General features: G+C 34.1%; 6 protein-coding genes across 11 annotated transcripts; 2 read left to right on the forward strand and 4 right to left on the reverse strand.

The window, feature by feature from the left end:
• The first annotated feature begins 2934 nt into the window (after positions 1-2934).
• LOC137918529 (uncharacterized) lies at positions 2935-26397 on the forward strand. Its single transcript, XM_068761350.1, has 32 exons — positions 2935-3073; positions 3141-3236; positions 4119-4262; positions 5226-5335; positions 5626-5782; positions 6067-6275; positions 6408-6593; positions 6662-6814; positions 6949-7386; positions 7465-7688; positions 7977-8114; positions 8208-8406; positions 8487-8718; positions 8798-8910; positions 8989-9147; positions 9697-9867; positions 18233-18365; positions 18438-18578; positions 18911-19240; positions 19806-19897; positions 20028-20144; positions 20217-20399; positions 20703-20861; positions 21053-21253; positions 22143-22394; positions 22715-22938; positions 23034-23171; positions 23251-23449; positions 23743-23971; positions 24050-24165; positions 24239-24391; positions 25302-26397. The coding sequence occupies exons 1-32, from the start codon at positions 3058-3060 to the stop codon at positions 25494-25496; spliced, it is 5607 nt and encodes a 1868-aa protein (XP_068617451.1). The 5' UTR covers positions 2935-3057; the 3' UTR covers positions 25497-26397.
• LOC137933846 (glutamate receptor ionotropic, kainate 2-like) lies at positions 9933-18189 on the reverse strand. 4 transcript variants are annotated; one of them, XM_068777914.1, is made up of 17 exons: positions 18069-18189; positions 17859-17993; positions 17646-17783; positions 17426-17529; positions 16958-17120; positions 16661-16875; positions 15928-16077; positions 15671-15853; positions 15370-15573; positions 15070-15300; positions 14772-14995; positions 14074-14211; positions 13168-13366; positions 12534-12765; positions 11714-11829; positions 11486-11638; positions 9933-10701 (listed from the first exon to the last, which is right to left on the reverse strand). In XM_068777914.1, exons 2-17 carry the CDS (start codon positions 17983-17985, stop codon positions 10504-10506), a joined length of 2775 nt encoding a protein of 924 aa, XP_068634015.1. In that variant the 5' UTR covers positions 17986-17993; positions 18069-18189; the 3' UTR covers positions 9933-10503. The 4 variants fall into 4 exon arrangements, with proteins under 4 accessions (XP_068634015.1, XP_068634017.1, XP_068634016.1 ...); XM_068777916.1 differs by lacking the exon at positions 17859-17993 and having other exon boundaries at positions 17467-17529; XM_068777915.1 differs by lacking the exon at positions 18069-18189 and having other exon boundaries at positions 17863-18025.
• Positions 26398-29885: 3488 nt separating the features above from the next.
• On the forward strand, positions 29886-44150 carry LOC137933820 (PI-PLC X domain-containing protein 3-like). Its single transcript, XM_068777881.1, has 7 exons — positions 29886-29971; positions 33408-33559; positions 36613-36857; positions 39992-40204; positions 41426-41513; positions 42062-42296; positions 43408-44150. The coding sequence occupies exons 1-7, from the start codon at positions 29908-29910 to the stop codon at positions 43749-43751; spliced, it is 1341 nt and encodes a 446-aa protein (XP_068633982.1). The 5' UTR covers positions 29886-29907; the 3' UTR covers positions 43752-44150.
• Notum (palmitoleoyl-protein carboxylesterase notum) lies at positions 44104-51990 on the reverse strand. The gene is made up of 3 exons (XM_068777882.1): positions 51834-51990; positions 46888-46991; positions 44104-45433 (listed from the first exon to the last, which is right to left on the reverse strand). Exons 1-3 carry the CDS (start codon positions 51876-51878, stop codon positions 44293-44295), a joined length of 1290 nt encoding a protein of 429 aa, XP_068633983.1. The 5' UTR covers positions 51879-51990; the 3' UTR covers positions 44104-44292.
• A 10517-nt stretch (positions 51991-62507) lies between these two features.
• On the reverse strand, positions 62508-121554 carry stac (C2 and C2B_Munc13-like domain-containing protein staccato). Of its 3 annotated transcripts, XM_068777705.1 has the most exons (18): positions 120650-121554; positions 99783-100053; positions 85111-85457; positions 84213-84260; positions 82371-82530; positions 81131-81310; positions 80042-80243; positions 78942-79374; positions 77422-77679; positions 76032-76323; positions 75402-75634; positions 74436-74526; positions 74158-74367; positions 73330-73404; positions 71691-71997; positions 71110-71233; positions 64957-65150; positions 62508-64436 (listed from the first exon to the last, which is right to left on the reverse strand). In XM_068777705.1, the coding sequence occupies exons 1-18, from the start codon at positions 121552-121554 to the stop codon at positions 64324-64326; spliced, it is 4443 nt and encodes a 1480-aa protein (XP_068633806.1). In that variant the 3' UTR covers positions 62508-64323. The 3 variants fall into 3 exon arrangements, with proteins under 3 accessions (XP_068633806.1, XP_068633804.1, XP_068633803.1); XM_068777703.1 differs by lacking the exons at positions 73330-73404; positions 99783-100053; positions 120650-121554 and adding an exon at positions 95805-95888; XM_068777702.1 differs by lacking the exons at positions 73330-73404; positions 99783-100053; positions 120650-121554 and adding an exon at positions 87607-87863.
• On the reverse strand, positions 100444-103115 carry Ssadh (succinic semialdehyde dehydrogenase). The gene has a single exon (XM_068761340.1). The coding sequence runs from the start codon at positions 102965-102967 to the stop codon at positions 101447-101449; it is 1521 nt and encodes a 506-aa protein (XP_068617441.1). The 5' UTR covers positions 102968-103115; the 3' UTR covers positions 100444-101446.
• Positions 121555-121896: the final 342 nt, after the last annotated feature.

Consider the following 121896-nt stretch of genomic DNA (forward strand, 5'->3'; position numbering starts at 1 on the left):
TATTCTCAAAAGGAGACTTAAGAATATTTTGAAACTCGAGTTTTAAAACGATAACGATAATATTTGTAAAAAAGGTCAAATTTTATTCTAAAATTTATAACAATAAATTGTATCGTGTTTATGTTGAGTGCAGAATACTTATTAAAAATCAGTATTTTTCATCAAATTACACTTATTTTTAGCTAAGTTTACCTCGCTTAAATACGAAATAAAAAAATTTAACGCGTTTTATTACGTTACGTAAACATTACAAAAACAGTATATTAAAAGCTCACCAAATATGTCATATCTTTGCTTACTGTAGATTTTAAATTCAAAAACGGAACACTCCCCAACTCAACACGTGTCGTTTTTAATTTACATACATTCTGTCGTGGACTCAGCGGTGTGTACATATAAAAATATTTTGTTGAGTATGGTATTTCTACTAAACATTTTGATCCTTTTGTTAATATTAAGAGTGTATAAATAATTATGAAATAACACTAATTCGTCTATTTGATACATTTGCATTTTATAATCGATCACAATTTTCTACCTAAGAGCACATCAAAATTAAGCGATTTAACGGTATTCCATCCAATCTAATTCCAGGAATTCCGTCCTCCGTCGAACAGTTTTAAATAAATTACAAGAATATCTCTAAAGAAACGAGGTTAAATCACAATACCAGAGGAAAAGGAATCCTTTTATTTTACCAGTCGTAAATATCATGTGAATCTCAGTACCTAAAGATGAAGATCTACGACCGTGAAGATGATGAAGAGTCATCACATTATATAGATTAATTGAGAATAATTGTAAAAGTTATAAAGCTTTTTGCTGACAAAAAAAGCTTATACCCCTATAACGAATCAACGTGTATTTCTGAAGAAGGGAAGTATCAAAAATAAACACCATATACGACTATGAAAACAAACCTTTGCATAATATATGGAATATCATAAAAGTATAGTGTACTTTCGCATAGAAAACGTTTACTTTGATATGCAAATACAGTTAGAAAATAGATAGCATTTTACCATATCTTTTGTAAAGCGGAGAAGATTGAATACGAAAATTTACAATGGTGATTCGAGAATTTGACAAAAATTTTATTCGTTCACCTGGAATAAAGGAAAAGCAATCAAATATAAAAATACCTATATATTCTAAAACAACCTTATCTGTAAATATTAACTATTCTATTATTATGTATCTAAGTTCAATTTTGATAAAGAGAAAACTCGTTGAATTCAGCTTCAATTTCGAGAAATTCTCTTCTAATATGCTGAAGTGGTACATGTGATGATTTAAAACCTCACAGACAGAGGTGTGAAGAGGGTTATGCTTGCTATTTTTCTACTAAATCTAATCATGATTGAAAAGATTAGTTGAGGACCGAAATTATACGATAAAGCTCAAAAACAAAAATTGACAAGTTACAGTAGCTGCTACTAAAGGTAATGATATTGATTAAGTGTGTACGTATATATATGCATTTCTAGAATCAGGAATCCTATTTACTCATAACCTTACTGTAAATACACGTTAACCACAAGCTTTTGGACAACCGATATGAGTGTGTACAGTTAGGATTATTAACACGCTGGAGCCCGGCCAAACTCTTTGAACACGGTCGTGACATATTCAGTTCACCTGTTGGTACTAAACGTACACACAATGATATAATTACGTCGTTGTCAATATATTACCTGTGAAAATGATTAAGAATATTCTAAATGGAAAGGCCGGTTATGACCCGTATGATTCACTCCTCCGCTAAAAGCATTGGTCGAAGAAGATAATTCCACAATATTTTATTCAGCGATAATCCGTATTAATCATAATATAACTATTTCTTTATAGTTATAAAAAAAGGTTATAAATACCATATCTAAGTTTTTTCATTTTTAATGTTGTTCGTAATTTTCTAACAACTATTGTTAAGTATGTAATTATTACTTAGTGTTTACCGTTGGATTCCTATTTCTACTTCATCATTTTCCATATCCTTGTAGTCTTTTTTAATAACAAAGTTTTAATGAGAACGTATACATAACAGTATATAAATTCCAATCACAGCTGCAAGCATTATAAATATCAACTCATTTCCTAGGTCGTTGTGAATGGTTATAAAAGCATTTGTATTTTTACTCTTTTAATAAAACCGAATGGTACAACCATTTGAAAAACTTTTGTATATCGACATATATGCGATGAAAAGGATTGAAACTTTAATGACGCCCCTGAAAATGAAACTAACTAACCCGCTGCCTATTGAGCCGAATTTATAGTACCGAACATGAAGTAGAACAACGTTTTTATTTGATTCTTTTAGAAAAATTCGTTTATCAGTTATACAGGCTAACCCCTCAAATCCTTCAAAACCTTCAAACTTTTGCCCTTGATGAGATATACATATGTTTAGATAGGTAATTTGCTGTCAAGAAATGTATTAATTTATATTATACTATATATTACATACCTATCCAAAATATAATATTCGAAAAATAATAAATAACAATAATTATATAGAAAGGTAAAGAGTTTTTAAATTTCAAATTACATTTAAATTAGTGATTGTTTACTGTCTGCCCCTGCAGACAATGTAATGACAAAAGTTATTGGTCTATCACATTCAAATAGAAATAATTAAACATTTTAGAGTGATATTCAAAGTGACGTAAAGGCGTAAACTATTTGCCTACAAATGAGTTATACATTTATTCCTTTAAAGTTTTTGAATCTACTACCATTCACCCTATATAGTTTTGTTAATATATATTGTGCTATATTAAACGACTAATTTAGTTCAGTGACTTATTTATATGACATATTAGGTTTCATTTGGCTAAACAGCATTATCTAATGTTGTATACGTCAAAAAGTTGGAACGGCTCCGGAATTGCAATCAGATGGCGCTGGCATCGATCCGCATGCAGTGACCCGGTCTCTCTTACGTGCATCTGGTCTCAGATATTTGAAGTGCATTGTACTAAAAACAAAATGCAACATATAATAAATCAGGCAGTTATCTAATATTATACCGACATTTATTTTGACAAATTTATAAAAATGGCTTCTTGTCGTGGTGAGTTTCGTAAATAATAAAATAATTATTCCTAGCTTGATGTATATATTTTTTTTTTAATTTGCAGATGTTATGTTGGCTCTTTACTTACTTTTTTATATTGTTGCACCTGGTGAATGCGCTTTTAGAAACTTTGAACCTATAAAAACCATTATTCCCATAGGTAAGTTAATTTTTCATGAATTTTGTGTTAAAACTTATATTACTCTAAAAATAGTTCATTGTTATTGATGTGTTTATTTATTTATTTATGAAGTATGGCTGCCACAAGCTGTTACAATAATTTGTTACAATCAGTAACAATATATTAGAGGTAGTACTCGTATATTAGTCGTTCCAGCACATTAGATACCCACTGGAAAGCATATTAGTCTTTCCTAAAGACATCTATGGGGGATATACGGTAATCATCGTGTTTGACAGGCGGGTTGGCGACCGTAATATGGTAATACTGCACGCGGAGGACGCTGTTGTGTTTGTGGGCAGTAGCAATCACATATAATTAATGCACAAAGCATGAACTATATCAGATTATATCACGGGAATCGCACCCGCAACTTACGATCACATGTCTCTGTCATCTACCGCTGAGCTACTACTCCCCATTTATACGAGTATATTACACTAAGAATTATTAATTATGAGAAAATATTATTGTACTACTTGTTGAAAGCAGTCACAATAAAAAGCGAACTAAAGCAAAATGAAAGAAACAGTAAACAGAATAAAATAACTGACCACATATATTCCTCGATTACTTTATAAACTTTTATAATAAAACTATGTTTCAGCAAAAAAATCTATATGTATTATATATTCCTACAGTTATTAACATAATTACTTTAATTTATTATTATTATTGTGATCGTTTCAGCTATAGACTGCTGGACATAGACCTCCCGCATACATTTCCAATACTATCAGTTAAAAGCGGGTTGCATCAAATGTCCAACGTTGGCCAAAGTTTGCCCACTTTGTGGGTGGGACGGGCTTACCGGTCCATGCTCTGTTGTAATAATTTAATGAAAATAATATTTTTTTCCAGGTGCAATTTTTCCGCCAAATAAGGTTGCAGAAGTAGCATTTGCATCAGCGCTTACCCGAGCTTCAATGGAAAGCAAACACTACCATTATGTGTTGAAAGTAGTTTATTCACCATATGGAGACAGTTTTTCTGCATCTCGTGCTGGTAATAAGATTTCACAGCATTGTACATTAAAAATCTGTTATTATCGTATCAACTCATCTCCTTCTATAAGTGATGAGAAGTCAAAGACATTGACATTGCAATGTTACGATGATGATTTCTGTATTTATCGCCTTGAATCATCGTAATAATGAATCAATCGTATCACCTTTTCCTTTAAGCCCAAACATAATAATCTTCGTTGACAGCTACTGCAGTGCTACCGGAACCGCTATACTGTGACTTAAATACAAGCGCGGCGAGCCGGAGAGGTGTATCAGCCGCTTCGTTCCGCCAATGTAACGTTATTGGTCGAAGCGACGACGCTCATTGTCTTTTATCCTCAGCTCTCTCTTCTACGCGCCTTTATAAGCCTTAGTGAAGCGGTTTCTGCGGCACTACAGTAAATAATACATACCACATGTATTTGACTATTATTCATTACTTCTGTAATGACAATTTTAGCATTTAAATCCTTTATAAGTATAGTTAACCATCTAATTAAATATATCCTAAAGAATTTTGGATATAGAAAGAAAAACTGTTAAAACCTATGTCCGGACAAAACGCGCCTATGAAAGACCAAAAGGTCCACTAGCACAAAAATACACGGAAATTATTCCGTTCGGTGTGTTTATCTAATCCAGTTTTTTTTAATTTACTTGATTATGTTAATTATCGCAAACAAACTTAGTCTAGTTCAATCACTTATTTGGTGCTTTAGTTAGTTCTGTTTTATTTTTACACTTATTATGCCAATTTTTTGTCTTTGTGTGTATTCTTCTTCATACGTGCAATGCATAGGCTTCCCTTAACAAATCGACTGACTTTCTCGCAACCTTAACTGTGTCATCGGTCCACCTAGTGGATGTTGTTTGCAATAAATAAATGATTATTATTATTATTGTTAAAGGTAATATTTTCAATTTAGAAAGCTTTATATAAAAAAAACGTTACATGTTTTAGCCTGTGATCTGTTATCTAGCGGTGTTGTGGCAATATTTGGACCAACTGACGTGGATTCAGCTGCGGCTGTCGAAGCGCGCTGCCGTGCCGCTGGAGTACCCCATATACAAGTACAAATCATTTTATTTTAAAATTATATAGTTGCCTAATAAAAAACATAACGTATTGAAATTTATACCATAATTTAAAAATGAATCCATTTAATTAGGTTGATCATAGACAAGACCACTTGTAAAACATTGAAACTTTTTTATTATCTGTATGAGATTGCCACTATTCTCAAGTTACCAGAGGATGGGTAGTAGCGTCCTCTTCGTAATATAATATATAAAATACAAGTATTGTAAGATATGTTAATAAAAGAGGAAAAGTATTAACATAAACGTTAAATCTATTTTAGGCTGTTTGGCGGCCTTCTCCTGTAAGAGGGATCAAGAGAGAAACACCTCCTGGAATCAATTTGTTTCCTGAAGCAGTATCCCTGTCAAAAGCTGTCGCATTACACATTAAAGACAGCGACTGGAACTTTTATGTACTACTCTATGATGACGATCACGGTATATGTATTGTTTTAAAATAACATATCCAATTTTTATAAATATAAAATAATTATTTAATTTCCCAAATTATACATAAGAACATTTATTAAACAAACAAAATACTTAAACAGTAAAGAATATATGTACATTTGTAGAAGTAATATTGTAATATAGTAAGTAATATTGTTGACAAGTACAATTGATTTTCAATGTTCCAAAAAATAAGTAACAAAGATGAAGTACACACACAAATAAAATGAAGAAGTTACAATAATTATACATTATATAATATAACTTTACAGGTTTAAAACGCTTACAAGAAATATTAAAACACGCGGATCCCAAACATAAATGGTTTGTGCGTAGATTAAAACCAGGAGAAGATAATAGACCTCTATTTAAAACACTAAAATCTACAGGAGCTACTAGAGTTGTTATTGACTGCCCTGCGGACAGGGTACTCGAATATTTAAGGCAAGCTAACGAAGTGAAATTCTTCGAAGACTACATGGTAAAAGCTTTGTCACTATTCGTTATTAAATTGGATATTTATGTGTGTATATATATATATATATAAGTATAGGCATACATAGGCTTTTCATGTATTTTACCACAAAAAAAATTAAAGAGAACAAATTTTTAGAGTTACATCTTAATGTCATTGGATGCCCACACCTTGAATCTCGAGGAGCTACGTTACGTGCTGTCAAACGTAACATGTTTTCGTATTTTCGATCACACAGATTCAAGAACAAGATCTTATTTAGCAGATTGGAAAATCAGGGGTTCTTCTGACGTTGAAATACCGAAAACAACTCATGAAATAACAGTAAGTAAAACAGATTAATGTATTGTACACTTGAAGAAACATTACAAAGATATCTGATTAATTTTAAGGTAGAAGCTGCACTAGCAAGTGATGCCGCAAGTCTAATAACGGACGCAGTAGAAAATATACCGGAAGGATTTCAGTTGGAAGCAGAAACAGCAGAATGCGGATCAGATAAGCAATGGGAGCAGGGTGAAAAATTCTGGAACCACTTGTTAACGGTATTTATGATTAGTGGTTAATATTAAACGATATACATACACTATCTATTGATTATTTTAAATATTTTGGAGTATATTCCTGCTTAAAAATGTATTATTAGTTGCTTCCTATGCAATTAACAATTCTTTTTTAGAACCCGGTGAACGGCATAACAAATAAAATAATAATTGATAATACGACGGGTGAACGAACTTATTTCGATGTCGAAATTATGGAACTTTCCAAAAATGGTTTTAATAGCATAGCTAAATGGAATTCTAACAGTAGTTTTACTTATGCACGATCGGCGGTGGAAGTGTCAGACATCTTAGCAGAGAAATGGCAAAACAAAACATTCAGAGTCGTTTCACGTATTGGAGCTCCATATTTGATTGAAAAAATACCTAAAGAAGGCGAAGAATTAATTGGTAATGATAGATACGAAGGATACTCGAAAGACTTAATACACGAAATTTTAGCGGAATCGCTCCATCTCAGCTATGAGATAATTATAGTTCCAGGTAATCTTTATGGATCATATAATAAAGAAACAAAGACGTGGGATGGTCTAGTAGGATATCTTTTAGAAAGGGTAAGTAGTAAGTTCATATTTATTTCAATGTATAAAAATTTGAAATTAAAAATGATCAAATTTTTAATTTAATTACAGAAAGCTGACCTAGCTATATGTGATCTTACAATTACATACGAGAGAAGATCTTCTGTTGATTTTACAACTCCTTTTATGACTTTAGGAATTAGCATACTGTATTCAAAACCAACACCTCCCCCTCCCGAATTATTTTCATTTCTTAAACCCTTTTCAGTTGATGTTTGGATCTATATGGGAGCAGCATATTTAATGGTATCCTTGTTACTTCATATCTTAGCTAGGTAAGAGAACAGTAAATATAGATGGAAGAGTCCAAAAAGAAAAATTTTATCAATACTCTTAATATCCCTGATTTTAAACTCCATTACAAAAAAAAAATTTTGGTTTCCTTCACTCTGGTGTTCCTAATAAATATACGTGCCATTTCAGAAACTTCAAAAAATATATTAAGTTCAAACTTAATCGTTTTACTTATTTTAACTTTTTTATCTGAAATATTAGGAGTGATAATTTTCCTTATACCATGCATTATGTTTTGATGATTTATTATACCGATAAATTATTTTTAGGTTAGCACCAAAAGACTGGGAGAATCCTCATCCTTGTGATAAATCGCCGGAAGAGTTAGAGAATATATGGCACATTAAAAACTCTTGTTGGCTTACTATGGGTTCTATTATGACTCAGGGTTCCGACATTCTACCAAAGTAAGAAATATTTACTATCTACTTTCGTTAAGTTGTTATTTGAAAGACACTTTTCACTAGATTTTTGTATTTAATTTATCATTAATACCACAGAGGTTATTCTACAAGATGGGTGTGCGGTATGTGGTGGTTTTTCGCGTTGATCATGTGTTCATCATACACTGCAAATTTAGCTGCATTTCTAACAAATGCTGCTATGGATGACTCTATTAAGAGCGCTGAAGATTTAGCAATGCAAACTAAAATTAAATATGGAACTGTACAAGGCGGATCGACGTTTTCGTTTTTCAAGGTAAAATTTGCTCATTGTATTGGTTATGTGCTTCTAATACAATTTTTTAACAAAACATAAATATACTATCAATATTTTAGCGTTCAAATGTATCGACGTACCAAAAAATGTGGGGCGCTATGGAATCTGCGCGACCATCTGTTTTTGTTAAAAACAACGACGAAGGAGTAGAGAGAGTACTAAAAAGTAAAAAGAAATACGCTTTTCTTATGGAATCAACTGCAATCGAGTACCAGTTGGAGCGGCACTGTGATCTCATGCAAGTTGGTACAACGCTTGACTCTAAGGGATACGGGATAGCGATGCCGTTTGGTACGTACGGTTATGTTAAAAGATCATCAATCTACATATTATAATCGTTAATTATAATAATTATATTTTTTTATTGTAGATTCAACTTACCGCACAGCTGTCGACAACGCGGTTTTAAAGTTAGCTGAGAGTGGGAAATTAGTTGAACTCAAAAATCGTTGGTGGAAAGTTCCAAAAGAAAAGGCTTGTGTTGTAAGTACAATGTTTTTTCTTAAGACCAGAAATAAATTCTGGAGTTCTTTCTATATTTATCTTAACTAATATTTTTAGTCCGAAGAAGCGGGTGAAGAAGGAGCTAGTGCAGAGGAATTAGGCGTTGATAATGTTGGAGGTGTATTTGTAGTGCTTGGAATAGGATGTGGAATGGCCGCTGCTATGGGTGGGTTTGAATTTTTGTGGCATGTCAGGGAAGTTGCTATTGAACAAAAGGTAAGGGTAGCCCGAATATATTTATATATATTAAGCACCAGGTGGCTGTAATGTAATCTTGTGGTATTTTTAAAAAAAAATCTTGATATCTTTCTTCAACTAGGTCACTTTACAAGCATATAGACGATGCTATGATTTTATGCCTTTATTTTCATTATTCCTGTCTGGTTGAAATCTTGAAAAGAAAGACAGGCACTTTAAACCAGCCAGCATGCTCACTATCTAACATTATAAGAAAGATTAAAAGAGTAAAATAATATATATTAATGATAATAGTATACAAATTAATTATTATTTGTAAATAATTAATTTTATTTGGAAATATAAGGTATAATATTATTTGCTTAAATTTTATAATTAATATCCGTTTCAAGTGTAAAAAGATTCCCGTTACTCGAACTTAGGCAATAAATATCATGCTGTTTGAATATTGTGATAAAATTAGACAGAGCGTCATGGACTATATTCGGATCTCCTAACATTATCCAAAAATATCTCCATAAGATTTTCTATTACAAATTACGTTATAATTTTGTTTATACTTCACAGATGTCGCAAACAGATGCATTTTGGGCAGAATTAGCATTCGCTTTGAGTTTTTGGGAAACAGAAAAACCTGTAGTGCACTCAAGACCCTCTTCATCGAGGTCAGGATCCATAGCCTCAAGAGCCTCGTCTGTTCTTCGCTCAGCAGCGGACTTATTTCATTTGGATGTTTTTAAATAATATTTTTTTATAATGTGTGTGGTATTAAATAAAACAGTAAGAGCATTCAATAAATATGAATTTATTAGATCTAAAAATATACAAACATATCAAACCGTGGTGTTATTACTCTTATTGAAAACATTCAATAAATTAGACTCCTTTGAATTAATGTAGCAATATTAATTTAATTCATACCCTTTAACGTCATGGCTATAGTCGTCGAGTCTGAGGTAATATTTTACATCCATGTAATCCTAAAAAAGGGTAACAAGAGTCACCAATAATTAATAATACTAATCTTGGTTATAAGTTGTGGACGAATAGTATTAATAAAGGTAACGTGACACAGACGTTGACTTTTTTTCCAAACATTCAACTGACACTATCAAACTTGTGCCAGTCTTTTGGTTTCGGCATTGCGTGTATTTGGGCAAGAAGAGAGCTCGAACAAGTTTACTTATTTAACATGTACTTGAATGTATACTTCAACTAATAATTCCTTAATTAATGAAGATATGAGTAGTGCTTACATTGTCTCATTATTGTCACCACTAATATTAGAACTTAAAATCATAATTTAAAGACATTAATAAAAGTTAACAAATATTCCTTTTAAGAACTTATATTAACTATAAGAAAAATAACTTCTTAATAAATTTCATCAAAATTTATAAAAGAAGTAGCAGCTCTCAATACAGAGACTGCCCGTGACTGGGAGCGTTCTCGGTGTGGTGACGGTGAGGCAGTCGATGGTGCAGCAGACCGAGGTGGGGCTGCAGGCTTGTGAAGCACACGAGGATCAAGAGAAGCCCTCCATTCGCTCTCTAAAGCTTCTCTAAATGTGACCTATACCATAAAAATTAGCAACAATTAATTAATCGGTATGTATAATTACAAAACTCTTAAACTTATAATTCTAAACGAATTTGTTTTCTACCCAATTATAAAAGTATAAGACAATTAGTTATAGGTGTAAAAGCTTTGAAAGGGTGAATGTATATCTCATTTGTTAACAAAAAGCTTTTAAAACATTTCTAAAAACCGTGTATAAAACAATCATCATCATTATGTCAGCCGGTAAACGCCCACTGCAAGGTATAGACCACTACTAAACATCGCTACGATGACCGATAAAGTGATCACTCTGTAAAATATATTTCTTTCATTGGAATACGACAGGCCGTTCTAGCAGTACACAGGTTGCAAGGGCAATTTATATACGATATGTTATTAATTAAAAATAAATATCAAATCATTTCAAATTTAAATCTCTTTCTCACTTAATCATTTTAATATACACCTGAATGCCGAACGTAAAATTCTTTTCCTTACTATGTTATCAATACGTTATTAATTATTTCTGAAGCATTGTGTACTAAAGACTAGATGACAGCAAATATATAAACATATGAACAACATATATAAAGCCTATTAAAGGTTTTACGCTTGTAACCAATCATCCTGTATATTTTCTATTTTAATCTAATTTTTTAAACCTAATATGTTTGTTTATTGTAATATATCACAAGTGTAATTATTTATAGTGACACATATATAAATATACAGGAACTATTTTATGAAAAGTAATAATATTTAATTAATATAAGTAATAAGAATTACATGATAGTACCTTTTCTTTAACACTTATCTGTCGAGCGTGTAGAAGAAAGTCGATCACAGCTACGAAAATACCCAAAATTCCTCCGAAACCTAACACTAAAAATATTCCACTGGTATTCTTCATTTGCAAAGAACCATTATCATCTGCATCGTCTGTTGATTCCTGGAATAAAATACACAGAATATATTAAATAAATGCATAAAAAAAATTATAAAATTTACGTGTTTTTAATATTACCTGACAACTCCCTTCTTTGTCTTCACTTTCCCACCATTTCTTCTTCATAGCTAACAGATCCCCCGTCTCTTGTAAAGCTAAAATAGCATTGTCAACTAGTCGTTTATACGGCGAATCTAAAAAAATAAAGAATTTTATTGCTGTCGTCCTCTTCCAAAGCATATATTAAACATAATATTAAAATAAACAATTAAACAAGTGCATAAGTAAAACTATTTTTATTTACTTGTAGGATACATAGAACAGAATAAAGTTAATATATTATAATTTTACACCAAAAAGGTAAATAATTTTGAAAACTTGTCTCTAATTACTAAACAGCTTATAAAAATACAACATACCATTTTATTTTAAAAATAGACATTTTATTTATGACCTTTTTTATTTTAATTCCAAAAAGGGTCACGATCCTCGGTTGGTAGGGAGACAACGCAAAGAGGAGTATTCTTGTATTCATTACTCTATTTTATAGGGTTAATATCCAGTTGAATTTGTTTTATAGGCACCAGGATTAGGGTTTAATATATCGATGTCTGTAGTATCACCTTAAATGATGTTATTATAAAGCAGATATTGATACAAATTTTCAGAGCCCTTTTCACAAACCTCTTACAAGAAGATACTAGATTTGTTATTTGTTGATAGTTATTCCTGCTGTTGATGCTTGAAGACAGCTTATGCCAAAAGCACAAGGGTCTTCGTTCATATGTTAAGGAATTACGACCATTTTAATGTATGTACTATCTTTGGTATATTGTGTCGTAACAGAAATAACAATAATTAAATATAAATTATTTTTACTTTATTAACGCTTACTCACTTTTATGTAGAGCTATGCCGTAATCTTTACTATCGAGCTTCGAGCCAACCATCTTCAAATCGCAATTTCTCTGCATATAATACTCGATAGCAGTTGACTCCATAAAAAAGACATAGTTTCCTTTACTTCTTACCACACGATCTTTTCCTTCGTCATTATTATTAGTAAATACAGTCGGTTTGGCCGATTTCATGACTGTCCAAATCTTTTGGTATACTGAATCATTTGAAGACTACAAAAAATAATAATAGTTGATGATTTGATTTACTTAAAAAATAATACTCATCTTTATCACATTTTTATCAGTCATAGGAAGTTCAATGCGAGACTTCCATAGATTTCTTATAGCATGACTCTTGACTGGACCTGGATCCTACTCTACGCATGGTCGCATGGTAGCTCACTTCGAGCCTCATGGGCAAGCTCAACGAGTCATGAAGTCTCTGCACGGGACATCTCTACGAGATCGATTCAGGGATGAATGACCGACCAACCCAGCGAACTAACAAGTTGAAGTGGAATTAAGCAGGCCACATAGCATGCAGAACAGATGGCCGCAGGGTCTTTACCGTTATCGAGTGGTAATCGCGAACCAGCATATTAACAATACTTATACAATTGATTTAGAACGCACCGCAAAGAAGTTATACGTTGATCCATTAATGAGAACTCCATACGAAATTTCATTTTGTTCAGAAAGTTCCTTAACATCCTTTATTTCGTTGTCGCGACGGCTGTTACTTAGAAAGGTCGACATGTTAGCGGTATAGGATGCGGTTACGATGAGAGCAAAAAACCACCACATACCCGTTACCCATCGTGACCCAGCTGCCCTGTAATATTTAGAACGATTTTGTTATAGGTAAAGCATATCAATAGGTATTTTTTATTTATTTGATATATCATTTTATTTGATATCTCGGCATTTTCAACTCCAATGGGGAGACAGTGGCAGATTACTGTAGGCGCTCAGCGTAAACCTCCTCAAAATATCTAAGCTTGTGGTCACATTCCGCAGCCACATATCGAGGCGGTACACTGCATGTTATAACATATAGGGACATAACTTAGTGAGATGATCAAACACTGAAACGTCGGCCCGAGCTATAGCCCAAGATGCGCTTAGCGCTGCGATTAGTGGTCGTTCGAAAGTGCAGCAAGACAAACGGACCATCTGCCCATCCATTTGACACTGACTGCACTGCGTTGTACTGCACTGTATTGCAATAATCAATCTTAACAATGATTTTAGATCCATAAATTGATGGACAAAATATGCCAATTAAATTTATCTTCTGAAGTGACATATTGACATTATTATTACGAGATTGGTCACTTATAATATAACAATTATTATTACATACTTATTAGAATTATCGTGTATGGGTTTCAAAATTTGTTCCTTTCACCCGTTTGCACTGAGTTTTTAAAACAAATAAATCCTTGCATTTGCCGTGAAAAATAAAAACGTAGTATTCAAGAAAACGTACATGTTAATAATGTTTATAACATCAAAAATAACTTTTCATAATTAAAATACCTGGGCAATATATCACATCCTTGTGTCATAATCGCACCCATAGTCAACCACATACAATTATAAAGACTCCAGATATTTTGCAAATTCTCAGGATTCTGGTTACAAGGATGTGGGTTCACCCAATCGTCTTGACTCATTCTGAAACAAAAAATAAAGAAGACTTTGCGAATTCAGTTTTACAATTTTTAATTCTAAAATTATTGACAATAGCAACGTCATTATAATATTAACCGTAGTATGCCACAGCCAAAAATATGGGCTCCTCCAAAGACTTCCAATAAGAAGGGTCGGAAGCGGCTTGCGTACATCGTCTTCCGACGACCTTAACAAAGTTGTTTATCTACCTCATAGGTGGATGTCCTACATTGCGCTTTCCCTGCCGTAGTCACTCCGGAACCTTAAAACCCCAGTGGCCATCTGTTCAGGGCACATGTAGCCTGTCTACAACCACTATAACTTGTCAACTTATTAAAAATGAAATGCTCGCTTAAGAATTTAGGTCAGTATATTAGATTTTCACTTTTTAATTAATCACTTATTGTGTAAAAACTTGTTTGTATACCCCGTAAATTTGATTTAAGCAGAATTGCAATAATTATTACATATTGCAGAATAGAAGAAACTACAAAAGCCGGTATAGTATATACTCCACGGTTTCGTGCAAAATGATTTAATGAAAATAAACAGTAATAACTTACCTAGCACATATTAAAAGAACTATTGAAGCAATTATGTAAGCAGTGGCTAAATATAACCAAACATCTAAGGCTAAAGGTTTTATAAATGAAAACATGTCCGGTTGTTGAGGTTCTCGTTCTCTAAACAACATACTGATGCCCAAAGACATAAAAGGAGTCGAAAAATCAACCACTGAGCTGCGCTCAGATGTTATAGTGATATCACAAATCGCCATTTCTGCATTCTGTAACGCACAAAATCTAAAATTAATGTATGTTAAGCATTATTTAATTTAATACATTGATATAAATAACATACCAATTCCAAAACTTCCCCTATCAATCCATCCCATTTTTTGGTTCCAACCATTTGATTTCCAACACTATTTCCGTTTATTCTGTATATTTCATGTTTTATATCTTCATATCCCTTTTGTTGTCGTATATGTTCAAAAATTGCATCAATAAGATCAACCGCATATCCTTTTTGAATTATAGTACCGTTTGATTCTTCCACGTCAAAATATGGCATACCAATTTTCGATGCAACCTTATAAAGAATATGTAATTAAAAATTACAAAGTCGATTGTTATCACAAATATTTAATATATTAATTACCCTAACAACAGAATCCGAGGTAATTGCTTTGGATCTATCAGTAACCGCAGTGTTAATGGTTATAATGCTATCTGTTTTCGAGTCCCAAGTTCCAACGTGAACAAATTGACTTTCGCTGTCCAATTTTGAATAATAAAGAGTAAAATTATTTCGTTTTCCTGTCTCATCAAAAGTTATATTTCCCGTGGTACCTCTCAGAGTAGTCTGAAAATAATTATTTTACGATTTAGTTATAATATAGTGAATTTTGATTTAAAGATAATTATTGTGTTTAATATATACATTAAATAATAAATTTTACCCTTAACAACACCTCTCTCAAAATTTCACCATACTTCCAGGCCTTTTCTTCATAAGCCACTTTACTTTCAGCGAAACATAATTCTGGCGGTTCGTCAAAATCATTTTCTTCACTCTCCTGTCTCATTATACGAATGGCTTTTTCAAAATGGTTTAAAGCATCTGCAGTTAACGCCGTTTCTAGCTTTGAAATAATTTAAAACGCTTTAAATGTAATGTAATTGCACTACGTAATAAAATACCTTAGCTTTATCTTACCGTAATAGAAATTTCATCTGCATTTATACCGAAATCCCTCCACATGGGTTCATTTGATTTAGTCAAGTGTAAAGTGGAGACATTTGCACGAAGCTGAGAAATCTCATCCAGTCTTACTAAGTACGAGTCGAGAGCTGTTAAAATAAAACTCTGCAAATAATTGATTTATTCTTTGGAATTTATTTAACACACACTTGTGCATTCTTCAAAGATTATTATTTAAGTGAAGCTTATTTATGTTTATTTTTATTTATATAAATATTTTTTTCTAAAATGAGATAATTTTTTTAAAATCTATCACCGTAATCAACGACCACAACAAACATGCGTGTCTTTGACACTTTATCTAGTTTTAATAGTTTTCGTAGTCTGTTTTAAGATTAAAACCAATTGAATAAGCATAGATAGAAAGTTACATAAGTTAAGTTGACGGTATGTGCTGTCAATAAAGCATAGAAGAATAAAATTTAGAGAGAATTATAAATAGTGCAGTATATTACTTTGCTTTTTATTACCAATTTCTACATCACAGAATTCATTTACGAGCATCAAAATAAAAGATGGCCTATACTACAGTACAAAAGTAAATTCCCAATGAACGTGAACACAAAACCGTTCAGATAGCGATTTGGAAACGTTTACGTACACTTTTATCCAACTGCAACAAAATGTTTTATATATTTTTTATTAATACCTCTATTACCTATAAGCTATATTTGGTAGTTATTCAAACCTGGTATTGCGTGGAATTGTTGACTGAAACAATCTCCTTCATATATTTTGGGATGTTATTCACATCACAATCTATTACATGATAACTTATTCTCAGCACTACAAAAACGTTTTTAAATGTCTCTCTGTTGTCACCGTCAGGATCCAATTTCTCAAAATGTATGCGTTCATTATTGTATGGCCACGAATTGATAACTTCTTGTAGACGTATAAAACCTAGAGCAATTTTTAAATTCATGTATTCATAGGCGTAAACACAGATTTATTAGTCAAACATATTTTAAAAGTAACTACTTACTGCCATCATCTTCGTAAAATAACGTGAATCTGTCCCACTCCAATTCTTTAATTAGTGTCGCATAAGCTTTAGAAATTAGCTCTGCCGGCGGATGATAATAAAGTGAGAAAAGATCTTCGTCTGAGGTATCTGGTATTTGCCACGCAACAGACAAGTGAGACACCTAAAATATTATCAAGCACTCTTGGTTTTCAAATAAATTAAAATATCTAAACAGGTTATCTTTATTAAAAGTAGAAAATAACTTTTATTTTAGAAAATAATTTTCTTTTAGTAAAATTTAAAAAGAAAATGTTAAAATAATATTCGCCGAAACTGCAATCTCACATAACGTAATAGAAATGACATTCACTGGAGATGACGCCTTTATGAAAGTTAACCGCAAATTTTTCGTTTTCGTCCTTTGCAAGATAAAACGTAAATTCAATTGTTTGGTTATGATTAATCAATAACATATTTTACACTTACGTTCAATTTATTACACAGTAAACAAGATATATCACAAATACCGTTTGTAGGACGAACATCAATCAATGCCGCAACAGCCCCATTTTCGGAAAACATAGAGCATACTGAAATAGAAATACATTTACTTGAAAAAATCTTTACAAAATATTCGCACCAGCACCAAAATAAACAAAGAAATAAGTAGTATCGATATTGGAAAAAACCATAAAAGTTTACTTACATTCTTGTGCCACGGAAAATGTATCCACAACATTTGGATGTACAATACGCCCTTGATAAAGTTTTGAAACATCTGCGCTCGCAAGCACTCCAAAAACCTCTTCCGATGTTGTACTCGTTTGATGACTAAAAAGGGCCGCTGAAATAATTAAGCAAAAATAAAGAAATTGCTTCCATTGCGTTTATTATTATTTTATTTATCTGAATCCCATACCGACAGGAAAACGAGAAAAACATTCCACATTCACATTTTGAAAAACCAATAACGGAATTATTAAATTTACTACAGACATCGCAGTAGCTTCAAAAATAGTTAGCACATGAGGCGAGCGCGCGACCATAAAACCGTCTGAAATATTTTTGGAAAATCAAATTTAGGTCACAACTCTCGCTGTAAATGTGGCAGAAACGTAGTGATATTTACTTCGGTTGCGGCGTTCCTTAGTTAATTTTGTACTAATGTGATAAATTTATATAAAAATGATGTAGTAAACGTTCTGGCAAATAAATATGTGTAATTTTTAACTGTAAATATTCGTAAATTGTTTGTATTGCTACGATAACCTTTATAGTGTTACATTAAAGTAGTTAAGGATCAACGGTTCCCTAGTGATGAAAATACCAACAATGCCATGGTGTATACTCTTTTGTTATCTACTAATTCAACAATGCAACGCACTGATCAGCAGAGAGATAAAAAACGACGTCACATTTCAAATTGGTAGGTATTTTAAACCCAGTATACTGAAGAATTTGAACAGTTAATATTTCATTTATTTTTATTTTATTGTAGGAGGAATATTTGAAAATGGAGCGATTACCCAACGCCTAGCCTTTGATGACAGCATGAAGGATGCAAGCGTAGACGATTTTAGGCTGGAACCTATAATAATACAACAGTCCAGACCAGACATATTTTCAACTTGGAAGGATTGTAAGTCAAATATTTATTTAAAAATAATATGATACGTATTTGTTTAATAATCTTGGTCAAGAAGAGAAAAAGTTTATAAATATTTATACTAATCCCTTTTTTGGAAGTTATTTCTATATAATCAATGATGCACTACTTAATAAGAGACAAAGAGAATTTATGTCGAAAAATTTAAATTGAATATCCAGTAAATATTTTTTACTCAAAATTCTTGTTGCAATTTCAATTATTTTGTCTGCTTATTTAGAGTGGCCTGTTTAGAACATTAAAATTGACAGCACTTCAAAGTACTTTGGCCTTATTTTCAGTACTTTCTTATAAAATGATTTCAGTATGTTCAAGCCAAACAATTCAACCAATAGCAATATTTGGACCTCAAAGTTCCTCTAAAAATGCAGCGGTCAATGACCAGTGTGCCATTTTAAAAATTCCACATCTACAAGCAAGCTGGCAACCTCAAATTCCTGATTTAACAGCGGAAAATAACTCACTTATAGCAGAAAATAATACAGAAACTAAGGAACAAGAAGAAAATGTTGTCGCGTTTAAAAAAATAAGCATCAATTTCTTTCCGAATAGTGACGAGATTTCTGTAGCGTATGCTGCTTTATTAAAGTACTATAAATGGGAAAATTTTGCCGCACTTTACGAAGATGAATATGGTAAGATTACTATTATTCGTACATAATACAAAATTTTGTAAAATACGAAAGTAAGCCCTGATTCCAACCTAATTATTATTTAACATCTCTTGCTTAATTTGATAATAATCAGGGAACGTGTCTTTCACGGTTTCTGAAAGGACCATGGAAGAGGGCAGCTCGGATTTTCTCTATTAAAACGAATAAGGAATGAGGAGATCCGTATACAAACGAAAGAAACCGCCACAACCCAACAAGTAGGCAGTTTGAAATGGCAGTGATCAGGCCGCATAGCGCGCAGAACATTCGTCGGTTCTGGAGTGAAGACCACGGACTGGCAAGCCCAACGTAGGACACCCACGTTATGAGGGTCGTCAGAAAACACCGGGTGAAGGCTGTTTCCAACCAGTGTTATTGCAAATTTATCGGGAAGACCTATGTCAAGCAGTGGAAGTCCTACCGAAATGACTATGAAATAAACCTGAATAAAATATCTAACAAAAAAATTAATAAGATGTTATATAAAAATGAAACCAATTTTTATCAAATAAGTCTTAATTTTAATTATTGCCTTAATTTTTTTTAGGTTTAATGAGGATTCAAAAAATTTTAGCGGAGAATACATATCAGTATCCCGTTACTGTTAGACAACTCGAGCCCGACGGTGATAACTACAAAGTGAGACCAAAACTTAGTTGAAACTCTCGTATCATATTTTATTTTCCATTATAATACAAAATTTGTGATAACTTTATCATCATTCTTATTTAAATTACTTGATTTAACTTAAATTTTTTGTTTCTTCAAGGTATTTAAAGAATTGCAAAATAGCCAAGAAACTAGGTTTTTTATTGACTGTCACGTAGATAATGTGCTCAAGTATATGGACATTATAAATATGTTAAATCTAGACGACTTTTACCAGGTAAAACTTTAATTACGTTGTATCAATTCATCAATTTACGTAGTTTTAATTAACAAAACATTGTTTTCACAGCACTACATATTTTCAACAATGGACACTTCTATTGTTGCTCACAAGCTCACTGACTTCCGCGCAAACATCACTTGGCTCAGTGTTACAGAGTACGATAAACTAATAGATGCGCAGCATTTCTTAGCCCAGAGAGTGGAAAGATGGACAATCAATACTGTATCGCCTCCTGTAACCGATATGCCGGTATTTTGTTTTCTTTCAGATAACAATTCCTTACAAATTAATCTTACTTCATCTGAAATTTGTAACCACTTCTTTTTATTTTAAAATTCTTACTCATCTCAATAATATAATTTCGATAACTTATTAATTAATCTAATAAAAAGAAAATTGTTATCTTGTTCAAGATCATTATTGAACTGTATTGTGAAAAGCAGTTATATTTTGGGGAGTAAAGAATTTTTTGCTCGGATGTACAATTTCAATTATATTTATATTATTATGATTATACGAGTACCAATTAATAAAGTGACAATTTAATTTCAGCTTGAGGCTTTGCTGATGAACGACGTAGCAAATCATGTTGTAAAAGCTCTGACGACGTTAGAAAAAAATACATCTATACAAAAGCCTCCAACTTTCTCTTGTGAGCCAGATACAGAAGGATGGGAATATGGTGCTTTACTACAACAGGAAATTTTAAAAGTAACGAAACATAAGATATAACTGTAATATAAAGTAGTTTCATGTAACGTGTTTGATAATTAACCAAGCATTTCAGCGCTTAAAAGAGTTACTTTTCAAGTCATTATATATGATAGAATAGATGAAGATAATTATATAAAGAAATACGTATAAAATGTTAAATTTACTGTGATTTATAATCTATATTTTAGACACAAACAACAGGAGTCTCCGGGAACATACAGTTTGACGAAATGGGCCAGAGAAAAAATTACGTTTTGTACGTCAACGAAATACATTTGAAAAAAAGGCAAACAATAGGTAAATGGGAGTCTTCGTCTGGAGGGCAAATAATAGAGGACAGACCAGATGCCGACATTATCATTAATCAACAAACAAGAAAACATTTCTATGTAAGGATTAAACTTTGAATAAGAAACTTTTAATACTTACCGAATTTAACAAAAGATAGGCCTTTTATACTACTGTACTATAATTCTTACCAGATTTAAATCATTCCAGTGAAGTATTACAACACAGTCCAGTCGATTGTGGAATGATTTACCGCTGAATATAAGACTTGCTAACCCACTACCTATTTTTAAGAAAACGGTGAAGGACTATTTACTAGACCTATGATTATTTATCGGCTAATTCATTTCTTATTCTTCTTCTGTTTCTTTATTCTTTCTGAGGCAATTGCGATCCAAATCAGTTTGATGTTTTTTATTTATTATTGTATTTTATCGTAATATATATTTTACTATAAATATGTATGATATATACATATCTATATGTGTACGTATATTTGTAGATATGTAGGTTTTGTAACGTAAACTACCCCTTATTTGTACTTCTACCCTTTTCATAGTATGGTTATCTGTAAGAGATTGTCTTGTGTGATAAGATCGCCCTTTGTACCTTTTTGTATGTTATTACGAAAATATTTTAATGCATCCAGGCGTGTACAATAAAGAATATTAAATAAATTGAATAAGTAATAATGTTTAATAAAATATAATAAAAACGGACTGGGAAGCGCAGCATGGGACATACACTCACGACAACATCTTCAGACAATTTTGTTAGTGTTATCGGAGGACGCTGGACGTAGGCTGCTTCCAACCGATCCTATTGTAAGTGTGCGGATAAAGCTTATCGAGGTCTAACAGTGGATGTTTTACAGAACAGAAATGATGTCGATTAACAATGACAAATTTTAATGATTTAAGATACTACTGGAAAATTCACATACCTAATATAAGTTTATGCGTATTCACACAAAATATTTATATTTTTCAGGTCATATCTCGTAAAGCTAAACCATATTTTTACGAGAAAGAAAAATGCACAACAGCCGAGTGTGAAGAAGAAGACGACGGCGAAGAATATGAAGGTTTCTCCGTCGATTTGGTCAAACAAATTTTTGAAACATTGAGAAAAGAGAATTTTAACTATACATATTCTTTTAAACATGACATGGATTACAAATACGGACATTATGATAAGGATAAAAAGAAATGGGATGGTTTAATTGGAGATTTACTGGATAAAGTATGTAATCGACTTTTTTTTAAAACACGTTATTTGTAAATGATTATGAAAGAAATGATAATAACTACAGAACCACGTACTTTGAACGATTCATAAAATTTATTTCAATTAATCCATAATATTTACCGCCAAATCTTAACGTTGTAAGTAACGAATTTAAAAGAAAAAGTTTATGTTTTGCATATACGTAATTAACGATAAATCAACAAGGATAACTTCTATAGAATGTGATAAACTTAGTTCATTAAATCTCAGTTGATTAATGTGATACATTATAAAAATTGTAAAATATGTTTATAGTTTCACAACTTTTTCCACAGAAAGCTGATTTGGCCGTCTGCGATTTGACAATAACAGAAGAAAGGAAAAAAGTTGTTGATTTTTCTGTACCTTTTATGAGTTTAGGAATAAGTATATTATATGTCCAAGAGAAAACAGTTGACCCTGGCATGTTTTCATTTCTAAATCCCTACACCTTTGAAGTATGGATGTACATTGCCACTGCGTATTGTGTTGTGTCCATCGTTCTCTTCGTATGTTCAAGGTAACTCATTTTTAAAGTCTTTATTAACCAAAGAAATGTTCGATCGCAAACATAAAAATAATCATGAGATTTTAACGACTATTAACATTTATTAGGATATCGCCTGCTGACTGGGAGAATCCTCAACCATGCGATAAAGATCCAGAGGAATTAGAAAATATATGGAATTTCAAAAATTGTACTTGGTTAACAATGGGGTCTATTATGACACAAGGATGCGATATTTTACCTAAGTATAAACTGACACCTTTTGCCTTTTTTAAAACAATTGTCGCTGTTCTAAATTTAAAATAATTTGGTTATTATTTTAAGAGCTATAGGGACAAGATGGGTGTGCTCAATGTGGTGGTTTTTCGCTGTGATAGTCTGTCAAACGTACATTGCACAATTATCAGCTTCTATGACTTCAGCCCTAGAAAATGAACCTATTAATAGCGTCGAAGACTTGGCTAATCAAAACAAAATTCTGTATGGTGCTCTTGATGGTGGTTCAACATTAAGCTTTTTTAAGGTAGTTAACTGTAATACAAGTTTTAAAATAGTAACGGCATTAACAACTTTTTCAATTAATAAGTAAAAAAGTAATATTAAAACGACTCTCTTATTAATACATATACATAACAATAAAACATTCACACTGTACTACAAATACTCGATACTAAATTTATTCTCAGACAGATAACATAAAGGAATAATGCATTATATACCTTCACACTACTGTGATATTATTGTTAAATAAGAATATAAATTTTTATTTTTTGACGGAACAAAATAATTTTTTATAGTATAATTATCATCTTTCAGAATTCTAATGACAAAATGTATCAAAGAATGTATGATAACATGATTGCAAATAAGGTAGTTTTGGTGGTTAACAATGACGAAGGCGAAAAAAGAGTTATTAATGGTAAAGGTAAATACGCCTTTTTCATGGAATCTGTAACTATTGAATATAAGTTAAAACGTAATTGCGATCTAAAAAAAGTTGGAGGAGAATTGGACTCGAAGGATTACGGTATTGCTATGCCTGCAAGTAAGATTTTTTTTAATATACAGTTGTCAGGTAGTACTTGTTAAAAAAGTTTGCGCTAATGAAATATATTTTTTTAAGATTCTCCTTTCCGTACTGACATAAATAGAGCTATTCTTAAATTAAAAGAATCAAATGCTTTGGATAAAATAAAGCGAAAGTGGTGGGAAAGTAAATACGGTGCTATATCTTGCTACGTAAGTAAATTAAATAAGACTTAAAAGTGAGATTAAAAAAAAACATTTAGATTAAATAAACAATTTGTTTCAGCAAGAAGAAGACAAAAATGACGTTGAAGGGGACTTGGAAATTAAAAATTTGATCGGAGCATTTGTTGTTTTAATTGTAGGTCTTGTATTAGCTTTGTTCATAACGGCAGCAGAATTCATGAATGAAGTTCGGAACATAGTTGTGCGTGAAAGAGTAAGTTTGTTTACATTTTTTCACCTTACACTAATACACTATAAGTGATGTAATGAATTGTAACAAAATCGATTTCTTTCTAACTATTTGGTCGTTTATGGTATGCTTAGTAAAAGTTGATTTATCTTTAGTTTACCATCATAGGTAGCCTGGCGATACTTTTGTACTTGTGATTGTTCGAGCTTAATTCTTAAAAAAATCCATTGAATATACGTGAAAAAGTAAACTCCTCTTTAAAATTTGGAAAAATATCATGGAGGAACCGATAACCGACACATTTAAAATTACCAAACGTATGTAACATTCACCAATCTGCACTAGGCTGAAGTGATAGATTATAGCAAGCTCTTTCTTTCACAAACGCCTATGCATCCAAACAAAGAGGGAAAAAATGAAGGTCACGTTATACTAAAAACTAAGATGAATTAATTTACTTTCAAACATCTCTGAAGCTGGTTTTAGTTAAAAACCATACAGCTGCAGTTATTAATGAAATTTATTTAAATTATTTTTTCTTAATTATCCTAGTAAGGTGATAGGTATTCCAGATGGCCACTGGGGTCTTAAATTTCTGGAGTGTTATTCAGAGACTTGCAAACGCTTCGTAGGACCTCCATCCACATGGCAAACAGCAGCCTTGGTGTCTTAAGACGCTGGATGCAGACCGCTTCCAACAGTTCGCATTGGAATTCTATGGAGGTGGTGATCGGGCAATGATCGTCCTACAGCTGAAATAATAATGATGATGACGATGCCTGGTGATAAAAATTGATTTAAATGTTAAACGAAACTTTTCCCTTGGTTATAAAAGCCATAATATTTTTTTAGTATACATTTAGTAAAAAAAATGTTAATTAAGCAATAGACTTTAATTAATTTTATTAAAGTAAAATATTTATTTAAATTACAGGTAACACACAAAGAAGTATTTATGAAAGAACTAAAAGCTTCGTTAAATTTTTTCCAACTTCAGAAGCCAGTACTACGTAATCCCAGCCGAGCACCGTCTGTAGCGTCATCTATCCGCAGCTTACCTAAAACTGACAAAGAAAAACGTTCTAATGGATTAGACGCCTTTCTCGAATTCGAGAAAAATCCTCAATAATGCAATAATATCTAACTAACGATTAAAATTTACTTCGTTTTATACTCTATAAGGTTTTGCTAAATATTAAGCTTTGCCAATGAAATTGCCGCAAAAAGTGGACGGATGAAAAGGTCGTCGGAAAACGCTTAATGTACGTCGCTTCAAACCGGTCTTTTTGTAAATCTACGAGGAGGCCTATGTCCACCAGAGCACGTCTGATCGTCTGAACGGCTGAAATGATTTTACAAAAAGTTAACCATTTTTAATTCACGTTTTTTTTTGTTAATCACAGTATGTGTCTATGCTATCGAAGCATTTCTGTTAGGAAGTGGTAATTTTTCAGTGCCTTCTTGAAGAGGTCAGAAATGCATGATGCAACGAGCTCTTAGTAAGACTTTCTCGGGAAAGCTTCTGAGTCAAAACTTTGTCAGTAGAATCAGAACTTTAGAGAAGTTGTCCAATTTTTGTAAAGTTAATAGATGCGGGGTCTGATGACCATAGTGTATGATACATTATTTTCAATCCTATTTTTTATCTCAGAAACTGCGCCGTCTAAGTCGAGCATTGTTGTGCAGTAACTCAAGGGTCGAGAAATATACCAGAACTGCCCGGAGATTCTATTCAGTAAAGATTTTTTTTTTTCATATCGGAATCATCCAAATCAATGAGTGTCATGCGTTCCTTCAGTGTTTACTCTATGCAAGTCGTTATGCTACGAGCCGTCAGTGCCACATTGATACCGCGACGAATACAAAATTACTCGTGTTTTTATTGTATCTATACAGTATTAACAGAACATTAATCAATAAACTAGGTACTGAATTTAAAAAAAAGACTTGAGATGTTTCATTTAAATTTTGAGTTTAGTTGTAGATAAATAAATTACAAATCAAATGACCAGTATTATGAAAAGGCAAGTTCATAGGTAAAGACCTTTTATTATTAAATAATATTATATTAAAAGCAATATTAGCGTGTTTTCTTTATTTTATTTTTACCAAAAACTACACAACATAAGATTTTGCAGATATACTTCAGTACGGTGCTTGTCGGTCACCAAACCATATACATAACCCAGTGTTTAATCGACGGCGGTAATGTGACCGTACACAGTTGAGCGTCGACATTAGTTGTCAACCAAGAAATTTTAACTACTCTCTGCATTTACAGTTCATAATAACATTACGTGAACGTAATGCGTATCCGTATTAGCTTGTAATATAAAACACTCATCACAAGTGTGTTAAAAAGCAAGACAAACTCAGTGTCGCTGCCGGTAAAAGCCGGCTTTACGCATACATCTGTGGCCGTCGAGTATAGTCGACGCTCGTACCGAGGTGGTTGAGTTGTTTGTTTCACATAGACACATAGGCTATAATGCTTCATAAGGATCTTCTTATCAATCATATCAATACTGTTACGTTATTAAACTTTTTTTAAACTTAAATGTTCTTAATACTCTCAATCATGTTACACTTATTAACATTGTTCTTGCGACAGCTCAACTTATCCTGAAAGATCGAAGTAACATTTCATTACTTGTATGCGTTGAAATTTAGCATATCATAATACCATTCAACAAACATTACAATTAAAATGAACTTCCTGTATACATTATAATAAAACCAAGAGATTCCGTAGGTAAACTAAAAAGTTTTCGCTTTATAAAGTTAACGCCAGAAAATGCACGAATTATTAGTTACTATTAACTAAATAAGACTTGGGGCAAAATATCAATCTCTCAGTGACTTGCGCTGTAAAGACGCGTTCTCTTATTTTTATTATATGCCTGTTTTCCCAAGGGCTTGGCTTAGTTTCAAACTGACTTCTATTGAACCCTTGATTAAAACATGAGGAAGACCGATATTTTTTAAATGATAATTGAACGGCTTCGATAACCGTAACATCGAAACAATCGTGGCAAACAGGCAATGAAAGTGAGGCTAAAATAAAACCCTCTGTGGTTGTCTCTTCCCTGTAAAGGGCTCGTTTAGGAACGTTGTAGTTTTAAGTTGAATGATGCCATTAAAAGGGAGCGTAATTTAGTTCTAAACTAGAATCGAATTGGGCTCTTCCGGCATTTTTCTCGTGAAGTACACAAGTCGTCACTACAAAAGATCTTTATTGGAGAAGAATATGAATAAATAAATCTGAGAATGTTTTTTTTTTATTTACTTTAAAACAAATATTACTTACGCACGTAATAAATAAGTAGCTATGTAAATGTATCTTTAAATTTCTTTACAATTTTAGACAAATCCTATATCCATCAATCCCTTTCATTTGTCTAGGAAAGTGTGGATAAAAGAATGTCATGTTATCTGCGTCTTGTAAATATAGTTTCTTAATGAAAGCTAATACTCACAACAAAATTATACTCATGACAGAAAACACAAACGTTGATGATGATTATGATCATTGATAACATAAGATTATACTTTATAGACCCGATAATAACAGTTATTAACATTCAAAAACAAATAAACCTACGTCATATATACGTCAACGATAATATTTATCTGACCTTGGAAATGAAAATCTCAAATAAAAAACATGAAAGTTTGAACGTAATAAACCCTCAGTAACGTTTTACTAATTAATAAAATATTAGAGTCATTTATATAATTTCATAAGGTGAACCATCATCTTCATCATAATTTCAATTGTAGGACTTTCCGTCTGGACGTGGATCCTCCCCGTTGATTTCCAATAAGATATATTTTAAGTGGCATGCATTTAGAGACTTCCGACATATTTACCAAGGTCGTCTGTCCATCGTGAATGAACATTATAAGCTATGCTCCTTTGTCAGCGGTTTACCTTAGAATCTTAAGACCACTAGCAAACATCTGTTTTGCGTGCTTTACAACCTGCCCATTACCATTTCAACTTGCAAATCCATAGGTTGTTTCAATCCATATCTGTTACTTTTAATCTTCTACAGATATTCTCGTTCAACTGTAATGTATAATTTTATCGCAAGCTGGCACTATGCGCATGTAAGCTGCAATTTATATATTCGATCAAATAATACCAAATTTCCTTTATAAAGCCTTTCTTACACATCTAATTCAGAGTCCCCTAATTCAATTCATTTAATTCAACTATAACAAAAGGATTAAGAGCAAATCTATTATGATGCCTATAAAAAGAATTGATGAGTCACTTCCTTGCGCTTGCACGTGCTATATATAGGGTTACCATGACCAAGGGACTAAATTAAGAAATTACGATTTAAAACGATTAGGTCTTAGTACAGCTTAAGTGTTTTTAGAAACAATTCTCTTCATCGATTTGAGAGCTGAAAGAAACCTTTTTTTTTAATTCAGAATCCTTAATCTTTCGCCTTTAAGAATCGCAATGACTTTTAACAACGCGGTGATCGAAAATTTATTCTGGAGTTAGGTCAAACATTTAATGTTTTAAAATAAAATTAGTATTCGTCGTTGATTCCATGACTTAAATCGAGAAACAGTTATTGAAACTATGTAGTTTATTATGTAATAATTCTACGACACTCGTAATTATAGCCTAAGCTAGTATGAGGTAGTCTAAGTACCTATCATCACGACACATTTTGTAACAAAAGTTTTTTAGCTGTGTCATCCCTTGTTATTATCTAAGACAAGAAGAGCACACACTATGTAATATAAAAAAATATCTATTACAAAATCAGCAAATCACACTCCACATATTTATAAGGCAAATCACTGTTTATCAAACAGACAGATTTTTCACAAATGTATAAAAGAATATTATGACACTTTCATTAAAATATTATGCAGCAGGCAAGCAATTTTCGATAAATGAAAATAATACATTATTTAAAATAAAAGAAGTAGTGGTTGTTTCTTTTCAATATTCTTTTTTGAATTGCGTAACGGTATTTTATTTGTAATAAATAAGATAAATATTTCTTACTACTTAAATAGAATTAACAATTGTAATATTGAAAACAATGTAATAAGATTTGAAAAAGCCATATAATGTATAACATATAGTTAAAAATCAACAAATATATTTGTTTCATACTTAGTTTAGTTTCATTATTCATTAAACGATAGGTCACCTTATCTATGTACTCTCGAAGTAAATAGACAAAAGTTAAAATAATATATCCGGCTGCAGGGGGAGCGTGGAGTACCCCCAGAAGATTAACATGGCTACTGTGCGTAGTCTCGTGCTAACATGCATAATCACATGTTGAAATCACGAGCCTACCTACCACCAGTTGATTTATTCGAAACGAATTGTCTAGTCGTATTCCAATAACCGTTTTATTCACGAACGCGCACAAAGGCGAAGCGAATCACGCAATGTGTGTCGAACAGGATGCGAGCATCAACAGTTGCTTCGTTGCTGTAGTCAATTGTGGCGAAAGAATGCCAAATCTGTTCGCAAGTCAGTGGCGCGAGGGCCACCGATCGATATGGCCGTTCCTTGGTACGCTGTGGCGATGCTCGCTGCAACCGTCCTAGGTGCTTCCATCGGACGTGAGTTCTTTTTAAAATTATTTTACTTTTCAAATATTAATTCATTTAAAACAAAGCACAACATAGATATTTTAATCATAACTGTTACAAATAAAATTGTAGATTTTATTGTTTATACACAAATTATTCTGCGAATTAATTATTTTACACTTATTGAAATTCACAAAACAATTTTTTTGCTTTTTTACAAAAAGCGTTTTATTTTAAAAGTGATTATTGTACTTTTACTGACTTCATCTGTATTAGACTGTTGCATTAGTTTCGCTGCGACTTCCTTGCATAACATCGACCTGACCGTATAAGGAACAGACGCGTTTAGACTATCTTATGATTTACGTCGATTTGTTATGTCATTCATTGGTTTACGTAATTACGTTACCATTGTCCTATGATAAATAAAGAAACTATATTTTGTTTTTTCAATCAAAAAAATTTTGTAACCATTTCACGTATATATAAGTAGGACAACGTTTTATCGTGATTGAAGAGTATTACGAATATGCATATGTATTTACATTTTCACAACCTTTATGTCATCGTTGACTTCTTTACAATTTCAGTGAGATCAATGCCACTACGGACCCCTTCCTCTGAGTCATTTATAAATACCAGTCGTATAATAAGGAATTTAAAACGAGTATGTACGTAGAATTATAAACAAATATCAAAGCACATAACGGGTGATTGGTTGCACATATTAACCTAGCACTTTAACTTAAGTGGAAATCTGATTAATGATATAATTATCGGATTATAGTAATTTATAGCCGGATCTGTTCAAGTATTTATCTAGAATTATTAATTATTTTCATAACAAAACGTAAAAACGTTATATTTTTTCTTATTCTTCAAAAGCATTAATTTTGATAAACTAGCACAAAAAAAGCTGATAACGTATACATGTATACATCTTCTATTTGTTATTATTTGACAAAGCAACAATAAAACCGAACTCGCTCACATTTTCGTTTTTGCTAAGGCGCGTAGAGTTATAGCAGATATAACTTTCTAAAATAACACGAGACAGATATCGTTCTAATTGTTATGTTCAAAAATGGCTATTTATGGTTATATTATATAAAAGATCTCGGGTACGTGAAACATGTGGAGACGAAACTTCTGTACCCGATTTTATTGTAGATTGAAACATCATCATTTCAGCAGTCGGTTGTCTATAGATTTCCAATTAGACTGGTAATAATCATCTTGTATCCAACACCTTCCTACGACTTTAACAAAAACATTTGTCCTCTTTGGTCCTCACTTTAGAACTTTAGGATACCAGCGGCAATCTGCACTACTCGCTCTGACATGCACACTGTTAATTTAACTTACCAATCCGCTAGTGCCAATTTTGTTTTGGAAATTATTACATCATATTTTAAATTATGTATTGAAAATAATGTTTTATATTTAATTATTGCTGCTGCAACGTGAGTGTGTATCTATAAAAAGTCGATTATACTCGAATGCAGAAATCGTTTTATTTTAAAGAAGTAAAATAACTTAAATTTTTTAGCCAAAATCTAAAATGAATATATTAAAACGGCACATCAACCACTCAGAATATTATGGTTAACCATGTTAATAATTGATTGCAAAACAATAGCGACATTGATATCGCATGCTTTCCAATAATGTCAATATATCTAGAACAGACATCATTCGAGTGACCTTGTTTGTACTTGTATATTACCTACTGACTGATAACAACGATAATTAACGCAGTCTGGGATTAAATGCGTTTCCTCTTTAAATGGTGACCATGTCTAGTAACAATTAATTTAAAAAAAAAAAACACTGTAAAGTAATTGTTGCCGATTTTTGTTTCTCGTTGATATTTTCTTTTTGCACCAGGCCACTATCTACGGCTCCCAATATCAATCTTGCTTCAACGGCTAAATTTCAACCGTGTCCTACCATGTCCACCGCTAGATAAGCCTCTCACCTTTATTTGCAATAGGACTGGTTTGTAAGTTTCCAGCGTCTTCTGATAACTCTAACGAGGTCGTCTGCCCTCTTTGTGCGGAGACATCCTATGCTGTGCTTGTCGGTCCGCGGACTCCAGAACCTTTTGGTCGCAGTGGCCATGTGTTCTGCGCGCTATGTGGTCTGGTGACTATGGCTGGCTTACACAAATGAAATTGTGTAAAATCAGTGATTTAGTGAGTTATGGTCGGTATTTCCAAATGGTCAAGTGAAAAATACGACAAAATAGTAAATTTTCGTTCAGAATTGCGTCCTTTGTTTTGTGTGTGCAAGTACTGTTCGGTGTAAATGTCCAAGGCGTATTATAAAATAATGTTTGAGTCAGCGGCTTAACAATAGCGGTCTGATAACTTGCTGTCTTTGTCTTTATGCATTGTGGGCAATAACGAAGCTCAATTACCCTTACACACGACATGCCCCAACGCCTCACATTACTTTACATTGATCGAACGTTTGAATCTGGTGACGTATTAAATAGTTGGCAATCAAGTATCTATATACACAGAAAGCTTCATTGTCTGTTGCAGTACATGGTATTGGATGGAATTTCCATCCACATAGACTTTGAAATTATATCTTCTTCTTGTGGTGCCACATCCATCGACCATCGGTAGTCAACCATCATTAGAGCTATCTATATATCAATGCACTACTCGCAATAGCGACCTAGTACTTGTTGAAATAAGGTTGCAAATTTATGAGATAGATTTTCTTCGCCTTTTAATCTTTTCCTAATAATCAGTACATGGCACTGATATTTCTTATTTTTTAATTATAATACCCAAATACTCTTGATTCTGTCTTTATCACCTCCAGTTTTAATCCTCATTTTTAAGATTTCTTATTCGTCTACGAGTTTTCAAAATTTTCCTGTACACAAGCGAATCAAAATATAGTAATATATATTACAATAATTTCAATAATATTTGTTTTTTGCAGAGAGTATTTCTACGAAATCGCTAAGCTTTGATCATGTCTTGTCACATCTCGTTTTATCCTTATAACCAAAGAATATGTGTACTCGTACTATAAATACTTATTTTTTAATTTTAAGCTAAGTGGTTTCAGTATATTGAAAATCTAATAATAGTATGATTTATAAAATGATTAAGTGATTTTTTTTCGTACCCGATATTGGCTATTAATGTGTCAATAAGTCATTTAATTTTAAAACTTTTGGACCTAAATGTTAGCGACCGTATTCAATTCAGATATATAATTTAGCCGAGGAAATTGGTGGGAAGTAATAATTGCAGCATTATATTAAAAAGCTGAATGCCTTTAAAAAAACGCAGTAGTATTTAATTACCAACAGTGGACATTAAAACTATTAAAAACACTTTTGTTATAGTATGTTTGATTATAATATAACTGAAGCTTTGTAAGAAAACCTCTTAAGGAATTCTGTATTTTTTAACAAACCATTTATTATATATTTTTATTTCAGCCTCCGAGAAACAAACGTTGGAATATTCGATTTGTGGGAAAGTGTGGATAACCGTTCACTCGCCTGAAATAAGACTTGCTGACGGCGGCAACATAATCGACGCCATTGAGCTGAATTGGGATTTTAATGCTTGTCCGAATACACCGAGACAAGTAAGACATAATATTTTAATTAAATAATATGCAGTGAAAAAATTATTAGCTATTCGAAATATGTTACTTTATTAACTCATTTTTACTAAACGTATCTCTTACGTTTGCTAAATTGTTGAAAACGGATGTAATAAAGTTCATCATAATTATTTACTACATCACTAACAAGAGAGAACCGTGCACAGAAAATTTAAGCGTCTATTTGAATATATTGAGAAAGGTTTTGTAAATGTTCACCTAATTAATTTATAAAACTAGATATAAGAAAATATGTATTTGTTCTATCTTTAAAATTCTCTGTAATTTATTACCAGCATTTTGAAACCGCAATATTAGATTAAAACAATTTCCAGTATCACAAACATTTTCGCGCAATGATTTGTTGTCTCCAAGTCGACTTGCAATCTAATTACGTTTATGTTACTTTTCTTTGACTTTAATTATCTTTTACATACAAGGCATATTATAAAGTAACTGTTTACAGCTGTTACAATAAATTTAGCGTAGTGGAATAGTTGATGTAAAAGAAGTGGTCGTCTTTAGACCTTTAAAATTTTAATTTAATATAACCGGTAAATCACGTGCTTGATTAAACAGCACAATCCTCAGACAAAATCTGGATATATTCATGATATTCTACACAACAACATTTGTGTCGGGAAGTTTTATTTCACGCTAGGACACGCCCGCACACTATTCGCTTAAGACCAATGACTCCGGTACATCTCCAAGGTCTGGTCCACTCAACCATAATTTGCCACTGAGTTCCTTACTCTTGGCTCTAAAATTAAAAACCATCTTAGAGGATACAGTTTTCATCGCTAAAAGATACGTCTATTGCGTTCTGGAAGGTTGTCGAAGAACTGCCTAATGCGGATTAGAAAATATCCTCTAAAATAACATAAAGAAATTTACCTGTAGGACATACTTTTATTTCTTTATATTTTCTGTTTGCGCAAACCATGTGTAGACAAGAACGATAAGGATCCCCATTAGCCTCACAACCGCACATTAAACACACACTGTAATTAACTCACGGATGTGAAGCTGATATGGGGTTTTCATTTCCCGACATCACGTAATTATCTAGAGTTTTTGTTTATAGTCGTAAACGTATTAACAGCAACGTACAAAACTTGTGTCCAATATCGCATACTGTTCATGTCAAACAATACCAATAAAAACCTTTTCGTTTTTAACTGTGGGAGGATCCAACATGCAATGTCCGTCCACTGCGGGGGCATCGAAAGGGTTATGCCGGACTCCTACCAGCTGAAACCCCGCGGTCTTCTTCGAAGCCTTTTTTCATCGTACTTTCACCGGCGGTAGCCTAAAAGTAGCGGTCACAGAGACAACTGGCCGCTGCCCAGGGTGCACCACGAGGAAGTTATCCGCCATAGCACCCCAAGCATACAATAACCCAATCTAACTCCTATCGTAATTTCGGATCATTGTACATTAATTTCATTTCATATCTCTTCTTGACCCTTGTTAAGGAAATCGCTAAAAGATAACACAAGATAATCTAAGGGGTAGCTTTCAATTAATTTTAATTAAATAAAACAATTATTAAATTAACCATTCTTATATCATAATATTTTACGTGATAATTAATACAATAGACGTCAAACACGACCGTTTGTTATTAACGAATGATATAACAGTATCATGATAGTACTGAAACCGGGATGAGACAGAGGATCATATATATCAGACGCTCCGTTTCGTCAGTTTACCACCAATGCTTTTTTCCTTGGTGCACTTTTCTAAGGCGCGATACAGCGGCATCAGTACTACTATAGACATCTAAGTTATATAAAATGTTTGACCTACATACAACCCTAATATCATAATCATGGACTATATATAATCTAAATTATTCAGTTTTTTTTATATATAAGTCCACGAGAACCGATTCCAAAAATAACGTCTTCCTCCATGAGAGTTATATTTTTTTGTTTGAGGTGGATTAATTATGTTAAACATGAATTGTACTGCTCTGTAACCTCCTTCCATCTCTGATGAAACCTCATTATGCCTTCTTTCCCAAATTGTTAAAACTCATTTGCATTTTTATCTTGACTATTGTTTAATCTTGCGTTGTCGTAATGGAAAACGACGCTTCGTCGGCTGGACAATTCTGGCAGTTTTTCGGCTATTGCGGCTTGTAATTGATTGTAATATACTATACCCACAATAACAGACGGTTTTAAAATGGTGTTGTGCAAATGTGTTCTGCAGTGTGCTTTGCATCGTGGCCATTTTGTAAAGACTGAAACTTTACAAATATTTGTTTTAGTTCTCCATATTAAAAAACGCAAATAAAATTTTAACCGACTTTGTCACCAACGAAATGAATTTTGAAAGGGCTCTGGGACGACTGAAACAGATCTCATAAAGGGCTTAAAAATAATCCTGCAAGTTGATAAAAACACAACTACTTGAGTTACTCATGGTACAGTACGGAAAAACTTATGGTACATATATACTTACAAACACTATGTTACGAAACTACATTATATATTACATCATATGCTCTGTCGGTTCGTTGATGTCCATTGAAAGTGTTCTACAAATAGCCAGTTTAAAACAATATTTAAAGTAAAATCGAAAACATAAATCTTCACTAGTCGGATTCATAATATCAAAATGCTATCTATATTTAGATAGTGATAATAAATCAATAATGATGTCAAATAAAAAAAGAATTACACGTACACTTGGAAGAACATGTGTCACGTTGGCTTTCAATTGACTCAAATAGTTCAAGTTATTTGTAGAATATGAAACAAAGAAAATTGCCATTTCAAGCCATTACGACAAGGGGAACGTGTTTAATAATAAAACTTACATTAATAATAAATCAAATTCTACTTGACTATGACGTAAAAGGTATGACGATCACAGTCTATAAAAATCTTAACGTATTTTAATAATATCTCAGAAATATTTTAACCTTTTAAATGTGTCTTACATTAAACATTACAATATTAGATTATATAAGTATGAAAATTTCAGCCCAAAATAGTAATAACTTGCTTTCGTTTTTACAGATTGGTCTTTTTAATACTCGACCGAGTGCCTGGAGCAATGCTCTTGCATTTTACCCTATCAAGAGTAAAGAGGGTCACATTGTAACCCGGATTCCTCTCGGACCTGGAACGCTACCAGCGGGATGGAATAATGGAGTTGGCGCTAGAGGTCCGAATTGCCTCTGGCCATGGGTAGGAGCCGGTGACGCAGATATCAAAGCCTACAATTGTTTGAAGATACAACCCACATGGATGGAAGATAATGCGTAATTATTTAAAATTCTTTTAAACTAACGAGACGTTTATAAATTCTCTGCCGTTAACATAAATATAGTCCATGTTATGTCTAGTAATCAGAATAGGTAGAACGACTTTTGTACTCACACATATTCACAAAGTAAATGTGCTTTATGAATATTTATGAACATTGTATTGACTCTATTTAATAAAATGAGCAATGAATCAATGGAATGAGAAAATTATGTGGGAATTTCAGTAAATGTTTTTGTTTTAACATGTGAGGTGCAGTTACTATATTTCTCAAAAATCTTTTTCCAGGTTAGTCCAGACGCAAAGCCATAATCAGATAAAAATTCAAAATAGTACATTGTATTGTATTGTTTTGATAGCTATTTGTACTGTTAGCCCTAAGGCTTTTACAGCATCGTCGGTCAAAAATTCACGCTAGGAGCGTCAGGGTCCGTCATCTATACAATTTGTTTATTGAAGTAGGCATTTTCTGTCACTTTTTAACGTCAATTATTTTAACATTATCAGTAGTAAGGTACGATCGGAATGCAGATTTGCTGAGAAGAGTCAACCAAAAAACTCAACGGTTGCTCTTTTCAAATGCACTTCAACAATTTTACCACGTAACGTCAACGAACTAAGTTCCACACCTTTCCATCAACCAAAACATCTTGAATGCTATAATAATATTTATTTAATACAATATTTTTAATTTTAGATTTAAAATTAAAATAATGAAGGGCTAACATATTTTGTGGTACTTTTTTATATTTACACTCTTTATTACACTCAGACCCCCTGAACGATTTGTTCACGTTTTGAAGGCAATATTGTGTCGTATTTTATAAAAAAAATATGTTAATAAATTAGTATTGAGAAGCAACTATTAGAATACCAATTTCTTTAAAAACATCTCTTAGGAAATCTCTGTCTTTTAAGTTATAAACAACCCGCTTATAACTCTTTCTTTAAGTCCGCCGATAACTCTTTCTTGTAAAATAAATATATAATTAAATTCTTTTTTATTTAGAGAATTATAATAGTAAGGCAGTAATTAAACATTATCTTTTTTTGTTATATTATTTAAGTAGAATTTATAACAAAACAGCTTCAAGGCTGGCCGATCGCACCTAAGAAATGCATTATATAAAGATTTCCAATAATTTATTGAATAAGTGTTTACTTTTTAGAAGGCCTGTATATTGCGCAGATATCTGCGTGCAATAATTTTATTACGTAATTAATTTATTCATAATAGATGCACAGTGTTTTAGTGGAGCGTTATTAAGAATATTAAACTTTTGATTTTTTTGTAATGCATGGTACCTTTTAATAAGATGAAATGTGAATGTTGTTTGTTAACAAAGGGAGTGATACAAATGGCGGCAATTTTTAAATCTCTGCAATTCTAACATCGCCTTCTGCGGACTTTTTAAAGTTTCTTAATATATGTCAATACATATTGTTTAGTCATTATTTTACATAAAACGTTGCAGCTGTTCCGGTTCAAGTAGTTAATACAATAATAAAACGACAGAAGTGTAACATAAGTACAAAAGTAATAATATAAGTACACATAACACGAAGGATATTTAAAATGTAAATTTAGGCAACCATTGACACAACACTTGCGTGGCATAAACGGTTGATCTGCCTACAAGTTTTTACTTAGTAGAAAATATAATAAAAACATGAATTTAGAACACCGCTGTTAAATAATAGCGAAACCCTTGTGTTCTACAGAACACATTATTATTCATGGAATAAAGACGAAGGTCTTTGACCAATGTGTTGCTTTAAACATATGGATCCGAGACGTGGCCGCGCACCGTGGGCCTCATAAGAAGGCGGAAGGTCAACCAAAGAGCAATGGAAAGAGCTTTCTCCGGAATTGCGCTGCGAGGTCGAATCTGAAATAAAGAGATCCGCAGAAGAACCAAGTTCACCGACGTAGCTCGAAGAATTGCTCATCTGAAGTGGCACCGATGGCTATTGGGGCCAAAAGATTCGCCAATGGCGATCAAGAGGCGGTAAACGCGGTTTGGTTAAACCCCTTACCAGGTGGACCGTCGACATAGTCACGGGACGCAGCTGGATGTGAGCAGCGCAAAACCAGTCATGGTGGCGATCTTTGGGGTCCCGTGCCTTGCCGTGGGTAGACGCCCATAGACACTAAATCATGAAATCTAATTATAAATATACTATTAATTAAATGTATCCGTATGTAACTAAGTGACACAAATAAAATGTTTGTTAAAGCTGAATTTTAAGAAAAAGTATAGTTTTCGTTAACATAAACACTTAGATAACCTTTGCATGTATAACAAATCGGCGGTTTAGTTCTCCTATGAATTACACAATAGGATGAGTTGCGTTTTATACACAAATTATATAAGTGCAACATTTATTAGTACAAAAATCAATATTTACTTACTTGAAATAAATAAAATAAATTCACTAAGTCATGATTTAAATGAATGTATATAAAATAACAAGTTATAAAAATCAAATAATTACTCTGTATTAATAACAAATATGTAATAAATCAACTTTAAAACGGTATATAAAATTTTATGAAAAAGTTAGAGAATTTTGGTGTTTGCAGTTTAGTATAACCTATTTAAAGAATATTTAAAGAAACTTGCACGCATTCAGAGAATTGATTTTCTTCGTATTACATAAGCAATTCCTAAAAGCATGCTTTACTTTATTTAATTAAATTTTGTTTACTATTTATTTATATTTATTGAACACATATTTGCCTATGCGTATATGTAAAATATTACAATTATTAACTTCTGGTAATTCACATTATTTTTATCATTAAGGTTTCGACATTCACCTCAGTTAAATTAATCAAGTTAATTTTAATTATGATGTACAGATAATGAACGTGATAATAGTCATGAAAGTAGGTGGTAATGGCATCTTTCTCTTTCTTTGTTCGTTTCCGTTATTGTTAAACATCGTGGCTCCTTGTGACTTGACCGAAGCAGCAGTCTCCAAAGGCAATTCTTTGCTTGATAATTGTACTCGCCATTGTTTGGAACCTGAGATTTGCGGTCTTTTTCCTTTCAATTTTCATATTTCATTATCAGGACGGTATTTGTTATCTTTAGCAGAAAATTTTACAAGAATCAATATGTTACAGGTCCAAGATCAACGCACTCCGCATCGGCGAACTAGTGCTTCCTGGGACTCACAATGCGGGTGCATGGAGTTTTGACACGGAAATCAGCGCCGTCACCAGAGACAGCTTCGTGCTTTGTCAGGATCGTTCCATTTGGGCTCAACTTGTCCATGGCATACGATATTTAGACTTCAGAATCGCCTACTATGAATTCTACCCGAATAAAGATGACAGGTACGTGTAATATTAATCCATGGTTTACATTGTACCATAATATATACTTTATTATAATTGTAATACATTTTTTTATTTATTGAGTTAAGAAATACGCTAACACATTAAATGGAAACAAGCAATACAGCAAAGTTAACATTTATTAGTTTCTTTAAAGGACTTGTTAATCATCATTTAAGACATATAAGTCCACCGCCGGACTTGGGCGTCCCGCACAGGTTTCCAATAAGACTGGTAGCAAACGGCCTGCATTCAGCCTCTATTGACTACTTTAACAAGGTCCACTTCAGTAAGCTCAAGCAGCCATTTGTTGTGCACGCTTTATGACCTGCCCACAGCTATTGCCAAGGACTTGGTGTTTAGATTAATAAAGCAAATTAATTAACCTAGTATTATTTACACTTTTTATATCAATAGTAACTATTACTCAATAATGAATTACTAATAAAATTAACGAGTAATTTATAATATTGTTACGAGCATTTTTAAAATACACAAATTAACGCGCAATTTATAGATTTGCGACTCGAATCGATTTGTTTACTTATACATCTTAATTTAACTTAATTTAATTACGAACTCAATTTCTTATCTGTCCTCATTAAGATATCAGGAAAAATAGACATAATGAAGATATTTTTAATAACAAATGAATGTTAAATTCTCGAGAATTGTTTCGATAATAATGTTAATCAAACCACGCTTACGAATTATACTCGAGTTTAAAAATTAAGAACAAATAGATAAAAGCGTTAATAACGATAAAACAGTTCTACTTTAATAATAGCTAAAGTTAGATCTTTAGACAAAGAGCTATTGCGTAACACCATCGTGTCTCCCTTAATTAATTTTAATACATTTTGCTATCGGATAATTAATTAATTGACAGACAAAAACCGAAGTGAAAATTTATTAGGTGTACTTGGTGGGTTCTTACATTCGGAACAATACAATGTAGAAGTTGTTTCTGTAGAATTTATACTTCCATACGTAATAAGCCTGACGCATTCCGGTACAAAAAATAAATAAATGCTATATTTTTCAGGATGATTGTAAATAGGTGTATAAGCTTTAGTTTTTAAAGCTTTTTGCTGTAGAAACTATACATTCACCCCTTTTATACCCATTACGAATCATCCTGTTTATCACAAGAGTTATCAAGCGACTCTTATTTAACTTTCAAAAAGTGTCTCTATTACATCAAACTGTCTAATTTTTTAGATACTGGCTCAATCATAATCTTATTCGAATCCGCCCATTGGTACCATTGCTGAAAGAGATACGAGCCTTTCTGGATGTCACTAAGGAGGTACATTTTAGCCTATCTTGTAATCATATTTATCAAATATACATATTACTTTCAAATATAAATTTTGTACATTATACCTAAAGTTATAAAATAAAACTGTAACCAAATGTCTCATGTCGAAAAAACGAATATTTATTTTAAATATTTTAATAACATTATATCCGTAATAGCCATAAATTCAATGCAACCTTTTATCTTTAATATATAATATAATTGTCACTTTTCTTCAATCAAAATATTTGTTTTGAACAACTTTAATCGTCATCATCATTCCAGCTGAAGACATCATGCCAGGCGTCCACAGCTGGACATAAGTTCCTCCTACAGTTAATAGTAAGAAAGCAGCCGGCATCCAGCGTCATCTGATGATCTTGTCAAGGTCGTTTATTCACCTTGTAGGTAGACGTCTTACGCTGCGTTTGCCGATCCGTAGTCACTACCCCAGAAAGACCCCAATGGCGCTATGTGGCCTGCCCACTGCTACTTAAACATAATAGTTTTAACATAATTAAAATGGAAAACTGTAAAGCGTGCTTTTAATTCCGCAGGTTGTATTTCTTGACGCACATCACTTTCCGTTAGGATTCTACCAACCCGATGGCCGCCCCATACGGAATGTGCACGTCGGATTACTGGAAATAATACAACGGGAGCTTGGTCCGCACATAGCACATGGACAACAATTCAGTACGAATCCCGGCACCAGAGGGCCTACGCTGCAATCTTTATTAGACTCTGATAAACGATTACTGTTTAGTTACGTGGACAACGGTATTGTTTCAGGTAGTCTAGATTTTTTATTTATTTCATTGTCAACATCATCTTTTCGTCCATCAGACTTTCATTTCCCACCTTCCCATGAGATTTCCAATAGGACCAGTCGCAAGCGGCCTGCACTTGGCGTCTTCCGACGACCTTCACAAGGACATCTGTCCACCTTGGGTAAATAGATCTACAATGCGCTCGACGATCCTTACTCTCTACTCCAAAGCCTTAAAGTGGCTGCCATCAGTTTTGCGCGCTATGGTTTTTGAGTGAAATAATCGAATTATGACAAACGTACATTTATTTATAATAAATTTATTTGCATATACTATTAGGCGCTCAAGAATCTAAATTTTGTTCATTTATTGATTATTTTGTACTTTAAATCATTTACAGTAGTCGACACAAACTCTAAAAGGAATGGATAATTTAATAGGAACTAATATATATAAACGAATAACACTCCAAATGTATCCTGAATTAAGAATATTATGTACAACAAACTAAGAGAATTTTCTTTTTTGTGACACTCGCAATTTTTTAAAAGAATATTTAGAGCAATTCATTCCCAAGTTTCATTAAAAAAATTTATCCTTTACACTATAGCAGGAGCTTCTGTTTTTAATAGTTTTTTTAAACTGCAGTTTATTATAAAATCGAAGATCTACAAAGTAGTATTTAACCTAGGTAAAGAAAATATTACATCTCACTTCCTTTTCAAAGTTATCAATCTTAATAAGCTAAATCGTAATAAGAACGAAGTTTGCATATCAGTATTATCTTTGTAATCTTTAAAATATGTAATTTTTTGTCATTATTATAGTATTCTTTATGACTACTTTTATCCATTACACTTGATAACGGAAATTAATTCTGATATAGATCGTAATATAAATCAAAACCCTCGATCACTGTCGTTTTAATAAAGATTATAATCACTGTCCATCTATTAGCATTAAGATTAGTAACAAATTTAAATATTATTATTAGAAAATATTATGTACTAGTTTAAATATATACTTTGTCGATTCCGTATTTAATTAATAATAGTAGTGTGGCACAATCATTAATCAAGACAAATATACGGAACTTATTTTTTCAAATTCATTCATCCTTTCATTTATTTCAGAAAACAATTGGTTGTGGCCGCTTCTACCTCATCTGTGGGCGAACACGAATAGCCCTACAAACCTTTTCCAGTACTTAGACCATGCAATCAGCGTCTCACCGCAACCCAACTCACGCTCGCCGCTGCACTCTGCTATGGCGCAAACTACGCCCACAGTACTCGACATTCTACTACTCCGCGGCTCACTGCGTGCGAATGCAGATGCGGTCAATCGGAACGTAACCGCGCGGTTGGCGACGCGGTGGCGACAGCAAGCCAACATAATCTCCACCGATTTCTTCTTAGCTAACGATGTCATCGACCTCTCTATAGCACTCAGTGTTGAACGCGGAGCTCGATTATGACGACGAGGCACTCGCCCCCGCAAAGGAGGTCTCCGGGTAAATAGGTCAAATCGCGGTCGCGCATCGTTAGCAATCCATCGCTCCCCTTGGCTTCCACATCGCAACGGATCCAAACCGCCTCGTCATATATTCTTACCACAACAATTTGTCTAGTTTAATAACGACATAACACCATTGTGCACCTAGTGTTAAACTGCCATGCATTCCAAGCCTAAAGAATAACAGTGAGATACTCGTATACTATAAGTTTTTTTATCATATGAATTGACTAGTCAGACGTTCCTGAGCCAGGAATGGTTTTGTACATATGTAAATTAAACGATCCCTGTGGGTCATATATTATTTAGTTCAACGTGTCACATGTAAACAACCAAAGGAAAAATAAAAACTAAATGTATATTCTCTTCTTTTTACTTACATAAATTAAGATACCATGCGGTAATAATAAATAGTATCTAAATATTAAAACTACTTGTACTTGTAACGAAAACGAGGTAGATTCACAGTGCAAGGAGCACTTTAATGTAGGTATTGTTGTATGTCACGTGTGTGGTGCTAGAAGCGGCAAGAGCTCAGCGCGACTCATACGCGCGAGCTGGCGTGCGTCGAGTCCCATTGCGGCGGCTGCCCCTCGGACGTCTAAACCGAAGCTTTGAAGTAAAGCTGCCAGAGCCACCTCCTCTCCTGTTCGCGGATCTCGAAGCCTGGGACAAGATCCGTTGCACTGCGGCCACGAACATTTCTCGATAAGTCTTCGTGGTGCACAACGTACTCTATCGTGGCCAGTTGCTTCAAATCTGCGTTCCCAACAGGAAATTGCTCGCGGTAGTGGCACACCCGAAATATTTATCGCCAGCCATTCAGGCCTAGCAAGAGCTCCATGTGCTATACATGCCGGTGCAAACGTGGCTCGAACAGTCTTCAGACTCAAACGTAAAGCCGCACCGGTCTGATGGACAGCATCCCACTGCGCACGAGTCCTAGGAGCACGCACGCCTTCCGCATTTAATTGAGCGGAATCAAATAGATATTGAAAGACAAATAAAGGTGTGCGGATATGTGGGTACAATCGATATCCAAAATAACACAACCAAGGTTTGTCAAGGTACTCCCTCATGCAAGAAGTCGGAGGTGAGCCGCGCCAGTATGAATGTCCTAATCTTGCGACGGCGTCGGTTGAAATCGATCGTTTTGTTTTTGCCGGTCGATCAAGAAACCATCCAGAATCTGCAATTGCTGCTACACGAACTCCATACGGTCTGAGCGATCTTCTTGTAGCGTCTGCGTTTAACATAACACCCGCTGCCCCGGCGCTTGACCCAACTAGTAACAACCGTCCAACTAATCCGAGTTCAAGAAGGTCAAAAATAACAGAGCGTACAATAAGACGACCAGCAAAGGTAAAATTGGTATTCTCTTTTGGTATCACCCGAGTACCAGTCCACATGTCACTGGAACAGTACGGCAGAAGGATATGATTTGAATCGTACCACAACGGATTTATAGCAGGATCTGCAGAAAGTAAAGCAGGGGCTCGGCGCGCCCGCGGCCATCTTGAAGAAGACATAAGTCCAGGACGACGGCGCCACCGTGCGCTGCACGATGCCATGTCCCAGCAATACCCACCACCCTCTAAATACACCACCCAATGTTGAGTGTTACTTCCACGACGAAAGTAGTACCTGAAACATTGTAATTACTTATTATAGTTATCTACATAGTAGCAAACACAGGTTTTAGCCCCGAAAAAAATAATCATAGATAAACAATACGTAAATATGAAATTATAATTATTAAATAAAAAATTGTTGCGTAATGAAAAACTTTTCGGAAGTAGCAAGAGAAATATGTACATAATTCATTTTAAGCGTTTCCCAAATGTTAACACCATACTGTATTATCTGAACGGAGTTAATACCAGAAATGAACAACTTATATGATTGGCAAGTTATAAAAACCTAAGAAAAGATAATTCTACATCAGTCGGGAATAAAATACGACTGGTATTCTTTCATCCCTTAAAAGGGACAAAACCACCCGTGACTTAATTCAATTCAACCGACCATTTCATGAAAAATGTCTCCAAAAACATTGTTCACCTGTTCTTTTTGAAACACGCGATTGCTACCTGGTACAAAGTAATAAAAACGATCAATAATAATAAAGTTGGGTGTTATTATCTTCGCAGCCCTCAATCCCAAAACAAATAATACCGGAAAAAGAGATATTATAAAAATTTACAAAAACTTCAAAACTATACATTAAATCTATTAAAGGTGTTTCAAAAATTACAAACGTCTAGTGATAAAATTCGTTCAAACTCGGACGTAATACAAAAAATGATTGCTGTTAACTTAATGGTTTATGTTATCATCTCTTTTAATCCGATAGACGCTCTCTGCAAGGCATAGTGTTCCACGGAAAATATCAATGGGGGTTATACCATAATCACAGTGTGGTATTATGGTACGCAGAAGACACTGCTGCCCATACTCTGGAAACTTGTGAGCAGCGGCAATCCTATATAAAAAATGCACGAAGTGTGCGTGAATAAAGATAAATTTCTAGAAACGAATAAAAACTCAGATAATTACGAATTTCTGAACTATAAATAAGTAGTCATGTTTTAATGCTGCATTATTTTTTGTTACGATTATTGACAGCACCATTCTTCTTATTTTTTATGAAAGTGTGATTAAAAAAGCGCTTTATTAACTGTTTCCAGCGAGTACAGAAATGTTAATGAACACGATAATCATCATCGCCATTTCCGCTTTGGACATCCAATGCTGGATATAAGCCTCCCCCTAAGATATTTAATAAGACTGGTTGGAAGCGCCCCGCATCCAGCATCTTCTGATGACCTTATCACGGTCGTCTGTCCAGCTCGTAGGGGGACTCCTATGCTGCGTTTGCCAGTCCCTGGCGGTACCAAATAGAACAGTCCCCTCCCTCTCCGCCTACAGCATCACTCAGATATATTTAAAATAAAAAATCCACGCTGACAAACCCGCATGACATGCTATATCTACCAAAAGTTACATATTCGAGGCGATCAATGTCTTGAACATCGAAGAAATGTCCAAGTTAATTATTTTTATTTATTTGCAAAAAGATATTTATGATTGATTCTCACCCAGCAGAAGTTCCATCGTTACAAGTAACAGAACTGTTGGTTAGCCAAGCCAGCCTCAAGCTGTCACGTGTTGTTACACTTTCACCGGTAACACTTAATATGACCTGTAAAAAGAATAACAATATTAATTTAATTTAATTTAATAACTCTAACTTCATTTAAAATTTATTAAAAGTTGTCTTATTTTTTTATTTACATATTACAAAAGAACACCAAAAGCAGATTGATTCAAATGGTACTCAAAAGAGTTATAGGTATTAAAAATTAATAATGCAGCTGCTTATATAAATGTTTATGCTTACAATCTTCAGGACATTTATCACATACAATAGCAAAATAGTAAAAAAGTAGGTAGAGAGATAGTAACTTTACACATATATACAGGTCGTCGATTCCGCCCATAGACGCCCTCTGGAAGATTTAGGCTTCCCCCGAAGATATCATTGGGAGGATATATCATAATAATCGCCACGCTTGGCAAGAAGGTTGGCGATCGCAGTATGGTATTAGGGTACGCAGATGGCGCTGTTGCCCATCCTCTGAAAACTTATTTGTGAGCAGTGACAATTCTATGTAATTTATGCACAGTGTTAATAAAATCAACCCGGAATCGAACCCGCGTACGATGACCGAAGTCTCATTTCTCTGCCGCTAGGATTTCACTGCTCAATACTGTCACAATCAAACATAAACAACGCTGGGCGGAGATTGCTTTGAATAATTTGCATAGCCCTCGACACAAGCGACACATATTGCATTTTGTAGAGTCCCTCCTGACCTTTTTATTTAACTTTATTATTCACTCTGGATCAATCATAACGACCAGGTATCACGTGATATAACAAATGGGTATAATAAGAACAGTACAATTAAAATTTGAAACAAGTGTCAAATCGTGTCACACTATAATGACATCCCTCAACTTAAAGATATTAAGGTTGACAAATACGAAGAGAATTTTCTTAAAATTCGAGCTAATTTAATCGTGACACTGATTGGATGGATGCAGCCATGTATTTAGAATTTTAACTACAGTAATTAAAGACTTAAATTAAGTATTTCCTCAGTCTTAGGTGTAAGAATCCTCTAGCATATTCCAAACATCCCTGTCATTTGTCTTGTTCGCCTAGTCAATTTCTTCCGAAATACCACCTCTTCAACTTTTCTACAACCGATCAACTTTTCTTTTGCAATTTAAACCTTTCCTTTTGGTTAATAGCAGTGTCTACCCTTTATCTCTACAGTGCGCGATGTTCCCATCCCATAGCAACTTTGATCTTATAGCCTGGCTGAGTGCGTCCTGAATATTGGTAATGCATATCTAGAAATCTGGATTTTCTCTTATTACTGATTACAAAAATGTAATTCAATCGTTTATTAATTCACTTCGTTATACAATTCTATCTAAAGACTAGTCTAGAGTTCGATTAAATAATAAGTTACCAAATTATAAAAGATGTTTCGTTAATTTTTAAACTTGGTTGTCGATATAGCACAAACGTCGGACATATTTTATAAGCATTTTTTTACACTTAATATTTAAATTATTACCTTTTTCATTTATTTTTATTTTAAATGATGTTACAAGAAACCTGAACAATGTTTGATATCTCATCCATAGTTAAAATATGAATTATAATAATAATATATCCCACTAGGTGGACCGAATACATAGTTAAAATTGAAGGAAGTCGCTGATGCGAGCAGCGCATGACCGCTTCTATCAGCTGAAAAAAAGAATTTAAATGGTTCTCGTATTTTTAAATACGATTATGTAAAAAACTTTATTAAGCAAATAAACAAAAAACGGAAAACTGCTGGTAAAATAACAGTTTTTATAGTACAGTTTTTCTTTTGAAACCTTTTTAATCAAATAATATTTTCATACATACGTAAATAGAAATATGTCTACAACATGCATGGCACATACTTTGATCTATATATTGAAGCGTATATTGGCAAATTATACATCAATGTTCTCATCTACTTAGTAAACCAGTTGCTTTATAAAATAAAAAATTGCAACTTGAAGTAAGCAGTATATCATTAATGTGCATCCGACAGTGTAAGTCATTTACTATCCCTTTGATCATAATTCCCAAAGAAAAGCCATTAAATTAAAGTATTTTTTTCAACGGCGGTAGCCATACGTCTTATTTTTTCTATTTATTACGCGATCGAGTTCCATATTACGTCTGCATGTTATTACATCTCATTCTACTAAAGCAATACAATACTGAATTATTTATTTTATTTGCGATATTAAATAATTATTTATTGGTATAACAAGGAATTTATAACAAATAATGTTTTTTTATTTACATTATATTACATAAAAGTTTACAAAACATTTTTTTTTATTTAACAATAAATTCATGTAGGCATTTACATGCACTTTTGAATCGTCAATTATTTCAAGATTATAAGTAGTAAGCTACCACTGTCTGCTAAGAGCCTTCTGGCCGACTCTACTGTTGTTTTTCTGGCCAGCTCTTCTCAGTAGATCATTCCGGATTAATAAACCTTGAGTAAAGATAGAACTGTGAAAGCCATAAACTTCAACAGCAACAAAAACATCGAATGTGAATGACAAACATGGTGTAGACAGTTATAATCTAAATCGAAATTCGATTAGCGCATGAGTATATTTATTAAATTAATAATTCTCATTCTATTTCGTATCTGGTTTTTGAAAAATAAATAAAAAAATTGCGAAAAGTAATTCATATATGTTTTTTTTAAACCATGGCACCAATTACAGGTGCCATGCAATAAACTTGTTTCTTTTTTTGTTTAACTAAGCACGAGACCTGTCACGATAATTTCGGCTCGAGCCATTACATTACTTATTTCACCGGACTGAGGGGCCGAAAAACTGAGATTACTTAAGCGGACGCACTATGGTGTGATTAGACGCAAGGGGCTCTCGATAAATATTATACGTAACATTCCGATTCAACAGTAGTTGACAAGGTTGAGCAACCTGTTGATTATAATTGAATTGTAGAAGTAACGTTATGTCATTATCAGCAGCGCATCGAAAAGGGGGATTCCACAGAAATAAAATTGTTCATTTACATCGGTATAAATATGGGCGAAGCTCGAATGAATATACACACTTCTACTTTAGACTTCGTATTGTTACTACCTCCTCTACTTATCGGCTCTAAGAAGATCCTGCAGAATTATTAGGAGCCTTTCAACAACTAACATACGATGCGCGTAAAGCATAAGCTTTAGGAGTAAGTATCTGTCGTTAAAAAAGGATATGTGCGTGAAGGAGTGTTCATGTTTTGAGAGCACCGAGGCCTGAGTGGCCATATGATAAGATATTTACCTATGTATATAAAAACCTGAATTAACACATGCTCTTTTGTCAGTTTATGCTATAAAAGCATTAGGAAACTGGCAGTTGTGGGTGCGAATTTCAACCGCAGTGTTAAGATCTTTTGTGGTTTTTGTTACATAAATACATCTATCTATCTGTGCACAAAAGTTATGTAATGTATCTTCTTGATGTATTTTATTTTTATCATTAAATTAATTGAAACAATTTTTCAAACAAATAGCAAAATTTTTTTGTTTTTGCCTGGCTTTTAAATTCAATAGATGTCTTTAAGAAATTCAAGACTTTTAACACATTCTTTTCAATAAAAAGCCAAACTATTCCTCTTTCATTTCATATTTTTCATGCTTCGAAGCAAGATGGATGATTAAATGCATGCATACGCTCATTTCAATATGATGTTCATAGTTATTTTTATAAAGTACTTAAGATTGATGTCTCACTAATCAATGAATTTATTAACTACGGCGCCTATCAAAGCATCCGTATGCAAATAGATCCTACGGCATTAGTCGAATACAAATGAGACATAACTATAGAACCTAATCATTTAATATGAAAGGAAACTGAGAAAAAATAGTGACCTAGTGTTAACAACACACTAACACGCTAGTCTATACAGAGTGATTAATTATAAGTGTAAAAGCTTTAAAATGTTGAATGAATAACTCATTTGATACCAGTACAGTTTACTGTACATTAATTGGCTGTAAATGAGGCTGTATCTTAAGATAGAGTTTACTCAACCTTAAAAATCAAATGTAATAGTAATATAGTAAGAAAAAGTGTTTAAAATATATAAATCAAATCATATTACTAAACATTATAAATTAATTCTTTTATCATAAATCTGTGGTTATTTTTAATAATTTAAAAAGAATTTATATGTAGACGTACCATGTGTATACAATCTTTAATAATTTGCATGAAATTACAAAAAAATAGGTAAACAGTCACATTATATTAATAATGTCTGTAATCAAGTTTTGATAATAAATACTTAAAAAAGAAGAAGCTGAATTAATTATTAAAAGCAATCGAAGAAAATTAATGACATCAAAAACATCTTACATTTTTCTTCCACGAGATAAGTATATTGTTATAGTTTGATACCATTTCAACGATTTATCAATAATATATATACCCAAAATATACACTATCTGCTTAAATTATACATATACTTAAATAACAAAGCTTTTAATATCCATTCACTTAATTACACATATGATATTTTACAACTTGCTTTAATCTGTATAAAATATTTACTATCTGCTAATCGAAGAGGAAAACATGTTTTAATTCTTAATTGTAAGGTTTATTAATACTTTTTTTCATACGTAGAATTCTTCATCAAATGATTAAACACAGTTTAATTGAAGCGATAATGTAAAGGATACATGCATGAAGAAAAGAAACTTATACCAAAAGCCAATTTTTAAGTTTCGGTTTTTCACTACTAGATAACAGAAGCCAATAAATAGGTGACAAAGAGGAAGCACTTGTTTCTAACAGATAAATATACGTCAACACAGAACAAACACCGTAGTAAACAATAATTATCCCGAAGGTTCACCAGTTATAATGAAAATTGTATGCGTACACAGATGGTCCATGCGAGGCCGGCGTTGCGGGAAGGTGCGGTCATCGCTGCCGCTGCGCCGTGGCGCCCTGCGAGCTCGCACACCCCATACTGTACAGCGCACGGTAGCTCTGCGCTTGTTTACAAAATAAAGCCTCTATTTACAGCGGAGGCGGAGGCGAAGGGCCGTACGACTTGATGCGCGGCGTCGGACCGAATAAAGGTAAAGAGGCGGGCGCTCGTTTGTGCGGCAGGAGCGGCGGGACCGGCTCCGTCGGCGAGATCAAAGGCAGCGCGGATCAAAGGCGCCGCCGCGCGATCGGCATCCGTCATTATTATTATGCAAGCATTACCCAGCGCGTGACTCGGGCGAGAGAGCCACGCGAGCTGCGCGGGCGCCGACCACCCCCCGCAAATCGACAGCCCTTGTTATATAACATAAGAATAGCATAAAATTTTGCCATACAACATTCGCCTATAGCCATTTTGTACTCATTTATGTGTTCAAACGTCCGCCGCGCTGATCAACAGCCCACGATTCGCAGTTCTTCACATTACTTTGGTTAGAATTAACTACTTGGTACTTGGAGGTACCTCAATTGGTGTTGTTAAAATGTAATATGATAATGTACATATATATTATTTTTTGTCCTGGCTTGTACTGATGCCCACGTGGCTTTTACAAATTCCGCAGGTACAAGGGGAAAGCACGTAGAGCGCGTTTCGTCTAACACCTGTTTTGAGGTGGCGAAGTTCTACGACGGCTCTGAGGAACCCCGGCTCGACTTACTTCATACTACAATTTAAGAGCTCTTAGATCGCTTAGGCGGGCGCCCCATGGAGTAACTAGGCTGCCACTCTTCGATAATCATATTAAAATACCATTCGATGTCAATATTGGTTTTCTATTTATAAATCTTATACCGTCATCTGTTGTCGGCCCTCCTTATCCACTTCTACTGGACCTAACTGTGAAGTCCCGACGTCTAAGGTGCTCTTTTCCAGGTCCTCCTGTACAGTCCAACCAAGTAGCGAAATTTTTTTATCGGTGTCGTGATGTTGTCGGCATCTTGAAGTCGGCGTCTAGTCGGATAATTACATGACTCTATCGAAAGTCGACTTCTTTTACTTAATTGGGGCTACTTTGTAACAACCCCGAACGTGGACGATTCACTTATAAGCACCCCACGGATTAACGACGTCATCACATGTGCTCCCCGTAAACACGTTCCGCACCTCGTTTTAATAATTCCCGCCGGAAAACATTCGAGCATAGCAACTATCTTGAGACCGTGTTTGATCTTGTGATTTATAACTTTGTTCTAATTAAATCAGTCCATTCGCTACACTTACGAGTTTTTGGTAACAATTTGTTACGATATGAATTTACTGACAATTGATTTTTGAAACTAAATTTTAAATAATAATTCAAGGTTTCGAAAAATTAGATAGGTAAAGTATAATAAATAAAGATAAAAAGGATAATTAAAAAATAAGAATTCAATATTTTAGCAACTCGTGTTAATTAGTAATTGGGCTCTTTTAAAGAATGCTATTTTATTCTTAGTGAAATGTAAAAGTTTTCCGGTATTCCTAATGCAACTAGAAATACAAAGAGGCTAAGCAGACTGTACTTAGGCCTCAAGATGACGAAAGTAGCGATGAAGATTTTTTCCAAGACTGATCTTAAAGCTTGGAATATTCAAATGTACCATAATATTTCATAACCTTTTCTTTACACAACATAGTTCAAATATAAACTAAGCAATTAAGAAATTTGCGAAAACCAGCATAGAAGACCGCACAATTAGACGTTTAATGAAGGTTTTTCTTACATTCCTTACATTGTAATTCTATAAATCTGTATAATAATTTATTGGTTCAGATTATGATTATACATAAATATGTCATTTACGCATTTTTGTTACATGTAATATAATCTGTATAACCAATTTGTAATATTTTGCCTTTTGATTGTATTGTTTTCTTAAGTGAAAAGTTTTATTAGGTCTAAATATTTATGAGCTGCAAGTTTTTCATAATCAATAACATAAAATTAAAAGTAACTTTAAAACTGTGCCCAAAGATGTCCGTATTTAAAAACATTATGGTAGTCGCAAACAATTAAAGGACGTTTTAAGGAAACTCGCATCAAAAGGTTCACTTTTTTTTCTAAGACATTTATATAAATAGTTACTTCTTAGAATAGACATCCCTAGTAACAGAACAAACCAGTCATTTCTGGGGTCCATCTACCTAGACATGGAGCGTCAAAAGAAGAGAAAGAGGCGTATATAGAGCCATCGACAAACCAACGGTATATATTAATGCCAAGACAAAAAACTAGAAAATTACATCCTGGTCTTCAACTACTACCTCAATACGGGCAGCAATTTTAATCCGAAAAAATTGTAGTAATGTATTTTAAAAAAATTAAGATCTGTAAACAATAATCTTTCTTTTTTCTATGCAAAATTGCAACGATTTGAATATTTAAATAATGAATGTTGTTTTCTTTACCCGAAATAACACGATGGACGAAACAATCGGCCGACAATTAACTACCGAACTTAACAAATCAGTGCAACAATTTTAAAATACAAAATACAACGACTTGGAGTAATAATATGCATGGTAATTTCATTAGATCTAGTTCCCTTTAAGCCGGAACACTGTGATATGTTCTGTGTGACAACAAAAAGGGACGCTGCGATTTTATCCATTAACACGGCACGGCCACTTGCCGAAGAGGCTCTCTGCCATTATAATGTGATGTCATAATATGAACCTTATATAACCATTGGATGCGATTTAAGGGCGTCTTTGGTACTCTCTTCAAAGTTGAGTCATCGTCAGTGTTTTGACTGTGGCTTGAATCACATGGGTATCGAACTATCCGATAACGTAACCATATCAAAGGGTATTAACTACAATGCAGCCATAATCAAGTAAAAGACTTGAACTTAATGAAATAAAAATAAATCTAAAAGACGTTTTTATTTCACTACGATTAGAACAAGCGTTTCGAACTTAATATAGTAGCGTCACAGCTGACATGCGCATTTCAACCGAAAGTATCACATGCGAGAAGTGTTGATTAGAAGACGACCTGCACTTAAATGCGTAAATAATTCTATACGAGACATTCTCAAAATTACTTCTCCGAGCTTACTTTTTATAACTACTGCATGGCCTCATTGAAGTCCAGACTTCCACGAACTACCTAAGAACAAAAAGCTAGAAACCGTTGAACTGTGCTTAATCTGTAAAAGAGTTTGATAAATTTGCTTTTCAATTTCGAAAACTCTTTGCGTCGACATGTATCGTGGTATAATAAAATGTTTGTGAATTAAATTTTCCATGCTTTTTTTTTTTTTGTTAATCTTATATTTTATATTCCACGTACAGTTATCCAATATTGATCTGCTCATAGAATACGGTGTGTGATATTTTCTTATGCTTAAAGAGAATAACATCACAGATTTCAAACGAATCAAAAGTTTTCGTAAAGTTTTTTATCGAATGTCGTATAGAAACCAAAATGGAAAAAAGTGGTCTATTAATGCCATGCATGTCTTCCAAGTTTTTTTATATTTATGATTATTATACCAATTAGTTTTAATAGTAACCATTACAGATGACAAAAAATATGACATAATTAAGTATTATTTATTGTAAAGACATAACACTGATTGAATATTAATAATTCCGCGTTAGTATTATGATAACCACGAGAACTTGTTCGTCGGACAATCTATACATTTTAATGACATTGATTAGTCACTTATTACCATATTTAATAGGAAAGTCGTGCATGTAAAGATTAACATGCACATCGTTATGAAAAGGCTAAGAATTAAACCGGTAGATTCAACATTGATGTTAAATCCTACAGTGGAAAGGACATCTTACAAAATATTTTGCACTCACACCTAAATTGCACCACTGCAGTTTACGACACAACAGTACATCTAGAAAGTCTATTTATAAGAGTAGTCATCTCATTTTTGCTAATATTTTATTGCAATAAAAACCGGGTTCTTCGCAAATATAAATATAACGATTACAATTTCGGTACATCGTTTCTTATGAATTATTACAACTAAACCTGACTATCATAGCCTAATTTTACACGCAGTAAACTAAATTTAAAACAACAATTGATGCCTATGTCCTATAGTGACGCCTAAACCTGCCTATCACTTTTATTTTAATAAAATGTACAAAATACGGCGAAACAATGTACATTAAAATTGTGAAATAAATAGAAGTTATAATTCATTATCATAGTGCTGTCATTGTGGCAATCTTGGGGGAAGTCCTATGCTTTGCAAGAAGCTTTAATCGGCCGTTATGATTAGGATGATGTTTTGTTTTGAACCATGTTCAGATAAATTTTTTTAAGTTCTGAACTGTGGAGACTAAAATTTTATTTTTATTTAAAAAACGGGTATAGTTATTGTTATAAATTCACACGAACTTAACAGAACCTTGTAAATAACTCCAGATGATAACTTCAGATCTTTTTTTCAATTTGTATAAAAATAACAATAATTGTTTACGCGCTGCCCACGGGAAACATTCCACTCGATTCATTGGACAGCGGATCACAGTCCAGGTGCCGTGCAGCGGGCATTGAGTTAACTACAATATAATTGACGTGCGGCATAGCCAAGCTTCAAAGCCTGTACCTGCTTGTAAAAATGCCATCTTAAAGCCAAGCCGCCACAATGAGCCCTTTGACAGTTGGTACCCACCTTTATGATGCCGACTCTGATATATGATACGACCCGGGCTCATTAAATTTATTTTATCGACTCCCAGCACACCATCTTGCTATCCGGACAATAAATCAGGGCATCTAAAAGAAGGGCCAACGCCGCTCACTAACAGCGGAAGAATTAGCCATTAGGATCATTCAAAATCTTCACGGCTTATTATTCAATCCCATTATGATTTAGTTGGACGGCGTTTTAAAAGCGATTTAATACAGACGACCATTATACAGCCCGTTCTGTACAGCAATAAACGTAACAAAACGTCCATTTATGCTCGCTTAATCTTTTCTCATTAAACGCTTAATGGCTATTAAGTTTTTCTTTAATTCGTCACGCTATATTTATCTAAGCCTACTGTTTTAAATTCGAACCTTGTGTGTAAATTTTATAAAAAGGGAGGTTAAAAATTTTCACTCTGAACCTGAACATCTGTCGTCTTTATGTTCCCTGTTAAGAATATTAATAAATTTTAACAGAAAAGTGACATTATGTTATTACAGGTTCTACGATCGCTCATTACGTTTGCTTTAGAATTTACTATTGCTGTATTCTTTATATAATAAATGAAGTTTAATATATGGTTTCTGTGAATTTTGACATACAAAAATCATAGAGATTTACTAACTAAACAATCCATAATAATAATAAAATATTAGGCACATTGGGCCTTGAGATCAGAGATACTACATATTTTGTACAAAAGCTCCCGAACCGCTACCGTAGTCCGCGCTGGTATAGACAAAAAATGTAAGACCATCGTTGACGATGTGAGTATACACTGCTGAACGAAAGTTGTAAAATCTCATATTATTAAACTTAATAACTCGTGTAAAGGTTTCATTAATTTAATGAGTATATATGATGTAGTATGAGTATATATATATTTATTTTTTCCATCTTTATTCATAGTACCACATTTTAAATGTGCAACATATAAAAGGAACTTAATTGTCTTTAATTAATAGTAGAAAACAAGGGATTTTTCTCTTTTACCACACAAACACTCATGTTTTATTGAACAAAACACCATGAATTAAAAGTAAGACCTTAATTTATATCAAAAGAATATTCGCATTTTTAACAAAATTATTTCTTAGCACTTTTGTTCGCGGAAGTTCACAAGATAAAGGCGCTCGTAAATAGACTACCGAAAGCTATACAGTTTCTTGGTTGAGATGCACAAAAAGAAGTCGCATTCGAGTTCTTTTTTGAAATTCTTATTAAAATTTAATTGCTTAAATTTGAACCAAGTAGTACTCATAATTTATTTTCTCGCCTATAATTTTAATTTCATTGTTCACAAAATCCTCGCAAAAATTACGTTGGTTGTAAAAGTTTGATTGCAATACTAAACATGATATAAATATTTTTGTCGTGATCGCATAATATAGCATACTGTATACTTCAGTTCCATGCATTAACTACGTGACATTTACCTGAAGAACATAACAATGATTATTATTATTCTTTATGAATGTGTAATAATACAACTTTTCTTGTGAGAAAAATAACTTTTTTAAACTATTTAAATATCTTTGGAGAAAAACTCGGGTATATTGTTAAAGATTGAATTCCATTATTTCAATTGTTAAAAAAATTTAATACACAAAGTTCATTTCATTAAACCTCAAAAGTCTTGTGTACAGTTTTTTGTATTATTCATAGCCACACATGGCTGAGTACAACTCTTTGATAAACTCAAGATACACGTACTTAAGGACGTAGTTCGTTTTTACAAAACATGTTTTTTTCATGCGAATTCAGTACAAATAGAAACAAAAAAAAATAAACTCTAGTGAATGGTAACCCAGCGTATAGTACGAACAGTTCGCGATTCCCTAAGGCCCTCAGCCTCCGAATCATAATAAATCTGAACCGATAAGTAGTCGGGCGGATTGTCGGAGCGGCGCGATCAAAGCAAAGGGAGACACATGAAAGAAGCCGCCGCCGTTTTATCCAATACTATGTTTCCACCACTGGCCGTCACGTGTGATCGGCCCTTTGTGCGTTGACGTTTTAATTAATTGGTTTTAAACTTTGAATGACATAATGTATGACAGCTTCGTGACGAAGGTGTAGCATTTTTTGTTAACTCATAGAAGTTAATCCTCTATCAACAGAATTTTAAAATTATTAATTTCGTATCCTAATCAATTTTGCACTTTATGGTATATTTTCTTCATTCAATCAAAAATTAAAAAAGTGGTATGATGAATTTTATTTTAAAAGATTATTTCTGTTTTGTACTTTGTAGCTTAAAGAAATTCAAGTTATTTGGAACCACATTAATATAATGAATCACATCATATGAAAATACTGCGGTAGTTTTATCAAAAAAAAATTTTATTTAAGCATTTTAAAAATAAAATACTTTACTACGTAAATTTATACTTACGGAACTTTGGTAACTCAAATTATAAAGACGAATAATCTTAATTCATTATCATCATTACTTCAGCCGTAGAAATGCACGATAATCTGAATTATAAAATAAGAAATTTACAATTTGATAAGCTGACAAAGATTAAAAGTCCAGTTACCTCTGATTTCTCAATTGCTCCTAAAAACTTTTGATTTAGAGAATCGGAAAACTTGAAATTAAGTTTTTCTTTTTAATCAACATCTAATATTAATTTCTTCTTAAGCATGATATCTCACTCTAAGCCTTTTTGGTAAACTAACGGTCGCTACGAGCAATGGAGAAGACTATACTCCTGATTTCTTTACGAAATTGAATCAATAGTGAGTCTGTCATAACTCAGCGTATTGACAGTGTAGTAATTATATAAATATATAATTATAAAAACAAACAAAAAATACGTAATATTTTGTAAATGACGTCTGAGGAAACGACTCCACTTAGCTAAGTGTTACAGGTAATTGGAACTATTGCCATAACTTCAATTAAACCAACCGCGAGATAGTTTAGACGTAGCCTCAGTTGAGAAAACGTAATGAAATAAAAATATTATTTATTTTAATTATCAATAACAAATCTAAAACTAACAAAGTAAAATATAATTAATAATGGAATTAATCCGAACTTTTTTGAACGTCCTATTTCGAGACATGCTTTTAAATATATAAAAATAATTAACCAACCGTGTGCAGAGGACTTTTACAATATTATATATTAACGTAATGTTCATCTGAACCTGTGATTACCAAAATAGCTGGATCACCACTGTGGACTCGACCGGGTCGTTACAAAAACCCTTGTCTTTACGATTCGTAATTTCCACGAAAATTAATCTACTTTCGATAATAAAGAACTAAATTATTGGCTTGATTTGCGTATCAGACAGACAAACTGACAATATTTTAAGAAACGAATGTTACTTGTTAAAACTTGCATATTCAATATTCAGTACGTGTCTAGAGTTGCAAAACGCCGACGTCGTCCGCAATGCTTATTCAGGGTGTCCACTGAACTAGCTAAATTTTGAAAGTGGTCATTGAGAAAAAAAATCAGAAAAGATTGCGCTGCTTTTAAAAACATCGATCAACGTGGCGTAAGTAACAATGGACATGTACTAAAACGATACATAGTAAACTTTAACACTTATTATTACTCTATGCATAAAGTAATAATATCGTTCCTTTGAAAACTCCCGTCTGGCCCTGGCGCCTTGAGTAATTAATTTGCCGTAAACAGCCGTAAGTACCGTTGAAGCGAGGCACGTACTACCTAACTACTACGCTCGAAAGCATTCTAGATACACATTCGCTTATGTTACCATGTAATTTGATTTATAAGGATCATCCATATTTTTATTATAATACAGACTAAAACAACTGTCCCGTTCATAAAATGCCGTACTCAAACTTCACTTTTTTAAACCAATGTCCTTCTCGCCACGTTTCACTTTCTACATCCCCCCTTCCATCTGGAAATATAACGTCACAAAAGCTAAACCTCCCTAAAAACTAGTTACTCAAAAATTTAGTTTTTAAAGAAAACAAAATTCAAATAAATAAATAAACATGAAATATTAGAAGTTCATAAATATACTTTAACTTAATTGGCATTCGAGTACTCTTAACAGTTATCATTACAATTTCTTACCAAATCTACAGTTAGTTCGTGTCAAGAATACAGTAAATCATTGTCCGCAGTCCAAACAAAGCCCTAATGAACGTTTAAACGCAACGTCTAATTGTGAACAATTTCATTGATTGCGACGTGACAAAATCAAAATATTATAATATACCAGTGCATCGTTAATATAAAAGCAAACTTGTTTATATTTTTGTCGCAGATGAGACAAGATTTTTATTCAGAATCTGAGAATCGCGAATTACATTTAGTCGTTTTAAGAACGGTCAGTCTAAATTGTAAATTGCCTAAAGAAAACATTGTAATAGATCCAAATATGAAAGATATTATATATACACGTTGGCAAGAAAGTTAGTTAATATCTTATAGACTTTCTTATGGTGGAAGTGTTATATGGTCACCGCAATAGAGATGAGAGAAGGCACGATTTATAAGGCCCATGATAAATAATTGAGAACAGATAAATATCTGAATAATTACATCAGAAATTTACTTAATAAATGTAATGATTAAATTAATTACCTTGCTCCCGACATTCACTCACAGGGTCACCTTGTTAAGGTCTTCGAGAGACTTTATTCCATAGTGGGCATCCTACGACCGAACGTTAATGATTTTTCAATTTCATATAACTCAGGTGATATGCATTTGCGCTCACAATTTAATTATATAACTATGGGAAAGTCATGACAACGGTTATGTTTTGTATTTATATGGCTTTACAATTCAGTTATTAGTTACTACTATAATCATATAAATATTATAATTTTCTAGGAAAACATATGCATATTTGTCCCTAAAAATATAAAAATGCATGGTAACTAAATATGAACATACGCGAACTGTTTGCAAGTGTACTTACTCATAAAATAAAATACAAGCCTGTTGAGCTACACGGAACGGAAACATGTCCCCATTTTATAAGTGTCATTTTTAAAAGGTTGATTCCATTCCTATCAGAGTTGCTCGCGCACAATTTAAAAATATCAATAGTCAGCAAAAGAGAATATTTAAAATCAATATTCTAATTTAATCTGTAGTATGGTTTTACGATATAAAGCAGGCTCGCACCGTTCTCTGATGGCGTTCATTTTTTTTATTGTAATTTCAAATAACTTGGTTATCATATATTTAGAAATAGGAAAAAAATGTTTAACACCTCTGAACGATAAACAAAATATTTTCAATGTAAATAAAACAGCATCTTAAGGGGAAAAATTAAAAAAGTAATCGAATTAAAATTGTATTTGAATAGAAAACTCTACTGTATATAAGAAGTAAAATTAAGGAAGTTAAAGGCAGTAAATGTGCAAAAAATTGTTATAGAAGAGAAAATAAAATAAAATCTAGAGAGAGAAGAGAAGATAAAATAAAATCTAAGGACAATGTTCTGCTAATCAATAGGAATAGACCGTTGACTTTTGCTTTTGATCGACGGAATAATATTATGAATCGCATTGAGGAAGGCGCCTAACAGACTATTGCAATAATTATACTTTATGATTAATAGCACATAGTTAATATTGATTAAAACTAGTATTGCATAAATATAAATTAAACAAGGTATTTGTTTATTTAGAAATTTATTATAGCAACGCCGATCATATAAACTCATAATACTAGATTTAGTTATTTAATATACCTAACGCAGCACTTAACGCGTGATAGCTTCGAGACAGACTTTAAATTGAGAAAAAAATTCTATGTAAAAATAAATAAACAATTTAGAAACAAATATGTATTAGCGTATTTGAATTCGGTATTTAAACCATAAAAGCCAGTACTGAAAATAATTTGATAAATAAAAATGTAAAGATTTTAGAAAATTGTAAATGAAAGTCAAAAATAAAACGTAATAAATGACACAGTAAACTTTTATTTGCAATAATAAATACACTGCTAAATATTTTGCAAAACCTAACGAATCACTCGAAAATTAAAGAGTGTAAAACAATTAAATAAATACAAAATATATTTGAGTAAAAAAATTATTTATATTTACCGCTTATAGTACAAAAATATTAATATGAACATCAAATAAAAAGTATTCCATAAGGCACTTTTCTCTATCACAGAACATAGCTATAAGATTTCTACAAACATACACCAAAGATTTATCGCTTTTATTATTGCTATCAATTATATTACACTATAGGCAATAATTTAAAAGTATACAAAACATTCCGAATTTTTTTGCATAAGTTCTCAATGCAATATTAAGCTACACACCCAATTGAACCTAATCTAATATAATAATTAAATATAAAAATTATTTAAATAAATTACTTTTTTCTGTTATTAAATAAACTATAATCAATGCATTACTGAAAAATATATAGTAAACAAAAACAAATTTATTTAAGAAGCTAAAAAATTGTTATTGTTTACTCTAAACAAACGATCTCACATATAGGGTGGGCCAAGAATTCGTTAATATTTAAATCTCATTCACCCATTAAACAAAACAAACGAGTTCTAGGCACCAATGGTACTGGAATTTGCGCTGGCTACAGCCATAAAACATGTTTTCAGCAAGATGGATATAGCTGTCGCACATTAAACGAATCCCTACTCGTGCTCGAAAAAATGTTTCCGGAAACGTTATTTTCAGATGAGGCGACATCCCCTGGCCGTCCAGAAGTCCAGACCTATTTCTATGGGGTTATAAGGTCGTGTTCCTGAACTAAATAAACTACGACAACCGAAAGAAAAAATTGGCGAAAAGATGTCAGTGATCTCTTGGTCTCTTTGCCAACGAGTATTTGCAAATCAAAATGGTGGTCATTTTGATTATATTACTGAATAAAAATAAATACCAACAAAATTATTTTCTTGTAAATAAATTAATTAAAAAATATATCTATATTCATGGCTCACACTACATAAGTTTTATTCCAATTGTAAGTATGACTCGTGAAACTAAACATAGAAATTTTTAAGACACACACAACATTTCTACTAAAATTTATATGCCTTCGATACAAATGCACGGAAAAACTTCCTTAAATTATCACTCGTTTCATTTGACAAGCATGATTAAGGATCATTACCATAATTATTGCTTCCAATTCACGCTTATTTTAACATCAGTCTACTAGTTTCTGTAATTTCATCGTTGTGAAATACAACTCTTGATTTTTTTTTTAAAAAAACTCTGTTAATAATCTCATTGCCAGTATCGAAAAAAGTAGTTTTAACCAAAAAATATATAGTCTGAAAAGACAACAATTTACATATTTTTATACACAGATTATACCATAAATCAACGTGAAGTTGAGACTAGTGGTAGTCCAAAAAAATAATTAATAAAAGATCTCTGTTACGTATTTATAAAATTATTGCAATTCATAGAAATAAATGAATTTTAAATGAAAATTATAGAACAAAAAATTACCAGAGTATTTTATCAAGGACAGACGAAAATTTACACTGCAACTGTTTATATTTTTAACCGATCATATTCAACTAAACAAAGATTTTTTTATGTATTTGCCACTACCTACCCTTTGAACCTTTTGACGTTGATTTATGGATCTCTCTTATCACAAATTATTTACGTATAGTTAAGAGCATAGAGTTTATAAAATTTAATCACGTATTGTTCGTACAAAGCTTTTAGCACCGTATAAGGAAACTTTTACAGTATTTATATGAGTAATAGCATTATGAATAATGCTCAACCAAGAGAGAAGAATTGTTTTCCCGGTATTTTCTGTTTCTGTTTCTTCAGGAACTCTCTCGCTTGTTTGTCGCCTTGCCGCGATTCTAAAGCTTTGATTGCATCTCCATCTGCAAAATAATAAGAGTACTGGGTGGGTATTGGGTTAACAATTAGGCTAATATCAAATTTTTAAAAATTAATGTGCAATTCTTTTGTGAAAATTTCAGCCGACACTAATATTGTTATCGTCCACTGTTGGACAATCCATAGATTGTTAATACAACCGGTTAGAAGCGATCTGCATTTGGCATCTTGCGAATATCCTAACAAGGTCATCAAAATCCATTGCAGCTTATCATTCCAAAATAAATATAAAATAATTAATTTACAAAACATATTACAGCAATTAAAAAAAGCTATTGATGGTAAAATTATTAACATTTTACGTCATAGGTTTAGATGCATAACTAAATATAACCAACATTCAAATGTCTGACTTGACAAATCATAAATACCTAAACTGGATGCAAGCAGTTTCTTAACGGTCCAATTAGAAACCTATAGAGGAGGCCTAGTAATGGACCTCCTATGACTGCATTATGACGATGATGATAAATAATTGTTTGTTTTATATAACAAATGGTATACCAATTGTGTCGGGTCTTGTGAGCGGTAAATGCTGTTGAGGCAGGCTGCTGATCGGCGCCGGGGTGTCGGGCACTTCGCTGAAATGCAGGTACGCCTCGCCGACGAACGTGTTGCTCACACTGAACATGTCTTTGTCCTTCACGACGAAGTGCAACAGACCGTCGGCAGCGCGGCGCTGATCCGATGTCAATGGTCTGTTTAGAAGTTCCAATTGTTTATTCAATGAGTACAGCAATAGTCATCACTGTTTATAAATCTTAATTTATGATCGCAAGTCGAGAGTGTAAATCTTCCATGAACGTGGTGAACGTTTTTTTTTTTTTTTTTTTTTTTTTTTTTTTTTTTTTTTTTTTTTATTCGTACCCCTATCTAGTTTGGGACAGGGTCTTTTGTATCAATATAATTTTTCACATTTCTTATTATTTTCTTTCTCTTCTTTCTTTCCTTATAATGTCATTTCTTTCATTCTATTTTCTATCTTTCATTCCACAATTCATCTTTCTTTCTCATTCGCCCTATTCAGCTTTCATTCTTCCCTCTTTTCTTATTAATAATTACATTTTTATCTTTTTATTTACATTTGGATTTCTTATTTTATAATTATTTTTTATTTATCACAGTCTTATTTCTTAATTTTTTCCCATTTTATTGTCGCTTTGTTACTTACTTATGTTTGTCTTTTATTTATTTCTATTGTTCTTTTAACTATTTCTTTGCAGAGGGTTATGAAATCTTGCTGGTATTCTCCGCCTATCAGGGAGGCTATTGACTCCTCCCTGATTTGAACCCCAGACCGGCACTCGAAGCCGAACCGGAGTCCCCCGAATGCGGGACACCGGGCCACAAGGTGGATCACGGTCTGGTCCACGCCCGGTTCACAGAAGCACGAGGGGTCCTCCTTGAGCTTGAACCTATGAAGGTACTCAGAGAACCCCCCGTGCCCCGTGAAGAGCTGGGCCGAGACCGCGTCCACCTCGATGCTGCGGAGCACGCGGTAGGCTGAGACGGCGTCCGGGAAAAACATCCTCGTTACCGAAGCCGTCGTTCCTTCCACATACCTCCTGTTCCATTCGTCGAGCGACTCCAGTCTCAGTTGCCGCTTGACGAATGAAACAGGGCATCTCTCGTACTCTGGTCGTCTTTTACTCTTCAGGGCCGCTTCCTTGGCCAGCTGGTCCGCCCTCTCGTTCCCCTCCATCCCCGCGTGCGCTTTCACCCAGAACAACCTTACATCCTTCCCTTTCTCTCTCGCTTTCATTACATTCTCCTTCACTCTTAACGCTAAGGGATGGAGGGTGTCCGATCTTGCGACAGTTTCGAGAGCGGACCGCGAGTCGCTCAGTACGGCACAGACTTGCGCCGACTCGCCGGCCGCGTACCCTGTTGCCTCAGCTAGAGCCAGCAGCTCTGCCTGGTATACGGTGCAGAAGTTGCCCAACTTGAGTTTCTTTGTGTATGACTCTACGGCGCCCCGCTTGACGCAGAACGCCGCACCCACCTTATCCTCTATGCGGCTGCCGTCGGTATAAATTACCAGATCGGCAGCCGCGGTGGCAAGTCGGACTTCCTCCGCACTTTCCCCCAGACAGGAGAACTCCACACCAACTTGACCAGACGGGTGTGGTAGTCTCAGGTAGCTGACCGGTACCTCCAGGTCTCGGTCCTTTACCACCTGCCGGGAATGACCCTTTCTTATTTCAAATAAGCGGGCTGCTTCTTGGACCCGAAGGTCCAGGGGAAGCAACCCGGCAAGTATAAGGGCCGAGTGCAGGGACGCGGTCCTGTGGGTCCTCGCGATCTTCTGCGCGAAGCCCCGCTGGACCGCGCCCAACTGCCTGCGGACCAGCAGCTTCCTAGCCGCCGGCGCCCATGCACTCGCTGCATACAAAATCGTCGGCTCCAGCACCGCCAGATACATCGTTCTGATCACCTCCGAGTTCAGACCCCAAGATACCTTCGCAGCCCTGCACAGCTGACGATAGAGGCCCTGTGCCTTCTTGCTCACGTTCTTCACGTGACTGTTGAACGTGAGCCTATCGTCAACTGTGAGGCCTAGTATCCGGACCTCCCCAGTCCGTCCAAGCGGCTCACCTCCCATGCTCAGTAATGGGTAGTCGAACTTTAGCTTGTTGGTTAGCACCATCACCTTGGTTTTGTGTGGTGCGAACCTCAGCTTATTCCTGACCCCCCACTCATGAACATGGGCGAGAACGGCGTTGGCCCGACTCGAGATGTCCTGGGCCTTCTGCCCCGAGAAGACCAGCACGACGTCATCTGCGAACGCCTGGCAGTGTGTCCCGGTCTTTGCCACCTCCTCCAGGAGAGGGTTGATGAGGAGGGTCCAGAAGGTTGGGCCGCCTACGGATCCCTGCACGCACCCCTTGGTGGTCTCTCTGGCCCACTCTGCCCCCGCGTACCGTACGGACACCTTGCGATCGCTAAAATAGCTGTCAACAAGACGCCGCAGATTCGCGGGGCAGCGAGTCTCTGCCAGTCTGCACCGTATAGCAGGCCACCAGGCGTTATCGAAGGCTCCCTCTATGTCCAATGATACCAGCACTGCGATCTCCTTCTCCTTCAGCCGGGTTCGCAGATGCTGGATCAGGTCATACAGGGAGTCTTCGGTACACCTCTGCGGCATGAAGCCGTATTGGTGGCTACTGATATACGGTGCAGTGTACCACCGGATCCTACGGACCATCATTTTGCCGAGAATCGGCAAGAGTCCGATGGGCCTGTAGGATTTCGGGTGCGTGTAGTCCTCCTTGTCCGGCTTCCGCAACGCTACGACCACTGCCTCCTTCCATCTCGTGGGGAAGTGGGAAAGCGCGAGACACCGGTTGGAGAGCGCGAGGTACAGAACGGGGTCCACGGCGACGGCCGCACGGCAGATGTCCGCGGTGAGTCCGTCAGAGCCAGGTGCCTTCTTGGCGTTGAAGGTCGATACGGACCATCGGAGCTCCTCCATCGTAAACGGGGGGTCGCATGTTCCATCATGGTCCCCCGAATTGACTTCATCGGCTTTAGCTCTTACAGTTCTGTGGTCCGCATTGTCCTTCCCGGGGTCGTCCTCCGGGAAGAAAACCTCCGCCAGCAACCTGGCTGATCCCGCTGCGTCCAGCACTTTACCTGACTGGACGAGGGGGACGTCCTCTCGCCTCACCTCCGTGCGACGCATCACACGGTGGATCCCGCCCCACATGGTCTCGCGATCCTGTCTCTCACAGAAACGCTTCCAGCTATGGGTCTGAGCGCGCCTCGCCTCAAGGCGGTATGCCTCCTTCGCGTCGCAGTACTCGCGCCAGACCAGCTCCTTACGAGCCGGCCTCGCGGCCCTGATCCTTCTCTTCTTCCTCAAGACATCTGCCTTGAGGAGAGAGAGCTGTTCGGACCACCAGGGCAATTCCGTTCTCTTCCGCTTGGAGACCTTCGGCAGGACCAACTCGCAAGCGTCCCTCACGGTTTCCACATACCGACCGACCGTGCTGTCCAACGCCCCTTTTTCGGTGATCTGATTCACCTCGGTAGGCGTCAGACAGCGATCCGATAGCAGCCGAGCGACAGTTCGATGGAACTCGCCCCAGTCTGCCCTACGGGTAGTGTACTGCCGTGTGGTCCGCTTGACGTCCGTGCCTTGGGACCTCTCAAACTTCAGATTGAACACAATTGCCCTGTGGTCCGACGAGGATATGTCGTCCACGAGGCTCCAGCCCACCGCTCGGTCGAGCAGGGTGGTCGAGCAAGCAGTAATGTCGACGCGACTGGAGTAATGCTTACCGCCCCGATACGTATCAAACGTCGGCTCAGACCCCTGGTTCAACACGTGCACTCCCAGTTGGTCGAGGGCGGCTGCGACCTCCTCCCCCCTTCGGTCCGTGGACCGGCTACCCCACCAGGTGTTATGCGCATTGACGTCGCCACCCAGTACCACGTTGGCTGTCCCCAAGCCCTCCACGGCCGAGCCGATCCGGTCCAGGTATGGTCCGACGGGCGTATTAGGCTCCAGGTAGACGGACACCACCCCTATCTCCCAAGCCCCAGTCCTCAGCCTGGCCGCAGCAACGTTGCCAGACGTGAGTTGGGGACATTGAGTGATATCGATAGTGTCGTCGAATAGCACAATGGCCGCCTTGACAACCTCCCCGTTGCCTCGCGCGACACATTGTACCACCCTTGTCCCTGGGTAGTGCCTCATCTCGCCAATAGCGCCGATATACGGCTCCTGGACCAATGCGAACGCCCAGCCTCTCTTCGGCGCTTCACATATCAGCTCGGCAGTAGCGAGCTTGGACCTTTGCAGGTTTAGCTGCGCCACGCGGTACTGGTGGTGCCCTGCGCGGAGAGTGCGGTGAGTCACCTGGGTGCCCTTAGCAATACGCTACGGACGCCCGTGCTATGGTGTCCCACTTTCTCCGCACAGGACAGTCTTCGTCAAATGCGCCGTGGTCCCACCGGTCTGCCTTAGCTAGTCGGCAGTTCCGGCAGGCGGGAGGTTTCCCGGCTTGCCGATCCGGACACTCGGCGCGTAGGTGCCGGCCACCACAATGGCTGCAGCGGTCTTCGCTCTCCGCGCAATGCCGTTTGGTGTGGCCGTAACCTAGGCACCGAGTGCACTGGACTAGCGGGGAGTGATCATGCACCCGCACTCGCTGGAGGTCCACGTGCATGTAGCCCGCAGCCGTCAGCCGTCCCCAGAGCGCAGGCGACACGCGCATGACCACATGGATCGTCTGCACATTTCGCGCCCTCCTCCTGAACCTTACCTCCGCCCTCTGATCCTCCTCAGAGACGTCGACCAGCAGGTGTTTATTTTGGGTCTTAATGGCCTTTACTATTTCTTCGTTAGTATTATAGGCCATTACGTCTCTGAGCAGAACCAGTGGGTCCTTGTTTTTGACCTCTGCAAGGTTCAGGTCCCTGCCTGCCCTCCTCAGCCCCTCACGCACCCTCTCCAGCAACGTGGTGAACGTTTGTGACTGGATTGTGACTACTGCTTAAGGTCGTAAAGCGTAGAGGACGCCTAACCTAAAACCTCTTTTAAGATAGCGAAGCGCAAAGGCTCCTGGAGGTGCCCAGGCTCGAGCCGTTACACACTCCAAGGTCACAGAATTGGTGGCCGCTAACGTCACAAAAAGCTTCGGCGGACGCACCCACAAAGGGATTTCAAAGGTCGGTAATCAGTCCTCGTACAACATGGGGGTAGACAAACAATAAAATTCATCTGCTGGTGTAAAAGCAAGCGTAACATGGAAACAGTTTACAATGCGATTTAAATAAGAACAGGACCGGCCTAGCGCCATGTTGTGACGTCACAACCGGAACTTGGTATAGTGTGCAAAAAAAGCAATGTTAAAAAATAATACCAGTGGCTAAAGTCACTCGCTCGGTTACCTTCGAAGCAGTTTCCAAATGCTTAATGAAACTTCCAAATACATCACATCACGCGATATATGAATATTGCCATCTGGCCCTGGTACAATTCTTGCTTGTTTTAACTGGTCCAACAACATTATGGCACGTTTTTTCTCTTCCTCGAAGTACTTATCAACATTGCTGATAATCTCTCGAGCTCGCCGATGTAAAACACTACCTCTTTTGCACATTGTAGAACAAATTAAACAATCAACAAAAATAATAATTATTACTTTTTTATTTTATATATTTAATGCTGACCGTACTTATATGAATGAAGTTAGCCGAGAGCCCGTCCTATTCTTATTTTAATCGCATTGTACAAGTGTTATTAGACGATAAATAATGGTTATTGAGCCCAAATATGTGCTACAAAAATCATTTTGCAGTATGCCTCTAATCTCTCTCTCAGAGTAGGTAAGTATTGTATTGTGGCGACTCTCTTGCCTACTTAATATTCAAAGTTCCCAAACGCAAAACTCAAACCACAAAACAAACGTCTCTGACGTCACTACTTCACGCTCGCTACTTGAAGACACGACTTGAGCTGTTCGATTGTAGATTTATATAGAGTAGTAGAAGTCAACATCAACATCTAAGTTTCATTACACTAAAGCAGAAGAGAATATCCCATACATACAATATAAATATATATTTCTTAGTAGTGAAAATATTACTATACTGATGACAAAACTGGTCGGACAGTTAGCTGTTAAGATTAGCGAATTATTAAACACTTACATGAGAAACATTTCATCGTATAAGGGGAAGAGGTTCTTGCTGTGCGTCTGAGTTTTGGGTTTTGCCACGTTAGCGAAGATGTCTTCTGGCAGCAATCCTACGCGCACGTATGAGTCGCATAAACCTGTAATTATATAAAAAATATTACATACTAATATAAAAATTTTTCAACATCTAGAAAAATCCAATCAAACCTTTTAATCGAATATCATATAAATATACAGTATTATTGATAGTTCTCTGTAGGAAACTAGCATATTTAATTTTTAATTCTCAACTGTTCCCTTTAATGAAATAATTTTAATAAATTTATTATAAGTGTGTACACCATGTCTACATTGATTTATCCGAGTCTTTTTTCCCTATGAAATTCACAAATCCATTTGTAGGCTCTTTTGAAAGCTTCGATTCTGGCACTTATTATGCATTATTTATTCACGTGAATTTTTTATCTTATCAGATTGAAGGTATAGCAATATTGATAAATATATTTAAAGAATAAAATGACACTTAAAGATAGAACCTAACACAATACTTAAGAACTAAAGAAATAATCATAATCAATCTATAAAAATTGTTACCATTTGAATCTGTCGGTGTTAAATTCCTTGCGTTCATGATTTCAATTTTCAAATTATCGTCTATGAACTGTGCTCTCACTGTGAGAATTCCCATCTTCGGCTCTGATATTGCTTGCTGTTCTTGCCACCTCTCTAAATGATATTGATGTATTAATTCTCTAGTTTCCATTCCGTGAATCTTTAACAAATACTCTACACGTTTCAATGTTTCCGAAGTATAAACTTCCTTATTGTCTTGACGGAATGATCGAACCATTATCCTCAAACATTCGTGTAAATTGGAAAAGAAAGATGGCGGACGGCGTTTCTGAAAAAAATATGAGTATCTAATTAAAACTAATGCTGCAGTGTTTTATTTCAACACCCCCACCTATGATGATAAATGTAATGAGATTTTTAATTAATAAAAACGAAACTTGTTGATCTTTTAGAAGAAATTTTAAATAATAAACATTCTATAATATTATCATATTTTTGTTCTTACATTATTAAAAACAAAGGCGACTTTTTATATTTATTAAAGCAAATTTGTATTTCTCTTAATTATTTAAAATAGGTATAAGCATTAATGTACACTTTAACACCAGAATAATTCTTCTTGTAATCGAAGCCTTTCTAAACAGATATAACTCACATTTTTCCTTGATTCTATGTAATCAATTAAAAATTGATTTATAATTCATTGCAACATTATTTACTTTATAAATAAAGATTTGAAGTGTTCACGAACTGATTAAAATTCACTTAAACATCTATTTACGTAACGACACGTGCTGTTAACATATACAACCAGTTGCTAGAAAACAACTAAACTACATTCATAACATAAGGATTCAATTTATTTTGACTACAAAGTAGTTAGAGTTACTCAACTCATTTTTGATATAATATTTAAAAATAATAATTTACTCTGAATTACAATAATAGTATAAATCAGGTAATAAAATAACATTTTAATAAGAGAACACTTAATAACAATCATGTGTAAACAAAGAACTTTCAGAACGAGCTAACAGCACAGATAGACTAACGACCCTGTGGCAGCAAAGATAATAACAATATTTTTTTTAATAATTAAAATAACCTTAACGTTAGTGTATTGATAGACCAATGTGTTCTGATACCAACGACTTCATTGCTACTCTATACCAGATGAAAAAAAAATAGGTAAAGGGTGTCAGAGTGGCCCCTTGCCTTCTTAAGACGCAGTACAGCGGTTGCAGTAGCACAATTTTTTTTACTCATAACTTTTTCATATGACTCATAGATACATATTATACTAGCAAATAATTTTTTTTATTTGATTATATACTGTTATTACCACCCGTATTGTTATTATTTACAATATTGAATGCATTATAATCTATTATGTATGTTCATTTGTAATATTCATGCATGAATTTAAAATGTAATAATTAAAATAGGTTATTAAAAGTTAATATTAACATGCATATACTTGGGTACAATCGTTGACATTTAAGAACTTATTATATATTTATTTTAAATTTAACAAACATGTCTAGAACTGACTAAAGGTAATAAAGTAGCTGCCACTAGGTCTAGAGTACATAGAACAGCGCATGGATAACATAAGCACACTGATAACATATACAAGGTGCTGGCTATAATATATGATTACCGCATCCAAGTGGGCGGCTACCGACTTGTTCAAGCGCCTCGGGTCGATATAGCGAGTTATCTTTGCCTTTCGGTGCTATTAAAACAACAAATGAAATAAATTAAAACATAAGCATTTAATAATTATCACATTGTGTTTGTGCTTCTAGAATGTTCCACCAGCGTGCATTACATATGCAACATTTATTTACCCGCAATAATACAACGTAGGGTGTTACTCTGTTTTTGCCAAAATATCTACGCGTAACTAAGCGGATTCGCGTAGCAATGTCTACTTTCTGTTTCTACAAAATTTACAAAAAAATTATAGGATAGATATTAGAAAATAGTTAAATTGATTAGTCCCGAGTTAGTACAGAATGTAAATCCATTGAAAGTATTGATAAGTTTTAACAACTACATAAAAAAACATTATATAAAAACAGTGATCGAATATTCTGATGTAAATTTACTAGAAGTAAATATATTTAAAAAAATCAGCTTTCCATAAATGTACGTATTAAAAAAATTCACTGTTTTCATTTATACAAAGAAAGCCTATTAAAATATTTAATTAACATAATTTACCTATTATTAATTCATTAAAGATATTCTCAACAAATAATTTTGCTTTGAGAATATCGACAATTTTAAAACGCAAAACATTAAATTAGGGTTACAAGTAAATTAAAAATTGATATAATGAATCATTCTTTCATTGGATCTACAACTTATAAGTCAAAAACAAAAATGAGTTCAATGAATAGTAAGTAATAAAACTTTTTAGTAATTTAAATAAATTAAGTCATTAGGTTATAAAAAAATAAAAGAGTTATTATTCTACACTAACCTCTAAATTTGCCTGAATCAATTCATATAAAACTTCACCTAACTGTTCCCAAACTATATCTAAAGTTCTAGAAAAGTTTTCGTTGTTTAAATGCTGGTAGAGTGTATCGAGGTTAGCTTCTAAGTAACGCATGACTCGGTCCATACTGGAGCAGTCCTGATGTAGTAACTCTGCTCCCTCTATCAAGAAACGTGTGATAGAAGGCATCATCTGTGAACATGTAAAAATACTTGTAATCAAATGAAATTCTGTGAAACAAAAGTTAACAATATATTTACCTTTTTAATCATTACTTCTAATAGATCTACAATTTTGTTTTTGACTGTATCTATTGCATTCTCCATAACATTTTGCAATGTGTCTTTACATCTGAAACGTATTTAAAATAAAATATATTTACTTCTACAATACGAGATTTTTTGAAACGTGTGTGAATATGATAAAATAAATTAAATACATCGGGCGTCCATCATTAAACACATAGTAAATAATAATTCATGGCATTGTCGTAATGACGCCACTGCGTTTTCGCCTGCCCGTTGTCATAGCGCGCATGTAGGGCGACAACAGCACTCGCGCCGGCTGGAATCCCCAATGATAGAAAACGAGTCTGCAGGAACGCATGTTACTAAGAGCTCTAGAGCGTTTTCATGGTGACCCTTATTTGGTTGGTGAATACTGTAAACTGTAGTGAGTGAGTAAATAGTTTTAACTCTTACAACCTCAGAACACCAAAAAAAACTACATATGAAAATGCATTTGTATTTCCCTTGCTCCTAACTTGACAACTACTTCACTTCTTCATTCATCTATTTTTTAAAGTTTTCTAATATGTTACTTTGCGGTAGGTTCATATAGAAAAAAAAAAACATAATTGTACAAAAGCTTGAAATTTTTTTAGAAAATATAAGGACTGGAAAATATCCAAATTCGATAGTTCGCCATATTAATAAAAAATATTCATAGTCAAAATATAACGTTTGTCGAGTCAGCTAGTAGTTTATAAAACAGTCTACGATTGCAAGACATTTGCAAAGTTGTTAAAATAAACCATGCAACTTTGTTTTCTCGAAACCTATAATTTTGTGGTTGAAATATGTTCATATTTTTATCGATTTTTGGGAATTTGGTAGAAATGTAGCTAGAGGAAGGTAACCGCAACCAGCTAAATTCGGAAAGTGGTCTAAATATAGTAAATTCATCTGTAAAATACAGTATAATTTTTGTAGATAGTACAATAATACCTCTGTGCTTCCATAGGTGACCTGGCTTCGCACATCTTCTGTATGATTTCATCCATCCCTAATTCTTGAACGAAAGGCTGCAAACTCTGTCGTACATAGTCGATGTTATTTATAGCGACGCACCACTCCGTTGTCACTTCGAATCGCTCCTCGTACACCGTGTTCACAGTTCCAATATTATCGACCCGACAAGACATTTTATCCGAATAGAAAACGCAGCAGCGACAAATATCCTGCAAGTTATGTATAACGGTTTTTACATGACTATTGTTCACCACACATTGCTTATTCATGTCGATCCCAAAGTATTATTACAGAGTACGATATTAAGCTATTAATATAACTCTTTGTTTAATATACTTCATAAATTTATGATATGATAATTCAGACACATTTATACTATTACCGCCTTCAAAAGTCTTTCCAATATTATGAAGTGTGGAGAAGGCTTTTAATTTCTAGTGCTAAAATTACGTATTTGCTATTTTTCTTGCATTGATCAATATTCTTTTGCACACAGAACTTATGATATATTTTCATTATAGTTAGATGATGCTAAACTGAAAACCTTTGAACATTTCTTTCGAGGAGAAAGCAAGTTAAAATAATATGACATTAAATAAAACTTACATCAACTATCTTAGCCACGAACGCATAACATCCCTCTACGTCAGGCCAGGCCAGTTGTTGCCAGAATATCTTGATTTGGTAGAATATGGCAAGCGTGTCAACTCCTGAACTGCTGTATTTTACATTCGCGTCCACCGGCACTAAGTTATCAAGGTCCACGGCCTTTTCTATACGTGTAAGAGCCTTGTACGCCGCTATGTCCAGCCATTGAGCCACACCTCCGTAAAACCAAGAATGGAACTTAGAAATGGCATATGAACTCCAGTCAGTCTCATTCAAGCCTTGTCCAAGACTGAAATAAAATATATTATGACAACATTGTTGATAACGTTAATATCATTAAGGTGGTTTTTTTTGGCAAAATAAAGTAACGAATGGTAACCAATTTCACATGTTATAAGTATAATACAGTTTGAATTTAAAATGTTGACATATATTTTCTTCGTACATTAACTGATTATTTATTAATTTAGTTATGTTTCTGCAATTATCGTATTTTTACTTTAAGCATCTACAGAGCAAATTATTGTATTATTGTATATGTATACGCGATAAATAACACAAGACGCGAGTGATAAGTTCTTTTTTTTATTTATTTAGGTCGCGTATACTAGATCCCTAAGTCCGACAAACCTGTAAAAGCCAGAAAGGCTAAGAGTGCCCAATATGAATCGAATATAGTAGAGGAGGACACATTATGTTGTAGACCGGTGCGGTGTGAAAACATTGCTATAGGAGACAAGGATCTAAAATGGACCCTCCATTTCAGCACTCGATTGCCAGTCAGTAAAGTCGTTAGCTCATTATACACCTTTATTTACATTGTCATCCTGGTGTTTTATTTAGTTAAATTGATCCATGAGGGACTAGAGTTCTTCTTTATTGTATTGTATTGTTTCGAGAGAAGTAAGTAGCCATAAAGCTTTCACGGCTTAAATATTTAATGGAATCAGGCGTTACCTCGCGGAAGTCCATCCTAAGTAAGAAAAGGACCAATATTTAGCCACTTCCGCACATGCGGTGGTAGTCGTGTGCTACAGTAAAAAATCAAAGCATCACGTTTCAAAGCCAACATGTGGCACTCCGAGGGAAGCGAAAGTGGTGAAGGCGAGGTTTACCTGATCGTGTCAGTGTTAATATTAGTGTAGTGATGTAGAGTGCAGATTAGACGGTAGCGTGTACCGCTCGGCGATCTAAGAAAGGATACTTACTGATCCTACCACGGATCGCCCACGCTGTTCGCTAAGACGTTTACGTTTCTGTCGGTAAAGAGTAGTGTTTTGTTTTGGTACTTGCATTTTTTCGCGCGGTGCGTCGGCGTCATTTAAGCAGCTATTTAGTTGCTGAGTTAAGAATGTACTTCTCTATTAAAAATAAGTTGCATACTTACGCCAAAAACCTTTGCAGCGTAAGATACAACTCGAACAACGTGGTGCCCATTGCCAAAGGTTCGTTATGCACGTGAGGAGTGCCAAGAACAGTTTCCCCGTTAATACCACCGGCGAGATGAACGCTGTTTGTGGAGCCCTCGTTGTACTGGAGACGCTTGAGGCTCTTGCACACTTGTATCACTTCTGCTTCAACAAGGGAAGCTATTTTGCTTTCGTATACACCGTACAGGATTTTTGAGTACGGGAAACTCATTACCCTGAAATCAAGCGTTAGATAAGCAGGTTAATTGGTTATAGAGCTTTAAAAAAGTAAATGTTTAGCACGTTTGCTGTCAATTGATATATGGTACACCCTATCCAAAAATCAATAGTTACACAAGTAATAAATTATGCAATGATAGTATAACAAAAATATTTTCAAAATTTGGATTAACTACATAATAAATTGTATTATTGTTTACTATCTGTCCCAACAGACGTTGTACTCAAAGAATTTATTCGCTTGTCTCGTTACAAGAAAGCGATCACTGAGTTATACCTTTATACAGGTTTATTGCAAATAGGTGTAAAAGTTTTAAAGCTTATACTGGCAAACGAATTTCACATTTGCCTCTTTAGAGCTTTTACACCTACAACCTATTAATCTGTATATGATGTTTATAAAATATGTCCTATTTACTGCCGTCAAATTTTTCTTTATTATTTTTTGAAAAGGTAAGAAAGGTAAAGAAATAGTATTTTTTCAATTCGGAACTTCAAAGCAGCTTGCGCTAATCACTTTCACGTTAAAAGGTATTTAACGACCTTTGAACCAGACGACGTTAATACTTGCATTGCAAATGTTAAGGAAAGTCAGTTGTTTATATATTTGATAACTTTCATAAGTTTATATTATAGTAAGATTTTTAATACTTCTATAAAGAACTTTCAAATTTATTGTTTAAAATAATTCTGGGGCTTTACACAAAAGTTTAATATAAATCGTACACAGTTGCCTACAATTGTAATCAATATTTTAAGCCCACATCAACTATATATAGGCATCTCCCATAGATTTCTAATGACCACGGTGGTACTGGTGCACAGAATAATCCTCACTCTCTCCTACGATGGTTGCAGTAAGAGTCGTTTCCGGCAAAACTATTCACAGACGATGAGTAGCAACATCCTAAAATACTTCATATATAAAAACCAAGGGCGTAAATCCGCACGCCAAGCTTGTCAAGAGCTTCAATATACCTCCTTTTGTAAACAAAGGAAGTAAATTTTTATTTAGTTAGTTGGTTTATCAGGCTAAATTTATAAAGCCTAATAAGCTAACACGAATAGTGATTAAGAGACGAGAGACGCGGCGATGGTAGATCCCACGCTAAAAGGACTGGGAACTTAGAAAAGGTCGCTGGAAATCGTTACATGCGGTTAACGCAAGACCGATCACTATGGCGACCTTTGAGGAGACCTATGCCTCACCGTAGACGTCTATTGGCATGATGATGATGAAAAAACTAAAACTACTTACTCCACAAAAACTCTGTCGAAGTATTCCACGGCGCGCTGTAGATCCGAACGCACCAACTGTATCACCCTAATCAAATGCTGCAGCCTGGAATCCTCCGTTTGGTCCTTGCATTCATTATTATCCAATATATGAACGAACCAATCCGAAGCACCTTGTATTGCGGCTTGGGTCAGAACTTCGTTTATGGTCAACTTAGCACCGTCGTCGTTGTCCCTTAACCAACCGTACAAGTTAACTGGGAATAGATCCAACGCCTCCGGTACATCGAGAACCGAGAGACGGTAGAGAATCTTCAGAACTTCTCTAAGAGTCTTCATGACAGTTTTGTCACCGGCCGTCTTTTTTCTTAGTTTTCTTATGTGACCATAGCACGTTGGAAGTAATTTTTTTGCACCGTCCCAAAACAGCTTTACATCTTCTTCATTCACTAGCCCTAAAGTAATTATTATGATGTTATTAATACCCTTAATCATACTAACTATGGTACTATTGAAAAAATAGCATCATGAAAAAAATTTGTACTGAAATTCTTATGTTTACTATTACTACAGTAATAAAGGGAGATACGCATATAGTGCACAGTTTAAAATAAAATATAGTCAATTCGACGCGGCAATAACTAAACTAAGTCTTAAAAATCGATGCCAACGATTTGCTTATGCCTTCGGACGCGCTCGTTAACATTAGGGCTGACGTGAAACATTCAGTTAATCTGTCGGTATCAGCAAAAATCTAAATTAATTTTTGTTTTAGAAACTCGCACGTCGTACGTACACTTCTGTAGTTATCTGTTTTAAATAAAAACTTTTGTTAACCTTATTTATTAACTCTTTATTATACATCACCAGAACATAAAAATACATCAGATGAAATACGCAAAAAATTAAATAAAAATGGTTGTCTCATCGCAGACGGCGTTTCCTTCAAGACAAACATTTCCTGGACTTGGATATAAGAAAAAATAGAGCAGGCGATCAAGTGATGGAATTATAATCATCGTCAACATTTCAGGCGTAAGTTGTCCACAGCTGGACATAGGCTTGCATTTATTACTGATACTCTATACACATTATTAATAAAAAAAGTTGTAAGAAATATACCAGATTGTAGTGGTTTTGTAATTTTTTCGAGCAGTTGGTTGAAGAGGGCGAAGCTGAGTGGATGGTCGGTGGTGACCGCGCAGAAGACGGCCCATTGAGCGAGCCAGTTATCCGTCTGACACAAGCCACTTTGAGCCGCATGCTGTGTTAGGATAGCTTCCGCCGGCGCGCTAAAGTTGCCACACCACCAATATGGTGCGACCTGAAAATTAAAACATATTAAATTAAATATTATATTATGTTGCTGGGGCCTTGATCAATATGTTGTAGCTTCGGTTGACTCTCTGTAAGAATCGACTGTATTACTGTCTTTGGACAAATTCGTTGGTAATGAGAAATGGGACATAGCGCGCAGAACAGATGGCTGTTGAGGCCTTAAGATTCTGAGACCATGAACCGGATGACCTTTTTTAAGTTCGTAGAAAGACTCTAGACGTAGGCTGTTTTCAACTGATGTTATAAGAAATATGTGGTGGAGGCCTATATCTAGCAGTAGACGCCCCACGGCTGAAATAATTATGAAACATTTTTCATTACACTACCCAATACAGAGATTTGTGTAAACAGATTAAAAATTTTTGATGAACAAAATTATCGTCACATATTTAAACGTAAAATAGTTACCATTTATATTAGCTCTTTTTGTCTAATGTTTAAAATTGGGAATTTTTATATTATACTTATTTATATATTATATTTTATTATTCAAAGATATAAGTGTATTCGTAGGTAGTGCTACCGCAACCACTATACCGCTGCGAGGTGGGACCAAAGAAAACTGATCAAAAGAGCCGCCGTAAGGTATGACGATGAACTGGACTACGACGATACTCCTCTTCTTCGCCACGCGCATGCCTAAGGCGTCTAAACGTGGAAACATGACAAATTAAAGAAAAGTTTTAATGTGATTTTGGTAAGTTATTCTCTAGATGTTTGGTTTTAGAAACCCTCACCGCTTCCTCGCACTAATTTATGGCGTATTGAACACAGGGCCAAAGCTATGACTGGTGTGCGTTAATCACACGAAAAGTTTCCATACACGGGTAGACACTGTAATGGAAAAAAAAATAAAAAAATTATTAAACATACCTTAGAGGTCTCGAGTTCGTGGAGTAAAAGTATCCTTAACAGATGCCGATGTTCCTGTGCAGCTACTTGCGAGTTTTTCTCAGAAGAAAAGTTAAGTCTCAACTTAACTACCCCCTGCCGCCGCAACTTGCTCTTTTTGCTTAAGTTGAACCACATAGTCATACCGCCGGCTGGGATGGACTGTAAAATTACCAAAAATATCAAAATCTCAGATATTACTTCACGATTGAATTATTATTTTACCTGATTCATGCATTTTCAACTGGTTAAATCTATAGTGCTATTGAAACCGCCGTACAGTGCCTTAGAGAGACGAATGGAGCCGCGAGCGTTGACGGCGGATTGACGGAACGAAGCGGCCTTTACTCTCCCCGTTTTGCAGCGCATACCTAAAGCGCGGTACAGCGGTTTCGGTCAAATTGTACTCATGAGTCTCTAAAATGTACACTTAGATAAATATAAAAAACATATAAATTAATTTAAGTAAAACTTAAATAATCATTAAGCCTATCTTAAATGTTTTATTTACCAGTGGCGTAGCTATGGTATTTGGGGCCTGGGGCAGATTGGGGTTTGGTGCCCCCCCCCTGCTAAAGAGTCTAAATTCTTTATTTATATATTTTTCACATTTTAGTATAATTTTTTATTTTTTGCCCATAAAATAGTAAAAAATCCGAAGCTCAATTTTGTTTTTTTTTTTCTTTTAAATATTAAAGAAATCAAAATAATTTTTTTTCTTAAAGGGACATGATCTTCACCCTTTTTGTATAAAACAAAAATATGTTTCCAGAATTTTTGGAACCCTTTATGAACCCATCTTTTTGGCTTATACATTAAGGGAGAGGATCATGTCCTTAAATGTTGAACACATATATCTTCTTGTACATTTCATGAACACAGATATGTGTTTTGTGATTTAGGGCCCTTTTAAAAAACACTTGTTTTGCGAATGAAAGGCTTACACACTGTGTGCATTATAATTTGTCACCTTTTACTTTTTTATTTTTATTTTATTTAACAACTTTTTAGCACAATAATAGTAAAATTCGATATTCTTTTTATGCTATTTACTTTAAATTATGGTTTTCATTTTTCTTTTAACATTTCATTATTCATCATTTAAAAAAAATTCAAAAAAATTATTTTCAACTTTGGTGCCCCCCTGCTTGTGGTGCCTGGTGCGGCCGCCCCGCTCGCCACCCCCTAGCTACGCCACTGTTATTTACCGTCAATAACTTACTTTAAGAGGAATATTAGAAGTTCCGATAAGTTCATTATCATGCTTCCCCGTTGACGCGGTGATTGCAATTTCTTTCATTAATTTGCGAAGTCCTTTTACGCCTTTCACTTCAAATATTTTTGTCATTTTCTCCTTGACAGTCTCCGCTGGATCGAAATCCCTGTAAAATGTCGAACAAGGTCCGATAAAAATACTTATCCTGTCCTCAGTTATTATTTAAAGATTACGCAAAAACCCAATCAACCGCTAATAGAATGTAACATATATGAAATGGAAGTGTAGCTCCTGATTTCGCCTATAGTAACTGTATGAATATAGCAGTATTTCCTTGGCATCAAATGATTTTTCATAATATATTTTGTCTATGACAAATGCTGTTTGCCCATGAGCATTTATAGCTTCTTCCGGTTTGAGATGACACTTAGTTTGGACCTCTTTACGAAGCTCAAGTATTACCTTAGGAAACCCTGCTCGAGTATTTATAATATTTATTACACTGGATTTAGAATTTTATAACAAATTCGACATTGAAATTCTTTATAAGAGACTGGAAACCTCAAAGTTGGAGTTTGGACTTGCAATCAATCATAAGACCAAAATTATGGTTATATATCGCGCCAACAACCAACCGAACAACTAAAACATAGCAGGATGCTACGAAGCTAAACTATTACCTGAACTCGACTATCACCAACGCTGGAGAATGGGAGAATGAGATGTGGAGACGTTGCACCATACCTAGACCAGACTAGATTAGACTTTGGATGTTGGAAAATCCACAAAGATCTGAAAAAATCGCAGAACAACCATAAACACAAAGTTTCTACTCATGAGAAGCTTGGTCTTTCGAATAATTCTTTATGGAGCCGAGACCTGGGCGTTAACGATTCTGGATCATCGGAAAATTGAAGCTCTGGAATTGTAGTGCTGGAGACGGATGCTCAGAACCCCGTGGATAGCGCACCGAAGCGAAATTTCGATCCTCAAAGAACTCAATATAAAAAAGAGGCTATCGTCGAATGTGAAAATGCGTATCTTCACGTTCTTTGGACTATAATTGTAATGAGGACTCAATGCAGGACAAAGTGGAAGCTAGCTATCTTGTGGACGCTCTCTAGCAACATGGACCGATATCATTGAAAGTGTCGCTAAATACCCCGGAAAATTAAAATGCCCTCTCTCCGCCAACCACCGAGCTACATAGAAAGAGCGGCAGGGGCACCAGAACCGACCGTGGCATGACGAAGACCACACACACATACCGAGATGAACTAATGAGAAACTCTACCGCGATTGTAATCGAAAACGGTTCGCCTTATGAATGACACATACCCCTTCAGATTTTTTTATGTTCACATACCTATAAATATAAGTTTAATTACATTAAAAATAGCAAATATTTTTTTTTGTAGAGGCCAAAAATTATTTATTTTTTTAACGCCTATAAAGCATACAAGCGTATAGATAATCAATTCAATTTCAAACATTAAAGTATATTTAAAAAAAATATTACTTATTTCCGTTTATCACGCTATAATGTGAAAATAACTTTACAGATTTTTTTTCTATATAACATTTGTAAATGTTCTTAAAGGAAAAAAATAACTTAGATGAAATTACTTACAGTTCAGTCACTGCAAATTTATATTGTCGTTTAACAAATGCGTGGGTCAGTATTTATCAATCCGAAAATTATGATTTTTATAAATGTAAACTTAACGAATAAATAAAGTGATAAAGAGGTTAAGTCAGTTTAATCAATACTCGTGTATATTAAGTGCTGATGTAGTAACAAGTGAAGTCGAGCGAAATTTGAAAAGCATAATTATATTACAAACTTACCATACTTCTAAAATCAATGAATCCTCGTGTAGATTAGCAGGCATCGGTCTGTAAGCACAGAGATTTAGTTAAACGAGTACAAGCTGAACTAAAACAAGCAGTAATAAATATCTGGCAAGAGCAAGGTCTGCCGCAACGATATACCGCATCTAATGGAATCGTAAAATTGTACCATGAATGTTTTACCAGTTTATAACTCTGGAAACTGTCAATTTATTTATTAGGAAAATATTTAATGCGTCTTCAATAGATTAATTCCCTGAAAAAAACCTATTCTTAAAACAGAATAAATAAAACCTAGTATTTAAGTTTCTGAGAAATGGTTATTAGGGCACTATATTACGATCATTCAAAGTTAGCAAATGCAAGAATTACGCGTTAAAATATTCTTAATGGAAGTCTATGAAACGAATTTTGAAGTTCTTGAAGTGAAGGTATTTTTAGAAGCGGAGGGTAGACTTAGAAATGACTAGTAGAGAGATCGCTTATGAAAGCAATAGACATCGGAGGGACACTGTTTCATAAACCGTTAAGATGAGCGTTGCTATAGAATAATAATCTTCTAAAAAGTAAATAAAAAAAGTATGTTGACTTTTTAAAATAATTAATTAATCAACATAATAATATCAACAATATCTCATCGAAAGCTGGATATAAGCTTTCCATATAGATTTTCAATGGGCGCGATAGGAAACAGCCTGCATCCAGCGTCTTCCGACAGCCTTAACTAGGTCATCTGTCTACATTGTGAGTGGACATTCTACCCTATAACTTCCGGTCTGAATTAATAAATACATTATAATAAATATCAAACTAGATAAAGATACATAAAAATAATTAAGAAAGTAATGAAAAATAATAAAAAAAAGAAATTAAAAAAACATATCTATAAACTTACAATGAAAAATGTTCCTCCCATAACGGGTTAAGAGTTCCCGATTTCACCGAGGTGTTGTATCGATGCGAAGAATTTGACATCAAATATATTGTAACAAAAGGGTCACTTAGGCCATTAGGATCTTTAGGAACCAAATCTTTCGCCTCAACCACCTCTACGTTCAACATCAACTCCGGCGGTTCTTTTGCCTCTGCTTTGGTGAACAGCTCCGTATGTTTATCGTTGGCAATTTTGAAGGCTTCCTGAACGTAGGACAACATCGTTTGCTGTCCAACTTCGCATCCCATATCGCATCCTCCCACATTGTGTAAAATCTCATAAAGAATTTCCAAGTAAAGTTCATCGACCTGTATTTGACAATGGGCATATTTTAGGATTGTATGATTATCTATTTACATATAAGCATTTAGATTTGCAACACAGTTAATTTGATTATCCTCTATTAAACCTTTTAATAGATCTTCATTCAACTTGATTAAGATAGGCGAAAAATCATTATAAATGTTTTCATTACTTCACAACTAAGCATTATACATTCACCCCTTTAAAGCCTTCCAACCTATAACTAATCACCTTATGTACGAAATTGTTCTCCATCCATAATAGTAATTATAGTAGCCTAGGTCTTAAGGAAATATATGTGGTGACAACTTATTCACTTTTTACGACGTTTTATCTGTTTTTACTTTCATTAAATAACAATTTTTCTGATTCGTCATATCTACTGCATAATAATTTAATTTCAAACGTAGGCACGCGGATAAATACTTTTCACAATTTCGAATGCCTAAATTATTCAAATTACGTTCCGGTAAACAGAAACACGCGAAACGGTATTTACAGCGCGGGAAATTTGCGCTGAAAAATATATATATATATTTAAAACAATCTTTGCTAAAAATAAATATAATTACCGATGTATCAACATCATAATTTTTTTCGTAGACCTCTACATAGACATAGATCTTCCTAATATATGAATATTTACACCGTAAGACCGGTTGAAAGCGTCCTGCATCTATTTTTCGATGACTTTAAGTTATATTTATATGTGTATATATGTATATACATAATACACGGTTATGTTAATGACCTATAAGATTACTATACTAAGTTATCTCTTATACCTCACCTGATTAAGGAATCCGAAAACTGACTAGTTACAAAATAACCATTTAACAGCGGCTTAATTTACATATATAACGAGAAATCAAATACACCTACCGTTGATTCATAATAGTAAAACAGTTTCATTGACCGGCTACGACCCACTCTATATTACGTATTTGAACCAAAAAATACCGCAAAGCACGACCACTCTGACCGAACCCGATATGATTAATGCATGTAGGGTTGTTTTGGTTACCATACCACCGCAACAAATGCTACCAAAATGAAGTGACAGCAAGTAGAATACTACAGCTTACTTGCAATATCATACACAAACCGACAGGGTTACTGCGCCGCCGTGGAAATCGTATTGATCTGATATAAGATTGATGGTTTCGATTATGCGCCCTGTTTATAACACAAAGCATGCTTTATTTACCATAAGTCGGTTGAACATTTAATATACCAATTAATAGGCGCTATTAAAACCTTTACATCTTTAAAGGATGCAATTATAGGAAAGCGCTGATTCTAGTTTTCATGACATTTAAAACTTCAGGCTTTTATTGTTGTTATAATAGTTGTTTTTTTTACATGAGTAATGCTGTCACGTACTCGACTAGCGCGAAAGATGGGTTATATCTGACTAGTTTTAACTATTATATATAGTTAAATAAAGATATAATAATGTTATTAAACGAATAAAATAAATTAACATCTGGAAGAAATAAAGCAATTCGTAATTAATAAAATACTAAATTTAAATTTGAAATTGTTATATTAGCTCAAATTAGTCATCAACGTAGAATTTATATTTTTTAAAAGACGTATGGCACAGAACTTAAAATAATACTAAGCTTTATAATTAACAATATTATCGAAGGTATAAAATCAGATGTTTATATAATCACATCTAAATAAACTATATCGATATCAATTATGTAACAGATTTTTTTCATATCTTTAATATCCGTAAAAATCATAAGTTTTAATTAGTATATATAACAATGGAAGTATATAACATAAATTTAAGAAATTTAAAATACGCGTTGCAAATTTAACGAGTTTATTTTTATACAGTGAACTCATTCACTTTGTCATTGAAACATTATCTAAAAAAAAGTTATTAGTGTAAAAATGTTGACGGGATACAATTGTGCAACAACTGAACATACGCATTCAGATCTATTAATTGCGTCACGTCATTTTAGATCATGTGTATGCAACTGCTACTGACCTAGAGCGCTAGACTGCAAGATAAACATAAACTCCGTTAATCACTACACTAAACGTTTTCCTTCTAAATACGTTATTAAGAATTAAATACATAACACGGACTGCAGATTATTGTAGAATCAGGAAAACCTCTTAAAGAAAACAACGTACTGTCATTGACTGAATAAGCATACTAGTTTGTCTGTCTAGCAGCTCTTTCTTCACGCCCCTGAACTTGGTCCTCAATGTCCCCATGCCGTTCATGGTGCCCTTGGATCACTTGACACTATTAATTATATTTCACTGTCAAAAATTTAAATTCACTGGCAAACACACCCGTCATGTCGACTTCGTTTGAGTTTAAAAAATGAACACTATGCTCACGGCAGACGTGTGCCCGCACAGAATTGAGTTAGGTGAGCGGCCCACGGAGCACTGGCAGTCCGGACCGAGATACAGGACTGATCCCGTATTGCCGCCAGATTCTATTTTCGCAAAGCGCCGGAGACGAATGTGAACTCGACCAAATAATAAAAAAGATACTAATTTTTATTTTACCACTTCCATTTTACGCCCGCAGATCATTGAAAGTTTTTGAGCCAAAATCTTTCCATAATAATCTCCCATAAAAGCAACATAAAATACATAATCTCTTAGGTAGTAATATCGTAAAAATGTTATCATAATTTTGGAGCCAAAAAATGTTTATCACCGATTAAGAAAATAACGAAAAGCCTTGAGATCTTAATGATTAGCCCATATGAATTAAATATTACAACTATTGTATTTTTATAGTCTATAACTGAAAAAACATGTCTGATGTGTACATAAAAAACCTTTTTTTACTCCCCATTCATAACCTCACGCTATACATTTTGTAGAGCAATAGCGTCTGCTAATGGAAAAACAAAGATTTATGTGCTTTTACAAGTGTTAGAAAAGCAAAGAAATAGTACATTAAGGCATTTAGGGCGATTGCATCAAACGAAGCTAAGAGGTGTATCGGACACGCATCCCACTTGTGTAAGAAAATGTTTTTAAAGCTTTCTTGTATATTATATACATATATAGATTCCCCTAAGTATTATCTCATCACGATATCTCTGGAACCATAAGACTTAGAGACTTGAAATTTAGTAGGAATATTACTTTTGCCAAGTAGATATCGGCTAAGAATTTATTAATTAATTAGTTTTAATTAACGGATTTCAAAATTCCACACTAAGAGTAAAATCATTAAAAAATTAATGTTTTGAAACTAGCTCCTGTGTTAAATTCTTATGTTTAAATATACACAAATATAACACAGAAAGATGTAACCAAATGGCAATGAATCGATCATTAAAATCCAAGCAAAATAACTAATTTTAGTTAAATAATTAGTCTAAAATTCAGGGTGTAATAGAAACAGAATGGTCGAAGCTTCGTTGCGAGATCTATTCATAAATGATGAGATCGGTAGAACCTTCAAAGTCACCGACGTAACTTGGTGTTGTTCGTCTGAATTAGTCTTGAGCGGAGAACATCGCCAGTGCAACTGTCGGCCATTGGGGCCAAAACTTTATCGAGTGGCGACCACGAGCAGCAGCGTGAATAAACTCCCATTAGGTGAACCAGCGACATAGTTATGGTCGTGTTAGGTCGCTGATCACGGGCAGCGCAAGACCGATCGACGTGGCCATCTTTGAGACAGGTCTATGCCGTGCAGTAGCGGTCTATCGACTGACATGGTAAGACAGTGATCTTCTAAAAAAAACCTATATAAAGTATGTGATATTGCTCAAGGTCCCAGGAGTCTCCAGGTACGCTTGCGTTAAGCGATTTGTTTATTTTATTAATCGCCAATGTTTACACTTCCGGCGAGTGTGCTAGATTTTATGAATAGCGAATTTGTTTACGCAACACTACTAACACTTCTGTTAATGCGTGCTTTGAAGATAGAAACAGTGTACGCCCTGTGAATCACCATAAAAGAATAGTAGCTATTTTTATGACAACTCGAATTAATAAAAACATCGATTGACAAAACATGTAAAAACATAAAAACTAATATTTAAAGCATGAGAATGGGTCACTAGCAGTTCAAAACGTTTAATTAGGATGACCATCAAAAGAGAGGCTGAAGTATACTATGGTGTCGGTCACGGAAGTTTTAAAAACCTACACTGTTTGTGTGCAATATGCAGTTAAATAGAGCATTTTTTATATGCCAACGGCACGGCTGTGATCATTCCTGCTCAGAAGTGCAATGTGGGACTTAGCTTGGAATTGTTCAAATAGCCTAATGACTAAAACGATGTCCCGTCGTACTAAACACTTAAAAAACAAACATGAAATGTTTTTGCGCAACGTAATAGGTACAACAACCAAGCGCGGATCACAACAATATCTCATTTAATCTATCTTCAAACCAACATATAGATCAAGTTCTTGGCCGTATTAGAAAGTTGGTTTGGGTTTCTAAAACGCTTATCACTTAACCTACTGCCAGGGCTAATGACAATAATCCGTCAGTAAACAGATTAATGGTAACAACCACGGTGATGAGTTATAGATGTAAAAACATAGAAGGGTGAATGTAAAGCTCATTTGTCATCAAAAAGTTTTAAAGATTTTGCACTAATTTCCTATCACCATGTGAGGAATGTAATTGCATTAAATTTTTTTTTGTATAGGTATGCGACAGGCCAATAAAATTAACTACAAAGTTTACAGAAACAGATAGTAAACAATATTTAATTATATATTTAGTAATCCGTATTTTAAAAACATATTTTGGGCTCTTTGTTATCACTATGTTATTAATTCGTTTTGAAACCATTGACTTTTGAGTGTACCGTACATTAATGTTTAATGATCTAGCGACCAGTTACAAATTATTTTAATACTATTATAGTTATACTATTATATATACGCCATTAGTTATACCTAAAATGTAAGATGTCGCGGTCGATTCCTATCTAAATGGCGAACAATCAACAAAATGGCAGATCTCTATTGTTTATTTTTTGTAAAGACATCTTTAAATACAATCTTAAATACTGTCGATTAGGAAGCTAATATTCGAACATTTTAACCAAATCAATAACACAATCATAATTATCAACTCGAGAGCATACTCCAGCTGGATTGTTTACATATGTATATTAGAAGAGTACGTCTGTGCGTTGAAGATTTCCAGACGTTCGCAATCTACGCAATTACGCAAAAGCATTCCTAGGGCACCGGACACTTCAAATTGTTATCTACAACATACATTTTCTTACATGAATTACTCTACATTGTATATTATGATTTAAAATAATATCACAGCCATTTACATTTTTTCCAGGTGCCTAAATAACAAAATATTTTGTGCATATAACGGAAATTATTTCCACACATTTTAACACAAAACTTTATTAATTTATTACAGTTATATTTCAAAATTATTTCAATTTCTGAATTTACGAATTAAAAAAAAATATATTCAAATTTAAAAATTAAATAACAATTTATTGATTATACAATTAATAATATTTTCAATTAAAAATTAAAATGTTTATATGAGGGATGGATGAAAATAAAAATTTAAAAAATTTGTACAACATTTAAGTCTCTTAAAACAAATCCGCGGTGCGGAAGTCGATAGAATAACACAGGGAAAGTGGCATTGGCTATGTGCCATTGAATTTGAGACAAATGTGATAAGCACTCACATAACTGCTACCTATGTTTTAATATATTACATACAATCATAAAGAAGATATCGCTTTAAGTTGGTAAGTACCACGAATTATTTAATATGTAAACTTTTTAATTTTATTAAAAACAAAATAAGGTTGCACGTTACGTATTTTTGCTTTAAATTATGCTAAATAATGTTTCTTTAACATTATGCTACACTTATAAATTCTGTAAATAAATTAAAAAAACGTTCGTAATATAATAGGAATAAGAACTTCAAATTATAAAATATTTATATTGAATTTGAATGTTTTTTAAAATTTTATATTTTGAATATTTCAAAAAACTTTGTCGTTGCTTAACTCTGCCGTTGACGGTCCCCAGCCGGATAAGAAAAGAGGAGGGTTCGCTGAGAACGGCGATCCGAATTCCACCTACAAACACCTAGGAGGAAGTCCACCACATAATACCATCGTCGAAGAAATAGAAAAAACTGAGAATAAAGTCTTCGGCGAGATCATTAATGCCAAGCAAAAAAAACCCACATCTACGCTCTTTGTGAATATCGCCCCAGGACCAAACAACAAGGTAGTTAAAGACATCAAGTACATATACCACCAGTTTATCGTAATTGAAGACCCTAAAAAGAGGACAACACTACTACAATGCCAGAGGTGCCAACAGTACGGCCACTAGAAGAACTACTGCATGCGACCATATCGTTGTATAAAATGCGCTCAGTCATAAAACTGTTGACTGTCCAAAAAAAGACCGCAACTCACCAGCCCAGTGTGTCCTCTGTGAAGGTGCACATCCTGCAAACTATAAAGGTTGCTCGATATACAAAGAGATCCTTGCTAGAAGAATGCCACAAAGGACGACTCAGAAAAACACCACTAGGCCGACAGAGTAAAAAAAAACTACTCAAACAAAACCCGAAAACCCCATAGGTAGTAAACCCTACGACAGCTACGGTGAAAGATTAAAGAAGAACGCAAGTGAACTGCAACTTGAGGCGAGAACATATAATAAATTAGAAGAATTAATGATAAAACAATCAGAAAAATTCTTTCTTAATCTTACAACAGATGAGTACTGCTAGATATGAGCACAAAATGACTCCACTCACGATAGCCACTTGGAACATTAATGGTTTGACGCCAAACAAGTCCGAGTTAAAAGTATTGATTGCGAACAATAAACTGGATGTTGTACTCATATCTGAAGCGCACTGCACACCAAAAAGTAACATAACAGCTAAAGGTTGCTACATCTATATGATTTACCACTCCGATGGCACAGGTCACGCAGCCAAAACGGCCATAGCCATCTTCCATTAAGCACCACATCTTGCCCGAGTAAAAGACCAGCCAAAAACAGGCAACTTGTATCGCAGTTGAAAGTAAGGATGGACCCCTCAACATATCTTCAATATATTGCCCACCAAGATATACAACAGATAGTGCAAAATTCTCTGAATTCTTCCTCACACTCGGAAACAGGTTTATTGCTGGTGGCAACTGGAACGCCAAGCACACATACTGGGGCTCCAGATTAACAACTACAAGAGGCAGGTAGCTCAAAGGGTGCCTAGATAGACATAACTTAATTCCGATCTCGTTTGGCGAACCTACATTCTGGCCTACAGACCTTAAGGAAAAGCCTGACCTCCTGGACTTTTTCATCACCGAAGGACTTTTGAGACACTACCTCAAACCCGAGTCTTGGCACGACAGTAACTCTGATCATACCCCTGTGATTCTGACCATAAGCACCACTCTAATAAGCTACGAAGAACCCGAAACCTTGTCCAATAAATTCACCGATTGGAAGAGATTTAGAGAATACATAGAAGATACCATACAACTACATGTATCCTTAAAGACACCAGAGGAGATAGAAGATGCGACAACTAGAGGCTACATCACTAGCCTAATACAAAATGCGTGCAGGATAAACACCCCAACCAAAAAGAAAAAGGCTCCCGTTGCTAACATTCCTCTCGAAATTAAAGAAAAAGTACTGGAAAAAAGAAAGTTGAGAAGAGTCTGTCATCAATCTAGACTCAAATCTGACAAGACCGCCTTCAACAAAGCCATAGAAGAATTAAAGGAAATGCTGGATAGCATAAACAACGCAACTCTACAAAGTAAGCTGCAAAATCTAACGGCTACCGCGTCATCGGAATATATCTCTGGAAATCCACCAAAACATTCAACAGACCACAACAATTTAAGTCTGCCATAATAAAAAATAGCGGAGACTGGGCTAAGACTAGCAGAGAAAAGGCAGAAACATTCGCAAAACATCTAGCCAAAGTATTTAAACCAAATTATGGTGCAAGCGAGGAATTTGAGAGGGAATTAGACGACCACCTGCAGCAGGGCCTCCAACTATCATTGCTACCGAGGCCAATAACGTTGCGTGAGCTGGCATGGACCATAAAAAGAATAAAAAACAACAAAGCTCCTGGCTTTGATCTAATCACGAAGGAAATATTAATGCAACTTCCTAGAAAAGCTTTAGTGCTCATCAATACGTTTCTCAATGGTGTCCTTAGGGCCCAACATTTTCCAAGCATGTGGAAAGTATCAGTCATCACAATGATACACAAGCCTGGAAAACCCCAAGATGATGTTACTTCATACAAACCGATAATTTTATTACCTGTCCTGTCTAAAGTGTTTGAGAGAATTCTACTGAACAGAATACTGCCACTGCTAGAGGAAAATGAAGCAATCCATGAACATCAATTTGGGTATAGGAATCAACACTCGACTATAGAGCAAGTACAACGGGTCTATGATAAGATACGACATTCCCTTGAAGCTAAGGAGTACTGCTCTGCTGTATTTCTCGACATCCAACAGGTGTTCAACAAAATATGGCATCAGGGCCTACTCTCCAAAACAAAAAAGCTACTACCACACACCTACTATACCTTGATGAATTCCTACTTGTCGAAACGCATGTTCAAGGTACGGGTAGGTGGAGACGTATCAAATATCTATGAGATCTTGGCTGGAGTACCCCAGGGCTCCGTTCTTGGCCTAATCCTATATAACCCTGTATACAGCATACCTCCCACAGACATCACAAGTGATGAATGCTACATTCGCTGACGATACTACACTGTTGGCAAGTAGCAAAAAACCCCAGACAGCTTCAAACATTCTACAAGAAAGCCTCAACAAAGTAGATGACTGGCTGCAGAAGTGGCGCATTAAGACAAGTGCCTCTAAACTGATCCACATTACTTTCACGCTTAGAAAAGGAAACTGCTCACCCGTACAATTGGGTAACAACACCTTACCCCATAGTGACTCACACCTGGACAGAAGACTTACATGGAAACAGCACATTAAAAAGAAGCGTGATGAGTTAAACATACGGTTCCGGTCTAGGTACTGGCTGTTGGCTCGTAACCCCAAACTATCGGTGGACAACAAGCTCCTTATCTACAAAATGATATTCAAACCTATGTGAATGTACGGGATCCAACTCAGGGGAAACGCTTGTAACTCCAACATAACCATTATACAAAGGCTGCAAAATGGCATACTGCGTACCACAACAAACGCTCCATGGTTCCTCACGAACTCTGAAATCCACGAAGCTCTGGAGATCAAAACAGTAAAGGAGGAGATCCAACAGTTATTTACTAATTGCAAAAATCGGCTAGACAAACACCCAAATTGACTTGCATCCGGTACAGGAAACGTCTTAAACGCCATCACATCCAGAGATTAGACGCTCGATGGTGAGCCAGGAGTGTCGCCGCCGGGGAGACCCCTTCCAAAGCTATAACCACCCAACAAATCCGCTTATAGTCCTGGGACTGATCGCAAATGAAATAAAGAAAACAAAAAAAATATTTCAAAAATATAATAAATGTTAATGAAAAAATGGCACAATGATATTCTCTAGCTATAAACATATAATATTGAAATATGTCCCACTTTCAATCAATAAATATAACTCAATGTCTAGTTCAAACTGGACTGGAGAGACATAATAAAACGCAACATTTATAAATATGAAAATGACTATTGTAATGCATAAATATATTTGTTAAATATTTATAATTAATAAAAAATTTAAAAAACTATTTCTAATACAAACCAGTTTGTTTTGTACCTCGAAACCTTTGTAATGTTCCAATATTATACAGGTAGAATAGCTATAAGTGTTAAAGTTATAATTAAAGCATGGGCTGTAAAGGAATAAGTGTACAGCATATTTGCTCTTAATTAATGTATGGTACACCCTGTCCAAAAATCAATCTAACATGTTGATCTAACCCTGCAGATTACAGAGAGAAATTACTGACCTTTTGCTATCTAAAGTTTTATTGATCACTTAAGAAAGAATGATTGAAAGTAGTTGTAAAAAGTTTGATGCTTTTTAATGACAAAAGAACAGTTATTACAACCAATTGGTTGCTATCGTATATGATTGTCTGTGTAGGTAAAGTCCAAGGATCATTTGTTTTCAGCTAAGAAAATCGAATGCAAATTTATGGTTCTTAAAGAGATTTATATTCATTAAGAAATTTTGTTTTTAAACATTTCATAATGTTTTGTTTTTTGCCTAATAAGTATTCCTTAAATTACCAAAAGATATATAAACTTCTAGCATGTCTTGGCACTAAAGTTTAAACTACAGGCTTCTGTGAACAATAAGATATTAAGATGGCAACTTACATTCCAACCCACTGCCTCCACATAGAAATCTATTTTTTCTGGATCCTCAGGCTCTGAATCTGTGTCCAGTAATGTCTCATTGCCACTATCAGAATCACGCCCAGGATTTCTAGCCTCTTGCAAATCGGCTTGCTAGAAGAATGCCACAAAGGACGACTCAGAAAAACACCACTAGGCCGACAGAGTAAAAAAAAACTACTCAAACAAAACCCGAAAACCCCATAGGTAGTAAACCCTACGACAGCTACGGTGAAAGATTAAAGAAGAACGCAAGTGAACTGCAACTTGAGGCGAGAACATATAATAAATTAGAAGAATTAATGATAAAACAATCAGAAAAATTCTTTCTTAATCTTACAACAGATGAGTACTGCTAGATATGAGCACAAAATGACTCCACTCACGATAGCCACTTGGAACATTAATGGTTTGACGCCAAACAAGTCCGAGTTAAAAGTATTGATTGCGAACAATAAACTGGATGTTGTACTCATATCTGAAGCGCACTGCACACCAAAAAGTAACATAACAGCTAAAGGTTGCTACATCTATATGATTTACCACTCCGATGGCACAGGTCACGCAGCCAAAACGGCCATAGCCATCTTCCATTAAGCACCACATCTTGCCCGAGTAAAAGACCAGCCAAAAACAGGCAACTTGTATCGCAGTTGAAAGTAAGGATGGACCCCTCAACATATCTTCAATATATTGCCCACCAAGATATACAACAGATAGTGCAAAATTCTCTGAATTCTTCCTCACACTCGGAAACAGGTTTATTGCTGGTGGCAACTGGAACGCCAAGCACACATACTGGGGCTCCAGATTAACAACTACAAGAGGCAGGTAGCTCAAAGGGTGCCTAGATAGACATAACTTAATTCCGATCTCGTTTGGCGAACCTACATTCTGGCCTACAGACCTTAAGGAAAAGCCTGACCTCCTGGACTTTTTCATCACCGAAGGACTTTTGAGACACTACCTCAAACCCGAGTCTTGGCACGACAGTAACTCTGATCATACCCCTGTGATTCTGACCATAAGCACCACTCTAATAAGCTACGAAGAACCCGAAACCTTGTCCAATAAATTCACCGATTGGAAGAGATTTAGAGAATACATAGAAGATACCATACAACTACATGTATCCTTAAAGACACCAGAGGAGATAGAAGATGCGACAACTAGAGGCTACATCACTAGCCTAATACAAAATGCGTGCAGGATAAACACCCCAACCAAAAAGAAAAAGGCTCCCGTTGCTAACATTCCTCTCGAAATTAAAGAAAAAGTACTGGAAAAAAGAAAGTTGAGAAGAGTCTGTCATCAATCTAGACTCAAATCTGACAAGACCGCCTTCAACAAAGCCATAGAAGAATTAAAGGAAATGCTGGATAGCATAAACAACGCAACTCTACAAAGTAAGCTGCAAAATCTAACGGCTACCGCGTCATCGGAATATATCTCTGGAAATCCACCAAAACATTCAACAGACCACAACAATTTAAGTCTGCCATAATAAAAAATAGCGGAGACTGGGCTAAGACTAGCAGAGAAAAGGCAGAAACATTCGCAAAACATCTAGCCAAAGTATTTAAACCAAATTATGGTGCAAGCGAGGAATTTGAGAGGGAATTAGACGACCACCTGCAGCAGGGCCTCCAACTATCATTGCTACCGAGGCCAATAACGTTGCGTGAGCTGGCATGGACCATAAAAAGAATAAAAAACAACAAAGCTCCTGGCTTTGATCTAATCACGAAGGAAATATTAATGCAACTTCCTAGAAAAGCTTTAGTGCTCATCAATACGTTTCTCAATGGTGTCCTTAGGGCCCAACATTTTCCAAGCATGTGGAAAGTATCAGTCATCACAATGATACACAAGCCTGGAAAACCCCAAGATGATGTTACTTCATACAAACCGATAATTTTATTACCTGTCCTGTCTAAAGTGTTTGAGAGAATTCTACTGAACAGAATACTGCCACTGCTAGAGGAAAATGAAGCAATCCATGAACATCAATTTGGGTATAGGAATCAACACTCGACTATAGAGCAAGTACAACGGGTCTATGATAAGATACGACATTCCCTTGAAGCTAAGGAGTACTGCTCTGCTGTATTTCTCGACATCCAACAGGTGTTCAACAAAATATGGCATCAGGGCCTACTCTCCAAAACAAAAAAGCTACTACCACACACCTACTATACCTTGATGAATTCCTACTTGTCGAAACGCATGTTCAAGGTACGGGTAGGTGGAGACGTATCAAATATCTATGAGATCTTGGCTGGAGTACCCCAGGGCTCCGTTCTTGGCCTAATCCTATATAACCCTGTATACAGCATACCTCCCACAGACATCACAAGTGATGAATGCTACATTCGCTGACGATACTACACTGTTGGCAAGTAGCAAAAAACCCCAGACAGCTTCAAACATTCTACAAGAAAGCCTCAACAAAGTAGATGACTGGCTGCAGAAGTGGCGCATTAAGACAAGTGCCTCTAAACTGATCCACATTACTTTCACGCTTAGAAAAGGAAACTGCTCACCCGTACAATTGGGTAACAACACCTTACCCCATAGTGACTCACACCTGGACAGAAGACTTACATGGAAACAGCACATTAAAAAGAAGCGTGATGAGTTAAACATACGGTTCCGGTCTAGGTACTGGCTGTTGGCTCGTAACCCCAAACTATCGGTGGACAACAAGCTCCTTATCTACAAAATGATATTCAAACCTATGTGAATGTACGGGATCCAACTCAGGGGAAACGCTTGTAACTCCAACATAACCATTATACAAAGGCTGCAAAATGGCATACTGCGTACCACAACAAACGCTCCATGGTTCCTCACGAACTCTGAAATCCACGAAGCTCTGGAGATCAAAACAGTAAAGGAGGAGATCCAACAGTTATTTACTAATTGCAAAAATCGGCTAGACAAACACCCAAATTGACTTGCATCCGGTACAGGAAACGTCTTAAACGCCATCACATCCAGAGATTAGACGCTCGATGGTGAGCCAGGAGTGTCGCCGCCGGGGAGACCCCTTCCAAAGCTATAACCACCCAACAAATCCGCTTATAGTCCTGGGACTGATCGCAAATGAAATAAAGAAAACAAAAAAAATATTTCAAAAATATAATAAATGTTAATGAAAAAATGGCACAATGATATTCTCTAGCTATAAACATATAATATTGAAATATGTCCCACTTTCAATCAATAAATATAACTCAATGTCTAGTTCAAACTGGACTGGAGAGACATAATAAAACGCAACATTTATAAATATGAAAATGACTATTGTAATGCATAAATATATTTGTTAAATATTTATAATTAATAAAAAATTTAAAAAACTATTTCTAATACAAACCAGTTTGTTTTGTACCTCGAAACCTTTGTAATGTTCCAATATTATACAGGTAGAATAGCTATAAGTGTTAAAGTTATAATTAAAGCATGGGCTGTAAAGGAATAAGTGTACAGCATATTTGCTCTTAATTAATGTATGGTACACCCTGTCCAAAAATCAATCTAACATGTTGATCTAACCCTGCAGATTACAGAGAGAAATTACTGACCTTTTGCTATCTAAAGTTTTATTGATCACTTAAGAAAGAATGATTGAAAGTAGTTGTAAAAAGTTTGATGCTTTTTAATGACAAAAGAACAGTTATTACAACCAATTGGTTGCTATCGTATATGATTGTCTGTGTAGGTAAAGTCCAAGGATCATTTGTTTTCAGCTAAGAAAATCGAATGCAAATTTATGGTTCTTAAAGAGATTTATATTCATTAAGAAATTTTGTTTTTAAACATTTCATAATGTTTTGTTTTTTGCCTAATAAGTATTCCTTAAATTACCAAAAGATATATAAACTTCTAGCATGTCTTGGCACTAAAGTTTAAACTACAGGCTTCTGTGAACAATAAGATATTAAGATGGCAACTTACATTCCAACCCACTGCCTCCACATAGAAATCTATTTTTTCTGGATCCTCAGGCTCTGAATCTGTGTCCAGTAATGTCTCATTGCCACTATCAGAATCACGCCCAGGATTTCTAGCCTCTTGCAAATCGGCCACCTCTTTTTGTTCACCATCTTGCTCCTCTGCTTCCTTAAGAGGAGCTAAAGGAGTAGCCTCTTCTAAAGCAGCCTTAAGTGACACTTGTTTCAGTATGGATCCAAATTTCTCAAAGAAACTATCATCAACTTCTTGAATTCTGTAAAAAAAATATTAAACCATGTATAATTTTGAAAAGGACCTTTAAAGGTTGTAATGTTTAAACATGAGGTATGTTAATATTAAAAAAAGTTTTGGAAATATACTACATTTATGACAAACATTAATATTCTTATGGGTAGTCTTTAATTGACAGTTGTTTAATTTGCAGTATAATATTGTTTTGTCATAATACTGATAAAATGATAATGAATATAGCTGCATATTTTATATCTAATATATTCTATATTTACTATAAAATTAACCAACTATATCCTTATAACATAATTATAGCATGAATCTAAGAAGACCCTACCACTACTAAATTTTGTTAAATTTTATATAGTTTATAGGGAAGAATTAGGATCAATAACAGACTTTAGAACTTGGCAATAGTATATTTGTTATAACATAATTTATGAAACAAAATTTATTTTCAAACATGCAATAAATTAATATAAATCATTTTATAAATACAGTGATCTCACTATTAAAAAAATTAACTAAAATTTTTACACAGCCTAACTTTATTTAAAATTTAAATGCCCTACTTGTTTAGCTTACTTGATATATTCATATAGATCACGTCATTATATTCTTATAATTCTAAACATCACAATATACTGGAAGACTGGGATTACATTACAAGTTAGATTCCCCCTTTACATTTCATACATTCATAAATCAGTGGCATTAAATAAGTAACATATTCAAGAATAATATTTTTATTCAAACAAAATGTCGCCACCCCCACAAAATAAAATGATAAGTCTAAAAATGCAACATTTCGGGAGAGGAAAATCTAAATATTGGTTTTATCTCAAAAAATAGGAACTTGAAAATGTCTTTGATTAGCTTGAAAGCTAATTTTATACTGAACAATCTAGGAATTTTTGAAAAGATGCTTTGCTTATAGCAAATAACTCAAATTTTCTATATTAGTGAAAATGAACATGCAAAAGCTATTTCTAAGTCTTGTCATTTTCTTATATTGCCTATCTCCAAAATTATGAAATAACTTGACAAGGTGTTTCGGAACTTGCAGACAATATTGCTAATATTTTAAATCCAAAAAGCAATTGTGATTTTACTGCGGGGGCGGCAATATGTGATCACTTTATATTACAAATGTGGCCTGTTTTTTCTTATAATACCTTCTATTTGATTATAAAAAGACTGGATAAATTATGTTATCATTGGCATATATATCATCTATGTTTCTAACCTAAATCTACAGATTTAAATGCTTTTAAATATTTAGCTGAGTTGGTAATTGTGCTTGCTAGTTTTGCAAATTCATAGAATAACAATATAAGAATTACATACATTATTTCCTTTAAATATGTTACGAGTATATAATCAATCTCTTTCCAAAAGAGAGGACCAAAAACCAATTATTTATCTAGCCCGGAAAACAGAGTATACTTGATATCTGTATACTCTTCAATACCATGTTGACTTCCTTCTCTTCCTATTCCTGACTCCTTAATTCCTCCAAATGGTGGTTCAGCAGCTGAGAGTATGCCATCATTAATAGCAACCATGCCAAAATCCATTTTACGGGACATTCTAAATGCCTGTCCAAGATCTTTAGTAAATACATATGATGCCAGACCACTATTTGTACTGTTTGCTATTGCAAGAACTTCATCTTCCGTTTTAAACTTAAGGCATACAGCTATAGGTCCAAATATCTCCTCCTCATAAATTGACATTTCAGGTTTAACATCAACTAATAAAGTAGACTCATAGAATTTATTCCCTAGATCAGTTGCAAACTTTCCTCCAATTAATGCCTTTGCCCCCTTTTGAACAGCATCGTCTACCAATCCTGATACCTTAGTGGCTTGCATTTCATTTATTAAAGGCCCACAAGTTACACCCTCTTTCGTACCAGGGCCTAGGATACACTTCTGCCCAATACGTTTTTTAAAACCATCAACAAATTTGTCATAGATTTCTTCTTGAATCAAAAATCTGTTTGCCCCAACACAAGCCTGACCATTATTTCTAAATTTTGCTAACATTGCCTGGTCCAATGCATTTTCTATGTCAGCACTTGCAAAGACTATAAAAGGTGCATTGCCACCTAATTCTAATGCCACTCTTTTTATTCCTTTAGCTGCTATTCCATATAAAATCTTTCCAACTTTTGTAGAACCTGTGAATGAGATACACCTGATGTTGGGATGATCACACATAAGCTTTCCAACATTGGGAGCATTCTTCCGACTGCTTGTTATTACATTGATAACACCTTTAGGTACACCTGCTTGATGAGCTAAATCAGCTACAGCTAAAGCAGATAATGGAGTATCTTCAGATGGTTTAATAACGCAAGTACATCCTGCTGCCATTAGTGCACCAACTTTACGAGTGATCATAGCATAAGGGAAGTTCCAAGGAGTAATTACAGATACAACACCAATGGGATGTCGAGTCACCATTATTTGTTTATTTGGCCATGGACTACACAATACCTCTCCATTAATATGCCTTGCGGTGTCAGCAAACCATTCCAAAAATGAATTTCCGTATGCTATTTCCCCTTTCGATTCTGAGAGAGGCTTACCAGATTCAGCTGTTATAATATTAGCTAATAGATCAGTGTTTTCTTGGCACAAATTGAACCATTTTCTCAGCACATAAGATCGTTCTTTGGCAGTTGTGTTCTTCCAAGATTCAAAAGTACAAGAAGCAACTTCAATAGCTCTTTGAACATCACATACATCCATATCCGGCACTTCAGTAATTGTACTGTCATCTACAGGATTATGTACCGGAAATACACAATTACTTTCAGCATTCACCCATTGTCCATTCACGTAAGCTTGATTTCGAAGCAATTTCATGCTCCTTGATATTATAAGAGATAATTTAGAAACACGCGTTGTATTAATGCGAGATAGAATCATTTTATTTTATTCACCAACTTTGTGTGTCACACAGTTTACATAACACGAAGTCAAATGATAAGATATGTAACGAATATTTTGCTACTTTATTAATAATATTTAGGCATTTAAGTATTTAATGCTTTTCGCCACAAAGTAATATGAAACACTAAAGATTTCTTAGTAATAAAACTGATAGTTATGTAGTGTTGCCACAGATTTCTTACATTTTACCCGAGGAATTAAACGACAAACATTTTTTTTAACTTGATTTCAACACATTTTAATTAATTAATCTTTAACGTTAAAAGTGTATTTAATTTCAGTGTAAGGTATTTCATACATGTCTGAAGGATTTTGGTTAATGCTGTTAGAAAGTTGGCAACATTGTTATTTAAAAGGAACTATGTTGGATGTATTGATTTATTCTTAATGAATTCGCGGTAACATTACTAAACTATATGTTATAAAATGTGATCATATCGTAAATGTAACAATAATATTTTATAAAACTATAAAATTTTGGTCATAGACTAATAATGCCAGAATGTATACATTTTGTATACAATTTTATAACGTTTTTAATATGAAACGGTCATTATTAATCTAATAACATTTTAACGCTAAACAATTACTTTTCAAGGGCCGGTGGTATTTGCCAGTGTGTAAACATTTTATTGTTCTAGTTTGAAGGGTACTCTAGCTAATGTTATTACAAATTATCAACGTACAAAATGTTAAACTATATTGTTATTTTTACTTTGATTCTAAGTTGTTAATGAAATATCAAAGTGCGAGACAGATGTCTATTTCTTCCCGGCGTTAGTGCTTAAGCACCATCATTTAATTCTTCAAAAAGAAAGAATTTTATTTTATTTAGCTACACATATAACACCAGGTCCTAATTACTTTTAGATAATAAATTATAAACCATGCGGCCTCCTGACGATATTAAATATTATATATTACGGAAACCAGCAAATGCAACCGAAGAAGTTACTTCTCCAAAAGTAAGTAACTTTGTATTTACCAGCAATGCGGAATTCAACATCAAAAGATTCACAACTATTTCGCGTCTGATCAATTTTTTATATTTTTAGTCTCCTTTATTCTTAATATTTTTACATATTTTAAAGATTTCTTAATGTAGTAAAAATTGTCTTTAATTTCTACTTTGTACTTAGTATTTTACAATAATAATCGAACAATTCTTCGTTAAACATCTTATATTTTTATAAAGGAATTTTGTTAAATAATATTGACTTTATATAAATATCTATTATATATAGTAAAGACACAATAATAAAAGTATATAATTCACATAAAAGTTCAAAAACAAACGTGGGCAAAATTATAAGAAAAATAAACGCTATATATGTATTATATTCTTTTGACAGCGAACTCAATGTCATTACAACGAACAACTCACTTGCTTTCGTGCTCTCGATCTTCAACAGACTTCTGTTGCTGTAATTTTTCGTAGAAACCTCTCCACATTGATTCTTCATCCATTTTTATACGTCTTATACTATTACAATCACAGCAAAATTAAGCACAATTTTAAACAGCACCAGACTGCAAACTACCTCCTTAACGCAATGCAAATATTTATGAATCACCAAACAAACTGAACCGAGTCATATGTTCTTGGAGCTATGACGTAAACACAATTTATAAGATCTTTAAGATTATGTGGATAAAAAACGGTACAACGCACTATTCCTTTTAAAATGTTATAATGAATTTCAGGTTAGAAAATTATTAAATCCGAGACATACTTTTAACTTTAAAATCACAGGGAAACACTGCCCGGAGAGTATTATAACGTTAAACTAAAACGACGTCTTTTAATCATTAAAAGATTTGTTCATGTGATTTGAAAACGAGTCAAAATGACGCAATTCAAGGCAGCGTCCATTTCGCCGTCGCCGTAAACAGCGAAACGCCGACTAACCTCTCGGGACAGCTATTCACCTTTTTGTATACTATGCATGCGATATTCAATCGTTAAACTTTGTTAATATTTTGAATAAATTTTGTTTACTTCGGTTTAAAAATAATATGTCGTTATGAAAATGTCTTTGAAAACAAACTTCTATAGTGAAAGACTACAGTTTGGATTTTAATCAGAATTTTTTAATATTATTTTGTTATGAGGTAAATAAAACGATGCTGTTAAGTATTCCTATTAACAGCACCTACTGCTAATAAAGTTTAAAGTTTTTTTTAACCTTTCTTCTGTGTGATCCTTGATTATATGATATAATTTTTAAGGAATGACTGACATATGTCCCAGAGTAAAAAATATTCATATGCTGGGATAAGGAAGACCATTAAGAATATATGCATAATTCCAATGAAGTAATCGACAAAAAAATTGAGCTACGGTCCAGCGTAACGTCGTCGAACTTAGGGTTCATCGAACTAAAGAACTAACGAACAAGTCACGATAATATTGTTTAAGACAAAGTACTTTGTGTTTGGAAAAGCAATGTGTTATCCTTAGATTTTTTATGTATATCAGATTTAAGTTATATAATCTGATAAACATCATAATGCAAAATATTACGCCAAAATGAAAAAAAAGTGTTAAAGAACACTAACAGACAATGAAGAACCTTTAGGCGTAATTATTAATGACCAGACGGCTTCAAAATATTAATGTTTTTTTCACAGGTTTTTAAATTTTTAATAATTCCTAAATATTGTTTATCCTAATTAATGTGCAAGATCAGAAGTATATAGTGTAGATTCCTTTACACCTGCCCAAACTAGTTCTCTCATTATTTTATTGCAAGTTATTTATTTATTTACTATTAGTTTTATTTCTAAGATATGAAAACACTTTTTCCTCGACCTTATATGTACAAAAGTCAAATAACAAGTATTGAATTATTCTGTTTGTGTTTACTACGTTCGTAAAGCCTCAAACAATTTTAATGAGCAATTTCATTAATGGGAAACCAACTGCAAATGTCTATTAACACTAGAGGGTTTTAAAAATAATAAAATTCTGAAATACAAATTCCGTGAGGTCAAATTTAATTAATACCATTAAAGACAATTAAGTTCTAGATATAAAATGATTTTTAAATTTCTTAAAGTTGCGTGTTATTGATTTGCTAGGTCAAAGTAGTTATCCATTACCAAAGATAGTGACGGGGCTTATTGTTACATTGCTAATTGAGTTATGTACGCCACAACAATATCCTTAGGATATTATAAATTTAAAAATACGGTTCTTGTGATCAATGTCACAGAGCGATTTTACTCAAAGAGTTTTTGCCAATCTTAATAAATTATTCGAAATGTAATTTTTTTTCACATTTAATTGAAAAACCTATAAACTAATCTTTATTTAGTCGTCCTTAATAAATTGAGAAATTCCCGATACGGTGCTTGCAGCTTATCAACTTAAATGAGTGATCAATTTAGTTTTTATAATGTATTTAGTCTGGCCACAAATACTATTATAATTAAATATAAACAAAATATTATATATGAATTTGGAACCTGTGATTTTTTATATGGGATGTTTATTGTGTTTTATCATTTTCGCGCCAATATATTGTAAAATATTTTGTGGTATTAAAATGGAGTGCGGTGATAAAACTGAATAGCTGTGATTGCATTAATTAAAGTGGGTATGGTCCTAAATACAATTTTTAAAACAGTCCATATGCTTGGTATTAGTTAAATGTTTTGGGGACCAAGCTCTTGATAGAAACAATGTAACGTTTGCTTAGAATATAATAAGATCTGGCCGTCTGCGTTATTTCCGTACAAAAAAGGCGACCAAAGCAGTAAGAGAAAGAACTCGAAGAAATCCTGTCTGAATGCAAAACATTTTATCTCAGGAAATGAAGATAGCATCTAGTTACGTATTTTATAATATGACTTAGAACTTACAGCCTATAAAAGGCGAACTGGTAATTTTTTTTACTGATAATTTAAAAAGAATAGAAAGTTAAAACCGAAATAACTACTTAAACGGTAAACATTATTTATTGTTAATGATTTTATATTAATTTGTAAAACTAGTACACTTAAATAGTAATAAAAGTTATGTACAGTAAAAAATTCTTTGTAACAATAATTATGGCAAGACTAAGTATATGCTTTAACCTTCCAGCTTCCTTCCATTTTTATTGGATTACTGCATCGTGTTGTTTATGTGAAGGAACCGAAGGTCTATATCGGTCATCTTTATTATTATTCTTTATATGGATTATCACCTATGAGATCTTATGTTATCAACTTTAATTGTTAAATAAAGATGTTAGTAAAATTTGTCAAGAAAATTATTTATTTTACTTTCAAGTAAATTACAGTATTTATTTTTATTGAGTAGATTAGCTTGGTTTTGAGATGCTGTCAATATATTCATGAACTAATGCTACAAAATGTCACATGATATGTTTGAAATTTGCATTGGAATTTTTACTTTCATTATTTTTCTTATATGAGCTACGTAACACCTGCAATGTAGCTTAATTTATTGTTAATTGCGTACATTCGGCTATCGTTAGCTGACATTTAGTCTAAGTTACTTTTTATCCGTCTTGTCAGATTTACATTTTAAATTAAAAAAATTTATATCAATTGTCCTGATTCTCTTCAAATAATTGATGTTACAGTTTACTATTTTTTCTGTTCCAACATATAATAATATCTCTAAATGCTGTTGTACCAAAGTTGTAATATCTTTACACTAATGATATGCACCAATGTTTCACTAACTGTACATATAATCTAACGTGGGATTAATTATATTGTGGAGTGTAGATCACAGACCAGTAACCTCAGTGTAGGGCATCAAACCGGTGCTCTGGGAAAATTATAGAGAGGGCTTACGTCCAGTAACAGTGAACGTTTTACAATTGAAATATTAATTGAGTTCCTAATGATAACACAGCTTTTATCAAAAAGCTATTTGCTTATTCATATTTTAAGATGTCGAATTCTAATATCGAATGACAACAATGAAAAGAGCTTTGTTTTAATTAATTTATTGTAATTTATAGCAATAAATAAACTCTTTAAACTAACCATGGAACATTTGTTTCCTAGTCGAACTGGTACAAACCTAATTTATTCCATATAAATATTAGCGATTGGCATACCATAATATTACACATAACATTACCCATTTCTCAATCGAGTCACAACAACTAACTTGGATACGCCAATAAAGGATAATATACGTAAAGGATAAAATACGTAAGCCTATACCCACGCAGGTATATCGCAAAGGCAATGTATCACTCCACCCACATCCTCTATGGACCAACTTGTTAATGAAACGCTTAATCTTTTATATCACTGGGCTTCACTTTAAAATTAAAATAACTAGACATCAATAGACGAACGCTAAATTTATGACCCGAATTTGTCTACATTTATAAATATTGTTAATTTTTTATGATTATTATAATTTATTTTTAGTCGTAGTTAAACTTTACGAGGTGATTGGTTACAAGTCTAAAAGCTTTAAAGGCATGAATGTATAGCTCATTTGCTGCCAAAGAGGTACAAAAACACACACTACAAAAAAACGCAATGGTTTTATATTCATTAAATAATATACTGAAAATATATATTATGTCCTGAAGTTATTAACATGTCGTAATCCAATAGAAAAATAAATTAATGTAACATATTTCAGAGTGAACTCTTTATACAGGATGAAAGGAAATAGGTGTAAAATCTTAAAAGGGTATTTCAGATAAATGACCATTTTACACGTAGAACTAATAAGCCTTTATATGTTATATCTTTATAGGCTATAATCACTAGCTTTTAATTAGTTAGGTAGATACTCTACTTCATCCAAAATTCGTCATAAATTATTTATAGGCGTGAGACAAGCTCCTTTGTTAGTTCCATTTAGTCACTATGACGACGTTATCATTAGCGCTAGTAAACATCGTTCTTTCATTAAATAATAAATTTTGCTGTTGCGAGCCAACTATGAAGCTTTAAAAAATACTCAAGGTCGAACCCAAAGTCATTTTATGGATCTTGTGTAACCGGGTTATTACCCCTGCCATGTCATGGTACACAGTTTTTTTAATTAGCGTATTATTTTTAGCAAAACTATATTATGTTACTAATGAGAAGTTTAATTTACGAAGGTCAGTCTAAACAGGTAACATCGCAACACTTGTTCTTGCAGAAAATAAGTGGTTAGTAATTCAAAATTCAATTTTTTCGACCACAATGAGAACATTTCCACAAGGATTCTTGTTCTAAACCATCAGCTTCAATTTGTAATGTTTATTTTAATTCAATTTGTTAAGTACCATTTGCTTAGTTAAATTCTTTGTGAAGTTATTCATTTAATGAATAACATCCGTAACAAAATTTTATGACATTCTATTCCTCAGACTGAAAGAGGAGCTCTTTAAATATTTTATTTTAGAAAAGATCATGTCGTGCGATTTTAAATTTCTTGTTTGGGCATATGTAATTTATTCATAAACTACATTTCTAGTATTATTAAACAGTTATGTTAATAAAGACACAAAATCACATTTTGACAGAGAACTAAGGTGTGCAAGGTTCCACCTTTAGCAGAAAGGAGAAAGGGAGATATTTACTCTCCTTAGACGGGGTAAGTTGGACAGCCGTCGCTGGCTGGGCTACGGATATGATTATTAAGAAACATCGAGCAGGATTTACTTATCACAAATCCGATATAACCGTTGTTGCCACTGTAAAGCGAGTATGCAAACTCATTTGCGTATAAATCTAAAAAGGAGTTTGCTTTTACTATAATAATTAAAACCTTAACCTTACTTAATTCAATATTAGTAACTGAATCATATAGAAGTAAATTGTTATTTACAAATTGTTGACAAAACATCACTTTGGCCTTGTTTCTATGGTATAACGTGAGGTATCGTTTACAAAGTATATATTTTATACAATCATTGTTCTTAACAAGAATTCACAACATAAACACACCTCGCCGTTTACAGCTACTTAAGTTTCTAAGAAATAAGTACCAGTTATTATCTACTGCAATATTGATTATTCCCCGGTCAAATTTTAAAATTTTATGAAGCAAGCTAGAATATGAACAAGTGTTATCTATATATACATAAAACTTTTGCATCTGTATACTGACTCATTATGGCTTTCTCTGGAATCATAAGGCTTTAAATTTGGTAGGAACATTGTTTTCGCCCAGTAAAGGTCACCTAATAAAGGATTTTACGAAATTCCATTCGCAGCAAGGGAGGGATCCTTTATTTAGTCCGCAATGCGGACGGGGGAAAGCTAGTACATAATAAACCAATATTTCCATCTTTACGGAGAAAACGTAGATGAATTCATGAGATCATGAACTCACATCATAAACACTGTTTATTCGGCGAAACAAGAGAGTTGTTTAATATTGTTATTCTTATCAGTACTGTGCACATTTCAAAGCAAACATATGGTTATCCTTCATAATGTTGCTCATCGTCTAAGTACATAACGGAAATGAATAAAGCCGTTGATTGGCCGACAGCTCAGTGCACAATACTGGATGTTGTTATCTTATTAAAGCATTGCACAGATGTTGTACGCCCAGACTCGTCTTGATATATTTTTATTATATTTACCGAGAACGAATTTCACAGACAAAGGCAGTGTTTTCATGAACTCATAATGAAAGAATGTGTACATCTTCTTTTTAAAACAATATGTTTTAGTTCAACAATTACAACACGGTTTTCGCCCGTTAATGAGCACTGGTCTCTCATTAGCAAAAATTCTGAAAATTTTCGCAAAAAAACATTTCATTATGTATCACAATTTCTATAAGTTGTTTTCTAAAAGATTTTTTCAATACTAATGCTGACACACGTTCACGTTCGATTTTATTATACACATTCATTTACATATAGTTTATTAGCAATTACTAATGGCGATTCGTGTGATAATTTAAATAGATAAAATAATTATTATTATTTATCAACGTACTTCTATTATTTTCATTACTCATTTGTAACTTTTAAAATTGAAAGTATTATAAATGTATTTGATATAGATATTGTACACGACCCAGTAAGCGGAAGCTCTGTTTGAAAATACAGTTTATTCAATAATTAGTCTTTTAATTGTGCTCCCATATCGAGGTCTATATATACAAGTACATGTGGTAACATGTACTCGTATATATTTTGTCTAGTGGCACACATTAAATGTTAATTTCTCACACGTTCTGAAGCGTACGTGAGGTTTGGAACTGTTGTAATATCAGGAATTATAGAAAATTTTAATTACAAACTGTTGCATAGAGTACGTACACAAAGTCAAAATATCTCGCGATCGTGTTCTAACTAAAGTTTTTTATACTAATAGCGCCGAAAAGTGCTTTTTTATAGGATTTTACCAACAAACGACCTGAGTCATTAAGCGTACATCTATTTAATCATTTAATGGGTTAAAAATATCATCATCCTTTTCAAATATATAAAAATACCTTTATTTTAACACTATATTACTAAAAAGTGAAAAAGATAGTAAACATTTTTAATAATCTATGTTCGACCAGTTTTTACAGTTCGACCATTGTGTCTTAAAAATTAAAATTTAGGTAATAGAGTATTTTCAAAATGCGATCAATTGTAATGAAATATAAAAAAAAAGTATTGAAAGAATAAAAATCATTTTTGTTGTAACAAATTGTGCCATATCCCGGAACCACGCACGGTTGCCTCCCGGTGCATTAACATATTTTAAATATGTTTTCACTGATTTAAAAACATTTTTAACTTTCCCGCTTTTGAGATATTAAATTAGACTTTTGTCTAGAATAGTTAACCCTTAAGAATATCAAAAAAAACCATCTCAAAAATTAAATCCTTTTACGGTCGTCTCGCAAGTCAATATTGCAAGAATATGCTTTTGAAAACGTATTTCATAGTTATCTTCGTAAATATAACATATAAGAAACTATAGATTAGTTTAGTCCACTAATCCTTCAAAGACTTTAACTGTGGAATTATAACGTGAATACCATTGAGAATGCCAATACTATTCATTTTATTTATAACTTTGCGGTTGATGTTTAAAAAATATTGCTGTCATTAAATTTCTAGTTCTGCATAATCATACCTTTTAAATATAAGTGGTAGTTGCAAATAAATTTTATAAAAGTTATACAATCTGAATTTCTCTAATCTACAAATCCATTGTAAAGTTCTTCTGATGCCGTCGCTAATTTGGATTGTTCTTGATATTCTCAAAGCTGTGGTATTTTATTGACACTTACAACTTTTTAAGCGTTCTTTATGATTTCACAGATAGTAATGATAGAAAATCTATAATATTATACTTTCATATCGAAAGCTTTACGAAAATAATAAAGATCAGTGTTTTAAAAAAAATTTAAACCTTTAGAAACATTGGAAAATCTCTCCTCGTCAGCAAAACATGTATGCTTAATTATTGTCAAGTAATAAATTAGAATGTCACGATTGAGACGCTCCGTATATACCTAAACTTACTTGTTTTATTTGAAAATTTCCTGATTGATGGTGATGAATACTTTTCAATTAACGTTATTTTTTATTTGGTTGTATTATTGATTTCTCATCTATTTATTAACCTTTGGTATAATTAAGAGTGCTCCGTGTCACAAGACAATTAATTTCTGGTATTTTTAACATAATATTAGTTAAAACTGTATCTGTATTTTATATTTACGATAAAACGAATCCATACTTATAAATAAGATTTATAAATACCTCGTCTTGATAATTGATTTATATATGTAATTATTAAGTTTTAAGTAATCTGAATTGTAATTTAAATGTTAAAAATATCGGCCTTGTTTTTAATCTTCTACACACGTGTTTGTATGCTCATATGACAATGCCACCATATCTAACAAATCCCCTGTTACGTAATATGATCACAAACTTGGGCAAATTCTTGTCCAAGATCACAATAACGAGAAAAAAATATGTATCATAGCAAATGTTTAGCAATCTGGAATCAAAATTTTCGTAACATTTTTCAGTAGTATTTCAGATCGTTTTTTTTTTCTTTTTTCTTATTTTAAACCTAGAACATACATGATTCTTAACAATATTTTAATATATGCAAGATATTTAAAAATCTTAATTTTTAAAAAACACATGGAGGTATCGATTATGTAATCTATTACAGGGTCTAATTTTGATTTATTAATAATAAAATAACTTCCTTACTTTCGTCTGCTAACAATTTCTTTCTCTTGTAATTTCCTTAACACAAATTTCCACGGGTCTTCATGTACAATTTTATCCATTTTCACGGTTTACACTAAACCTTTTGTTTATTAATTAGATCGATAAAAGACGCCGATATTTATACCTAATTAATATATTTCACAAATACTTTTGATGTTCAATTCACAGAGTATGTGTTACGTGTTTTGTATAATGCGAAATTTTCAGGCATCGCAAAGCGCGCGACATCGCAGACTGGCTGGCTTTGTTGCATGCGTTCCTTAACTTGTGTTTGTCTGAGGTTTATTACCTACTCCAGTTTTTTAGAATTCCAAGGCGAGGCGCACAAAAACCTTTTACACGCCTACTAAATTGACACTTTTTTGCACGTTTATACCACAGATATATAACGTTCCTTTGTACGTATTTAATAATACCAAACTATTATATATACCATTACATTCATATTTCCTTATTGAAATTTGAACGCTTGTTATAGAGCCGTCTATCGGACTATATCAGAACGTAACAGTAGACGCGAAAACAGAACGTAATATTATCACTAAAACCAACAGTTCCGCACTACATTGTAACAGTTACTACTCTAATATTTTTGAATTAAACCTACTGAACCGTTAGCTAATAGCCCTGTTGTATTGGTAATTCCGCGAGTGATTCTTATATTTCAACATAAGTAACCTTATTGTGGACGGTCCTAGTTCACACGATGTGGTCTTATACAATGCTGGTATTATTTAAAATTTATAATTTATCGTATTTTCCTTATGGCTCATGAATTTTTCTGAGTTTGCTAACGTAAGAGACGTTAATTAATGGGAAAATACACCATGCAAGAAATAACTATGACAGGAAATGTTCGTGCAAGCTTTTAACCATTATCATCATAGTATTCAGAAGAACTTACTAAAGTCGTCAGTTTATCTTGTGGATGGACGTCCTTTTCTGCGCTTGCCGTGATTTTCACACCAGAAACTCAAGGTCGCAGCGGTCATTTGTTCTGCACGCTATTTGGTCAGCCTACTGCCACTTTAACTTTATAAATAGCTCAGCGGATTCATCTACAAATCCCGAGCATTGCCCTCTCCGTGGCTCGTTAATCGTTTCCAATGCAGACCGAAGTGAGAAACCATATTTCACTAACATAAGTCATCACTAGTAGCAAATATTACTATTACCGTTCGAGGCCTCTTCTATCAGAAAATCTTTGGATAGACAATGTACTACCCTTTTCTTCACGAATGTACAAAAAATACTTATAAAAAATGTTCTGTGCAACTATACGTATTGCAAATATATTCTGATATATTGTTATTCCTACTTCAAAACAGTAACGGAGTAGTATTTAACTGCAAATTGCTCTTATATTGCAAATTTGTAGTCCGTTAGACCTATTTGAATTTTGATTATCCATGAGAGCCACTGCCATGCTTATTGTTATGTTAAATAGTTATTGTAATTATGCTTTGGCAAACACCGAAGGCCGAGTTCAAATCCTGTATTGTTTTTATACTTTGACTCATTTTAACATCTACACAGGCTATCTATGCTATAAAAGTGTAAAATGAAAAGTGTTATTTTCATTATAATAAAAATGTAAGAATAAATTACAGGAAGTCCCGTAACGAATAGATATACCTAGAATGCCTAAAAGTTCAGCTATCAAAACCTCAAAAAAAGTTTCCAAAAAGTTCAGACGTGCTTAAGCAAAGAAAAGATTTGGGAAGCACGAAGAACCTCTGGACAGAAATTAAGAAGGAGGTGATTAAGGAGGTTAAAGAGGCGAAGGCAAGAAGGAGAGAAAAAAGAATAATCGGGCTGCCGAGCAGGAGGCTACACTCGTGCTTCACCTCCCCCTAAAGCCCAGCAGCCCACTGGTAATACCTCCGGGCTCCTTAGGACATTAGAGCACTACCGGAGGCTGCTTGAGGCTAAACCTAAGTAGGCGGAGAGCCTCAAGCCGTCTTTTACTGTTGCAAAGGCTTCTTAAGAGCAAAAATAAATATTTGATTCATTGTTTCAAAATTAAAGTTCATTACGACCTATAATATTAAAAGTCGTCTACGCGGCTAACATAGCCTCTTCAGTTATCGAGAGATTACTGTTAATGCGTGAAGTGTAATGAGGTCATAAAAGTAGTAACACTTTGTCAATGGCTATTAAAAGATTGAATAGTCTGACGCATAACGCGAATGGTTTGAGATTAATTTTACAAGTTTAGTGTAACATTTAAATAAGAACTTAAATATGTGTTTAAAACATAAATATTTATATGTAATGTTCTATCCCGGAAACCGTGTATACTTAATATATCGTTAAACTATTAATTAAAATCTCGCGAATTTAATCGTTCTTAAAAATTGTATTTATTTGATTAACACGTTTCCCACGTGTCAGTAGATTATTAGACTTTTTACTGGGGGTTCTATAATTGTAAGGTTGTTTTATTTGTTATATATATATACGTATTTAATATTTTAAAAAAATACATCTGTGTACTGAATAAAACCGCCTCTTGCTTGTTGATAGTGATAGAAAAATGCCATGTACTTTCATAATCATTAGTCCAAAAAAGGGTGTACCGCAAAGTCTAACATTGTCATCGGACAGTCGTGCACTCTTGTCACAATTTTCGTGGTCATGCTCCGGGCGGTTCTGGTGCTACCGTTACCCTCGCTATGCGTCGACATGTAGCTCGTTGTTTGGCGGAGTGAGATCATTCACTTAGCAAGTTTTAGTGGCAATTTTGAGACGTGTCCATCTTGTCGAAGAGCGTTCAAGAGATCGCTTGCCGTTCCAATAAGCCCTCATTACGAATGACATGTCCAAAAAGCTAAAGAGTTCGCATGTGCACAGTCGACAATAGCCTCTCTTCTATGTTAAGTTCTCTAAAGATCGAAACGTTAATTCTATTCATACAATAACAATATATTTACATTTATACTGAAGTTTTTGCCGTCAACGAAAAAGAATTATTATATAATATTTGAATTAACCGTTCTTTATTATTAAAACATTCGTTATTTTTTTCTATTGAACTGCGACAAGTAATTTGTCAGCTAGTAAAAATAACACAATTTCGAAATTTACTTATATATAAAACACAATTTTTTAATTACCTATATTTACATTTTATACGTACTTTTTATTAATAGGGATTAAATGTACGACAAATTACAACGCTGATTACATTTAATATGGTTATGGAATTCAAACCTTCGAGTGTTACAAAACAAATACATTAATTAATTAAAATTAAATACCAGTTGATAATGAACAATGACTATGTCGGTACCTAACCTTTATGTAGTAAAGAAGTATTTCCCCACAGGATTTCTTGCGTTCTATCAGTTTGCATTAATAAGTTAAAATGTAAAGGTATACAAAATTTATGGCAATCGTTTATTTTTTTACCTCATTGTGGCAGAGCTATGCTGTCCAAATGATTATTTATTAGGAAAAATGCAAATCGGAAACTGCTGAAAAAAAAGTTATACTTTATTTAACAGTTTATGTCTAATGGCGAAGATAAACAGGAAATTATTCAATAACATTTTATCATTCAAAGTTTTTTATTCGGTTTAATCATAATCCAAAAGAGCAGATATTTTGATTTAAAAAAAAAGCGAAAATGTATTAGATGGGATACGCTAACAATTAAAATCAAGTTCCATTGTTTTCACGTTTCTATTCAATAGACACTTATGTTAAATTTGTTAAACATATAATTATGCAACTTATAATTATAACCAGCTTTCTTCTGAATGACCGGTTTCTAATGTCCTTGCACAAAAGGACGAAAAAAGGTTTTTTTAATTATTTTTAGCACGTTTCTTTAACATTTGCTGCATTGCTACTATTCAAAACAATTAAAAATTTACTTTATATTAGAGATAGATAACTAAGATGCTTTCTCAAAACAATACTTCATGAACTTTATGTAATAAAAGTAATATAGGCTTCAACTTAAGGTAGTTTATAATGATGTTGCAATTAATATTATACTAATAGTTTTATTTTATTTCTTCTTTGCAATTGTTAAGGTTTGTCAATGGCACCTACTACCATATATCCATGTGATTATGGCAGCGTTCTTAGATAGCGTATAGCAAGGTATTACAATGGAAGTGCGTTTTGCGTAAATAGCCATTTATGTATAATGGTCCCGATCTCAAGGTTGGCTTTGAATCGTGTTCACAGTACAAATCCAAATCAACTAATAAATCTTGATACCTGAACCCTAATATTTGAAAACATTGAGTGATGACATGAACATCGCCAAACATAATAAACGTTTTTAATTATGAGGCTAAAGTCTTATCTTTTTGAAATACGAAATTACTGTCACTAAGAACATAATAGAATCATTATTTACCTACTATTATGAAGATTGTTTTTTAAGACACCTAAGTTGTTACCATCGCGTGTTTTTTCCTCTTTAATGTTTAACATTAGCTTGCAAACAATACGGATTAAAGTTTAAAAGGTGAATGATGATTATCATAGGAAAAACATTATTACTTTAAATGTTGGTAATAAGAATTTGCAAATAGATGTATCTATATCCAGGGGATGTCAAAGTTCAACCTGGTTTCATACGGGTCGAGAAAAAAGTAAACTGATTTTTTTGGTGGACGGGGTCTAAAAATCGACCTTTATGAATGTACATAAGTCACGTTACGTGTACCAACCTGTTATATGAAATTTGCTTATATATATGATATATATATATATGATTTGTTAATGAAATTTTAGCGGGATATACCAATGTACTTGTAAAATTACCATACTTTGTATCTTTAAATAACTTGACAAGTCGATAAGTGTGAACATATTCGTCTTTGCTTCGGTTCAGTTAATTATTAAACAGAAAAAAACTATAATTAGTCTTTATAATATGTAGTGAAATGTATAATTATTTATATTGTTTTACCAGTCGAAAAGTATTTAAGCAGATAGGGCTTTGGTGGGCTCAAATACCAAGCAACTTTGGTTTTAAGTAAGGTTTTATTAAGTTTGGAATTCCGTGATATATAACCTATAAATAGATATGAAATATAATTGTCATTACCCAAATGGTTAAAAGATAAATGCACTATGATTTCAACCTATGCCCACAGACAATTTAGTTTTATAGCACCATAGAAAGAATTTTAATGTATTTGTAATACAATAAAATAGGGATTTACACACGACGAGTTTAAGATGACGCATCTTACTTTTATTTTGATTCACTGTAAGGAAAGATTTAAGGTTAACGATAATGGAATAGTATAACATTTCATTAAAACTAGGTCAATCTTTTTTTTTGCACTTTTCTATGTCACTTTATTTATATATTAACGAGACGAAGTTTTTATTACATTTCTTAGGGATAACCTTGATCATTTTTTGACTAAATGATGCTGTTTGCTCATTTAAATTTACACTTCTAATAATAATCGGGTTTGATGTGATCGAGTTATTAAGGCGTTCAGCCTAGACGGCTTTATAATGACTAAGCATATGGGGTTCCCCGGGGGCTTCGGTTCGAGTTGTTACATTGGTTACTCCACTGAATTGGTGTCTCTAAACATAGACTAAGTTTCATTGTGCGTTTTACGTAGGCTTCTCTAAGCTCTATTGTTAATCTTACATCACAATTCAAAATTCAATCGGTTGAATGCTGCAATTACCTTTTGCGTGAATAGACTTTTTAATCCATAGGCAAGGTTAAGGGACGGCGCTTCGTGTGACCCAGTGCCCCATTGCCCTATTTACGTAGCATAAAATGTCGCAATTATAGAAATACATAAATAAAAACATCAGGTTATAGGAAATTCGATGAGCAACCAAGAAAAGATTAATTAAAGTTATAGACTGGAGGTAATATTATTACAAATCTAAGCAATCGTAAACTTTAACTTACTCCCTAATTCTAAAGATTGATATTTCCAATAACGGAACAATTTTGAAAACAAATGCAATACAAGCTCAGATATGCATCGAGTAAGTTTGGTGCAGGATGAATCGTACCTCACAAAAATGCAAAAACATTCTTTAAAAAGACCAGATCATGTCTATAAGAATTTTTTAAAAACCTCACTAGTAGCTATCCAAACTTTGTTTTCTATGGTTATTCTACAAAGTGCCTCAATAAGAGGTTTTTTTATGCGATCCTCTGAATCACTGTTTCCATATGTTGAGTTTACATCTACAAGCCTTGGTTTTATATTACTTTTTTTAATTCTACGACGGTTTGTTAGCGTTACACTGTGTATGTAGGTATGTTTTTACCATTTTGACTTATATTTTTGCTTTTCCTTTTTTTTTCATTTTTTCACTATTACATATACTTATATACAAATAATGTCAAAAATATTACATTGAATTATCGCCTACAAGTCACAGCCGAAACCAAAAATTTTTATTTTTGTCGACTGTGACGAATAAACTGTTCTTCTTTCTTCTTTTCTTTAGTGACAACAACGCAGTATTCGTAAACATTTTCTACTATACCTATGTACAAAAGGTCGAGCTGTGTACCACAAAGCGATACTAATTGCAGTCAAGAGTATTCTTTCTGAAACTATTCTGAATAAATTTTTTTTTAAAGCAACGTACGACAAATTTTATTCGATATTTTTATTAATATCCTTTTGTTACACTAAATATATAGTCTTAAAAAAAATTTGTTAACTTTTGAACATATTTATAAATTAACAAAAATAATAACGTATTTTTATAAAAATAAAGCAATAAAAACAATTTAATTTTTTTTTGTACAAAGTCAAATAAAATGCTAAATATTATAAATAGCAAATTAATGTAACTGAAGTTATGTTGCTATTCTAATTAAGAAGGCGCTGCTTTTATATGGACTCGAAATTATGCTATACAACCTACATTAACTTTTAACGATCGAGCGCATTTTTCTACAACGATCACCAGTTGGTCGACAGATTTTTAAGAAATTAAGTGCTTCATTTCCAGAGCGAGAAAAGGTGCATAACCCATTAGTGAACGAAAGCCACCTTACATGTGGCATTCGATTTTTTTAGAGTATTTGCAATGTCGCGTGTATGGCGGCATTCGTTCGCTAAGGGTTAAGTTAATGATAACGAATATAATGAAATAGAACACTTATATAACTATAATAAATTTCAATGCTCCACAATTTTTTTCTTATAATGAATGATTACATATAAATGCAACTTAATTAGCATGTCTATTTAATGGAAACAACGGGAACTTTCGTTTGGATATTGGCTTTTTACATTGAGCGAAAAAAGTTAACAATTAACCAAGACTGTCATAATTTTCAAAAGCATTGCATAACTGTAAAAAAATTTGATATGTACAACGATTAAATAAAATAATTTGCTTTATACGAATACTTTTCTTTACAAATTAATTATTCCTTATGTTTGTTATGTATGTAACCTGATTAATAAAGGAATTCATCCTTACGTCAAGAACACAAAGATGATGAATCACTTACTTGGTTTGCGTTGATTGCGGTTTTTTCCCACGAAATCGTAATATACAGTCAAATTTTCCCCTAAAGTTCGATTTTAATATTTTCCATCCCTTCTTGGCGTCCATATTTTTTGTATCACTTATTTTTTCGTCTAATTTTAAACGGGAAGATTCACTAAGCATGTCTGGTTCCGAACTTCCTTTTTTAAGTCTATCACCTTCACTACACGAATATTTAATGCACTTTTCGAAATTAATTACCGACACAGAATCACATGGTGGACATGTCCGTCTCTTAGACAGTGGGGTTGAAGTTGCAAAGTTCATTTTATGCCTTAATTCAACTCCACTATCCCTAAATTCGGTTATGTCAAAAAGGTCTTCACAGATGCTGTGTAATTTCGGCCTATCCTTTGAAACTGACTTTGCGTTCAGTATGCTATTTTCTTGAAAATTCTTGCTCTTCATCGAGTGGTCGAAGTCGACAAATGCCGTTATGTCCTCGCAAGATTTGGTGTTGTATTTATTTAGATTATAACGCAACGGCGACTTATTTACTGCGTCAGGATCTGCATGCACTTCCATGCTTCCCACTTTAACGATATTGTCTTCACTTTTCGCGGATTTAAGTTTCGCGATGACTTTTTTATGTCTAGCAGGCCGCGACGGGGGCTGTTCCGATAGCTGTTGCAACACGTTGTGTTTCTCCGTCGTTCTGTATGTTTTGGAGTACTTTGCGATAATTCTGTTTATTTCAGCACTGTTTTTGCGCCTATTAGTGTGTCTCTTGAAGTTGAGTGGTTGCTGATAAGAGTCGGCGACGCTTACGCCCGCGACCCGCGCTGACCTCTCCCGCCATTCCGACACTTTGTCTTCGATCAGACGCTGCAACTCGAGCGCTCGCATCATAGGTCCTATTTCTGGCATTGTCTTTGTCTTATTAGTGTCCACATTAATAAGGAAGAAAGTTGTCGTAACTCTTCAGTTATTGAAGCAACTAGTGAAATAGTGTTCTAAGGTTGTTATTCTTAACTGCTTCTGTGAAATAAAAAGTAGATAGTTATTTATTTTTCAATTAATGAAAAGTTATATCATAATATAAATAAATTTTAAATCTATAACGGTATATGTAATCTAACATTAAAACTACATAGGTTCTTCTTAAAAATGGCGACGACAATACTTTGGTTTATAAAAATTATCTTTATTAATATGTAAAGGTATAACAAAAAATCTACAGAATTCAGTAGAAAAAATATATGAACATGT

Source organism: Battus philenor, unplaced genomic scaffold (genome assembly GCF_028537555.1).
Source record: "Battus philenor isolate CCGP_79_NKW_IND1 unplaced genomic scaffold, ilBatPhil1.0.hap1 SCAF_14, whole genome shotgun sequence".
NCBI lineage: Eukaryota > Metazoa > Arthropoda > Insecta > Lepidoptera > Papilionidae > Battus > Battus philenor.

What these genes read in the sequence shown, in the direction of transcription:
- LOC137918529 (XM_068761350.1), top strand. An exon ending in TTGGAGATTTACTGGATAAA is followed by an intron (nt 22,395 to 22,714) that starts GTATGTAATCGA and finishes CTTTTTCCACAG; the next exon opens with AAAGCTGATTTGGCCGTCTG. An exon ending in CAACATTAAGCTTTTTTAAG is followed by an intron (nt 23,450 to 23,742) that starts GTAGTTAACTGT and finishes ATCATCTTTCAG; the next exon opens with AATTCTAATGACAAAATGTA.
- LOC137933846 (XM_068777914.1), bottom strand. Translation starts at nt 17,985, where the DNA reads ATGGTCGCGCGCTCGCCTCATGTGCTAACTATTTTTGAAGCTACTGCG. An exon ending in TACTGTGTAATAAATTGAAC is followed by an intron (nt 17,121 to 17,425) that starts GTAAGTGTAAAA and finishes ATAATATTTTAG; the next exon opens with GTGTCTCACTTGTCTGTTGC. An exon ending in GGATGTGATATATTGCCCAG is followed by an intron (nt 13,367 to 14,073) that starts GTATTTTAATTA and finishes TAAATATTACAG; the next exon opens with GGCAGCTGGGTCACGATGGG.
- LOC137933820 (XM_068777881.1), top strand. Translation starts at nt 29,908, where the DNA reads ATGGCCGTTCCTTGGTACGCTGTGGCGATGCTCGCTGCAACCGTCCTA. An exon ending in GTCCGAATACACCGAGACAA is followed by an intron (nt 33,560 to 36,612) that starts GTAAGACATAAT and finishes TCGTTTTTACAG; the next exon opens with ATTGGTCTTTTTAATACTCG. An exon ending in GGACAACGGTATTGTTTCAG is followed by an intron (nt 42,297 to 43,407) that starts GTAGTCTAGATT and finishes CATTTATTTCAG; the next exon opens with AAAACAATTGGTTGTGGCCG.
- Notum (XM_068777882.1), bottom strand. Translation starts at nt 51,878, where the DNA reads ATGACCGCACCTTCCCGCAACGCCGGCCTCGCATGGACCATCTGT. An exon ending in GCCTCGCATGGACCATCTGT is followed by an intron (nt 46,992 to 51,833) that starts GTACGCATACAA and finishes TTCTTTTTACAG; the next exon opens with GTCATATTAAGTGTTACCGG. An exon ending in AACGATGGAACTTCTGCTGG is followed by an intron (nt 45,434 to 46,887) that starts GTGAGAATCAAT and finishes ACAATGTTTCAG; the next exon opens with GTACTACTTTCGTCGTGGAA.
- Ssadh (XM_068761340.1), bottom strand. Translation starts at nt 102,967, where the DNA reads ATGATTCTATCTCGCATTAATACAACGCGTGTTTCTAAATTATCTCTT.
- stac (XM_068777705.1), bottom strand. Translation starts at nt 121,554, where the DNA reads ATGCCAGAAATAGGACCTATGATGCGAGCGCTCGAGTTGCAGCGTCTG. An exon ending in TCATTGATTTTAGAAGTATG is followed by an intron (nt 82,531 to 84,212) that starts GTAAGTTTGTAA and finishes GACATTTTACAG; the next exon opens with GGATTTCGATCCAGCGGAGA. An exon ending in CACAAGACCCGACACAATTG is followed by an intron (nt 64,437 to 64,956) that starts GTATACCATTTG and finishes ATTATTTTGCAG; the next exon opens with ATGGAGATGCAATCAAAGCT.